Here is a 142,792-nt window from a genome sequence, read left to right on the forward strand (position 1 = left end):
ATATTAGAAGTAGAATGTAAATAAAAAAAAAATTATATAGCAAATATTTAAAAATAGTCATCAAATCCAATCTATACCATTCCAAGCCATTTGTGCCCTTGATGGTTTTAGCAAGCTCAGGAAAACCATCGATGGTTTCGAGTTACCGAGGGCCAGTAAAGGTAAAACAGTGGAAAGAGGTTTGGTTATAAAAACCAAGCTGTTGACGGTTTCCACCGGAGACAACAGCCTATATATAGATCCTAACTAAGTTTTTCTTGAAAATTTCACTCTCTCCTCACTTTATCTCTCTAGGCTACGGCACACACACACACACACTCTCTCTCTCTCTCTCTCTCTCTCTCTTTCTCTCTCTCTTCAATTTCTCTCTTGATTTCAGCTCGAATCGAAAAACAAACACCATTCAAGGATCCCAGTGACGATCCTTAGTAGTTTAACCGAAGCAGAATTACTGTTTAGGAATCATAGGCATCATTTCAGGAACAAGGTAAGGGGAATAGATTATGTCAGGTATTTTTAGAAACTTAACCGATTAAATTGTAATATGAGATTACAGGAATTATATATATATATATTCTGAATATTCTGGCATATGAAAATGAAAATTTTGAATTATTATTATTATATGTATATTTTTGGGAAACTAGAGATTTTGAGTTGAGTAAAGCTTAGAAGATGGTATACGTTTAATTCTCAACAAAATATATATTTTCCAGGCAGATATTAAATTATGAGTTACTACTCAAATTGTGTGGCATGAGTATGGTTATTTTTGCTGTATAGATAAGCATATTAGAATATTTTATGATAATACAGAATAAGTATGATTTTATACTGATTTCAGTAAATGATATAAAAAATAACCCAGAAAAAAATACCTTATCTTGATATAAAAGTGAAAGCATGTGCATTAGTTTGATATTAAAAAGAAATTGGGTGATTAGAATTTCAGGGAATGTTTGGAAGTTCATATAATTTTTATTCAAACAAATCACAAGTTATTATGAGAGTGTGAAGTGTCTTTTATACAATTGGTCTAACAGGTAAATGATTACATATCCTGGTTTGAGATGTCCCAGCAAGTATGGTTCTTGATGAGTACAAGTCATTATTGTAAGTTCTTTGTTTAAAAATGAGGCTAACCATTGGTAGTTATCTATTGATCATTCACTAAGTTGTTTGTTTTTTTTTTTTAAAAAAAGCATTTAGAAATTCAAATGGAGTGAGAGTTTTCTTTCTAACTAACAAGTTCTCATATTTGACATCTTGAGTGCTTGTGAAAGGACAAAATTTGGGCACATGTCTGGGATTATAACAACGATGAAAGAAATATACAAGTTAACGAATTCCAAACTTCTTTACCCATAGGTGATGAATTTTTAGATAATATTCTCAGATGATTTATCGAGGTTACCTCCAAGAGGAAATTGAATTTAATATTGATTTGGTGTTAGGAACGGAGCCTATGTCAACTATTTTATATACAGGTGGCAAGGTCGCTTCCTAGGAGTGCCGCTTGACGGTCAGCTGATGAAGTCTTTCGGGTTGGTTCGATTCTTCCCCTGGGCTCTTGAATTTACCCTCCTTGTAGTGTTGTGGGGCCAGCTCCATAGGGCGTGGGATTAGTCATGGAGCGTAAAATGCATGTGGACACTCGGCGATATTCGAAAAAAAAAAAATGACATTAACTGGATGAAGTCAACCTAGGGTGCAACTAGAAGATTTTCTTGACAAGAAATATGTTCAACTTAATATATTATCATAGGTTGCACCTATGTTATTCACTAAGAAACATAAGATGACCTTGAGGCTATGCATTAATCATTAGAAGTTGAATCATATTATATTAAGAATTGGTTTCGACTTCTAGGAATTGGTGGATTATTTGATTAATTGGTAAAATCTAAAAAAATTTTAAGGTTCATTTGCAATTAAATTATCACTAATTAAGATTTGGGAATTAAGATAGAAGTGAGTATACAGTAAGATAGCTATAAGTTTCTGATGTTACCAATTGAAGTTGTTGAGTGTTGATGCTGAAATAAGGTGTATTAGGACAAAATGTATAATCCATCGATTTATCTTAGTTACCAGTTCTAATAGGGTGGTTTAAAAGATTAATTCAAAACTTATTAGGCTAATGATGAATTTTACTTGGGGTTGTATTCAACAAATTTCAAGAACGAAATTTTCATAAGGATGGGAGAATGTAGTAACCCGGAAAAAATAAAGAATAATAATAATAATAATAATAATAATAATAAATAATTTAAAATTAATTAAGATTAATAATTAATTTATTATTATTAAATTGAATTAATTAAATTAGTAATATGATATATATACACACACATAAGTAATATAATATTAAAATAATATAATAGGTTATATTTGGATACAAATTTCATTGCAATCTGATTTTTTCTCTGGAAACCGCCCTCTCTCTCTCTCTCTCTCTCTCTCTCTCTCTCTCTCTCTCTCTCTCTCTCCTCAAGCACTCTCCCACTCTCCTTAATTCCTTGGCGGATATTCTACTGATCAGAAAACGAAAGGTACCATTGGATTCCTAATTCTGTTGCCGACATTTCTACCAGATCAGATTTGTCATGAGAGCGGCATAGGCACCACTCATGGGAAAAGGTAAGCACTCACTTTTTACTCAATTTCTTCTTAGATCTTCAGCTAAATTGACCATTGGGCACCACCACGGGGTCCTAGTCTCATAATCGTCGTTTTGGCTTGAGTAAAATTTCAATTTGGGTATCCTAGGCACCACTCCAAAGCGAGAGTGGAATTTGGGGAATTAAGTAAATTGGTTATATTTGGAAGTTTAAATGTTTATTGGGAATTTATGGGCATAGGAAATGTTAAAATAGTATTTTATTTAAGGTTAATTTCATTAAATTAGGGTTATTGAATTCAAAGTTCGGGTGAGCGCCACGGGTATAATTTTGAGATCCCTGTAGACGTAGTTCAGAAAACCAAATAAGGGTGTTATTTGGGTATTTTTGGATTGATTATTAATTTATTTAAGGTATAAACTTAAATATGAATGTATTTCTGAGGTTAAATTAAGAAATTGAGATTTTATACAATTCAGGGTTGCTATATACATGACAAGCAGACTATGTTTTTAGTGGGCGTTCCTAAGAATTCAGGTAAGAAAATGAATAGTTTATAATTTGGGAAATGTGAACATGAGATTATTTTGAGAATTTAGTTATTTGACAAGAATATATATATATATATATATATATATATATATATATATATATACACATATATGTATGTATGTATGTATGATATTTTCATGGAAGTGGAATTATGAACGTCGTAAGCGTGAGTTGGAATCTGTAGACGAGTTCAGTTAGCCAAGGTAAGAAAAATATGTTATGTTAGGAATTTCAGAAATTTCATCAATAGTATATATGTGTTTCGGGGTGAATTCTACAGGGTATAAATTATTTTTATTATCCGAAAATATAGATTTTATTGTAGGGGTTTTTGTTTATTTAATTGTGTGACATGAGTTAATATTAGATAAGTTCAGGATTTATACAGTTTTTTAGAATAACAAGATTTACAATGTTTTTGCATAGAAACATGTTTTACCAGATTTTACAAAATTATGAATTACAATGTATATATAGACAGATATATTTTACAGACAGATATATTTTGCAGACAGATGTTATACAAACAGATATTTATCAAACAAATATTTTACAGATATTATATAGACATATATTTTACAAGTATTACAGAATGTCATGATTTCCAAAACCATAACACGAACATTACATAATATTCAGTCAGATATTACAGTTATTTTAGTCAGATAATACAATATTTCAGATCAGATTTATAGTGTTATGGTTATTTTAGAATCAGGATGAAAAAACAAGATAATTATATATATTAGTATTATACAGTATCAGATCCCTGATGAATTATTTCAAACAGATTCGGTCAGTAGAGCATGGTACCGTTGCTATTTTCAGATCAGAGTGCAACCACATATCTCAGATAGTGTGTGGATTCCGTCAATCGTGCCTATGGAGAGATTGCAGTCTCCCTAGTATTCTGGGTTAAGGAGGCTCGTTCGATGAGGTAGATACTAGTATCATGCCTTTGGAGAGATTGCAGTAAAGGCCAGACTGAGGATTGGTAAAGTATTCAAGTAACATCCTCAGAATTCTTACCATTTATATATATATATATATATATATATATATATATATATATATATATATATCTACATCCATACCTAAGAAGCGGAAACACAAATCATATAACCATTTATATATATACTATACAATACTAGAATCCAGTATATACAGACCATAACCATACAAAATAAACCCCTGTAGCAAAAATACAAAACTCTGTCATAACTCACCCTATAAACGAGGTAATCAAGTAAACTTCCTATCCGTGAGCCTAATCTGCTGGCCTAGCTGTCTCACCTGAAAAATGGTAAAGTAATGGGGTGAGTCAAGGCTCAGTAAGTGAGAATATGTTATTACTAGTGTGTGCAATCGAGTCATAAAATATAATAATAGTATTTAAAAACTACATAATCTGGCAATTCTGTAAAACACATGTATAATAACCTAAAACATTTGTATCATATGAACTTTCGATCATTCATAGTGCTACATTATACTATATACAATAAAAGCTGTAAAACTGTATATATATACATAACTGTGTTCTTTCGTTGGGACTATATGTCATGATTTGACCCCTCATGATAGGGTTGTGCGACCCGTAGGCGAGACTTTACCTGATCGGCCCTCCAGGTAAGTCACTATACTCTATACTACCTTAGCCAGGCCAAATTGCATACTCTCCTAGGCGCGGGACTGGCTGCTACCTCATCAAACCGGCCCCCTCAACCCAACGAACTAGGGAGCTGCATACTCTCCGAGCATGGTTGACGATACCCACACACTATCTGAGATATGTGGTTGCACTCTATCTGTATTAGCAATGGTACCGTGCTTTGTATTCTATATCTATACTGTGTCTGTCTGTAATCTTTCCATAGGGATCTGATACTATATATATACATACTATACTCTTTATACTGTTTTCATTATATTTCCAAAATAACCATAACACTATATTATTGTACTGTAAATACTGTAATATCTGTAGCATCTTGATGCTATAATTGTGTAATATGTCTATACTTTCTTTCTATATAATCTGTCTGTACATCCTTTTTGTATAATCTAAGTGTTATGACATTTAGAAAAACATAACTTTCTATATACACTGTATATACTGTTCTGAATAAATATCTGCATACTGATATATATATATATATATATATATATAACTGTCTATGTAATCATCTGAAATAAACTGTATATGTATACATATTCTGTCTGTATAAAATCTGCAAATATCTATCTATAGCTGTATAACTTGAAATACTGAAAAACTACATAAAACTCCATATCAATATCATGTATACAGGCCACACATACTTTGAAAATTCACATTCTGTATAATATTTGGTATACATGCATATATATATAATTTCTGATAACATAAATAAATCTCATAGCATAACACATTTCCCTTACTTTATCTCTGAAAGGTCCCTATTGTACTCTAGCCCGATACCCGCTGGGTTCTCCACTCAACACCTTGAAAACCACATCCCCCAGAACAAAACATCAATATTTTCTTACCTGCAACATTTCTTATAACTACAAGGAAGACATAATCTAAATAAAATACCTTACCCTGGATTTGGGATGAATTCCAAACCAACTTCTCCCACGATTAGCTCCTGCAAACTTGCAAAGAATTTTGCCAGGAGCGTCGTGGTGGCCTTGGATTTTCGATCCGGCGAGAAACGGCCCCGGAATTGAAGAGAGAAGGAGGGAGAGGCATTTTTTTAGAGAAAGAAAGAGTTTTTGCACCGAAATTCTGCTGAAAAATCCAGGTTTTGGCAATTTATAGGCCCGGATTCATCGAAGAGACACGTTACCTCGTCAACGAGTCCTTAAGTAATTTCATCGGCGAACCTACCTCCTCGTCGACAAAATTCAGGCTGCTCAAAAACCCCTCTCTACATCTTCTCATCGATGAGGCGTGACTTCGTTGACGAGACCTTCTTATGAGTTTGTCGACGAACCCCCTGTGTTCGCCGACGGGGCCCTGTGTAAAACTTCCAGGTTATTACATCCAAAGTGTAACGTCATCGACGAATGCGAAGCTTGCTGCCACCTTCTGTTTCTTTCTCCCTTCCTCTTTATTATTTAAAAATCATTATTTTTTGAGTCGTTATATTCTCCCCTCCTTATAAAATTTCGTCCTCGAAATTTACTGTCTATATCTCCATCTATCATCCCATAAAGGCAAATGGTCTACTTATTTTATTATCTGCCCTCACTTATGGCGGACAAATACCGTGGTTACATTTATGTTCTGGGAGATTACCTATATAAAACTGAAACTATCTACTCACTAAATCCATACATGTACCTGCAAAAGAAACTTATCTAACTATTGTACTTTACCTGATTACCTCTATACCTCTTGGAACAACTGCGGGTATTTCTATCGAATCTGCTCCTCAAGTTCCCAAAAAGCTTCTTCTATGGCGTGATTCCTCCACAAAACTTTAACTAACTGTATTTCTTTAGTGCATTGAGTCTGAATTTTTCTGTCCAAAATCTGTACTGGTACTTCTTCATATGCCAATGAATCCTTAAGCTCTATCTCTACATAACTAATGATGTGGGATGGGTCTGGGACGTATTTCCTTAACATAACAACATGAAACACGTTATGAATTCGAGCCAAAGCTGGTGACAAAGCTAGCTTATAGGCAACTGACCCTATTCTCTCTAGTATTTCAAAAGGGCCAATATACTTAGGGATCAACTTGCCCTTCTTTCCAAACCTCATAACTCCTTTCATGGGAGTTATTTTCAAAAATACTCGATCTCCCACATTAAATTCTAATTCTCAGTGGCGAGTGTCTGCGTAGCTTTTCTGCTGACTCTGTGCAGTACTAATTCTTTCTCTAATCAATCGGACCTTGTCAGACTCCTGTTGTGTTATCTCTGGACCTAAAAATATTTCAGGCTCTTGTGATCCGTGAAAATCTCGCACTTTCCACCATATAGGTAATGCCTTCAAATCTTAAGAGCATACACCACTGCAGTAAGCTCTAAGTCATGGACAGGATAATTCTTCTCATATTCTTTAAGCTGCCTAGACGCATATGCAATAACCCTACTGTGTTGCATCAACACGTATCCAAGACCCTTCAAAGAGGCACTACTGTATATTACAAAACTGTCCTCCCCTAATGGAATGGCTAATACCGGAGCTGATACTAACCGCCACTTTAACTCTTGAAAACTCTGCTCACAGTCATCAGTCCATTCAAATTTTACATTTTTTCTCGTAAGTCGTGTTAATGGACCTGATAGCTTGGAGAAACCTAATAACCTGCTAATCCCAGAAAACTCTTGACTTCTTGAATACTTCCCGGCCTTTCCCAACTCACCCCAGCCTCTATCTTGCTCGGATCAACTGATACTTTTGCTTCTGAGATCACATGGTCGAGAAAAGTAACCTGCCTTAACCAGAACTCACATTTCTTGAATTTTGCATATAATTTCCTTTACCTTAATACCTGCAATACAAGTCTCAAATGATGCTCATGCTCCTCAAAACTTCTCGAATAGACCAGTATATCATCGATGAACACATCCATAAATTGATCTAAGTATTGATGGAACACCCGATTCATCAAATCCATGAACACCACTGGTGCATTAGTCAACCTAAATGGCATCACTAAAAACTCGTAATGACCATATCTGGTACGGAAAGCGGTCTTCGAAATGTCCTCTGCTTTAAATTTCACCTGATGGTAATCCGACCGCAGGTCAATTTTAGAGTAAACTTGGGTTCCCTGGAGCTGATCAAATAAATCATCGATCCTAGGGAGAGGATATTTATTCTTGACTGTCAATTTATTTATCTCCCTATAATCGATGCACAACCTCATAGTTCCATTTTTCTTTTTCACGAACAGAACTGGCGCTCCCCAGGGTGACACACTAGGCCTAATAAAACCCTTGTCCAACAATTCCTGTAGCTAATCTTTCAATTCTTTTAACTCTACTGGGGTCATACGGTATGGCGCTTTATATACTGGCGTAGATCCTGGAAATAGGTCTATAGTGAACTTAATCTCATGATCAGGTGGCAAACTAGGTAATTCTTCTAGAAATACATCTGGAAACTCTCTCACCACTGGTATATCAGCTTGTCTTAATTCTTTTTTTGGAAATTTTTTTATGTATGCGACATACCCTTGACAATCATCCTGTAGCAGTCTCCTCACTTGAATAGCCGAAACCAGCTGTGGCGAGGCACGCATGCGTGAACCCGTAAATCTAAATTCTAGCTCACCCGGGGGTTTGAAAATCACTTCTTTTTTATGGCAATCAATACTAGCGTGATAAATAGCTAACCAATCCTTGCCCAGTATCACATCAAATCCCTGCATATCCTGATTACAAGATTGGCTAATAGCACTCTCTCCTAAATACTTACTGAAAAATTTCGAAGTACCCTCCTGCATCTAACCACAGATCCCATCGGCATACCCACAGGCAATTCTATATCTAATGGTCGTATCTCTATTCCAGCTATTTTCATATATCCCGCTGATATAAAATAGTGGGTGGTACTTGTATCAAACAAAACAATAATTTTATATGGTAAAGCAGTAAAAGTACCTGTGACCACGTCTCCATTCGTCCCAGCGTCTCCTAGTGTCAACGCATAGACCCTCACCAGCGCAGTGTTCCTCTGCTGACCACCACGAGGCGCCTGATATCCACCTCGAAATGGTCTGGGAGCCTGTGCATAATTCGATGGCATCTGACACGATCGAGTCATATGATTAGGCCTCCCGCATCGATAACGAACATTTTCCCCCAGTCGGCACTCACCAGGATGTCTCCGTCCGTATCTAGGACAAATGGCAAGAAGCTGTCCGCCCTGAAATCCATCGTGCTCTACCATCTGTCTTTGGCCTCCACCAAATCTACCCCCTCTCCAAGGGCCTCGGCGGGGACCAGCCTGAAAACTCGAGGGCGTAGTCCTCTTTCTCTGACTCTGCATCTCAGTCTCCCTAGACAAACTTTCCTCTGCTATAATAGCCCTGACAACCAACTTTGAGAAGTTCTGGATCCTCAGTATTGCTACCTGCCTGTAAATATCACGCCTCAAGTTTCTCTTAAACATTCTAGCCTTCTTTGCTTCATCTGGGACAATATAGGGGCAGAAACGCGATATCTCAATAAATCTCGCAGCATACTGCTGAACAGTTAACGACCCCTGGGACAGACTCAGAAACTCTTGTACTCGAGCATCTCTGACTGAAGCAGGATAATATCTATCAAAGAACATGTCCCTGAATCGGGCCCAGGTCATCGGCACTGGTATCACCCTTTGCTCCTCCAACAGTATGGTGGCTGAACACTATCTCTTGGCCTCCCCCGCCAGCCTATATGTAATATATAAGACCCTCTGCTCATCGGTGCAGTGAAGTACTGTCAGAATCTTTTCTATCTCTTGCATCCAATTCTCAGCAACTACAAGATCCGTTGCTCCAGAAAAAGCTGACAGATTCATCTCCATGAATTTCTCTATTGTACATCCTTGAACTGGAGATAGACCTTCTTGCTCTCTAGAGCTCTGCGCTATCTCAACCATAACTTGCTGAGCCACACTATGAAGCACAGCATCTAAATCTCCACCTCTTATGCCAGAAGGACCTGCTCCATCATCCCCATTGGTGTGAGCGCTACTACCTCCTAGGTCCATCCTGCAAACATATAGAACACCATTTTCAGAATCCTATTTCCCACACATCAACTTTTCCCCTTGATCCTATCCCATAATCCAATCTTGCAACCTAAACACACAAGTCGTCGACAGTTTACTATGGTTTTCCTGGAATAGTCACCCCAAGAAAAACACAAAAACAATCACAAAATCTCGTATCCAGATCACAGAACAAAACCTCAAATCTTTTTCCTATATTCTGGTATTGTTTCCCGTTGCACTCTAAAGTCTACAGAACCTAACAACCTAGGCTCTGATACCAAAATATAACATCTTTAGAATTCTTACCATTATATATATCTACATCCATACCTAAGCAGCGAAAACACAAATCATATAGCCATTTATATATATACTATACAATACCAAAATCCAGTATATCTGTACCATAACTATACAAAATAAACCCCTCTAGCATCATCTACCTAAAAAATACAAAAAATTGTCATAACTCACCCTACAACCGGGGTAATCAAGTAAACTTCCTATCTGTGAGCCTAATCTGCTCGCCTAGCTGTTTCACCTGAAAAATGGTAAAGTAATGGGGTGAGTCGAAGCTCACTAAGTGGAGATATGCTATTACTAGTGTGTGGTGACCGAGTCATAAAATTATAATAATAGTATTTAAAAACTGCATAATTTGGAAATTCTGTAAAACACATGTATAATAACTTAAAACATTTGTATCATCTGAACTTTCTATCATTCATAGTGCTACATCATACTATATACAATAAAAGCTATAAAACTGTACACATATACATAACTGTGTTCTTTCCCTAGGACTCTATATGTCATGATTTGACCCCTCATGACAGGGTTGTGTGGCCCATAGGCGGGACTTAACCTTGTCAGCCCTCCAGGTAAGTCACTATACACTCAGCCAGGGCAAACTGCATACTCTCTTAGGCGCGGGACTGATTGCCACCTCATCAAACCAGCCCCCTCAAACCAGCGAACTGGAGAGCTACATACTCTCCGAGCACGGTTGACGGTACCCACACACTATCTGAGATATATGGTTGCACTCTATTTGTATTAGCAACGGTACTGTGCTTTGTATTCTATATTTGTACTGTAACTGTCTGTAATCTTTCCACAGGGATCTGATACTATATATATATATATATATATATATACATACTATACTCTTTATACTGTTTTCATTATATTTCCAAAATAACCATAACACTATATTGCTGTACTGTAAATACTGTAATATCTGTAACATCTTGATGCTATAACCGTGTAATCTGTCTGTACTTTCTTTCTATATAATCTGTTTTACATTCTTTCTGTATAATCTAAGTGTTATGACATTTAGGAAAACATAACTTTCTATATACACTGTATATACTGTTCTGAATAAATATCTGTATACTTATATATATGTCTATGTAATCATCTGAAATAAATTGTATATGTATACATATTTTGTCTGTATAAAATTTGCAAATATCTATTTATAGTTGTATAACTTGAAATACTGAAAAGCTACATAATACTCCATATCAATATCATGTACTCAGGCAACACATACTTTGAAAATTCACATTCTGAAAAGTCCCTACTGTAAAGACCCGAAAATTTAAAAGGATTAAAATAATTTGAAAAAAATAATAATAATAACTAAAATAATAAATAAATAAATAAAAGGAATGGTGTGGGAATAATAATAATAATAATAATAATTAAAATTAAAGAAATTAAATTAGATTAAGATAAATTAAATAATTAGTAATTAAATTAAATATTTTTACATTGGATTAAAAAAAAAACTAATTAGAATGATATATATAAGTAAGTTATTATAATATATATATATATATATATATATATATATATATATATATATAAAGTATCTAACAGAAGAAATAAGAAGAGAAGAAAGAAAAAGGAAGAAGAAGAAAGAAGAAGAAGAAATAGAGGATTGCAGAGCTGCACGCCCCCCCCCTTGAAATATTTCCTGCGCTCCGTCTCCGTAGCTCTCATTCTCTCAATTTCTCGGCGAATTTGCAACAGATCGGGAAATGGAAGGTGCCGTTAGAATCCTGATTCCGCTACCGACATTTCTACTGGAACAAATTTTTTATGGGAACGGCTTAGGTACTGCTCCTGTGGAAAGGTAATTTTTTCCTATTTTCTCAATTTTCCTGTTAATATGTGGTTAAATTGACGAACGGACACCACCATGGGGTCCTAGTCGTCGTCGTCGTCGTCATTTTGGCGTAGGTAATTTTTCAATAGGGATTTTCTAGGCCCTACTCCAAAGCGAGAGTGAGATTTGAGAATTTGGCTAAATGTAAGGATATTGTTATTTATTTAAGAATTATGGCCCTAGGAAGTATTAAATTAATATTTTATTCAGGAATAATTTATTGGAACTAGGAATTTAATTTCATGGTCCGGGTGAGCGCTGCATGTAATTTTCGGAATCTCTATTGACGTAGTTCAAGAAATCAGGCAAGGGGAAAAATATATATTAAATCAGAATTTTTATGAATTTAATGGAAAAATAAATTGTATTATATGTACGTGTATATGTTTCAGTATGGGTAAAATGCCAACTGTTTAAATTATATTTTTCGATTTTAGGGCTGTTTATTAGATATGTATATGCGAAAATGAACTGATGAAAGTGAGAAATATTTTCAGAATATTTATGTAAGATATGAAAGGTATTTTTAGTATATAAACATTAAATTGGTTGACTTATTTTACAAGCAATGTATGAATTTTACTGTTAAATTGTGTGGCATGAGAATCTGTACAAATATATGTTAAATGTATGAGATGCAGGCTAAGTAAGTAAAGTAATGAAAATAAAATATGATATGGACAATGTTGTCTGTATATGTTAAATGCAACCATGTAAATGTAAAACAGCTGAAAGACAGCCATGTTAGCAGATCTAGCACACTTCTATGTAGACTAATTGATGACTGCTAAAAGGAGCTGTGTTAGCAGATCTAACACGTTTCTACGTAGACTAATTGATGATGGCTAAAAACCAGCTGTAGTACAAAGTAATGAAATGAAATGTTATGCAATGAAATGACAATGAAATGAAATGACGTTTCATTGCATAACAAAGGTAAATGATGTAAATGGGAAAGAGTCACTTAAAGTGAAACGAAATGCAAAGTTAAGTTATGAATATGAATGAATGTGCATGAATGTATAATGACAGAAAAGAATGATGTATTATGATATTAGAAGTACGTATGTACGTAGAACATGTTACGATTGGGCGAGGCGTACCTTTCGCCTGAGGGCTTGCTGAGTAAAGTGAGTGCACTAGTAGCTTCAGATGTGGCACTAGCTGTATAACGCATTAGGCCAGAGGGAACCTACTTGTATGGGTGGGTAGAATTCCCTATCCTTAGGGTCTTTTCCGGTAAACTATTGTTGAATGCGTGAGTTCGAGATCAATTTAACACTTGAGGGCTTACTGAGTAAGGTGAGTGCTCTGGTATATTTTAATTGTGACCTTAGGGTTACCTAAGTATCAGAGCAGAGGGGTGCTACTTGTATGGGCGGGTAATCACCCATATCCTTGGGTAATCTCGTGGGTTAAACATTTGTATGTGTTTGATTAGGATAAGAAAATGGTTTCCTGAAATTATGTTAAAGATTTTCAAATGTTAAATCTTATGTTATATATAAACTCATGTTGACCACACACTGTTTTAATATATGGTTTCTTCCCTTACTGAGATGTGTCTCACCCGAATATGATTTTTTTTTTTTTTCAGGATTTCTTCGAGATCGAGCTTAGAGAGCTCGAGGTTTTTATAGCATTATTGAGAGATATAAGAAAAAGGGTATAAACATTTTAATGATGTTTTTGTAGAAAGTAAATAATTAAGTTTTATGTCTTTATGTTTTAAGGCTATTGAGTAAGGAATGATTGTGAAAATACTGAATTATTTTGGGAGTTATGTAGATTTATGGAAATGTAGGTGTTGGATGATTTAATATGGATTATAGTTAGAATTAGTAAACTTTGGTGTTATGTCATATGGAGATTTTGTTTATATTTTCCGCTGCGTATGTTATGGATCATGATTTATCAGGGATATGATCAGGTATAACGTGCCGGGCCTGGGTTTAAGGGTTCGGGGCGTTTCACCTACTGTACTCTAGCTTGATACCCGCAGTGTTCTCCACTCAACATCCTGAAAACCACATCCCCCAGAACAAAACATCAGTATTTTCTTACCTACAACATTTCTTATAACTACAAGGAAGGCATAATTTAAATAAAATACCTTACCCTGGATTTGGGATGAATTCCAAACCAACTTCTCCTATGATCAGCTCCTGCAGACTTGCAAAGAACTTCGCCAGGAGCATCGTGGTGGCCTTAGATTTTCGATCTAGCGATAAATGGGCCCGGAATCGAAGAGAGAAGGAGGGAGAGGCGTTTTTAGAGAGAGAAAGAGTTTTTGCGCCAAAATTCTGCTGGAAAATCCGGGTTTTGGCAATTCATAGGCCCGGATTCGTCGACGAGACACGTCACCTCGTCAACGAGTCCTTAAGTAATTTCGTCGATGAACCTACCTCCTCATCGATGAAATTCATACTGCTCAAAAACCCTTTTCGGCATCTTCTCGTTGACGTGGCGTGGCTTTGTCGACGAGGCTTTCTTATGAGCTCGTCGACGAACTCCTTGTGTTCATCGATGAGGTCGACGAGGCCCTATGTAAAACTTTAAGGTTATTACGTCCAAAGTGCAACGTCGTTGACCAACGCTCCGCATTTGTCGACAAAGCCTGCTGCCACCTTCTATTTCTATTTCCTTTTCCCTTCCTCTCTATTATTTAAAAATCATTATTTTTTGGGTCGTTACAATTCAAGTGACTTATCCTTGTAGGCCAACTAGAGTTAAGTCTAGCCTACCGCATAACCCTGTCATGAGGGGTTAAATCATGACATACAAATTTCTAGGGATATTTCTTAGTTATATATATACTGATTTACAAAAGAACAATATATATATTATATTCTTATCAGTATGGATAAATAGAAAACTCAGATAAGACAATTGTATTTTAAGCCATGTAGGTGTGAGTTGCACATCATTTATATGATATCTCAGTTCAATTATTTATCAATAAATTATTTATGTAGACTCCGTTGCCACACACTAGTAATAACATATTTCTTCTTACTGAGCGTTGTCTCATTCCAGTAAATTAACATTTTTCAGGTGATCCAGTTAGACGAGCGAATCAGGCTTGTAGGTAGAGAGGTCGTCTACACTACCCTGTCTGAAGGATAAGTGTTTTCAGGGGATTGTATTTTTGAGTAGTATTCAAGAGTGTTGGGTAGAAGGTGCTGGGATGATTTATAGTTATGTATGTATGCTTTGGGTTAATACTGAATTCTGGTATTGTAATAATGGATGTGTGACTTTATGCTTTTGCACTGTATAGGTGATTTCAGGGATATAAGAGTAAAATGATTATCAGTATATTTTATATATTATTTGGAAAAAAATAGTATGAAATTTCAGATTGTTACACCAATTATGCTTTTAAAATTTACCATGTCATGCTTCAAATATTAATTTATTTCATGTAAGTACTCATGGACACCAATATCAAGAATAATACCAATATTATATTAATATCATCAATATCATAACAAGCTTATGAATACAAATATGCTGTCATGCTCAAGTATCAATTAACATACTCATTGATACCAATATATTTCATAGAAACCAATAGTAATATCATATCATGAGCTACTTATGGATATCAATTTATGTTCATAGATATCAATTTTTTTAATTCAATTTTCTCTCCCCCATTTTGACATTAATAAAGAAGATTATCAATAAGCATATGCATTCTAATGCAAGGTACATCCCAAGACAAAATAAGCCTTGGACAATTCATCCATTGATTGTGGCCAACAATATTATTTTCATTTGTTTCAATATGATAAGTATCAATAAGCTCGAAAACTCTTCCTTATCCTCTATTTCAACATGTCTAATATCCTTGTATTATGAAATGATTTTCCATAGATTTGATCAAGGAGAATTTTCTTCTTGAGTCATCCATATGTTATGAGCATAAGACAAGTTCATTGCACCTATAATACTTTAATCAGTTGTATTTCATATTTTTTTTCTTATGAGTTTCGTTAGTAATTGATTTTCTAAATCTCAAGTATGTGCAAATAATATTATATGTTATGCTAAAAAAAAAAAAAATTTAACCTTAAGAACTTATAACTGTTCATCTAAGGTTATGCTTTTTCATCCCTTTAGTTATAATTGAAATATTCACCATGATATGCATAGTTAATATAGACTTTCAGATTATGCATGAAATCTTTAAGGTGGACATATCTATTTATATTTTATGAGTTAAGCATGTCTATTATTAGAGCACATTTATAATTATCACTTTATTTCTTTTAGGATTGGTTAACTTAAATTCAATAGGCTGTTTCATTTAAGCACAATTTTAGCTTTCTTAACTCCTAATAAGAGAATACCTAATATCTATGGTTTATGAACTAGTTTTTCATCTTGGTACCCATACTTTCTTGGGTCCGATTGGTTTAAAAAGAGATGTTTCTTTTACTTTCTAAACTTGTTTAATTTTCAATGGACATTCAAACTTAATATGTCCTTTCTTCGTACATAGAAAACATGTAGTATGAGTATAAGCATTCGAGGAGGTGCTAGCATAGTTTTTGGAGGCTTTTGTAAAATACCCTATATAGAGGTTCTTTTTCTTTGTATTTTCAACTTCATTGATCCCTATGTCTATTTTATTCAAGGACATTCTTTGTGTACCAATCATTCTATCAAAATGTTCTTTTCCTTTAGTGAGGTTGTAGATGATTTTGTTTTCATCCTCAATTCTTCTCTTAAGATCATAGATTTCTGAATTTTGTACATTTTTGCCCTTTTCTTGTAGCCTTTCTTGGTTTTGAGACATCTTGGTAATTTTTTTTTCTAATTCAGAAATATATAAGTCTTTTTCTTTACCCATAGAAGTTTTGGATTTTAAATCTTCTAGTTCTTTAATTACCTTCTCATTCTTACTTTCTAGTTTCTTGATTTTTAAGCCTTTTTCTCTTTCAGAAAGTTTTAGAGATTCCAACTCTTTCATTACTCCTTCATTCTTGTTTTCCAATGATGTTTATGAACCTTGAATAGATCATTTTGAAGTTCTTCGTAAAAGGGCATACTCTCATTATTGGATTCTTCTGCTGAATCATCCCAAGGACTATTAAAAGATTTGGATGAGGAACTTTGTTCTTCATCATCATCCCATACCATATAGTAAGCAACCTCTTGGTCACTTGATTCATTATCTGAACTACTTGTACTGTTGTGTGTGCTGGTTTATACCGATGAATGAATAAATGAATGAATGAATGAATGAATTGTGAAAAATACTAGAACTGCTTAAATGCTTTATGAATGAAAACAGGTTACTGTGCTTTTGATATAAATTGCATATATGATATATGAACCACTTGAGAAAGCTTGTTACCAAGAAAGCACAGTACTGTTACTAGCATGAGAGATACAGTGTGCAACCACATGTTATTCTTGAGTGTGGGTATCGAACTAGTCGACTTGGTAAGAAGGGCCACTGGTTGATCACGGGCCAGGGTGGTGTGGGCCAAGTCGAACTGGAGAGAGTAGCGTGACTAGCCTGGTGACCCCGGGACTAGATCAGAGCATTATAAATGCACAACCCGTGCCATGGGGGAAGTAAATGGCGTAGTTATGATGTTTCAAAGCTTAGATGAGTTTGTTATGCATATACACGATTTAAAAATAAAATGGGCAAAGTTATAGCTTTGAGTACTGAGGTGAGGGATCGTACAATGTATGGGCCTGTACCCTACCCCAACCTCGGGAATTCTTGCTTGTAATAAGCCGAACTATCTTTTGCAGGAAATATATATATATATATATATATATATATTTTATATTACAGGTTTGTGAATGATTTAAATGCATAACTGGTTTCTACCAGAATAGACTCATGTAGTCACACACTAATGTAATATGATCTACCTTACTGAGAAGTGTCTCACCACAATATACAAATCTTGTTTTAGGTCCTGCAGGATTCTAGACTTCTAAAGGATTCTGGAGCGTAATTGTTTTTGTTAGTTTATGTAAGTTCTTGTATATGTACTGGGCTCTGGCTAGGACATCTTTTGGGATTTGTAATAGCAGGTTATGTTTTTAGTTATGTATGGATATATGTGAGGAAACGGTTAGAAACTCTGGTAAGTTTTATTAGATGATGTATGCTTATATTTTTTTGTTGTGTATGACTATGAAGATCAGTATGAAACACCCGATTTCCCTTATTTGGGCGGGTTGTATATGTATGGTATCAGAGATATGTATGTTATTTATGTATAGTAGCACTCTGGGCCCACCTAAAGGGTCATGGCATTACAGGAAAAATATAATATAATATAATATAATTATAAACATAAAGATAAATATATAATAAATATATATGTAAAGTAACTAAAGATCAAGTCGTCAGAACATTTCCTGAAGGTTGATTTGAACCTTCAACGTGTTTCTCTCTCTCAAAGTTCACGCCTCCTCTTTATAACTCTCACATCTCTCTCCTAGCGTCTCTCTTCTCGTCTCCTCACCCACTCTCCTCAATTTTTCAGCAAATATTCGGTCGATCAAAAATCGGAAAGTACCACTGGGCTCCATTCTCCGTCACCGACATTTCCACCAGAGCAGATTTGTCGTAAGAGCGACGTAGGCATATCCTCTGGGGTAAGGTAAATTCTCACTCTTACCTCAATCTTTCTTAAATTCTAAGTCAAATTGACGATCAGACACCACCACGAGAATCTAGGGATGATTCTCTACAAGTCTAGCGGAGCAGATTTCTCGTGGGGTCGTCGTAGGCATAACCCCAAAATTAGGATAAGGGGGTTATTTAGAGATTAATTTTTATTTAATTATTGTAGAGTTGGAAATTTTAAAATATTGGGTATTCTGGGGTTGAATTGAGTAAGTAGGATTTTTGGAATATAAGGTTCAGGTGAACGCTGCGAGTATAATTTTGGAGTCCTTACTGGCGTAGTTTTTGGAAACCAGGAGGGAATAAATTATAGCAATACTGAATGAATTATTTTGTGAAAATGGAATATGATGAGTTACCTGAAAAATTAGTATATTGTGAGTATTAGACAAAAGTTGTGTGGCATATGACATATATAGTGATGGGTAATTTCTGAGAAAATAATGAAATGAGAATTATTGATATGTTAATGAAAAATGATGAAATGTGGAATTTATATGTGAATAGAAATTATTTCTATGAAAATGAGAATGCGTGAACTACTGATATGGGTATTTTGAGAAATATTGAAACACGTGAATTATGATATATGTTAGTATGCGAATGAAATGAAGATATGTTTTATTGAGAAACATTGAAACGAGGATATATATATATATATAAGAGTATTTTTTGAAAAATGATGAAATATGCAGTATAAAAATGTTTTACTAGGAAATGTTAAATAATGTGAAATCAGATATATATGTATTGTTATGAAATGAATTTTGAAATGTGAATATTAAAAATGAGAATATTAAAAATGAGAATATTAAAAATGAGAATATTAAAAATGAGAATATTGCACTGTAAATTCTGCAATATAAATATTGAAATGTGGAAATTGAAATATGAACATTACAAAGTGTGAAAGCTGCAATGAGATCATTAAATATTGGGAGATGTGAACATTGCAAAGTGCGAAAGTTGTAATGGGATCGTTGAAATATGATTGATGAAATGCTAATATCGCATAATGATTGCGGGTATATGGTAATGATAACCCTGACGGATGGTTATGGAAACCCTAATAATGGGTTATGATATTGAACACGGTATCGTTGCTAGAGGTGTTAGTGCAACCACAAGGTCTCGTGGAGAGTGTGATGTGGGCAGTTGACTGAACCGTTTAATAGAGTTATTGTGCCCCTTGAGTTCAAATCAGGGCTATAGGCCGACAAGTGGTACTAGAGATGCATCGATGAATTTCCATTTTGATCTAACCGGGTAGGTCAACCGCGGTTAGATCCAGCTTTCGAGCTGCACAACACTGATCATAGGGGGAAGCATGGTGTGGAAAAGAGATCCTTAGGATAGCCATGAGTTACAGACGAGATGTTGGTACTGAATACCAAGGATACTCATGTGTTGGATAATGAAATTGAAAAATGGATATGTGTGAGTTAATAATATAAATAATTGAAGCGAAGTAAAACTCTCCGCCTGAGGGCTTACTGAGTAAGATGGGTGCCCTGATAGATATAAAATGTAGTCATACCTAACTGCATAACGTATTAGGGTAGAGGGAAGCTACTTTTATGGGCAGGTAATCTTCCCTATTCTCGAAACTTTGCTGACAAACTTGGGTTGCGTGTGAATGATTTTGAAAATGGAATTAAAAACTTATAAAAGCTTGTGTTTTATATCTATATGATTATGAGCGTATATCAGTTATTTTCTCAGATAATATGATAATTTAAAAGAGTATATCATGATATGATGAAACTTATATTTTCACACACTGTAAATAATTTATTCTGTCTTACTGAGATGTGTCTCACCCAAATATCTAAATATTTTAGGAAGCTATGACAGAGCAGATGATAGAGCTCCGGGATAGTGGGGAGCTAGTACCCTAATATACAGGGTGAGTGGTTGAACCAGGGTTGTGTGTGTTTCCCTAGGATATTTTGTTTTTGGGGAATGTGTTTAACATATATGTAGATATGAATGATTTAGTACTCTGGGTAATTGTATTCTGAATAGTATGTATATTATGTCTTCCACCGTTAGGTTAACATAAATAAAATGTATGTTTACCTGGTACCCAATGCGGGTCAAGTCCTGTGAGTAGTATCAGAGTTGTTGACGTGGCCGATGTGATGTTTGATGTGTATGATTTAATTATTATTGATGATTTTATTTTTTTAAAAATGGTATGAAAATTGGGGTGTCACAACAGACATGTTAAATTTGACTTAACCTGGTGGTAGGCTAGCCATGACTAAGTCTCGCCTTCGGGTTGCACAATCCAATCATGTGGAGTTATTACATGATGGAATACGATTGTCCATTTAGGGAAAAATTTCTTATGTGTGTGTATATATATATATGATGATTTACATACGTATAGAATATGTTTTATGATAAAGCATGTTTTGAAAAAGGAAGTTTGTGTTTTTAAATTTATATACGTGGAAGTACATATTTACATGATTTATCAGTTATAGTTAGTTATTTAAAGGATGAACTTATACCACATTAAAACTCATGTTGTCACACATTGATAATAATTTATTCCACTTTACTGAGAAGTGTCTCACCTTGATATTTTAACATTTTCAGGAAGTAGCAGGAACCAAGCCTAGAGAGCTCAGGGGCAGAATTAGTGAGTGTTGTGTAGGTAAGTTTTGGTGAGATATTGATATGTGTATGTAGATATGTTTCTGACTGTTTGGGATGTAAATAATTAGGGTTTTGGAGGTATATGTATGATTATGATGGTATTAAAACTCTGGTATGGTTCTTGTGGTATTTATGTTTTTCATTGCATATTTGTTAAGGAGCGATAGACAGGTATACCCAGTACCTCACTTCGGGTCCAGGTCGTTATAATTAAGGTATCAGAGAAGATAAATTTGGGTTCGTTACATCAACAACCATCTCAACTTGCTTAACTCAACCAATTTGAGCTAGATTGACCCAAAAAATTGATAAAATTGGTTTTGAATGATTTATAGGTAAACATTGGTTTCAAATGATTTACGATTCAGTTGGTAGTTTCCTATTTTGCACAACTCGATTGTGTTGGTCAATTTGTCGGTTTAGTGGTTCACCTAATCCATCTTGATCTATCTTTAATTCATAAATATATAAAAAAATTGAATTAAATTAATGATGACCTACAATTACTTGGGACCTATAAAAGAATCCATAATAGATTATGGGATTGACACATTTTGGAGTGTTAATTTTTATGTTCTTGGTTTTATTTATATTGCATCGATGTTTATGGATATGATATTTTGGAAGACTTGATTTTAGCATGGTTGATAGTATGTGTGTTAGGTAATAAACATTTACTTTTAGAAGCTTCTCTATATTGTATTGACAATGCATAATTAAAAATTGTAAAGTGCTTATTATGTTACATCATATTGTTACATTGATACTATTATTTTATTTTATTTTACATTTTTTCAAATGAGAAGTCTACTAATTAATTATATTGAACTTGAACAATACTGGTGTAAGGAGCGTTTTCAATGTATAACTTGTTATTATGTTCTGTTAAAACTTGATATACATTGTTGACCCACAACTTAACAGTTTAAGTTTTTAGGTAAAGTGGTAATCGAACATAATATTAGAGCTGGTTATCAGGAGGTCCTACGTGCTAATCTCGTTGCCCGCATTTATTCTGTAGTATTTAAAAATTTATAGTGTATTTATCTCTCCACTTGCGGGGGGAGTGTTAAAGTTTGATAGACATTGTTGACTTACAACCTAACAGGTTAAGTTTTTAGGTAAATTGGTAATCTAATATGTTCGATCAAACTCTTCATACATATTCCTTTTTGTATCTGTGTGTGTGTGTGTGTGTTTTTTTTTTTTTCTTCCTACTTTGCTATTAAAGAAACTAAATCACCAACCCGAACCAACCATCTTGATAGTTAAATCAATTCAAACCAACCCAAATTGCATATGCACAACTGTTTAATGTAGGAACTGATAATATTGGATCAATTAAAATTTTGAACCTAAACCCAATCCAACCCAACCATTGAACAACCCTAATTAATTTATTCTATTAAAGTTATTTTATTTCAAATATTCTTGCAATGCCCATGATATTGCCTAACGCTACTATGTTAATCCTGCAAAAAATGGAAAGATTTCCTGCTCGGGCTAATTTCAACATCCTTCCCGTTAAGAGCAAACATGGGAGAAAGATACACCTAAGCTATGAGTGGAATTTTTATTTTATTTTATTTTTTTTCTCTTTCTCTTCTTCTTCTTCTTTTACTTGCATTTTCTAAATTTTGAAAATCCACCAATGGATTCATTTTCATAACATTTAAACAAAAAAAGGTTTTGGCCCAAAAATAAGGAGAAAAGACACCAATAGCAATTGTTTTGATAGAGAACCATCATGGCTGCATAGGAGATCCATAATTGAACACACTCTGCTGCTTCCCACACTTACTGTTTTTATTTGTATTGTATAGATTACCATACATCTTAATAAACTTGACTAAGAACTCTACAATTACCTTTGGTGATGCCATCATTGCGGGTGTCCAACATACTCTGTTTTTTTTTTTTTTTTTGAGAAAGAAAACTGTTTTTTCAGAGGAAAAATTTAAATCTAAGAAGTGTGAACTTAATACTTCGCTAGAAAATCTATATTAGTATCGTCGAAAATTGTATTAAGATGAACCCATGTAGCCAAAGCTTTTTAATGTTTATACAATTACTGAAATAGCCTTGAGGTTGGACATTTGGACAGAGTGATGGATATTGCAACATAAAATATAAGAAACATTATTGGTACTGCAAACTTCAGTACCGCTAAAATTTACTTCCCCAAACTGCTGTTGGCCGTGCTACGTAGTAGAAGGCAAAATGACGTCGTTTTCATCTACAAGAACTTGCCATACTTTGGACAATTCGAAACGATGTCGTTTGACACCGCGCTAGCCGCTAGCCAATTCGCCGCCTCGAGTCTCGGCAACCAATCATTTTTTCCTGGCCAAAATTCATACCTCCACACGCCGGGACATCCCAAAATACAAACCCAAAGCATTAACGGTGTCAATGCTAAGGGGAGTCCCGTGCTCGCACTCCACAATCATGGCCAGCACAGCACGTCTTTCCGACCACATATGCCGGCCAATACCCGCCGTCTGCTTTAGTTTCCGCCACCCGAGCGCCGCCAAACTCGTCGGGAAGCCTCTCGCTCGTCCCAAATATTTTAGAACCGGAAGCATAACCTTTAAAACCGACCAAACTTTAAAGCAGACTGTTAGACTAAGCTTGGTGGACCAAAGCCCGCCAAAATCAACGGTCGACGTGAAACGGCTGGTGGGATTCTTGTACGAAGATCTGCCTCATCTGTTTGATGATCAAGGAATTGACCGGACAGCGTATGATGAACGTGTGAAATTCCGGGACCCCATCACCAAACATGACACTATAAGTGGGTATCTCTTTAACATAGCCCTCCTGAGGAAAATCTTCGGGCCAGATTTCCAGTTGCACTGGGTAAAGCAGGTTTGGTTCGTTCATTGTTAGTCTCTCCCTCTAATAGTTTGAATTTTAACAGCTGGGATAGTATATGATGTCCCAATTGAAGCTTTTGTTTGTGCATTATAGTGACTAGGTGATTGAAAATGATGGAATTAGTCTTAATATGATGTAGCCCAACAAATTATTTTCCTAATCCGAGCTTAAGATAATATGTATTTTTGGTATTTCTAATTTTGAAGGGTAATCCTTTGGGCTATGTTACTTTCAGCCTTCAGGGTTATTTTATTTATCTTGTCTGTATATTGATTCTGTTTATCTGGTAATTTACGATTTGTTGCAATGATCTATTTCTTCCTCGCTTTTAATTATTGGTTTTACTTTTCTCCTGAAATTTTGTCATTGGATGTAAACTGATGTGCGCTCCTTTTGTATTATTGAAATGCACTTGATCTTATTTTGGTTGGGTTGCATATTTGACTGATTGAGTTGCTATAGACAGGGCCTTATGAAATCACTACAAGGTGGACTATGGTGATGAGATTCATTCTTCTGCCATGGAAACCAGAATTAGTCTTCACAGGAACCTCTGTCATGGGCATCAACCCAGATACTGAGAAGTTCTGCAGCCATGTGGTAAGGTCACATAGAGGGGATGGAAAATTAAGTGTATGGTGTATTAGCAACATTGCTGGTAATACATGTTTTATGAACTTGCAGGACTTTTGGGACTCTATAGAAAGAAATAACTATTTTTCTCTTGAAGGTTTGTGGGATGTCATAAGGCAGGTACTAGCCTTTTATATGCTAAAATTTCATTGAACCGTCAAATTTGTGCATATGTGATTGCTATCCTCAGTTATGTGTAGATTATAATTTTCTGCAGCTGCGGATTTATAAGACTCCAGATTTGGAAACACCAGAATATCAGATACTGAAAAGGACTGTAAATTATGAGGTTTGTTTTATCTTTCTTATTTTACTTCTCTTTTTTCCCCCTTGAACAATTATTGCTGCGTTCATTTTTCTTATATTTCACTAAATCTGGCATTAGTTTTTGTATATCACTCTTTATTGAAGCAAACGGGTGTATTTTTGTACATATATAACTGTGTCTGTGTGCATGTGTGTGCATTTCATGGGGATTTGTTTGTGCTAGTGGATTATTTATTTATTTATTTTTCCATTGCCTTTGGAAGAAGAAAAGGATGCAGGAAAATAAGAGAAAACAATAGGAAATAAAAAAAGAGTAAAAAAAAAAAAAAAAATGAAGACAAAAGTCAATTTAGGACATATTCCAATCTACTTCTCATGGTTACACATTTAGCCTTTATATATAGAGGAAACAATCCATAGGAAATAATGTCAAATCCTAATTAATGAGACATAATATCAAACCTCTAAAAATTGGACTAACACATAATCGTAAAATATTGAAATAACAAAAGCCCCATATAATCATAAGGACTCTATATCATGACTATGCGTATGGTAGATAGGAAGTTTTTGCTAAGTGTGATCCCCATCAATTCCCCGGTGCATATTTCTCAAATTGAGATTCGAATTGTGAATTAGAATTCCAATTTTAGGAAGTGAGAATCAAGAATCGAATCAAATCAAATCATAAGATTTGGTAAAACTTTGTGAAATTGATTCCAGATGACTTGCATAACAACCATAATAGTATATACATTTAAATTTTGGCAATAAAAAATCATATTTCATGTGTATGCTTTTCCTAAACAATAAAAAGTAAGAGAATGAGCAAATAAAAAATTAGCAAAAAAAGGAATTTATGTTTTTTAAGGGAAAGAATCAAGAAAAAAAAAACTAGCTTTTGGTGTTTACCAATAATTAAAAAAAATCATTTTCATGCATATTATATTTCTAGGTAGAAAGGAAAAAAAAAAAAATTAAAGAAATTGATAATAATTGAACAAAGGAAGGGAGCTTAGGTGCAATGGAGGTCATGATTTCGAGGTATGGAAACAACCTCTTGCAAAAATGCAAGGTAAGGTTGCGTACTATAGACCCATTGTGGTCCGCCCCTTCCCTAGATCCCGCATATGTGGGAGCTTTGTGCATCGGGCTGCCCTTTTTATAATATTTGAACAAACTAGTAGAAGAACAACTTTTGAATTTTAACAACACAACAAAACATGACTACCGCCTTAGCTGATGAGTCTGCATTTCTTCTCAATGGTTGAAGAGAATACTCCTCCAAGAGTGAAGAATGGTTTTGTGAAGGCAACATAAGACCTAAAATTCTATTTTCTCCTCTTTTTTTTAGCACAGGATTGACAATGGAAGGTACTTGTGTAAAAATAAAAGCAATAAATTAAAAGAAATGCTGTTTTTGGAGTTTTTTTACTAGTAGTGTCGTTTGGTTATGCTAGGTCTAGAATCATGTGAATAGATGGATTCAAATTGATTTGTTGGATTTAGTTTCTGTTGTTTTTTGATTCACTACTACGATTCGAATCAATTTGGTGTGGAATTAATACACATCCTATGAATCGAATTGTGAATGTAAGATTGTAACAACTATGCCCCATGGTGAGAAAAACTTGTTTCTAGCAAGGAAAGAAGGATGTGTTGCTCTAATGGATCTGGATCTAGGTGATGCAATTCCTCCTTGGTAACCAGTGTGGAGTTGGAAGTAGGGCAATTGTTATTGTTCACGAGGTATTGTCTATACCCTCCTCTAGGTGATGCAATTCATCCTTGGTAACCTATGGAGTTGGAAGTAGGGAATTGGTCAATTTCATGATGTATCCTTTATACCCTCCTTGTGTAGCTACAACATGCTTGTCTTCTAGAATGCTTTTAGCACGATTTGCAGAAGAGGGCGGAAGTGATGGAAGCTCTCAAACGGGAACTGGAACTAATGGAGGAACAACTCTAAGGTGTGATATTGGGATGCTCAACATGAGGCTCAAGGGTGCCTTTGTTAAGTAGTCCTTAAAGTTAAAAATATGGATAATGCTCATATTGGATGGTATTTCAAGTACAAAAGCACGGGGGTCCAAAAGCTGAAGAATGCAAAAGGACAAACATGAGCATATAATTTCTTGGAAGAATGCTTGGGGTATTATTAAGGATTGATACATATCGTGAGAGTCGCCCTCATTTAATTTGACATGTCTACAGTGAGCATCAATAGCTAGCTTATATTGTGTAGTGCTTATAACAATCTTTTGTCTAACATCAACATGGAGGTCATGAATATGTTAGATAAAGGTGACACAGATGTGTAGGCTTCAATTGACAAGAGGGTTAGGTCAACAAGGTGGTGAGGGGATTCAGGGGAATAACCATGGGCAATTTCAAAAGGACTCTTTCCGTTTATTGTAGGTTAAACAAATCCTTGGTTCTAGGCTTATGCCCTACTATGCACCCAAGTCACCCAAACTATGATTAACCACATTAGTTTGGCCATAGATGGAAAGCAACTAAAAACCTTAGCTTAGTGCCAAACAATTTCCCTAAGGTCTTTTGAAATAGCTAAAAAATTTAGGGTCTGTTTGTTATTGTTGCTGTTTTCTGTTTTCTGTTTTTGTTTCTCCATAGTGAAGAAAAAGATTATAAAAGCGCATTTGTTTATGTTATTAGTTTTCTGTTTTTATTGCCGGTTTTCAATTGTTTGCCAAAAAACTGAAAACCAGATTTTATGGTTTTCAGTTATTTTGGCAACCTATTTCCAGAAATTTTAATATCAAGAAATAGTTTTTTTGGATTAAATAATTTATTTTATACACTTTTAAATTAAAATTATAATTAAATGATCATATGAATTTAGATATAATTAAAATACATAAATTTCAAAAAATAATAATAAAGCCAATTACAAAATACTTTTAATATTTTTCAATTATCATATCCAATAAATTTTTTATTGTAAAATAAATTTTGAAAGTAGAACAATTAAGTAAAATAATTATAATAAAGTTTATTTTTATTATAGTTATTTTTTTAATGTGTATCATTTGTAATTTTATTATTTTAACTATATTTTTATAATATTATTTGATTTAAAATTGAAAATAAATATTTTTTAATTTGTATTAGTTTTATAAATGTTAACCAAATAGGTTGCTAGTTTCTTGTTTTTAATTTCTGTTTTTGGTTTTTTATTTTCATTTGTAGTTTTTGTTTCTCTAATTTTTGACAGTGATACCAAATGGCCCCTTCACATCCTATTATGGACTATTGATGTGTCAACTCATGCAGCTGACAATTTCACAAAAAAGGGCTTTGCTATGTTTGATGCATCATTGGTTTTACTAGGTGGAATGAAATGGGCCGCTTTTGAATACCTATTGACACTACAAGAATGGAATCATGACCCTAACAGTTTTAGGCAACCCTAGAATACAGTCCATGCTAAGATCCTTGTAAGTGTATGAGTAATTGGAAGATTGGCTAGTGTTCTTCTTAGCCTTGGTAATTGGCAGGCGCGGCATTCAGACACGGTCCTAGAAACATCTTTGTTAAGGAGGCTAAGAGAACCTATCTTCAGCTCCAAGTGGTCTTATCTCTACCAAAATGGTCAACAAGACTGCTAGCACGCAACTTTTAAACCAAAAAGTCATGCAGGGAAGCATGAGGAATGCAGAATCTAGTCCTTGTAAATAGGAAACCATCCATAACCACAAGATGTTGATCCTAGTTGTTGTACAAATGTAGTTTTTGAAGAAGCTGTGAAGAAGTTAAATTTGGAAGTCAAACCTCATCCTGATCCATACAAAATTTCTTGGGTGAACAATACCAACTTAAAGGTCCATGATTGTTGCTTGCTTACCTTCAAGATTGTTTCAATTGTGGAGACAATGCAATGTGATATCCTTCCTCTCCAAATTTTTTCATATCCTTTTTGTGCCGTCCATTGTTATTTCATTGAAGGGTTAAGCATGATTGATATGAAAATTCTTTTTCCCTCTCTACTAAAGCTCGATATACATTGTTGGCTCACAACCTAATAGCGTAAGCTTTTAGGTAGATTGGTAATCTAACATGGTATTAAAGCCAAGTTTTGAGTAGGTCCTGGGTTCTAGTCTTGTTTCCCGTGCTTATGTTTAAAAATTATTGACTTATTTTATTCTCTGTATGGGTTTTATTTATCATTTGTTTATCTCTCCACGTGCTATTGAGATGCATGTGCAGGGGAGTGTTAAAGTTTGATATGTATTGTTGGCCCACAATGTAACTACTTAAGCATTTAGATGAAGGGTAATCTAACACTCTCCATTGACAAGAAGTATAAGTTGATGCTATCTCAAGCTCGTCCACTCTGCGAATTGAAGCATACTGCTGGTTCCTTTCCTATAAAACAAGATGATTCTGTTCAAGTGATGGATTCCTTGGTAGTTTCCCAAATTCAGTGGAGTCGAGTTCTATTTGAAAGGAGGGAATTCTTGTAGGACAAGAAGCGGGCATCTTAATGGATCATTTTGACCCAAGCTGTGACCTTGAGTAGAGCTAGGCATTTCTATTGATGGTCTATCCTTCAATATAAGTGTGACCCATATCTTGATATAAGGGACCTCTTTCAAGTGCACCTTTGAGATATCTCAAGATGCTAATTGCTGCATCCTAAGGAGTTGTTCTCGGAGAATCAAGAAACTGATTCACAACTCTTGTTATAAAAGATATATTGGGTTGTGACATAATTCAACTTTCCAACAAGTCTTTGGTTTTGTTCTAGGTCAGGCAACAAATCACCCATATATGGAATTCACTTACTGTTAGGATCTATGGGTGTATCAACAAGCTTGGATCCTAATAGTCCAATCTTATCTAAAAGATCAAGTCTTTGGTCTAAAACTTAGTTTGTAAAAAATATTTGAGGCACTGGATACCTTGATCATCATTGCCGGTAATTACAATATCATCCATATGCACAATAAAGAGAATCCTGCCGAATAGAGTATGACTATAAAATATAGAATGATCTACTACACATTGTCAAAGTCCAAACTCAATTACTACAAGCGAGCAAACCATGCTCTTGGAGATTGTTCTAAACTTATAATGATTTATTGAGCTGATGCACTAAGCCTAACTCTTCCTGAGCAACAAACCTAGGTGATTACTTGTATAGGCCTCCTCCTAAAGATCACCATGTAAGAAAGCATTCTTCACATCTAATTGATGTATAGGCTAGTGACAAGTGGTGGCCAAGGAGATGAATTCATGTATTGAGGCAAGTTTAGTGGTTGGAGAGAATTTATCTGATAATCCAAATTGTACACTTGAGTATATCCCTTAGCAACAAGGTGGGCCTCCAAATAAGCCACATAACCATTTGGATTACTTTGATATTGTACACCTAGCAACAAGCAACCGCAGAATTATTAGGAGGAAGAGGTATCAAATCCCAAGTATCATTATTATGTAGCACTCACATCTCTTCAACCATTGCAATCCTCTGCCTATGATGGGATAGGGCTTTAGAAATAGATTTTGGAAGAGCAATAGAAGACAAAGTACTAACAAAATAGTAATATGAGGGTGATAAGAGATTATAGCAAACAAAATTGGAGATTGGATGTTGGATACAAGCGCATTTACCTTTTTGAACAACTATAGGAGGATCAACAATTTGGGCAGTCGGATAATTTGATGAGGGAACTTGAGGCGCAGAAGTAGAAGTTGGAGGAGGCTGTCCTCCCTTGAGTTGCCATGTGTATACCTGCAAATTGGGATGATCCAAGCAACGAGAAGGACTCAAACTAGATGAAGATGTAGAAGGACAAGGACATAGTTAATAGGTTAGGATCTGGAAGGCTAAGCAGAGGAAATGACTCATCAAGGTTAGCAGATCTCAAGGACTCAGAATATAAGGTATAGACTCAAAGAAGTGACATTGATATCTCTTATGAATATATGAATAGCCCGGGAAATACATTTGACAGCATGAGGGTCCAACTTGTCCATTCCTTAACTATTGGACAAAGGACACCATAATCGAATATTCAAGGAGGAAGTGGGAAAAAAGGAGCATTAAGTTGAATTTGGGATTTTACCACCAAAAATAGAGGATGGCATTTTATTGATGAGAGATCAAGTAGTGAGCACGAAATCACTCCACAAAACTTTGGGGGCATTCATTTGATACAAAAGGGTACAAGTGACTCTAAGAATATGTTTATTTTTTTGCTCTTCAACTCCATTTTGTTGTGGAGTGTGGGCACAAGATGACTGATGGATCATACGAGAATTGGTTATATAGGTAGTGAATTGGGGACTGAAGTTCTATTTAGCATTATCACTACGAAGTATCCTAACTTGCGTATCAAATTGAGTCTTGTTTTGAGAACAAAAGGCACAAAAGATATTAAACAACTCAGAACAATCTTTCATTAAATACAACCAAGTTCTCCTGGAGTAGTCATCAACAAATGTAACAGAGTATTGAAACCCTAACTTTGATATGGCACGAGTAGGACCATAGACATCATAATGGAATAACATGAAAGGACTAACCACCCGTTTATTGACTCGGGAAGCAAAGGGAACACAATGATGTTTTCCAAACTGGCAAGACTCACGCTCAATATTAGACACAGAACTGATAGTAGGAAGTTCAAAGATAGATGACCAACACAACAATGGTTTTGAAGTGGTGTAGTAGCTGCTGTGCAGGCAATAGGAGGAGAGAGCGACTCAAAGTAGTAAAGTCCATGAGTGTCACGTCCTGTGCCAATTGTCTTCCTTGTCTTCAAATTTTGAATAACCACAAAATCAGGAAAGATGGTTAGAGAACAATTTAGTGACTTCGTAAGCTTACTAGCAAACATGAGATTGAAAAGAAATATAGGAATAAATAAAACAGAAGAAAGAGAGATGGTGGGAGTAGGATTTACTGATCCTATCCCTTTAATTGTAATAGTGGACCTACAGCAAGGATAATTTGGGGTAGATTTTTTGAATATTGGAGGGCAAAATTTGGATACGCCTGTCATATGGTCAGTGGCAGCTGAGTCAATAACCCAAGGACTGGTGGGAGAGATACTAGATGACATACAAAATGTTGGATGACTTTTTTGAGCAGACGATGCAATGTGATGAGATGCTTGTTGGGATGCCTAATATCGCAAAACCTTGAATATCATTCCGACTTATTGTATGTTGTCCACTCAAACAAGTGATGGACGGGCAAAACATACTTTTGGGATTTGGGAACTCCATTCTGGAAAATACACGACCTCAATACAATAGCAAATCAGAAATACACAGCGAACAATGTCCTCCTAGAATTCATGGACTCCATCCCAACACACAATGTTCAACAATCTGAGCAAATCACAAGCACACAATGAGCAAGATAAAAACAAATCATGAACTCAGCAATACCATTGTTTCAGGCATCGATGAACTCAATAAACATTGACCAACAGCTTTGGGCATGAGCAAACAATCATTCCCTGAATGTTGTACATGGGCAACTAAAAAAGGTGATATCTTTGGACAGAAAGGATGACAAACAACTTGGTATTCTGGTGTAGGAAAGGATTCAAGACATTTTGGAGGAAATCAAAGCAAAATGGATGCTCAAAACACCTTCACGTGCGAGCGCATGGGGCTGGCACTGCCGGTTGTCGGCTGGCCAGTGGTGGCCTGTGGAGCCTCCTGTGGCTGTGAAATTTTTCAGGTTGGAAGATCTGCAGGTTCTGCAGCTTGCTATTTGGTTGGTTTTGTAAAATATGGAGTATTTCTTGAGTTTTTGAAGAGGACAGCAGCGTCCGGGAATTTTCCAGCGACTGCAGCTTTTGCTGGAAACTCCTGAACCTGCTTCTGGACTTTGGTGATGTTGATGATCCTTCTACAGCAGCAGGTTTGTGTGGGATATTATGATGTTTAGGGTTTGGTTTAGCGGCAATTATGCAATTAGGGTTTAGGTTGGACTTGCTCTAATACCATGTTGAGTTATTGAGTAAAATTGAAGACCTAATCACAATGATGTATCTCTCCCTCTATTTATAATATATGTCAATTACATGCCAATAACCAAAATACCCTTACTAATTCACACTAACATTACACTAACACATACTAATAATGCTAAATGACTTGTTAGATTATTACATTTAAAAGCTTAAGCTATTAGGTTGTGGGCCAACAATGTATATCAAGCTTTAACACTCCCTGCATGTGCAGCCCGACAACATGTCGAGAGTTAAACAAATGATAAATAAAGCTCATTATAAGGAATACAATAACTTTTTTTAAACACCACACAATAAATGCGGGCAACAAGGCTAGAACTCAGGATCTCTTGGTAACCAGCTTTGATACCATGTTAGATTACCACTCCTTCTAAAAGCTTAAGCTATTAGATTGTGGGCCTTCTATGCATATCAAGCTTTAACACGACCAAAATAGCCATTAACAATATTTGCATATTTTAGGGATGTATATATAGTTTCATATATCTTTAGGGGTATAACAGTAATTTCTTGTATAGGATTTTTTTTTAAATAGTGTGTGAAAGCCATATAGGAGGTGCTTATTGTTGAATCTAAGTTGAGATTTAACATGTGTTTTTTCCCACTAAGTGTGTCTCTTTCTTCTCCTCTTTTTTTTTCGTTTCCCTTCCCTTCTCTCCTCAATTTTTTTTTTTCAAATTCTCCCTTGGCAGCAGATCCTTGATGCTGTCCTGCATCAGAAGCTCTAGCAGCTAGACCAATAGAACTTCCCTCCCTTCAAACAATCAGTGATGGGAACTATGATGGTGCTAGAGCTCCTAATGAACCACTTGTAAAAGGTAGCTAGCCCATGAATATTACACACATGAGAAATGGATTTGGGCTTTGGCTAGTCCAATATAATTTTCATCTTCTCAGGATTAACAGAAATGCCAAGTGCTAACATCACATATGCTTAGAAAATGACATACATTTGAAGGAGGGAACATTTGTTAGGGTTAACACACATCTAAGCATACCTAATGGCGACAGCAAAGAAAACTGCGTATAGATGGTATGGTCGTTCCTTTCTAAATTGACTGCAGATAAAGATGCCATAGACAAGAAGGAAGTTAACCTAAAAAAGGATGAAGTAGTTCTGCATGACTCTTATAAACATTTGAAGGAAGGAACATTTGTTAAGGTTAACACGCATCTAAGCATAGCTAACGGTGACAGCAAAGAAAACTGCATATAGATGGTATGGTTGTTCCTTTCTAATTTGACTGCAGATAAAGATGCCATCAAAATAGACAACAAGAAAGTTACCTAAAAAAGGATAAATTAGTTCTGCATGACTCTTATAAACGTGATGGGTGCATTTGACAACATAAAAGGCATAGCAAGCCACTTATAAAGACCATCTTGGGTCTTGAAAGCAATCGTCAACTCATCCTTAAGTTTTATTCTAAGTTGGTGATAGGTGTTACACAGATCCTGTTTCGAGTAGATCCGAACCTGCTGAACGATCTAATATATTGTCCAACCTAGGAATTGGAAACCTATACTTCATTGTGATTTTGTTGATGACCCAACTATCAACACACATTTTAAAGCTTGATACACATTGTTGGCCTACAACCTAACAGAGTTTAAGCTTTTAGATAAAGTGAATCATCTACCATGTTATTAGACCAATGATTTCCATAAGGTCCTTGAATCGAGTCTTGTTGTCCACAGTTATTATGTGATGATTATAAATGATCATATTCCGTATAATGTGTGTATATATCTTTTTTTTAATCTCTTCACATGTAATCGAGTTGGACTTGCTGGTAGTGTTAAAGCTTGATATGCATTATTGGCCGCAGCCTAATACCTTACACTTTTTGGTAATGTAGTAATCTAACAGCACATTTTGCAGGCGTCTTCCTTTTTCAGAGTTAAGAGTTGGGGAGACACAAGGACTAAGATTGATCTTAATGTGCCTCTTCCTTAACAATCCTTTTATTTGTCTATTCATTTCAGTACGCTCCCTAGGATTCAACCTATAATGTGGGAGGTTTGGTAATTGGGACCTAAGAACAAAGTCACTAGCATGTTAAGTGTCTTGTAGAGGGGGAAACTCATCGACCATTTTCTCAAGTGTGAATTTGTGAAATTCACTTAAAAGCACAGTAATCTCAAGAGGTAGAGGCTCACTAGAGTCAAACTTGAAGTCACTATTGGTGCTAATGCTAACACCAATCTTGGCTTTTTTTCCTTTTCCCTCCATTTTCAAATTTCTTACGAGTAAAAATGTGGTGCCTTTTGTGCCATACATTGTGAAGGTGTTCTTATAGTCAACAATTTTGTTAGTGAGCTTAGCAGGTCTCCAATGTTATAGCGCCATTGCCATATGAAAACGCAAGTAATCTCCTACCCAAAGTTATGGGCATTAGCATCATAGATCTAGGGATGGTTGAGCAGTATACTTGCTACTGCCATGGGCAAGACATATAATATTTTGGTAGAGTATGCACTATCCAGAATGGTACCCTACAACACTGTAAAACTGGCAAGGAAGTCTAATCTACCCAAGCAGTGGCGGATCCCAAAAAACTACTCGGGGGGGGGGGGGGGGGGGGGGGAATTATATGAGTAAAAATATTATTGGAAATGTTTTAGGCCCTATTTGAAACTTGAAAAATATTAAGATTTTTTTTAAAAAAATAGAAAGAATCCATTTTTTTTTTCATGTTTCATTATTGATAAATATAAAAAGAAAAAAAAAAATATCAAATTGAATGAAATTTTTAATCTTACATATCATTAACATTTAATTTTTTTCCTTATATTTTAATCATATTAAAATAAATTTATATTTTTGAAATTATTTATTGTGAAGAGAAAAAACAATGACAACAACAACGGGCCTTTGTTCCCATTGGGTGGGGTTGGCTACATGAATTCTTTTCCGCCAATTCAACTGATCTAAAGCGTTTTCCTCTATTAGATTAATGGCCATTAAATCCTTCCTCGCTACCTCATTCATTCCAAGTTATTTTAGGCCTACCCCTACTCCTTTTCATGCTAGAAACGATAACTAACTCACTCATAGGTGCTCTACTAGGCCTGGGTTTCCTTTCCTCAAACAAAATTTTTGAGCCAAACAGACCATTAGTATGTTGATACTTATTATATTTTTGATTGAGTTTTAGCCTAATTATCTAACTATTAACATGAAAGAATTAAAAGAAAAATAGCTTTCTTAATTATAACCATGAATAAATTCATTTCAATAATGGTAAAAAGAGTAAAAAATAACATTAATTATTTAAAAACATATGATTAGAATTTTCACTAAAATCCTACCTTAAAACAGTTATTTACATTTTTTTTTCAAACTTGGAACTCCAACTTGGATAACCCTTCAAACCCTCCCAAGTGAAACCAAATTGGGGGAGAATGTGACCAACCTCATAGTTACCTCCTAATAAATCAAGGATTGGCCTTCTTGTAGAACCAAACCCAAGACTTCCTATTAAAATTTTCATAGATAATTTTGCATATAAAACAACCTACAATCCCTTAGCCAAAAAAATTATAATAGAAAATAAAGAGGGAAGTTCCCAAAATTTTTATTTAAAATAAAAGTACAATAATAGTAAAACCCCACCCAAGCATAAGCGTTTGATTACCACTTTACCTAAAATCTTAAGCCATTAGGTTGTGGGCCAACAATGTATATCAAGCTTTAACATTACCTCGCATGTGCAGCCCGACAGCATGTGGATAGATAAAGGCACAATAATATCATCCATTATTGGGAATACAATAATTTTTTAATACGACACAATAAATGCGGGCAACAAGACTAGAACCCAAGGCCTCTTGGTAACTAGCTTTGATACCATGTTAGGTTACCACTTTACCTAAAAGCTTAAGCTATTAGGTTGTGGGCCAATAATGTATATCAAGCTTTAACAATAAGAATGAAAATTATTCCTCCTAAAAAATGTTCCAAAAGATGTGCAAAGAACTAGATTTTAGGTACCAAACAAGTGAATCTTTTACAATATCACAAAACAACATTTACCATTCTATAACCACAATATTTGCCACATAGACGTCTTTTAGTTGCCACTCTTCTACATGTTTAATTGTTCTGTTCATCTCTTAACTAATTTTTCAAGTTTTAGATTTTTCAAAATTGGGAATTTGGATATTTAGATTTGAATTTTAAAAATTAAAGGATAAAAATTTCAAATTAATTACATATTTAACCCTTAGCTAAGAAAGAAATGGGAGGGTTCCAAGCTGTGCAAAAAAAATGGCTAGGGGGCGAGGGGCGGGCAAGTGGAAAGAGGAGGGCTAAGCATATGGAAGTCTATGGCTCAATTGAAAAAAGAAAATAAATTTTTTTGGCGGGAAGGGGGGGGGGGGGGGGGGGGGGCGCTTGCCGCCTCCAATCTCCCTTAGATCGCCCCTGTACCCAAGCAACTCTATACGGATGAGGGTGTGGCTAGGGCTTGAGATTCATTTTCTTTAAGGATGACTTTGGCTCTACATTCATGGAAATACCTGCGTCAATGGCAAACTTGCAGGCTTTATCTTCACCCTTAGCATAAGTATAGAAGATAGAGATGTATTTCCATGACTTAGAGCCTACTGGGATGGCCACTGTATTCCTCATAAGATAGGCATTAGGGTTGTCATCCTCACAATCCTCTTGAAGGCAGGCGAGTCTAATAGTTCATAGATGTTTTTCTTTTTTTTGTTTTCTTCGGGTTCTACATCTTCTGGTTCTATAGTTAGGGTGTGCCAGGGATATTGGGTTGCTGTGTCCTTATCATGGCAATGATGACTCTCAATGGACGGGCTTAACAGGTAAGGATGTGACAGGAATCAACCCTCTATCCCTAGAAGGGGAGGGGCGTTGGTTAACACTTTGAGTAGCTAGTAGAGCTAAAGGATTAGTGTTGTATGAGTTCTTTGGGCCTATGAGAGCAAGTGGATCTGGTGGGCCCTACAACCATATCAATTGTGAATAGTGTTTCTGGTGAAGCTATGATGGGGCATTGAGATTTGGTTCTGGTATCAATTTGATGTAGGACTAATTGTAACAAGAGAAGGATGCAGGAAAATAAGGAAAAAGTAAGAAAACAATGGGAAATTAAAAGAGAGGAAAAAAAATGAAGACAACTCAACTTAGGGCTCTATGCTCAATATTCCAATCTACCTCTCATGGTTACACATAAAAAATTTATACAAGCTTTCTCAAAATGCTAAATAAGGAAATGATCTCTAGGAAATAATATCAAATCCAAATTAATGAAACATAATTTCAAATCCCTAAAAATTAGACCAACACATGATTGTAAAATATTGAAGTTATAAAACTTCCACATAATCATAAAGGACCCTATATTATGTCCACACCTGTTGTAGATATGAAGTTCTTGTTGAGTGCAATCACCGTCACATCCCTTGTGATGGAATCGATACCAAACATATTTATCAATGGTTTGCCTATTTATGAAAAGAAATAGAAGTACTAGCTGTTAAAGCAATTGAAAATTTCTGTATTTTGAATAATAGTTCATACTAACATGTAAATCCACTATATAAATGATTAGCAATTAAGCCATACTTGCAATTATAGATAGCAAAAAGGGGTTAATTTTGTACAAGACTAGGCGACTCTGTTATAGATTCATTGAGTGGAAATATTGTTCCTTTACTCCTGACTACACTAGATATGACAGCAGCAAATTGAGAATTTTTCTGTTTTCAATAATAGTACGCACTTACCTGTATATCCACTATATAAATGATTAGCCGCTAAGCTATACTTGCAATTATAGATAGCAAAAGGGTTAATTTTGTACAAGACAAGGTGACTCTGTTATAGATTCATTGAGTGGAAATATTGCTCCCTTACTCCTGACTACGCTGGATATGACAGTAGGCAATTGTTTCAAATAATATAGTCAGGAAGGTGAAGCAGGAATTGGGAGAATTCAAGAAGAATCAGCAATGTGGTCACGTTTCCCATGTTGGATCAAATTGATCACATGCATGTATATTCTTAGTGGCATCAATTGAGTTGGACCACTGTGGATTTACTGTTGCAGCAATCATTTTGGAATCAGCCGCCAACACACTACTACTCCAGAATGTATTCTGCTAGACACCATATCTGATTGACACAAATTCAAGGTCTTAATTTTAATTTTAATTAAAATTTTGAGCCTTCAAAAGTATGGAAATTTCAATTGTAAATTTGATGTTGATATCAATTTTGATTGCAATTTTAGAAGATGATGGAAATTAGCAGTAAAACTTGAAATTCTTTATGAAACTTTAAAAACTGTTAATGACATAATTATGCAATGTTTATAACTAAAATATTATAAATAAAATATCAGGGACAAATATGTGGTTTATAAGTTACAATGATTGTAATATAATAATCATAAACATAGTCAATTAATATTATTGCCATTTATAAATAAGTTAAACACTTTATTATAAGTTGTAATATAATAATCATAAACATATTCAATTAATATTATTTCCATTTATAAATAAGTTAAACTCTATTTATTATATAAATAAATATGTATAATTTAGACATAAATGCTTGAATAATATGTTGCTGCTAATATCTAACTTTAATTTTTCATATAATTTTGAACGGCTGAAAGCTGTTACCTTTCTTGTAATAATCTTTAGTTCATGGTTTTAAATAGTGGTAGCGGTTAGCGTAGCATAACTGTAATGGGTGTAGCTGAAAGTGGGAGTAGCAGATGTTACTTAACAGGATGTGGGTGTATTGACCAAGAATTTTTTTCAAGCACACAGACTCTTATGTATATTGGTTTATTGACATGTTTTAAGCTCATAAACCTTCTTAAAAAGAGTATTAGTTAATTTTGGATCCTTTAGTTCATCTTACTAACCTTTTTTATTAAGGGCAATAAATTTTATATTAGTTTTAAACTGCTATTGATAGAAAAAATTATGTATATATTTTCACTTTTTTTTGTGATAAATTAATTAATAAAACAAAATAGTTATACGCTCCATTAATCTATTAGGCACACAAGACATACAAATATCACAATAAATTAAACGAATTTTATAATTTATTTGTTGAAGTAATAAAAATCTAACAAATTTTGGCCAACAAGTTGTATTGTATAAGCTTTAACTATATCTTCTTGGTGGATTTCATGATGACAATCTCAGACAAGTTTACATCAACTCTCTACCAGAAGATATATAGCCAGAATTACAGAGAAAGATTGCCTCTCTCTCACGACCACTCAGAGATATCTCATTAGGAGAAATTCATCAATTAGCACTCACTGCTCTTGAAAAGTTATGTAGTGCTCATCAGTTGTTCTCAAAGATGATGAAGCAGAATCATAAGTTCACAAAGCAATGCAAGAAGCCTTACTTGCAGATCAAATGCAAAGAAAAGGATTGCATCTGTAGTCCTAAAAAGAAGAAGCATTTTAAAGATTATGGTTCTGACAAGCTTTCCAAGAAAGACCACAGAAAGAAGAAAAAGTTTAGATTCTTCAAAAAGAAGTTTCAATGAGTACATGACAAATCTCCTCGCTGTTTCATCTGCAAGAAGAAAGGCCACTATGCAAAGCAATGCCCAATGAACAGGACAAAATCTGCAAAGCTTGCCCAACAGCTACAGAATGAAGAACTCGATGCAGATGCAGAATCTGTTCTTTCAGAACAAGAAGAGATGACTGAAGAAACCATTCTCGTCCTTACTGATTCAGAAAACTCTGATTCAGAAGATGATTATCATTCGGATGAAACTCTTCAAGTCCAACCTATTCTCTCTTCTCAAGATTCTCAAATAAGTCCTCATGTTCAAATTCAGCTCCTCCCTGAAAAATATGGTAAACCCATTCCTGCTGTTGCATTCATTGATACGGGATCCCATAAGACCATGATTAATCCAAAAGTTCTACCATCAAATTGTTGGTCTTCCCATTCTCAATTCTTTAGAGTTGCCAATGATCAAATTTTTACTACTACTCTGATTTCCAAAAGGAAAATTGGGATTAAACTCCTTCCTAATTGCATCATTTGGACTCATGTTATCGGTAGTCCACTTCCTCAAAAAGATATTTTATTGGGATGGGATGTTTATTGTCTTTTGAAATCCTTGAGGATTCTTCCAACTGGAATTAAGTACAAAGGAGAATTCAAGCCTTTTACCCAGACAAACAAAATCTATTCTCTTTCGTATTCTCCTCCAGATTTTCAGCCCATTCAAAACAAACTTCTGAAGTTATGTGCAGAAAGTCATGATCAGTTCATTCATAATCATCCACTCTAGAAAAACCCAGACTTTTTCATTCACATTCCCTTCAAGCTCAATGAAGATGTTAGCCTGACCAAGGCTACCCATCTAGGAATGACTCCATCAGACCTTAAGCTTGCCAGAGAAGAATGTTATTCTTTATTAAAGCAAGGTCTCATTGAACCAACCAATTCCTCTAGGGCAAGTCAAGCATTTTATGTTGAAAAAAGATCAGAGAAGATTAGAGGAAAGAAAAGATTGGTTATTGATTACAAGCCATTAAATGTGTTCATCAGGGATGATAAGTTCGCTATTCCAAAAGCCAGAACACAATTCATCCATCTTGCAGAAGTAGGAATATTTTCAAAGTTTGATCTGAAAGGTGCTTGTTGGCAACTTGGCATACACCCAGATGACAGATACAAGATAGCTTTCTGTATTCCGAATGAATAGTTTCAATGGACAGTTTTGCCCTTCGGCTTAAAGATTGCGCCATCACTGATTCAAAAGGCGATGACCAGGATTTTTAATCCTATTCTGCACACTACCCTGATTTATATTGATGATATATTATTATTCTCAAAAAGTCTTGCAGATCATCATCACCTTCTTGAACACTTCCACCAGCTGGCATCACAATACGAGATAATGTTGCCAGAAAAGAAAAGCATGATTGGACAACAAGAAATTGATTTTTTGGGGATGAAAATATCCCATGGAACTATTTGTCCAGGTCCTCATCTCGCTAAACAATTATTGCAGTTTCCTGATGATAATCTTTTTGTCAAAGAAATTCAACAATTCCTTAGCATCATTAATTACATCAGAGACTTTATCCCGCATGCAAGTCACTACACCAGCTCTCTGTCACAGCTGTTGAAAAAGAAGCCACCCCCATGGGGCCCTGACCAGACACAGGCCGTCAAATATCTTAAGAAAGCTGCCAAGAATCCACCGCCTCTGACTATTCCATCCACAGGAAATCTTATCCTACAGTCAGACGCAAGTGACCATTATTGGGGTGCCTTACTGTTTGAAAAAAAGGATGACAAGAGGTCCTATTGTGGACACGCCAGTGGAGAATTCAAAGAATCTCAAAAGCACTATCACACTGTATTCAAAGAAATAATTGCAGTAAAAAATGGAATTCAGAAATTTGACTTCTACGTCAGATCAGAGCACTTCATAGTTGAAATGGACAACTCATCGTTCCCAAAGATGCTTGAATTCCGGAACAAGATTCTCCCTGATCCACAGATTCTCCGACTGAAAGACTAGTTTTTCAGATATGACTTCTCCGTGAAGCATATAAAAGGTGATCACAATGTCCTCACTAATATGCTATCTCGCCCTCGGAAAACGTCCTTTCTCATATCCAAACACCTAGCCATTCCATTGATTTTCATGGCCTCATCCTCTTCTTCACCACCAGATATCCTCTACCTTGGAGCTTCTACCCAGATACATTTCCCGCCAGAAATACCTCCAGAAACCATTGATGTCTCCAAAATCAAATTCTGTGCAAAACCCTTCTATTACCACTATGCTAACCTGATAGGCCATCAACAAACCTTCCCAGCATACCCTTTCCTAAATCCTTACGTCATTAAGCCGTCATCTTTTAATACTCATGTATTATGGTATCTATGGTATATCTCTGTTTTACAGGTACATGCTGTATTCCTCCCTCTTCAAGAGACGTACGCTCATCTTGATGATCCAGCCAACCAGAAATCCTTGTTCTCTGGACTTTCCTCCAACTGTTTGATCCTCTCTTCACATGGAGAAAGAAGCTGACTACCCTCATGGGTAATCACAATCTTTGGAAGATGGACCCAGCTGAAGTAGCTGCAGTACACAGTATCTTCATTCTACATAGACCGTATTTCTACAATCCAACCAGGAACCTTCTATGGTCCCAGAACCAAGTCTACTAATGGGATATGCTGTACAACTTTCCAAGTACATGGCCAAGCTATAAACCCTCACTGTTAAACCATCTCTGCGAAATGAATGACCTGAAGTTCTATTCTGAGCTCGTCAAAGCCATTCCAGACGAGATTCTTGCTCCAAAGCCACCTGACAAGGACCCTCCTAATCCAGATCCTATGGAAACAGATGAAGATGAAGACAATCCATGGAAGCAGAAGACGTACTACCATCAGATCCATGGAGAAATCACGGATGAAGATTACGTCAACCTTAACCTCTCGCCATCTCACCGAAGTCCATAATGGCAGGCTACTTTATGTATTATTATTACTAAAGTCCACAATGGTGGGCCGTCTTATGTCTGCTTGTATGATAAGTTTGCTTGTAAGTCAGAGTTAGTTGGCTTAAAGTCAAGAGTTTGTTGCATAATTAAAGGTGGTGGGTCACTCCCGCACAAATGCAGCCGCCCATGTGCTGTCACCTTTTAATTATGTTTGTTATCAAAAGTTAAGTCGTCTTTGTCAGTAGTTAGTTGACGCGACAAAAGTCTTTACCCACTTTGCTTTATGTCGTCGTCCAACTTTAAGTCTTTATCATGTTTGCTCTATGTCTTTCTTGATGTTTGCTTTGCGTGTAAGCTTGGGGGTCTCAGACCTCCATATAAGGGACTGCCTCCCCTTTTGTAAGGCAGAGTCAGTTTGGAATAAAAAAGAAAATCTCCTCTTTGTGTTCTTCCATGGCTTTCTAAGTTCCTTCTTCCCCTAAAGACTATTTGTCTGAAGGACTTCTATCTTCTACTTCTATGAGCTTGTAATGTCTTTATGATATTATGAGGGATATCTTTACAGTGGATACCCGTAACCTGCCGAGTTACTGTGCTGGCGCAAGGCAAACCTCTGGTTTAACGAAACTGTAATGGGTTCCTTTGATGATCATAACATGGCACCGAGTATGCTCTGTGCTTGCCTCTAAGGAGGATCCTGCACATCAGAAAGGTTGTACGGTCCCCGGAGACCTCCTCTGGTAAAGCATTTGGTTGAAGTACCCGAGTTCTCCATTTGAGTGGCCATGGAAAGGCCTGTGTTGGAGATGTGGTCCTAGATTGGTTGCTTTCCTTTGGAAGGTCTTGGGGCTCCCGACTCTCGTGTGGTATCAGAGTCATGTCCTTGCCTGGAGTCCAGGAGAGTTAAGATCATAGAAGTAAATTTTAGAAGAATGAGGTACAAATAGTTCAAAGGGGAAACTTGCAAACCATGGATTTCATTCTCAAAATACAGAAATTACACCTGCTCGACTTTCTTCTTCCTTCTCTCTTCCTCCCTCCATAAAGAAAACTACTTCTTCCAAAATCACCAACTTAGTAGAATACTCCTATATTCTTGACTCTGCCCAGATCCAGGAAACCTCTCTTCCACTTGTAAATCCCTGCAACATTTTCAGAAGAAAAAGATCTCTAGCTAACCAAGTTCGCACTCTTCTTATATCTCACAACAGACCACAGGTCAAGGAGTTCATCCAGACTACAGCCCTTGATAAGTGTCTTATTCCAGCCTCCACCAAAGAACAATATGTTGATCTTGAACTTGATCAAGATCTGATCAACCAATGGATCAGAGAAGGCTATACTCATCTCCATTTTGGAGCTGTCAGACTACTTCTTACACTTCATGTCCGTAAAGGACTTCCAGTTATAGCCAGAATCACTCTTCTTAACACAACATATACTCAGTATGAGCATGCAGCAATTGGCACTTCGCTTACCACTCTCCAAGTTGGTAGCGTCAGTCTCACGTTCTTTCCCAACTTCAATATTCCTTTGAGAGACAAGAATCTGAGGAACTGCATCAAAGTTCAACTGCAGATTACTGGTGCTCCACAAGTTTCTTCAGCCTACATGGCTACTCTGCATCACCAGCTCATTTACAGACTTCAAGATCATGCTGTTGATCTTCCCCTTCCGGGACAGTCTGAAGACACAATCCTCATCACTGTTGAAAGAGAAGATGATGTTCCCACTATTCTCCAAATCCCACGACAGATTCCCAGGGAAGAGTTAAAGCAACTCATTCCTCTGGAGTGGATTTCCAGTTATGAACAACTTCATCAGCAATCGTCTCCCATCCATCTTTCAGATCCCAAGTTCCAGAGACTCCCAGATGGAACAGTAAAGACGGTGTTCAACCCAAAAGATACAGCTTCATCCAGCACTCCTCCGGTGTTTCAATCCTTAATGATAAAGCCTATAACTTTTGAAGATGGCATTCCTGTCAGCCACGTTGAAGCAGACGGATCTCCCATCTACACTGATAAAATTGAAGGACATTTCATTTGGGATGTTGATCCTTCGATGTGCGATCCAGATTGCACTTGCCGCAAATCACAAAAAAGAGAAACCAAACCGTCCTGTAAACCTTTTTCTCCTCACAGAAAACCTGATAACCCAAGCAGCCCATGGATAGGAATCCGGCGTCCAGATCCTAAACCTAAGCCCTTATGGATCTATGACAGAGCTCTTGAAATTCTTCGTGAAGAAGGACTCCTTCCTCCAGAAGAACCTAAACCAGAACCTTACCAAACTCCAGTTTCCAACCTACCCCAATCTCAGCCAATTCCCTGTTTCATGACTTCTCCGTATGACAAACAGTTTCCACCCTTGGAACCAAGATCATATACAGACTCCAACCTTCATACCAGACCCTTCATTCAACCCTCTGAGGTCCAACCAGACGGTTCCAGAAAGCTTCCATCACAAGCTGAACAAGTTCTGAACTGGCAAACTCAGAATGCCAGATCACAGAATACAATGTTGACTGCCATTGATCACAAAGTTGATAAACTCATACATCATGGCACTCAGATGGACCAACGTTTTGGCAACCTTGATTCCAGAATTGAAGCTTTATATGTTAATCTCAAAAGAAGAATTGATTGTCTTGATGCTGAACTCAGACAATTCATTTCTGCAGGATATTGTGGATCCATGTTCAATGATAAAGAGGTAGAAATCAGAAGGCTCAAGGACCAATTATCTTAGATTGAACGAGATCATCGTCCAATTCCCTCACCAGCCTATATCCCTAAAGCCTTTCAATATGCTCCACCGTACTCTTTCATTCCTCAGTCACCACCAACTTCATCCTACCAACAGCCAGATTATTCTAAGCATTTCAAATCCACTGCTGAAAACTTCTAGAGACATTCTCTTATTCCATCAACCCCTATTTCTCCAAGATCTCAAATCCCAGCAAAACCCTTGCCCGCTGAGCCTATTGATCATAAACTCCAAAGCCCATATGTGTCACCTGATCAATCTCCATCTTTCCTTGCTGACCCTGTTCCTAAAGTACCCATTGAAGATAATAGTGATGTTTCCACTGAAACATCGTTCTCTTCTTCATATCAAGAGATCACTGATCTCACAAATATGATGATGGCATATCTCCCACTAATCCAGGATCATCCGGAACACAGGAATTCCATGAAGAAACCGACACCACAGTTCCCATTGTGGAAGAACCTTCTGAGGCTACTTCAACTACTCCTCATTCGGTTCCCCATCATTCAACCAATGGTTCTTGGTTTTCCTTTGATGGATTACCTCCAAATAAATGGAGAGATCGAATTGGTGAATTTGGTGCATGGATTGATCTTCAACTTTCAAAGCACGGGAATAATTTAGAAACAGTTCTCGTTGAATTCACATCCAGATTTACTGGTACTTAAGAGACTGGTTTCAAAGTCTTGGTGAATACAGACAAGTCACATTCATTAAATCCCAGACTCCCTCTTTCGCTTTGGGTACACTTTATCGAGAATTCGTTGGAAATCCAGATGTTGATGCCAATGAAGTTCGACAAAAATATTTTGAAATAAGATGTTGTTCCTTAAAAAGAAAAGACCTTGATTTTCATTATCAAAGGATGTCCAAGCGATATTATCTTCTTGGTGGATTTCATGATGACTATCTCAGACAAGTTTACATCAACTCTCTACCAGAAGATATTATCTTCTTGGTGGATTTCATTAAATAAATAAAGTATTAGGAACTTGAACACGACAAAGACTAGAAAGAAAAGAAGATTGAAGTTGGAAAATATAGAAAAGAAATATCAAATTACTAATATTGGCACAATAAATATTTTTTTTAACGAAATAGTGCTCATATCGAATTGTTAATTGATGCGTCTCTTGTAAATATTAATAGAAATGAACAAAATTTGTATCATTATCATCCTCATTATAATCTTCTCCCCCTCTCTTCACGTAGCTTATTGAGAATGAGATATGAAAGGGAAGAAAACGAAAAATAAGAAGAATTTTTTTTTAAATATATATATTTTTCCACCCTAAGCCTTATAGCAGATACATAACAGCTGTAGCAGCTTTTATGTGACAGCTGCTGCCTCTGTGAATCCGCTGATTTAGCAGTGTGTAAAAAGCTTTAGGTAATGGTAATAGTTGCTATTTAAAAACATGCTTTAGTTTTTTTTTTTTTTAAAGATATATTTATTGAGAAACTTCAATTTGGGTTTTGAATATCAAATTTAATATAGTTTAAAATTCAATAAATTTTGAGATTTTGATAAATTTCGGGTGATTTGTGGAAAGCAGAAATTTTAATAATTTTGTGGAAAAGGGTGTCCTATTCATTGGATCTATCCTCTCTTCAAGGACGGTGAAATTCTTGTACGGTTTAATGCTGGGGAATTGTGACAAACCCCACAAAGACTCGTGGAAGGCTGAAATTCTATTGCTTGAAGAAAAACTGATAACCAGTTACCTGAACACTGAGAACTCTGAAAGCAAGAGCATTATACTTGATGTTGATGGTTGAGTAGGCTTGAAATATTAAGTTGGAATATCAACAATTGAATGATCCTTTCCCAGTATTTCCAGGATTCCATCTATCTGTGGCAGGATGTGAAGTTTGAAGCATACTATTTTTTTATTTTTAAAATTTTTAGGTATAAAAAGAAATTCATTAACAAGAAGGAGAAGAATTTACATGAGGTGGAGGATAAGAAATCATCTTAAAAAACAAAAATTACAATAAAGCTTCCCTCCAATCCCTCTGAAGATCTAATAACATCCCCAAAAAAAATTTGAAAGAGTGAGCCTAGAATGAAGCAAGGAAAACAACTCTTTCCCAAAGATGACCTTGAGTTGTTTTGTCATTAAAAATCCTAGCATTCCTTTTGGTCCATAGTCCAAGGGGCCGTTCGTTTGATCTGAATGGCCTTTGAATAGAGTTTATATATCTAAATAGGTTCATTAAATAAGTGAACCGGTTAAAAAATAGAACATACGGTAGCAACTCTGATTCTTAAAATTCATTTAATAGAACTAGACATGGAAACATGTCTGATTTTTCGAATTCAAAGGCCTCTTTTCCAATTTCATCCCTTATAAAAACTCAATATCTAAGTGATTAAAATTAAAATAATAAATTCTATTTTTGTTCAACAATGAATTTTTATTTTTATTTATAAGTATTAATTAAAATATATGACAACAAAATGTTAAATTAAAAACTTTAACTTGTGTAATGATTTTTAATTTTGTCAAATATTTATATACCCCTAAGCATTGAAAAGAGGTTCAAACTGAAAACAACACACTCAAATATTAGATACTAGACAGTTCAAATAATTCAAATTTTAGATTCATTGACCAGTTCAAGTTCAATTCAGAGCTCGTTCACAAAATCATATTTGACTTCAGCGTCCAACACTTACACTTAATTTTACCAAATGCTCCCTAAAAGTGGGCAAACACATCGTATCTCCATAAGGCCATCCCTTTCTTGCTCCTCCCAAAACCTCCGTATCACCAACAAGAAGGTATCAATTGTTTGCAGACTCGCCAAAAAATGAATAGAGAAGGACCCAAAGCCGCTTACCCATTTTGAAAATGGAGATATGAGTGGTCAGTGGAATCATTTGACTCAGAAACACATAAAGCAAATATTTGGACTGATGGCCTTATAATTTCTCCTCAATTGCATCAAATCATTGTTATAATGCCTATAAATGGCCGTAGTTCACATCAAAACCTTGATTTGAAAGAAACCTTTATCTTCACAGATGAAATTATTCTAGGGGAAGAACAAGGACTTGGGGGTTTCATGAGCGGAGAGAAAGAAAGATATTGTGGAGAAAGAGCCAAAGGAATCCCCTATACAAGTGCTTGAGTCAACCCTTACTTGGAGAGAATAAATATCTAGAACTCTCAACAAAATGGTCAAGTCATCAGCCTTTCTCTCATTGAGATTTATGAAAAAAATGAAAATCCCAATAGAGAGCTCCCTTCAGAAGCAATAATTAGGGAACTATGTAACCTGGATAGTCTAAAAAGGTAGGGGACCAAAGACTCATAACCTCTCCCACCCAAATATCTTCCTAGGGTTGAATGAGATTTCCATTTCCAACTTGGGAGTGAGTCAAAGAGGGTAGAATAAATAGGCTACCAAAAGAATAAATTTCCAAGGATTTGTGTGTTTGTGCACTTCATCTAGTATACCATCCTTTTCATTGCAAAACGTTGTTTGCTTCTAATTAACATGTGCCAAAGGAGTCAACCTCCAAAGGGAACCTCAAAAGCGATTTTCCAACAAAAGAGATGCTTTTAGACACCACACTCTCAAGGCCCAAACCCCTTTAGACTTGCAGCTCCTAATCCTATCCCAGCTGACAAGATGGTCTCTTTTACTCCCCCCCCCCCCCCCCCGAGAGAGCTCTTGATTGCAAAAAATCCCTCATGGTTCTCTCCAAAGCCTCTGCCACCCCACTGGAATTTTTTGGAGAGAGAACTAAGCCTTCTTCCAATGCCCACTCTCTCCATCATTGGGTTCCAAAACGAGGAAGAATTGGGGTTGCCTCCGAAAGGGAGGCCTAAATAGAGAGGCCACTCTAAAATGGTGCACCAGCTAAGTTGGTGAAGACTTCTAAATTGGACCTACCTAATTTGATACATGCCACCCCACTATTAGACATATTGATATTGAGGCTAAAAATATTTTCAAATATTTCAGTAATGTAAGAATCTTACAAAGTTTTGCAGCACTATCTTTGAGAAAGAGAAGCGTGTCCTCGAAAAACTGAAGGTGGATCATTGAGACCTCCTCCTTGCCTAATTTAAGGCCCACGATGACATTAAGACCTTTAGCATGGTTGATCATCCTATTCAACACATCCACAACAAGAGTAAAGAGGAGCGGGGAGAGGGGATCCCCTTGCCGCACTCCTCATAAGTCCTAAAACCACTCCTAGGTTGGGCATTTACAATAGTTGACATAGTCACCGAGGATAAACACTCTTTAATCCACTTTCTTACAACTCCTCAGAAACCCTTCTTAGCCAACACTTGATCCAAGAAACCCCAGCTAACCTTGTTGTAGGATTTTTCAAAGTCTAGTTTGAGCAAGAGTTCCCTCCCTCCTCTCCTCTTCATATTCTCCACCACTTCACTACTGCTGCTTGGCAATCATCTAGAATATATCCTTAATGAAGGCAGACTATCTAGAGTTATTGTCCTCCCTAACATGTCTCGAAGCTTCTTAGATAAAATCTTTCCAAGGATTTGTAGAGGCTAATAACCAGGCTGATTGGTTGGAAGTTTCTCACTTTCTTAGAGCGCTCCTTCTTATGGACAAGAGCAATAAAAGTGGAGTTCACATTCTTCTCCACCACCCCATTCCTGTGTGAAACTCACAAAAGAAATCCATTAAGTCCTCCTGAATTACCTCCCAGCTATATTGAAAGAAGGCTATGGTGAAGCTGTCTGGGCTTAGGGCTTTATCTTTATCCATTTCAAATTTTCAAACAATGTTCCCATGATTTCGGCCAAGACTTAATGCACTACCTAAAAAACTGATGCATCATCCACATGTTCTCAAATCGAAAGGGGGAGGGCCCCTGTAAATGGGATTAGCATCCAAAAATGGACTGGGCAGTGATCCGAAGCTGGTCTGTCCAGAATCTCCTGAGTAGAATTAGGGAAGGTGTCTTTCCATTCATCGAGTAACATTGAAGCATACCATTGGCACCTTTTGCTTCTTTTACTGCAATTTATGTTCTTCCCTTATCCTCGCCCATGGCTTGTTTTCTTGATTACTGGAAAACCTAAGCTAAAAATTACTGCATAGTCAAGGATTCAGATGGGATAAAATGATGTTACAGGCAACAAGAAACTCCATTTACAGTTGCAACAAATGTAGACAGCGCTGGTTTAACTTAAGTGTTTTTTTCTTTTTATTAGTTGGAAACAGCATATGCTTGTAAACTTTTTCCTATTTCCTGCCAAATTTGTGTGTGTGTGTGTGTGTGTATATATATATGTATGTGTCTATCCATGTAAATGTATATGAGATGGTCATAGGCTTTACTAGAATTTTGAATGAAACTACAGGTAAGAAAGTACAGCTCATTTATAGTGGTGGAAACAAGTGGAGACAAGCTGTCTGGGTCAAATGGCTTTAATGATGTTGCCGGGTGAGTGATTTTCTCCATACATTCAGCTATTTTTATTTTACCAGTAAATTGTTTAAAGGGTCAATTGTGTTGCCATAGGTATATATTTGGAAATAATTCTACAATGGAAAAGATACCAATGACAACCCCAGTCTTCACCCAGGCATTTGATGCTGAATTATCCAAGGTGTCCATCCAAATTGTTCTTCCAGAAGAGAAAAAATTGAGCAGGTTAGGCACCTCCATATTATTAGGATCTGCATTTGGAACTGAAACTTTGGGATCAAAATTTCAGTTTCTAGTTATATTAAGAAAGGCTATTCATTTGTGACTAGCTCTGGTCATAGAAAGATAATAAGTTGTCTGATTAATTATTCATAGGCATTAAATAAGCAGTGAAGCAATAATTATTTTGACCAGTTTACCAAATCCCGATAAAGAAGCAATCTGCTTGAGGAAGGTACAAGGAGGCATTGCTGCAGTCTTAAAGTTCAGTGGGAAACCCACTGAAGATATTGTTCGTGAGAAAGAGAAGAAACTGCGTTCTTGTCTTATTAGAGATGGTCTCAAACCTAAAATGGGCTGTTTGCTTGCTCGCTACAATGATCCTGGGCGTACATGGAGCTTCATAATGGTATGATGAATTAATATCATTCATGCAATTTGATTCTCCACAATCCTGAAATAGCTTCTTCTGTAACTCTAGTTTAGTTTAGTTTTTTTCCTCAATAAACAAGTGAACTTTTTGGCAATCTGGTTTCTCAATCTTTTGATTGCAGAGATGTAGCACTTTGGTGGTATTTTGTGTATGCATGCGTGTGTGTGTTGGGGGGAGGGGGGTGGACATTCACTCGTACAACACTGGGGTTTGTTGGTTCAGTGTGAAAGATTATCCAAGGATTGGAAAGTTTATATCTAAAAGCTTTCTCTTAAGGCCAATCATAACCAGGAATTTGGCTTCTCAGGAAACCTCCCCTTATAGAAGTTTTTATTTGTTTGCTAAGATAGCAGAGGAATATAAGTGAAAATGTGGAACTGTACTTTTGTTTTCAGTTGGAGTGGTGGTACCAGGATTTAGATTTTCCTTTTTTTTTTCTTCAAAGTTCAATCCTCTTACATGTAGTAGTGGTTAAATTCTTCTGAAATCCAAAGTCTGATGTTATTGAAGGGCAAAGGGTCAAGGGTAAGAGGGTAAAACGCCATGTGGTACGGGTAACTTTGAAGGATAAGGGGGTCAAACATCATATGATATGGGGGTAAATTTGTTTTTTCAATGCTTTAACAATTTTCTTTGATCATGCTTTAACAATGGTTATAGATGTTTTCTCTTGACAGAAAATAAGGGGGTCACTTCCCTGTTTTGCTGTATATGGCTTTGCCACTGATGTCATTCTCACTTGATGTTATGATGGTTTTCTGCATCAGCCCTCATTTTCTACATGACAGAAGGCACTGCTTTAACCTCTGGAATTATTTGATATGTGGAATCGCAAACTGAAGCAAGCTCATCTTGTCAACACTAATTCAGATTTTGGAACATCAATTCTTGGGTTACTTGTGACTTAGTTTTAACACAAATAAAGCACTTTAATGATATTGTGGAAGGAAAACGTTGGAGATGATAGAGGCAATATTTGATGAATTTGCGGAAAACAAGGGAAATAGAGGAGAGATTAGAAATTGCCATGTTCTTGGTGAAAGGTCAAGGTTAGCCGTTAGCCCGACACACATGTGAGATGTTAGACTAGAGCCAAAAACATCATATTGAAACAGGACATGCGCCAGCTAGAATCAGCTTGAAGAACTAGCATATTCTCCTACTCTAATTGAATGCACTGCTTTAAATAGTGTCATGACAGCATGCTCACAAATTCTTATATGTGACATGATGTTTGTAATTGGAATTTTAGAAGCAAATGTCAACAGTGGCTTGCCTTTGTGCCTAACCCACCAAAAATTAAGTCTAATATCCTCCTAAATTGTGGTGCTACTGTGTCTCATATTCATGGGCATTGATATCACAGCAAGGCTAGAAACCGTAAAGATAACGAGAAAACCTTCAAGTTTAGTAGCTTCATTGTTATGGATTTGGGTAAAACCTTGCTATTACTTATGTGGCATCAAGATGATAAGATCACCAACATTTTGCTTTGTTTATGGGCAATTAGGAATCTTAATTTCATATCTGGCATTTCTATTAAATAGCAACACTGTTAAAATCCTGGTTTGGATCTAAGAATCTTATCATCCTACAGCCAGAAATCATGAAACAATTGAACTCTAGCAAAATTCTTTAATGGCAGGATCCTGACCAAGAACTGCGAGATCATCCTAGAATGAAAGGGATGATGGAGGGATCGTACCATTTGAGCCTTTTTTAATGGCTTTTATTTAGCTTAAACCCACATGACCTAGTGACAAAAGTTTGAACAGGCGGGAAAAATACTGTACAACAGCAAGAAACTTTTTTTTTTTATATTCCTTTTCTAGATAGAATCAAATTTTTACACATCACTTTGTTAGTTCCAAATTTTCTTTATTTATGGATTTATATCCTTCGCCCTCATCAATTATCCTTAGTCTAATCAACTCCGTTTCTCATGGATTGAAGCTTTTTTCACATTTTCTCCTCTAATTCTCTTAAATATTGATCATTTTTCCTCTCAACTACTCTTAAATATAAACTATTCTTTCTTCTTTTGTTTCCTTGAATTTTATTTTCTTCCTGCTCTTAGTTAAAGTATTCACTACGCTTGTGATGCACTTAATGTCATAATTCTTTTCACACACAACTTCTCCTAAGCCTGGGAAAAGGAGGGTTTTGTTTTAAGCAGTTGACAATGAGCATAAAACCTGTCATATCTCTATGATATGAATCATTGCCGATTATTCCCTGAGGCATCTCCTATGAGTCATGCGATGCGCTTATATCACTTGGGTATAGCGAAAAATGGGCAAGGATGGGCTAGATCTTTGCCTAGAAGCAAGGTGCTGTGTTAGTGCCTTGGTATGGAGTCAAATATGAGAGGATTCCCTACTATTTTGGACACAAGCAGGCTAAGAAGCTAGTTGAGGAGACTACAATGTGGAACATTGGCCATTGATACTGAATCTCTAGTGATGGGTATGCTCCTCTAGTTAAGCTATTTGCTTTTGAGTTGATTTGGGTTTGGTCATCATATCATATCCTACAATATCAGAGGGCAACTATTTAGTCCTTTGGTGAACAATTGGCTCTCGCGTTGATTTGGGTATGGTTTTGTTTCTCCTATTATTTTTGCTACAGTGAGTTAGATACTGAGGGGGTGAGTTGGTGTTCTCTGGTGAGTAATTTTCCATCAAGCTGATAGGGGTCTTCTTTGTTAGAAGGGGTTTGATTCAAGGCAGTCAATTTTCTTTGATTGTGATGGTAAATGGGCATTCTTGCATTCCACCAAAGTAGATAGGAAGAATTTTTCAATTTAAGAGACATAAAGGGTCTCATGTGCTGCAAATTTTAGGAAAATGAGAGGAAAAAAATCTTTCTTGGCATTGGGGGTGAAGGAGCTTCATTGGGTAAGGGATCAACTTTGGCAATTCTGGTAAGAAAAAATCAGGTTACCCATGGATTAAGAAATTCAGATTCCAAAATGGAGTCATTTTGATGAGCTTCATGGAGAACAAATTTGGGAATTCATTTCTTTTGAGAAGATTTTCAATTTTTGGAGTGTTCGCTGGGAATTCCAGGTGGAGATAAGGCGTCTGGGTTGTGGAATTTTTTTTCACAAAGTGGATGAAATATTGAAGAGTCAAGGAGTAATTGGTGGGAGGGGCACTTAATATTATGGAAGTGCAGAAGCAAGGTTCTGTATTTCAGAGGCTTGGAAAAAAATCTTCCTTATGTGGATGCTCTCAAAGCTGGGAACCAATTGGATATGGAAGGAGGATTATCTGGGAACTTAGGCCGGAATTTGCAGAAGATAGATGAGAAGGTTGCTGGAGAATTCAAGTGGAATGGTAGAATTGTTGGCAGCAATCTGGGAGGAATTTCAGTTTTGCTTCCTTGTGAGATCTGCTGGAGAGTAGAGGGCCTAAAGGTAGAGGTTTGGGTGGTGGTATGGACAATATAATGTGTTGGAATTGGTGTATTTCCAAGAGAGGGGGTAAATTGGGTATTTAAAATTTATTCCTAGGTTTAGCTAATCCAACAACAGTATCTCACAACCTAGGGTCTTTCTATATACACATAAACCCAAATGCGCAGATAATATGCGAAAATTAAATCATGCGCAACATTCACAATATATCGAATATAACATAAACGTGTAGGAATATAAAGTGTTGGAAATATAAAGTACACGCACAATATGTTATCGGGGTTCGGCCAATACTGCCTATGTCACTGCCTTGGCTCACAAGCACAAGGATTTCACTAAAGGCTCACTTCAAGGGTGGAGCGGCACCATTTACAACTAGCTCAATTAATGGGGCTGACCTCAACCTACAACCGCACCTTACCAGGATGTTGCATGTAGCTTTCCTAATCGAGTTTAAGCCAATTCGAGACTATTTACTAGGGTTAGTCTCGCTCTTCAGGCCCACGCCTGGAATACAATCAATCAACTCAAATTTGACGTACAGATAAAATGCTTTTACACAAGCAGATATGTACCACAATGCAGCACAGTATAATCAATGCACATCAATAATGTAAGAACTATAAGTTCAGTGCAATATGTGTGCAATTAACACTCAACAGTAATGACTATATCTAATCAAGCACAAGAGTGTATCAAGCTAATCTTTGAAACTAAGTAATAAGTATATCTCAATCATAGTTTAGGGTTTCAAAGATTTCTACCTAGAGTAATATGAATATCTCAACAAAAATGTTTTCTCAATATCAAAGCACAAAGAGATATTCAAATATGAGCTTGTAAAACGATTTTTGCACACTCAAAAATATAAGCTCAATGAGTCTTGCAATGAAGATGCAAAGACTCACCAGCCACTAGATTTTCCCACACTCTGATTTATCAAATAAAATCAGGGAAAAATCTTATGCTCGACTTTCAATATGAAAATCAAATACACAATATAATGAGAGTTTCCTAGCAAATATGGATGATGTATAACCACTCAAATAACTCTCACAAGGTTTGATTTAACAAAGGAATGAGTGTATGAGAGAGTATAAGATGTGTATTTTGAAAAAGCTCTCCCAAAAATATAGAGAGTATTTTTGTTAATTAAAATGCTAATCAATTACTAATCTGAGCAAATGAGGGGCTATTTATAGATATCCTCAAAAATATTACCGTTGGGAACATAGGAGGGATTTTGGAAAATGTTTAATGAGGGTTAATAAAATTAACAGCGTTTTAACCACGGTAAAATCTGCGCAACCCAAGAGGGTCGGTCGACCATTTTTATGGTTCGGTCGACTGGGGTGCTCAGTTCGGTTGACCAGGGTGAATTTGAACTAGGAAGATGGTCAACCATCAAAGGCGATTCTGAGCCTTCCGAGGTTCGGTCGACCAGACTTGAGTTCGGTTGACCGAACTTGGGTGTTCGGTCGACCAAGTCAATTTTTTTACTAAAAGTTCAGTAGATCAGGGCGTTGGGAGATTCCCACGTGCCAGTTCGGTTGACCAGGGCGTCGCAGTTCATTTTATGGTCGGTCGACCAACTAGTCAACTTTTTGACCCTGGGGAACTTCGGTCGACCGAAGTTCTCTGTGTGTTGGAGTTCGGTCGACCGAACGCACCACTTTTGTGCAATTTGGTCCTATTCTTCTTATGAAGTCACCCTAATTCACATGATAATTAATTCTAAGATTATGGGGACTTTTCATGTGATAATTCGGGACCTAAAGTCAGTCTATGGTCTTTTAGCTTTTTTAATTTGTCCCAAAAATCCGGTATCGGTCGACTGAAGGGTGATCCCTAAGGTCTTTTTAAGGTCTTGAGCTTATAGTCCTACATGCATGGTATGCAGATTATTACAGACCTTTTTGAATTTAAATATTACAGACCCGAATATGAAAATAGAACAAGTAAATATGCCGGGGTCTTCATTCTTCTTCAAGTTGCCGCATGCCATCAATATGATCTTGCTAGTATTATCCTGCACACAAACTTGATAGACTTTAAAGGGAGTATTTGTCATAATCAAAACAGGTTATGACCCATAGGGTCAACATAATGTGCCTTTCCAAAGTGAGCTTGCAACTGTTGTTGGAGTTAGTTCACAGCCCTTTAATGCTCATGAGGGTATTGGGCCTGCTATTTCTGGGCCTAATAGAAGATATGTAATGTAGGTTTATGCTGGAGGTGAAAGAATGTTAGTTGGGCTATTAAATCTAAGCCCAATAGTAGCTTTGAGCACATAGCTAAGGCTACTACAGGGGGGCATACTAACTTTTGAGTGGAAGGCGTGGTACGAGGAGAAGCTGATGAAGAAGATCATGAAGAAGGATGAGAGGATATGAGATGGAGATTCACTTCACTTGAAAAATGATCTGGATAAGGGCAATGCAAGTATGGTGATACTGCTAAATGATGCTTTGTAGCGTCAAGGGGCTGCAGTAGAACTTTGTTCTGGTAATGGTGGGTTACTGCCAGCTCAAATTAATGTTAGAATTAAAAAAATCAAGTTAAAAATGAGTTAAATGCGCTGAAAGTTAAGGGCGGGGAGGTGATTCTAGGGGATGATGGTTTTGAGTCTCTGTTGACCAAAGAGTTCGTTGAGGATGACAATGATGAGTATGTCAGCATGTGTGGTTAGGAAAGAGGCCTTTTGTTGGATCAGTTAATGAAAAACTTTGGTTTTGGAGAATGATATATAAATTAGGAATCTACTAAAGATAACAAGGCATAAATGCATCATGCCCGGAGGTTGTGATATTGGGGAAATGTGATATATTTTAACCAAGTAGGGGTGACAGTGGACTCAAGGGGTAACATCTAAGAATGCACAGGTGATGCTCACCATTTAAAGGAAGATGCTGACCATCAAAATGCTGTAATTGAGGAAGGATCCTTGGCCATTGTTCCTTTTAATTCACATTCAGCTCTCGCTGTTCCTAAGGGTAGTGTGGAGAAAAAAGTTGAGAAAGCTTTGAAAAAGGGGCTCCTCCTTTCAGATTCTTTCACGAAATGTTGTTATCAGATCTTCAAAGGGATTGGAAAGGGGCTTTGATGTAGTTGTTTTCTTTTGTTCATTTTTTTTTTGCATTTTCTATGTTAGGAGGATTATTGATCCTCCTTTCTTTGTAATTATCTTTTCTATGCATTAATGAATTTTCTTTTTCCATAAAAAAAAAACATTGAGTCCTCAATTAATTATTTTGCGTTGGGGTGTGGGTAGATGGTTTGGTAAAGGGGGTAAGGTTGTTAAGATATGAGGTTAATGAATTGTAATGTTATAAGGTTGGGTCATCTTAAGAAAAGGGGTTTGGTTGGGGAAGTGGTGGGTAGGTATTCTCTTGAGGTCTTAATGTTAGGGTTACTTAGTTAGAATGTGTTGATGGGAGCATTATAAGGGGAATTTGGCTAGGTGAGGTAAAGAATGGGCTAAATTATCTTCTAAAGGGACTTCTGGTGGTATCTTGCTCATTTGGGACACGAGGGTGGAACTTCATGGATTGTAGTGGGGATTTCTTGTCCTTTTCTATGTTGTTGGAAGTAGAGGGTAGGAGACAGTGGTGCTATTACTTTTGTTTATGGTCCTTCTAGACCTACTTTTAGATCTTAGTTTTAGGAGGAATTGGGAGCTATGCATGGTTTGCATTACCCTAGTTAGATGATTTGGTGTGACTTCAATGTCATGAGATTCCCATCAGGAAAAAAAGGTAGGGGGAGGTTTTCATCTCGTATGCAATTTTTCAATACCTTCATTAGAGAGTGATTTGTGAGATATTCAGTTGCACAATGCTTCATTTACTTGGTTAGTAGGGGGGATAGAGCAGTAGCTAGTAGATTAGATTGTTTTTTTTAACTAAAGAGTGGAAGTATTAATTTCCTAATCTCACTCAAGGGATTGTAGCTAGGCCTGTTTATAATGACTTTCCTGTTTGGTTGGAGTCTAGAGTGGTTAGATGGACCCCTACTCCATTTCAGTTTGAGAAATTGTGGATGGATCATCATGGCTTTTGTAATTTGGTCAAGGAGTCTTGGAGTAGTTGTGATGCCGTTGGTTGGGGAAGTTTTAGATTCACGAAGGAGCTTAAAGGGTTGAAAGGGGTGTTAAAGGTGGAATTTAGAGGTTGTTGTATTGAATTGTATTTGCACAGCAGAATAACAATGCAACAATTAACAACACAAGGAATTACGTGGTTTAGCAATGCCTACATCCACAGGAGCAAACGGCAAAGTACTTTACTATCTTGGTGTCAAAAGACACTTACAATGATCTTCTTACAGTGCAAATACACCCAGAACAATGTATATATAAAGTTCCCCGGGGGTTTCCCTCCAAACCCCAACCAACTTAACATCCATTGTTTGAAATTCAAAAATCTGCACTGGGTTCCTGAACCAAACCGTTGACGGATTGAGCCAAACCGTTGATGGTTTTAGACAGAATGTAAATTGTCTGAATTCTGGTGCCAAACCATCGACGGTCCTAGCCAGACCGTCAACTGTTTCCTTGTTGTTCCTCTACACATTGATTTTCCACTATGTCTTCTCTTTGTACATGTATCCCATCAAGTATATGAGCCACATAACACAACAATCTCCACCTTGGCGAGTATACGCCCTTTAGAAGAACCCGAAAACATAGCCTGTTGCTCCAACTTGATCTTAGGACGTTAGGTTGGGGACCGTCTCCTTTCTAGCACTTGGAGACATGAAGCAAGTCCAAGCAATGCTTGAACTTTTCAGTGGTAACCGACTTTGTCAAGATATCTGTTGCGTTCTTAGATGTGTGAACTTTCTTAAGTACAAGTTCACCTGAAGAAATCAATTCTCGGACACTGTGGAACCTTACATCAATATGCTTGTTTCTAGCATGTTACACTTGATTCTTCGCTAGATAGATGACACTTTGACTGTTACAACGCAACACAACTCCACCTTGTTGTATACCCAGCTCCTTGACTAAACCGGTAAGGCATAATGCTTCCTTTGCAGCTTTGGCGATTGCCATATATTCAAGACTCAGTTGTAGACAATGCCACCAGGGATTGTACCATGGACCTCCAACAAATAGGTCCTCCCACAAGGGTGAATACATAACCCGTTGTAGACCTTCTGTCATCTATATCCCCTGCATAATCAGCATCAACAAAACCCACAATTGATGGACTATTTCGTTGCTTGCCGAATATGATACCATAGTTAGAAGTATTGCGTAAGTATTTGAAAATCCATTTGACGGCTTCCCAATGCTGTCCACCCAGATTAGAGAGAAACTTACTCACCACGCTTACTGCATGTGCTAAGTCTGGTCTTGTACACACCATGATATACATTAGACTTCCCACAACACTAGCATAGGGTACCTTTGACATGTCCCAGATTTCATTATTTGTCCTTGGGCAATCAGGGATAGACAATTTAAAGTGATTCACTGGGGGTGTACATACCGGTTTAGCATCAGTCATGCCGAACCTTTCCAACACCTTCTCCACATAACCGCCCTAAGATGACCACATCCTTGCAGTTCTTTCCCGGCGAATCTCCATCCCAAGTGTCTTCTTTGCTGTGCAAGATCCTTAATGTCAAACTCTTTATGGAACAAAATCTTTAACTGATTAACCTTAGTTATGTCCTTCGCAACTACTAGCATGTCATCAACATACAATAATAAGAAAATAAGAGAACCCTCATCAAGGTCTTTCACATACACGCAACAATCATTCTCACATCTTCTGTAGTCTATCCGGATCATATAGGAATCAAACCGTTTGTATCATTGTCTCCGAGACTGTTTCAGCCCATAAGGAGACTTATTCAGCTTGCAAACTAAGTGCTCCTGCCCAAGTTGACTGAATTCCTCTGGCTGTACCATATAAATCTGCTCCTACAAGTCACCATGGAGAAATGCCGTCTTCACATCCATTTGTTCCAAATGTAGGTCATAATGAGCTACTAATCCCAAGACTACCCTGATGGAAGTGTGTCGAACAACATGTGAAAAGATTTCATCATAATCTACTCCTTTCTTTTGTGAGAACCCCTTTGCCACTAACCGTGCCTTGAATTTCTCTCTTTCATTTTCTGAAATTGCTTCCTTCTTCTTATATACCCATTTGCAGCCTATCACCCTTTTCCCATCTGGAAGTTTCTCCAAATCCCAAGTATGATTCTTATGTAGTGACTCTATTTCCTCAATCATAGCACTCATCTACCTACTTTTCTCCTAGCCGTGGACTGCCTCTTGAAAAGTAGCCGGATCCTTGCAACTTGTAATGAAAGCATAAGATACCAGATCATCAAATCCATACCTGAGCGGTGGTCTGATTGTGTGCATGAATTTTCATATAGGAAAACTATTGACTTGCTGGTTTCTCGAGCTTGAACTCCTTGCAACTGGGGGACCAAGATCATTGCCCTAAGTTTCTAATTCCATCTGCACAACATGCTAATCTCTACTGCAGTTTTTTGGTTATTGTTTCTCTTCATCATCTTTTTATGCTTCACCATAGCTTTCTCGTCGAAAACTACATCTCCACTGATCACCACCTTGTTCGCCGTTAGATCTCACAACTTGAACCCCTTCACACCTTTCTGATACCCCAAAAAGATGCAGCGTCTAGACTTTGCATTAAGTTTCGATCTCTTCTCACTAGACACGTGTACATAGGCTGGACAACCGAATACCTTCAATCTGGAATAGTATACCGCATTTCCTGTCCATACCTCCTCTGCCACTTTCCCCTCTAGTGATGCCCTTGGCGAACAATTTACCAAGAAACAAGTCATACTAACTGTCTCGGTCCAGAAGTTCTTCGCTAGCCCTGCATTAAGCTTGAGACATCGAGCTCTCTTAACTAGAGTCTGGTTCATCCTTTCAGCCACGTCATTTTGTTGAGGTGTCTGGCGAACTGTGAAATGTCTCCTAATGCCCTGTTGCTCACAAAACTCCATGAACCTAAAATCAGTGTACTCGGTCCCATTGTATGATTTGAGTTATTTACTTCTCTTCCCAATTTGGTTTTTCACTTCAGCTTTCCACAACTTAAACCTAGCAAACGTATCTAACTTGTGCCGCATAAAGTACACCCACATCTTCCGTGAGTAGTCGTCAATAAAACTCGCAAAATACACATGTCCTCCCCGTGATGCTACTCTCACCGGCCCCCAAATATTAGAGTGTATGTAGTCAAGAATACCTTCCGTTTTATGTATAGTTGTTTTGAACTGCACCCTGCTTTACTTCCCAAGAACACAAAACTTGTAGAAGTTTAGCTTGCATGTTTTAATACCCTTCAAGAGCTTCCTTTCGTGAATTTCTTTCATACCATGCTCATCCATATGCCCTAGCCGCAGATGCCACAAGGCGGTTTCATCAAATTTAGAATCTACGGCTGTAGCTCCACCTACAACTATAGTGCCCAGTAATGCATAAATATTTTCATCTAACTTTTGCCCTTTCATCACTGTTAGATTGCCTTTGCACACCTTCATAATTCCACTTTAGGACTTGTAACTTAATCCATTACACTCTAAAGTGCTTGATGAAATTAGACTCTTCCATAGGTCTGGAATGTGTCTTACATCGCATAGAGTTCTTACAGCAGCATCAAACATTTTAATTCGAACATCTCCTATACCAATGATTTTACATGAAACATCATTGCCCATAAGAACTGAACCTGAACTAACCAACCTGTAAGTGTTGAACCACTCCCAAGAACACACTGAGTCTAGGATCCAAGAGTTCGTAAGGCGATCCGACCCTGACGAAACTAGAAGTATGTCACTATCACTGCATTTTGAATTTCCTTAAACTACATTTGCTGATTTTGAAGTGCCTTCTTGCTTTTCAATAGGTTGGGTAAAATGGAGAAGTGCTTCAAGTGTGCTCTGTGATTGTAGAATACCCTTAAAATTGAAAGGGAAGTTTTATAGGATAGCTATAAGACCAGCTATGTTATATGGATCGGAATGTTGGGCAACGAAAAAACATAATATCCAAAAAGTAAAAGTTTTCGAGATGAGAATGCTTAAATGGATGAGTGGTATAACATTGAAAGATAAATCAAGGAATGAACATATTCGTGGTAAGTTAGGTGTAGCTCCTATAGAAGATAAGATAAGGGAGGGATGACTCAGATGGTATGGACACTTGCAACGTAGGCTACATAGTGCACTTGTGAGGAAGAGTGACTTAGTTATTGTGGGGGGTAGTAGAAGGGGTAGGGGTAGACCTAAAATAACTTGGGAAGAGATAGTGAGTAAGAATTTAATATCCTTGAATCTATCAAAAGAAATGGTCCATGATCGGATAAATTGGCGGAAAAGGATTCATATAGCCGATCCCACCTAGTGGGACTAAGGCTTGGTTTTGTTGTTGTTGTTGTTCTTGCTTTTCAGCATTCCCTTTCCTCCATTCCGGGCACTTCAGTTTTATGTGCCCCTTTTACTCCACTTAAAATACTGGATTTCCTTTTTCTTCTTGGACTGAGATCGGGATTTATTTGACTCGATCCATTTCTAAATTTTCCTCTCCCACATTCATGGTTACCCTTCACCGCAAGCCCTTCATCATGTGAAATTTCATCGCTGACTTTCTTTCTTTGATGAAAGCCCAACAACGCACTTGTCACCTCTTCCAAATTTAGGGTCTCTTTACCCTATGTAAGAGTCATAACCAAGTTCTTATACGTATGAGACGTTGGCAGGGAATTCAGTAGCATTAGCGCCTTGTCATCTTCCTCGAATTTCACATCAAATCGCATTAAATCACTTATGATTTGATTGAATGCGTTGATGTGTTGGTTCAAATCCGAACCCTCCACCATCTTAAGCAATAAAGCCTTTTGCTTAAGAAAGAGTTTATTCGTAAGAGACTTAGACATGTACCGGCTTTCAAGCTTTTGCCATACAGCTGCAAGAGAATCCTCTTCCATGATGTGATACAACATGTCATCTGCTAGACACAATCTGATAGTAGCCACCGTCTTTGCCTCCAATTCTTTCCAATTTGCTTCATCCATGCCTTTTGGTTGAACACCATACGAGGCCTTCACTATTCTATGCTGCACAAGCAAATCCTTCACCCTTCTCTGCCATAAACTGAAGTTCCTGGTTCTATCAAACTTGACAACGTCAAATTTCGCAGATGAAGTACCCGAAGCCATTACAAAATTGCTCTAATACCAATTTGTTGTATTGAATTGTATTTGCACAGCGGAATAACAAAGCAACAATTAATGAAAACCAAATACAGAACATACCCACATAGTATATATGAAAGAAAAATTAACGACACAAGGAATTATGTGGTTCGGCAATGCCTACATTCACGGGAGCAATCGGCAAAGTAATTTACTATCTTAGTGTCAAAAGACACTTACAATGATCTTCTTACAATGCAAATACATCCAGAGTAGTGTATATATAACTTTCCCGGAGGATTTCCCTCCAAACCCCAACCAACTTAACGTCCATTGTTCAAAATTCAAAAGTCTGCGCTGGGTTCCCGAGCCAAACCGTCGACGGATTGTGCCAAATTGTTGACCATTTTAGACAGAATGTAAATTGTTCGAATTTTGGTGCCAAACTGTCGACGGTCTTAGCCAGACCATCGACAGTTTCCTTGCTGCTCCTCAGCACATTGATTTTCCGCTATGTCTTCTCCTTGTACATGCATCCCATCAAGTACATGAGCCACATAACACAACACAGGTGTTTAGAGATGTTAGAGTTTTAAAAAGGAGCATTTTGAGTGAGTTGAGTGTGTTGGATGCGAAAAATATTGAGGGTCTTTTTGAAGAGGAGAGAGTGAGAAAAGTGAGATTGAACAATGAGCTAGAGTGTTCTTCTTAAGGAGGTAAGGAGTGGAGGCAAAAAACTAAATTAAATGCATTCGGGAGGGGGATCGGAAATCGTAAATTCTTTCATAAAGCGGCTAATGGGCAAATGGGGCGTATTATGCCAGAGAAATGGAGTTGAGGTAGGAAAAATTGACTGATGAGAGGATTTTATCAAAAGAGGTCACGGATTTTTTAGAAATTAGTTTATTGAGGAAAAAATAGATGGATTTATGATTGAGGGGTTGGAGTGGAGTCCTATTTTAGGAGTGTTGGGATGTGGTGTGGCGGATTTAGTGAAGGTTTTTCTATGAGTTTTATAATAACGATACGTTAGGGAAGCATTTGAATTCCACTTTTATCTCTCTAGTGCCTAAGCAGAATACATCGATAAATATTTTGGATTTTCAGGCTGTTAATTTAGTAGCTAAGGTGCCTGTGAATAGGTTGACTTCTGTCCTTAGTGAATACTATTTCTCCTGCTTAGAGGGCTTTTGTGGGTGGTAGGCAGATCATGGATGCTATATTGGTTGCTAATGAGGCAATGGAAGACGTTTGTTATAGGAAGAAGAGTGGTATTATGTTTACATTAGACTTTGAGAAGGCTTATGATAGAGTTAGTTGGGATTTCTTTAATCGGGTGCTTAGGAGAAATGGCTTTGGTTTTAGGTGGAAGAGTTGGGTTATGGGCTCTCTGTCTAATGCTTATCTTTATGAAATCATTAATGGGCAGCCTAAAGATTGGTTTTCTTCCTCTGTGCGAGTTAGGCAAGGGATCCATTATCCTCCTTCTTGTTTGTCCTTGTAGTGGATGTGTTGAGTATAAAAATAGATAGGGGGTTGTGATCGAGAATGGGGGTGGTTGTTGTGTCTCATTTTTAGTTTGCAGATAACACCATTATTTTTTTTTATGACCATGTGGACTCTTTTGTTAACATTCTCACTATTCTGCAGATTTGGAATGTCTCTAGCCTTTAGAATTAATTTGGGGAAGAGTGGTATTGGCCCGATTAATGTCAGTCTTGAGAGGGTTTTGGAGCTGACTTCCCTATTCGGGTGTGGGGGTTTTTGGGGTCTATTTAGGAGTTCCTTTGGGTGGCAAGCCTTTTCGTCAGCCTTTTGGGATCTGGCGATAAGGTAGCAAAGCAGTTGGATGGGCAGAAGGGGGCTTTGTTTTCTTGAGGTGGTAGAATTACTCTTATCCCGTTGTAGTTTTATCATTTTTAGGATTCAGCCAGCTCATATGTTAGATAGGATTATGAGCGATTTTCTTCAAGGGGCAGGGGAGAGGAGAGATCATTTGGTTAGGTGGGGGGTGGTTGGTAGGTCTAAAGAAGGATGGTTGGGTCTTGGAAACTTGGTGTCTAAAAATGCTTCCCTCTTGGCTAAATGGTTGTGGAGGTTTCCCTTTGAGGTGAATTCTCTTTGGCACATAGCAATAAAGAGAAAAGAAGTGCTGTAGTGCAAGCATTTATGCATTAAAGGTGTTAGCTGCTACCCCATTATAGGGGTTGGTAAAGAAAAGAGAAGAATAAATTCCATGCAAGGAGACTAAGTTAAGGTCAAGATGAGGATTGTATCATTTTTTTGGCTGGGAATGTGAAACAAAGGCCATCATTTGCTTTTCTTGTCTTTTTTGCTATGAACGCAGCTAAAATTTTATTATTTGAGGAGAGGGGAATTTTCCAAAATAACAGAGAAGAATGTTCATTGTTTTTTTCCCCTCATATTTTGCTTTCAAGGGAGGAAAGATGATGGCTTTCTGATGAGTTACATTATTCACAAAAACCCCAAATCCATGGGTTAGAACCTTCAGAGTCCCAAATAATCTTTCTTATGGTAAGGCTGAGAGCAAATAGCTTCGGGAGGTTTTATCCATGGAGAAGATCCCAATAAGGGTTCCATATCTTTACTCTGGAAGGAAAAAAGGCAGGGGCTGGAAGGAATTTTTGGGGGCATTGAAGGGCATGCTGAGCACAATTGTGCTAATCCTGATGCTCAACATGTTCTGCCAATGCTATAATATGGAATTGTGGTTCCACAATTGTGTGTCAAGGAGTGGAAAAAACATACCAGATTTCTTATGCAAGCAAGCTTTACTGTGTTTGGTGAGGCTTCATTTCAGTGGCGTTGGTGGGATTCCAGCGAGGGAATCCAAGGAAGGGAAGATGCTGATTATGGAACGTTTTATGGAACTGGGATTGAGGGGATAAGAGAAGGAAATCCATGAAATCAAAAAGGAAAATTTTCAAAAGGGACAACTGTAGCATATTGGCATATGGGAGATAATTGGGCTTGGGCACCTCCAATGTAGGTCAAATAGTAAGGCTAAATATTGCATTAGAGGAGTGAGCTAGTTAATGTTAGTGGAAGTAAAAGGAGTAGGTGTATTCCTAATATAAATTGGAACGAGGTACTATCAGCCCTCCATTTGTGAGAAAAAAATTGCCCAAGATTGTGCAGATTGGGGTAAAAGGATCCATGAATCATGACCTCACCTAGTGGGACTTAAGACTTGGTGGTTGTTGTTCTTAGTTAAAAGTATTAGGAGAGCAGATTCATGTCAACATTATTCAATATAACTTAAACAATAACAAGAGCAATTCCATGACTCGCAAGTCGCAACTGTGTGGATTTAGTTATATGAATTTTTTTTGCCATTTAATATAATTCTTAGTCTGTAAAAATTCAGATATGCAATTAAAGAAAATTTCTATAACGAATAGTTTCATTTCCTAACTTCTGTCCTATTTTACACTTTGACAAGCACTTCAAATGCTTAAATGCTAGATGGACACATTTAAGTGCTATTTTCCAAGGTGGTAGAATCTTATGATCCTGTTTTCTGTTCTTATGATCTAATTCAGTAAACCTTCAAAGGTGATATCATATTGAGCAACCTTCTAGTTAACTGAGAATACCATATCTATTAATATGCGGCAGGATCCTTTATCGGGCTTGTACTAGGGAGATCTTAGGCATATAAGGATGGTTTAGGCTTCAACATTGTGAAACGCTTTTGCGAGACAAATCTGTGAGGCCCAATGGGCCAAAGTGGATAATACCTCATTGGAGTTGGGCTGAGACTTTTAATTGGTATTAAGCCCCCTAGGGGTACTGCCATGCAGGTGGATCTTACACAAAATTATAGGTTCTATATAGAGGTGTGGGCCACTTTGATGAGGGTGTCATTGACTGGGAAGTGTATCATGATCCCATATCAGGCGTGTAGTATGGAGATCTTAGGCTTTTATTAAAACCATGAGGCCGGCCAAAGTGGATAAATACATCTTAGTTCTTGTCAACATTTTTGGTGCTTGGTGGTATACAGTCAGCTTGTAATGTTGAAAAAATTCTCCTCATGAGAAAATTGTTATTCTGGGCTTGAAAAATACATCTTAGTTCTTACCATGAGGCTTAATGTCGTACTGAATTTTGAAAAATTGCTTATCATTAATTTCACACAAAACATCTTAGCGGTGACATCAACAAGGCTTTGGAAGCATCACCGCAGATATCATTTTGAGTTCTAAATTTTTCTCAGAGATCCATGAGGCAATGCTATATATAAGCGCACAAAAGTATCAGGTCTAGCAATGCTTGAGTGCTTTTTGTATTCTTTTGTTGTTATTGTAGTGCGTGTATACTTCTTTTCCATCCCTGAACATTTACTGCAACATAGTCTTATCTTTTCACTTATTATTCTAATGAAATGCCAGTTTATTTGCCTAATTTTTTTTGATTCAGAGACTCTGCAGATATGCTGCAGTGAATATGGTTGCTTGTTTATAGATTGATACAAAAGTATTAAAGGTTATTCTCGATATATCTCATTTTAGTCACTGGAACCATTCTTTGTTTATGTTTTGTGAGTGGTAACCATGCAGAAGAATGAAGTGCTAATATGGCTTGAAGAGTTCTCCTTGGATTAGTGTATTGTATGCACACTTCCTGTTGATGTAGTCCTGATTCCTTTTGTTTGCCATGAGTTCCGAGTGTTATAGGAGATATAAAGTAGCATTCCCCAAGAGCTACTTGTTTGTGTCTGCAATGTCAATTTGTAAAGAAATTACCTTCTCATAGTTAATACCCTCTCATTTCTAAGTTATTTTTTAAATAGTGTAATTTTTTTAATGCTATATTTGGTTTGTGTGGAGTAGGAAAGAAATTGAATGAAAATTTAAATGGAGAGTATGACGAAATCAAGTTATAAATTTGATTCCATTCTATTCGTCTGGACCAAACGTTGTGCAGAAGTAGTGTTTACGATCTGAAGAAATAAACACTAGCTTTTTTCCTGTTAAAATAGATTTTCCTTCTGGTGCCCTTCCTGGACATTAAACACCTTATAACCATGTCTGCGCGCAGATTTTATTATTGGTATCTGGTGCCAACCCAAAACTACGGTAAGGAAAATACCACAAAAAGTGGGAACAGGTTAAATTTGAGATTAGCCTCTTCTACTGTATCAGATTAAGTGTTTTATTATTATTATTTTTTCTTTTCTTGGTTGCAATGAGGTTTGAAAAAGTTGGAAATCGATGGATCTCACATGGGCTGATCGATTTTTGCTGATTTGCTCCTATAACACTTAATGCAAAAGTACTATATATTCTTGATATGTGGAAATAGAGTAGAATCGAATCTATCACTTAATTTGTTCAAACTGCTCATTCAATATTTCATTTCATTTCAAATTCATTCCATTCCCAGAAGAATGTAAAAACACGCTCATGTTTGTGGATTGTTTGTGGATGTTCGAGAACTCTACTTCAATAGGCGTGTATAAAATTTACCAAAAAATAAAAAACTAGACCAAAACCAGATGGAGTTGGATCTTTCAATTTGCAGTTTCAATTTTGAAAGACGAAAAATTTCACAAACTTCTAATATTTAGAATTGTTGTACACTCATTGCTCATATTTACTATTATTTAATGAAGTACTTCAGCACCATCAGATTATAGTAATTGGTGTAAGAATGTTGGGTTGGCATTGTGGTTATATGAGGCTGCCTCAGCCACCCGTTGTAAGATTGTCCATGTGGGACAATCGAATTTCTCAAGCAAAATGGAGAGTCTGCTCGCCTGCCCCGCCTTCCAGTTCTAGAGTCGTGCACGGCTACACCATCTCTTGTGCCACATCGGTTGCACATGGGAAGGAAATTTGTTTAGTGTCCATTCCTATAAATACCAACTCCACCTGGAGCCCTTGTGTTGGGCTTCGGCTGCAGCTCCAATAAAAGCCAACGGTCTTCAGTCAGTCGGGCCATTTGTGTGGGTTTATGAAAAATTAAAATGAAAAATTTTGATTTAGTGTTTAATCTATTAATAATGGAACTGAATAGAATCAATTACACCCCTACAGGAGTCTGTCTAATGCCTTCCCACGGGCTCACCATTCTTAGTTTCCAAGAGACCCCCAATTTTTTCCCATCAGAAGAACATCTTTCATTAAGTCAATTCATAATTCCCATGAAAATATCACAATCATAGCTTATGAGCTACGTTCGCTCTGAGCCATATGAGATAAATGGCGACGTGCTCTTATCTTTGATTGATAAATGAAGTTAATGGACTGTCAAACTTCACCCCATAGAGAAGCTGTATTCTTTATTCATTGAACCCAGCACCTTCCAAGAAACCCAGCTTGTCTTGTCGCTGTCCGATCTCAGACTTTTTTTAATAGATAAATAAAGAATTCACAGCTTGTTTCCCGTGACATTCCTTCCTTTGGCTGTTGTATTCCTATTCGTACTGTTTGGCTGGCCTGGCCTGGCCCTGCCTGAGACATCAGAATTATGAATTCACATTTACCCTCTGCAAAGGGATGAAGTAATCTATCACGTTAAGGTTTGATCAGTGAAACGAAATTAAATTTGGAGAATAAAACCGAGTCTTTAATTTAATTTAAAATTTTGTTTAATTTAATTTTTATGCATTAAAATATGTACTTAAATAAATAAAACATGAGACAATTTGGGGGAAGGTTCCTTAGGTGGGTAAAATTTTTTAATTTTTTTTTATAAGTAAAAGTGCAGCATCAATTGATGAGAAAGACACCATTTTTTTTTTTTTTTTTGGATTTTCTTAGGAAGCGAAAATAGTTTCACTTGCAGACAGTAGACCCGAAAAGAGTTTCAAAGCTAACATGATTTGCGCCTTGCCGTAGTATGGGCTGGAATTTGGACGAAGGAGTCAAATTCAATATTTTTATTACATTACAAGAAAAAAATTATATATTTTTAATGTTGCCTTTAGATGTATGAATTTTAAACCTTGAATTTAAATTTGAACAAAATCTAATATAATTTATATTATATCTAAATTTAACACAAATTTAAAGTCTTTTCAAACATAGGATGAAGGTAAAATGCAAAAATCTTTCTTCAAAATTTTAACTCTAATACTTACGTTTTTTTTTTTTCTTCCTTGGTAATGTTATATATTCATAAATGAAAAGAATAATCTTTGCAGGGTTTTAAAGCCTTTAAATTCTTTTCAAATTTAAAGTCTTTTCAAAAATAGGATAAGGATAAAATACAAAAATTTTTCTTGAAAATTGACACTGATGCTTCTTCTTTTTTCCTCTAGGCGGTGTTCTTGTTTACCAAAAATCTCTCTTTATTTTTAAAATTTTAGAGGAGACAACTCAGGTATATGTGAGTCCGTCATTACTTAGCCTTAAAAATATACTTACTTATATTAACCATTAATTTTGTTTTTACTAACTTATCTCTTAAGCATTCTTCATTAAGAAATAAGTTCTAAAGTGATAATATCATGGATTAAATTTTTTAAAATGTCAAGTTTACCCTTTATATATATATATATATAAGCAATTAGTTACAAAATACAGAATTTTTAAATTTTAAATTTTAAATTTTAAATTGAGATAAATATGGTTAAAAAAAAAATCAAAGCTAGTCATAATGTCATATGATAAAATTTAGTAATGACAATATTACAGTTATATGTTCTAAAATTTTTTATGGTTTAAATTCTTCAAATATTTCTTGACATTAATATCAATCTCTCTTGATGGCATAATTATATTTTTAATTAGAAAAAATTAATGTAATACATATTTAAATTTTTATAAAATAAAATAGTATCTTTTGCCTTTAATGGTAAAATTCAAGTTCACTTTACTTGAGGCATTTGCTCTCACTAGAATTTTATAAAATATTTTAAAAAATTATTTTAGAATTCAATTCTTCTTCTAACTAAAAACATAATTATGCTATGTAATCATATTGTAAAGTGATGGTTATTAAGGAGATGAAAATATTAAGGAATTCACGTTTTTATGTTTAGTTATCGAGTAAACTAAGAAAGAAAATGAAAAATATATCAAATTTACGAACAAAATTCTAATTTTATATATCATTAATATTTTATTTTTTTTATTTTTTAATCATATAAAAAAATTTTCTATTTTTAATAAAATTTAATATACAAGAAAAATACAATACAAAATGAGTTTCCTTTTTATTTTTATTTGCTTCTTGGATCAAGGATATTCATGTGGGAAAGGAAAGGAAATGAAAATTTATTTCCTATTATATTTATTTTTATATCAAGAGAATTTATTTTAATATAATTAAAAATAAAGAAAAATTAAATGTTAATGATACTCAAAAATAAAATTTTATTCATTAATTGGATATATTTTATTTATTTTCTTATATTACCAAAAATAAAAAAGTGGATTCGTACACATGTCTTTATATATATATATATATATATATATATATATATATTTAAAGTTTCAAACGAAGTCTAGAAAAAAAAAAAAAAAAGGAATTATTGGCTTCTAGAAAGACAAGTAGATAGGGGTATTGATTCCATTATCTTAATTAGGGCAGCGATATGGGAAGAAATGAAGAGGTAGCCGTTCGCTTTCAGCAGGCGGAGGGAGGGCAACTTAATAGGAAGTCAAACTGGTATTCAAACGGAGACGGCGCTGTGAGCTCAAATGGTCAACGCGCGTTCGCTTCGGCACTGCCAGGGAAGCCTCGCATTGTCTCCTCCCCAACTCGTCCCTTATAAATTAGTTATAATTCCCCATTTCGCCTCACGCATTTCTATTCTCTAATCTTAGCTATTGCATCTGGATCAAATCTCTCTCCCCCCCCCCCACCCCCCCCCCCCCCCCCCCCCCCCCCAACCCTTTTCCTCTCTTTCTCGCCTTAGCTTCTCCGGCGAAACTCGAGCGATCTGTGGTGGGTTTCCACACTCGAGGTTAGTTTTTCTTTTTTTCTTCTTTTTTTATCTGAGGTTTCTTCACCTTGTTGGTTTCTATGCGTTTGAATTTTCTTCCTAGGCATGAAGGGCGCTTCTCTCTCTCTCTCTCTCTCTCTCTCTCTCTCTCTCTCTCTCTCTCTCTCTCTCATGTGAGATTATGAATTTTGATCTGGGTATTGTTTCATCATCCTTCTTTTGCGATTAATTTCCCTGAATGCACGAAGAATCTGTTTTTATTGTGAGTTCTGATCTGGGTTTGTCGCTGCTTAGCTAGGTTTCATATGCGGGGAATTAATGAAGGGTTTCTTGTTGTGATGAGAAATTAATAACTAGCAAATTTTTTTTTTTTTTTTTGTTTCGGTGCAATAATGTGGGTATTATTTTCTTAGGAATCTTTCGGATTCTATTGAACTGCATTTGGGATTTTCTGACCTAGGTTGTCATGGAAGTCCAGTTGTTGCATTATTTTGATTTGCCGACTTGCTTGAACTGTAGATCAGAAAAGACATACTTTTATAACGTTTCTTTTTCGATTCAACCCTTGGTTTAAAACCTCTCATCGTCCTCCTAAATTTATAAATCCAACAACATCACTGAAGAGTATAAAATGCTGTAGTTGTCTTATCATCTGCTTTGTTCATTCTTCCATTTGTTTTCTCCATCGATTTGTTTTAGTACTTCAACTCACCCAATGCTTCAAATTTCTCACAGGGAAACATGACAGAACCGAAAGCAAATACACCCTTGATCCCACCAACAGCATCCCGAAGCCTCCCTGATTTCAAGCAGTCTGTTAAACTAAAATATGTGAAGCTTGGTTACCATTACCTGATAACCCATGGAATGTTTCTATTCCTTTCCCCTCTTGTGGTCGTGCTTGCCGCTCAGCTCTCAACATTTTCTCTTCAAGATCTCCATGATCTTTGGGACCAGCTCAGGTTCAACCTCATCTCTGTGATTGTCTGCTCGACACTTCTCGTTTTCCTAGCCACCCTATACTTTCTCACTCGCCCTCGCCCTGTATACCTTGTGAATTTCTCCTGCTACAAGCCTGAAGAAGCTCGGATATGCACAAGGCAGATGTTTCTGGATAGATCTCGCTTGACTGGTTCATTCACAGAGGAAAATCTCCAGTTCCAGCGTAAGATTATTGAGAGGTCTGGCCTTGGGGATTCAACCTATCTTCCTGAGTCTGTTCTCAACGTGCCTCCAAACCCATCAATGCAAGCAGCAAGAGAAGAAGCTGAGATGGTGATGTTCGGTGCCATCGATGAGCTTCTTGCCAAGACCACAGTTAAACCTAAAGACATTGGAATCCTTATTGTGAACTGCAGCTTGTTCAATCCTACCCCATCTCTTTCTGCTATGATTGTCAACCACTACAAGTTGCGAGGGAATATTATTAGTCATAATTTAGGTGGCATGGGCTGCAGTGCTGGTTTAATCTCAGTCGATCTTGCCAAAGATCTTCTTCAGGTCCATCCCAACTCCTATGCCTTGGTTGTGAGCACAGAGAACATCACATTGAATTGGTACTCTGGCACTGAACGGTCAATGCTGGTACCAAATTGCTTGTTTCGAATGGGTGCAGCTGCAGTACTGCTTTCTAACAAAAGCTCAGACAGAAGAAGATCCAAGTACCAATTGGTGCATACTGTTCGGACTCACAAGGGCTCCGATGATAAGTGTTTTGCCTGTGTTACTCAAGAAGAAGATCCCAATGGGAAGCTAGGAGTTTCGTTGTCAAAGGAACTCATGGCAGTTGCAGGTGATGCTTTAAAGACCAACATTACTACTTTGGGGCCTCTTGTTTTGCCCATGTCCGAACAGTTGCTCTTCTTTGCCACATTAGTTGGGAAGAAACTGTTGAAAATGAAGATCAAGCCTTACATTCCAGATTTCAAACTAGCTTTTGAGCATTTCTGCATTCATGCTGGGGGAAGAGCTGTTTTGGATGAATTGGAGAAGAACTTGCAGCTTTCTGATTGGCACATGGAACCATCAAGGATGACTCTTTATCGATTCGGAAACACCTCCAGCAGCTCTCTTTGGTATGAGTTGGCTTATTCGGAAGCCAAGGGAAGGATGAAGAAGGGGGACAGAACATGGCAAATAGCATTTGGGTCTGGGTTTAAGTGTAACAGTGCTGTGTGGAAGGCTTTGAGGAGCATAAACCCAGCAAAGGAGAAGAACCCTTGGATGGATGAGATCCACGAATTCCCAGTCAATATCCCGAGGGTTTCAGCAATCTAAGCTTCGAAAATGCAGTATCTCGTTCATAGGCAGCTATATATTAGTTGTTACTGGTGGCTGCTTGGATGGTGAAATTTCATATTCTTTCCCTCTTTAGGTGTTGTTATTTATCTCCTTATTCATGTGGGGGGCAATTGGATGCATTCTTGTTCTTTTGGTGTCTAACCAGATTTATTATGGGGTTAGGAATTAGTATGATTGTTCTATTTCGACCTTTGAATGGAGTGTGGTGTATGTTATGGAGATTGTGTTTGAATGGTGTTGTAGTGGCCGAGTGCCAGGGACCATATTGATGAAAAGGGGGTTACCATGTTCTTTTATTTTTTGAATTTTTGATTCTAAATTTGGGATTTTATTCTAGTTTCCTTTGCAGATATTTAATTACTGTTTATCATACCTTATTATTATTATTATTATTATTATTATTATTATTTTTATTATTTTGTGTGCCGGAGTGAGAACGTCAGGATCCATCCATTAAGTAATCGATACTATGGGATGGCTAACAGAAGTTAGAATGTGTATTTTTGGATCGGCGAAAAATTGAATGTATACTTTTGCTAGCAAGTTATGTTCTTTAGGGTTTGGTTTGGTCATCCATGGATTGATGTCAAGCCACTTTGAGAACCATGGGCACCACTCCAGTTTGGACTGCTTCAAGCTGGGAGTTCATAAAACCACACCCCTTTTAAATTCATCTATTGACTGACAATGACTGAATTTTGTGGGCAAAAAGTCCTCCAATGACTTCTTCTGATGGATTAAAGAAAAAGTTAAACAGAAGATTAAACTGAATGAAACTGTAACTGTTAAGATTAGGACCTTTTGTCAGTGTGCATGCTTGCTTATTATGAACTGGATTGAACTCCCTTGCTTGGAGGGTTGTCCTTCAACCTTGGTTTAGAGTGGGCAGCGTACTATCCTTCTTTGCTGCTCCTTAGAGCACTTCTAATATGCTTGTTCTCTCACATGAACATTTTATTTGGATAAACTTCTTGGGCTCCTTTGATGTTGATTTCCTTTAGAAGACAGAAAATAAAGCAACGAGTAGTTTGAGTTTTGAGAGAATACTCCCAAGTGTTCTAGTCAGAACGGGTTGATTTTTTCTTGCCTTTCAAATTGTAGTTCTTTCTTTTCATAGTTTCGGTGGTTTGCAATAGTTTTATGGTAGTTCTGTAAGCTTGTTAGGTGCGGGGACATTTGTTTGGAAACATCCATTTTTGGTTTTAGATTTATATTTTGTCTAAATTCATACAAATTCAAATCTAAAGTCCCTTTCAAATATAGGGTTAGGGTTTGTTTACTTGTGAAAAATTATTTTCATTTATTATTTTACTTTTCAAAAAATCACAAAAAAATGTTGCTTAATTTTTTTCTAGTTCTATAATATTTGTATGAAATAAATAAACAAATATTTGATACTATTTTCTTGTGAAGATAGTTTTATTTTATTTTATAAATTAAAATTTCAAATAATTAAAAAATGTCACCTTATTTTCTAATTTTCTAAATTTATACATAAAAATTAGAAAAAAAATCTTTTTATTACTTTTTTATATTTCTAACTCTTACGGCAGTGTTTGGTATGTAGGAATGAAATGGAATCGGAAGAAAGAGAAATAAACTTATCACTTGATTTCATCATGCTTTCCTATTCAAATTTTCATTTCATTCGTTTTCTATTATATTGCATTCTACAGACTAGACATGATATTAATGTGTATGGTCGCATGAAATTCGGAGCTTTGTATGAATTATGTAATGAGTTTTCTCAAAGAAATTTAAATTTAGCCCCCAAAAGTCATGATCTCAAATGCTATCTTATTTCTAAAAAATTGAAAAACAACCCCTTTTTTTTAACTATTTTGAAGTCTAAAAATAAAAAAAAATAAGAAAATTATTTTTTATATTTAAGCAAACTCTTTATTTTCTAACTTTTTAATACAAATCTTAAAATACAAATATATAAACTAAAATATTTTGAACTCTTTGAAAAACTAAAAATAAAAAACTCAAAAAAATATTTTCCATAACTAAACGCGTTAGACTTTCTCATGGCCTCACTTCTCAAATGGTTTTGTCATGACATTATTGATTTTTCTTCATTGTCTTGAGCATTTTCTCTCACATCAGTTGACATAGCTCTCAGGTAAGAAAAAAAATTACAGAATAGAGATATTTTGTGCTAATCCTAGCAATAGTTACGCCTAGAGTTTGAGATTGAAATTTCATATGATTGGTTACAATATTTGACTTTAGTTTTGGGTAGCACAAAGAATCTTTTATGCTTGATGCCATTATTTAAAATTATCTTGAATCATTTTCAAGTAGGCAAATGTTAAGGTTCCTTATGTCATTCTAGATTTTTATCCATGTGTCACATGCATTTTCTCTTGTTTTAGTTGACCAAACTCTCAAGTAAGGAAAGGATTCTAGAATAGAGATATTTTGTGCTAGTGCTAGCAATAGTTGTGCCTAGAGTTCGAGATTGAAGGTTTATACGATCAATTACAATATCTTACTATAGTTTTGGGTAGCACAGAGAATCTTTTAAGTTTCGTACAGTTATTTAAAATTATCAAAAGGATAAGCACATTTATTATTATTGAAAGGAAAAGGAATTCTCTTCTGTTTTGCCAAAGGACAAACAATACAAAGTTTATTACAGCAGTTCTTAAGAAAAGGTAAAACACTATCCAAAGAATGAATTTTTACATCAGAAGGATGCCCCAAGTCTTGAATGCCAAAGTGAAAATATGTAACGACCTGCTTAATTTTCATATATTTTTTTTATATAATACAAAACCACTATAATAAATCTAGTAGATCATAATCAACTTGAACATGTGGGTATCAGGGATACGTCAGAAACACAATACGAAAGCCTAAGCAGTAGGTAACATAAAATCGTAAATTAACTCATAATACCATATGTGTTGATTTAGGTGTAATCCCAAGAGGGGGGGTGAATCGGGTATTTTAAAAAATTCTTTGAAATTTATTTACCAATCAATCCCTATTTCTATGTTTAACTAATTAATTGCTGGAATTTGATGTTGATATGAATTACTAAATCAATGAAATCCTTTTTACCCAATTAAGTGCGTGTAAAGTTATTCAACATATACAAGCAAGCAGGAAATTAAAATACGATGCGGAAAATAAAAAGGAAAAGGGAACAGAGAATGCAACCGCAATTTTACGAGGTTCAGCCAACCCGGCCTACGTTCTCGCCTTGAGCAACCACTCAAGGATTCACTAACCCCGTTCCTTAAAGTAGGATAGAGCTTCCCTTACAATCCGCTGCTTACAAGAGGCACAGCTTCCTCCTACTCCACTGCTTACAAGAGATACAACTCTCTCCTCTCACACCGGTTCACACACCGAACTGTGTATACAATAGAATCTAGAAAATACACTCAAAAACAATGCTTCTAACAAAAGCTGGTGAGTACAATTCAAATTCCTAAAACATTGACATATGATATAACTTGAAGCACGTAAATGAATGAAAACGATAAAATCGTTTTATGTATGATATGCCTCAACACACAAATCCCTTTTTAACCAAAACTTTCAAGTAAAGATAAATTCAAAACGTTTTGGAATAATCTAGGGTTCTTGGTTCACTTTGCAAAAATGCACACTTATATAATTGAAGTGAACTTGTTGGCAAAAACTTTGTCTTGAATATACACTCAATCAAAATCACAAAGTTTTATTTCAAGTACTTAACCACAAAACTGAGTATATTAATTTGCAGAAAAAATATCCCTCAATTAAAATTATATTTATAAGTATTAAGGATATTAAATCAAGTTCTAATGTATCTAAAGATAGATCCTTTTAGAAACTACACACTTGAATCAAACCTTTCAATGAGTCACACACCATAAAACAAATAATGATCTTGTTAAAAAAAAAAAAAAACTTGGTATATATAAAGATACGTTCAAGATCACTCTTTTAATCAAAAACTAGGTTTTTCAATAAGAAGCCCTTTAAGACAATATATGTTTATTTATATGCTCTTGAACCAAAATTTAATCTACCAAGTTAGATAAACTTTCTCAAGTAATGATCTCTTAGAAAATTAATTTTTGTACGAAAGGCACACTCAAGATCAATACTTTTCAATACTAGTCAAGAAGCAAACAATGAGATGATATGCAAAAATCACAAGACTAATAACTTGAAAGATCAAACCTCAATACTAAATTGAAGTACAGTAGAGTAAACAAGTTTCATTTGAAAATCTGAATTGATTTGCCCAAGCTTGAAGATATGAGATTGATGTATAGGCAAACGAATAGCACTAAGAGTAGATAATCAACAAACTTGCAACAAGGTGTGTTATTCTCTTTCTTGTGTATCTCTCTCTTCTAGGGTTTAGATATTCATAATATATAGTATATTACCCTTAGAATTGATCTCAGCCGTTGGATCAATAAGATACCTCGCGTGTCTTTTTAATAAAGAACTGATTTTTAGGCTTTCCCGCGAGTTCAGGCAACCGAACTCGACTTCAGGCTCCTGAAGTGTCAACTTTAGGTGCCTGAGGTTCCAAGGTCAGGCGACCGAGGTACCTCTGCCAGGTTCTGTCTTTCCCATTTAATTTTTCAGGCTACCGAACTTAATCTTTAGGCTACCGAAGAAATTCTTCAGGCGCCTGAGGTTAACTTCAGGCTATCGAAGTCCCCCTTTCACACATATTCATTTCTAGTTTAAAATTCTACTTTGATTCTTTACTTGGGTCTTTTACAAAACAAGTTTTCATGATTTTAAACACATTTCTAAGCCCATGTAAGTATTCTAATTATGTACATGAAATGCATGAGTTATATATCATTCTAAGTTATATTGAGCCTCAAGATAAATCATACGAAAATATTATAAATACCCATTCCCAAGACATTCTTGAACTTTGCCACTTGCTTCTTGATTCTCATACTCTTTGAGTTCCATGGTACTTTCTAATATGTATAAGCTTTACTTTATGACATCCATGACTCATTATCTTTCCGTGCATGCTCAGTGTAAGTCCTGTTCACAAACTCAATGAACAGATCAAATATCAAGTGATTTGTCATTATCAAAAGCCGGATTGGACTTATAGAGTCAACAATATGTAATACCATCCATCCCAATACCAAAGTTACTACATCCATACTAATCATATTTACAACCCAAATGGTGTCCTAGGGTCATTTCCCACAAAATACATCCGACCCTACCAAAACACTTACCCTTCAGAAAGGGCAGACCAGTTGTAACTACCTCAGCAGAGCTTTATCCGCTCTCTTATTAGGGGCTCTTGAAAAGTTCATATAATTCGGGGTGAGACACCTTTAAGTAAGTAAAATATACAAATACTAGTGTGTGACAACATGAATATTTCTGTGTTATACATAAGATCATACATAAACATATTAATATAACTGTCTCTATCATATCTGGGAAAAACATATATACTTATATCAAGTAGAACATAATGGATTTCCGTTTACATAAATCATCTTATATAATAATAATACAAAAACAACCCTAGGTGGTTAGTTGGTTGTTGTCATGTATTACCCCTATATGACTGGGTTGTGTGACCCGAAGGCGGGACTTGATAATGGTTGGTCGATCACTGCCAAGTCAAAAGTACAGTCTGTAAGTACGATGGGTTGTTAGACCTGGTCCGTACACCAGGGGCGTCCACACTTCTTAAAAACCACATCGACTATCCATCCTCACGCTACTCCGTACAGTAGCGCTAACACAATATCATGATGATCATGAACACATAGCAGCGGTACCATGCAAGTGCTAGCCTAAGCCAAACCAACCAGTTCTGATAACATATAACATATAATCAATTGTGATACATGAATATTTCATATAATTATTTGCCAAATCAATATCATCACATCATTTTGCATATATATATATACACATCATGAAAATCATCAGCCCGTATGCCGGCATTTCATATTTTACCATAGCTTGCCCCGTACGCTAGCAAAACATATCCATAGCTTGACCCATACGCTGGCAAAACGTATCCATAGCTCTGTCCGTACGCTGGCAAATCATATCCATAGCTTGGCTCGTACGTCCGCAATATATATATAAACATCCATGGCTTGTACGCCAGTTTTCCATAGTAAAATTCTATATCATTTAACATTTCCCAGAAACAGTATTTCACCATAAATTCTACTCATGCCACACAGAATAGGTTTCACATATATTTAGAACATATCGTCATTTACAGTAGTATTTCCTAACATAGTGTATATATAAATATAGTTATTTTCTAAAATCAAATGTTGTAATATCATACTTACATTTTCATAAAATAATTTGCTTAGTTTATCCCCTTACCTGATTCCTAAAAAAGCCCCTAAAAGCAATCAATTCAACACCCAGTTGAGTTCCCCATTCGACACCCTAAAAACAACATTTTCCAAAATAAAAATTCAGTATTTTTATGCGTACTACGTTTTCTACAACTACAGGGAAGGTCAAATAGCGAATAAAAACCTTACACTGAATTTAGGATGAATTTCAAAGTTGTCCCACCAATGATCGACTCTAGTAGATATGTAGAGAACTTCCCCAGGAGTGCCGTGGTGGCTTTGGATCGTCGATCCGGTAGCAAATGGACCCAGAAATTAAGAGAGAAGGGTGGAGGGAGAAAAGGAAGTGAGAGAGAGGGTTTGGGCGTCGGATTTCAGCCTAAAAATGAAGTTTGGCCTATTTATAGACTGACCTTCGTCAACGAGCCACGTTACCTCGTCGACGAGGTCATGAAGACAATTCGTCGACGAACTCTCCCCTTGTCGATGAAATTCAGAATTTTCCAAAACATCCTCTCAGTACTTTCTCATCGACGAAATGCTCCCTCGTCAATGAGACCCTCTTGTCCTCTCATCAACGAATTCCTTGTGTTCGTCGACGAGGATCTGTTTAATTATTTCTTTTAATTCCCCTTTCCCCTCCTTCTTCCATTATTTAATTATTTAAATATTTGGGTCACTACAAAATACATTTGAAGAAAGAGAAGAAGATCAAGCAGCAGAGAAAGCCTTGAGATTCTGCTTAGAAAAAAAATTAGAAAAAATGCAGTGGCTTGAGAAAGGCTCAAATCTTATAATAAGTACAAACCATGATGCATTTTGCCCATTCCATTCATGTTCCAACATGTAAGGTCCTGTAGAAAACAAAATTGTGACAGAAAAACAAAACATATAGGTTGAGATTTGGTTAATGCACTGATTGATAAAAGATTAAAAGCAAAAGAGGGTACACAAAGAACATTGTGAAGGATTATGTGGGAAGAAAGTTGAATAGTGCCAATGTGTGTAACAATAGCTGCTTCTCCATTAGGCATTTTCACTGTAGTATGTGAGATCTCAGTAAAAGAAGTTAACATCTGAATGGAACACACTATATGATCACTTGCACCAGTATCAATAACCTATGTATGAAGATCATATGCTTTTCTGTTAACATCTTTAGCAGAAAAAACAGAATGCTTGTAGTAACCTGCAACAACATTTGATGGGCAAGACACAACATTAGCAACATGAAGTTCTTGATCTTTAGGCAATTGTGGAGTAGAACAAGAACCAATTAATGTCAAAAGTTGTTGGCATTGGTCATGAGTGAAAGCTGAAGCTTGAGAAACAGACTTTGATGAAGCATAATCAGTAATTCCAATAGAATTATTTCTTTGAATGAGTTCAATATTAGATGAAACTTGATGAGCAGTGACATTTTTATTGTTCTTGAACTTGAATCCTGGTGGAAAACCATGCAGCTTATAGCATTTGTCCATAGTGTGGCCTAACTTTCCACAGTGAGTGTATAAAGGCCTTTCTTTGCCTTTAAAATTGGTTCCGAAATTCTTGGTTGCTAGAGCAGTAGATCAACTCTAACAACATTATGCATAGACCTCTGCATTTCTTCTTGAATGAATAAAGAATGAACCTTATTGACAGAAGGCAAAGGATCCATCAACAAAATTTGAGTTCTTACTTGAGAGAAAACATCATTCACTCCCATGAGAAATTTCATAGTGGACTCCTTGGCTTGAAGACTCTACAACTTTTGATTGATCCCACACACACACTGACCACAAGTACACTGAGGAAATGGATTCAAATTCTGCAATTGATCCCACAAGATCTTGAGTTGAGTGAAATAATCAGTGAGTGACTGCTCCTTGATGAATCTCAGCAATTTGCTTCTGAATATTGAAGATCTTGGTCCCATTTCCTTGAATGAGTGTCTCAAAGATTAGTCCAAATTTCTAAAGCAGTATCTCTATAGATAATGCTTCCTTGAAGCTTTGGTGATACAGGATTAATGATCCATGTACCTACCATGTTATTATCCTGAACCCATGCTTGAATAGCATTTGGAGAATTCACCAATGGTGAAGATATGGTTAAAGATCCATCAATGAATCCTAACTTGTTTTTGGCAATTAGATATTTCCTCACTGATCTTGCCCAAGCTGGATAATTTTCTCCCCCAATCAATGGTTGAGAAATGAGAATTGCTCCTGGATTTTCTCTATGATGCAAGAACAGAGGGTCACTAAGATTATATGAATCTTTTAAGGAAGATGAAGCCTCTGTGTTGGAAGTATTAGCTGCTGTTTCCATCATTGAAGAAGCTTGTAGAACATAACAATGTGAAAAGCTCAAAGAAGAAGATGATAATGGAGAACAAGGAGCTCTGATACCATATGAGAAATCAATCTTGATGAAAAAAACTAATTTCATTAATTGAATTGATAACAATACAACTGTATATATATATATATATATATATATATATATATATATATATACATTCAGCTTAACAACAAAAACAAATTCAAGTATGAATCTAGTGAAGAGAAACTAATTAACTAACTAAAAAAAAATACATGTTGTTAATAACAGATTTTCTGTTCTATCTTGAAGCAAGGCTGATTTGTCTGGCCTGTTGCTGTTGGCTGGCTTTTCATAATTATCCCTTCAACCATTCTTTCCCTTGGACAACGTTCTATCCTATTTGCTTTTTATAATACTTTTTCTGTTTATTTTTTGACATGAGCATTTTTAGGTAAACTTTTTGGGGTTTCTTGTCTACACCATATTTTGTGTGGGAGCGAACAATTTATTAAAAACATAGAAAGGTTTCCTCCCCTTCTCTATTTCCATTAAAATTTATTTTCATTATCGAATAAAGCAAAAAATTGCACAAATTTAAGAGAAAAAGAAGAAGGGAGTGTTTGTAAAATTCAATAAAGGTCAATTACTCTCTCTCTCTCTCTCTCTCTCTCTCTCTCTCTCTCTCTCTCTCTCTCTCTCTCTCTCTCTCTCTCTCTCTCATATCCAATCAAGAACACAAAAATAAAGAAAATTTCACTAGACATTTTCCTTTAAAATTATGTCATCATTGCACCACATCATTTATGTTGTGAATTGTGGCTCAAATTTTAAGTGAAAGCATGAATGAAAATCAAAGTGCAGCAGTCCAGCAGGGGCAGTATTTCTATTCTATTTGAAACCGTCGACTGTTTGTCTCAGGGCAACGAGGCGGATTTCAAATTTTGAATTCAAACGTTAATGTGGTTGGGTGTTTGGAGGGAAACCTCTGAAATATTTTATAAATATACCATTCTGGATATATTCTGAGAGTGGAAGATCATGGTAAAAGTGATTGTATTGCATGTTCTTTGACACTTATATAGTGAAACTTTGCCGATTGCTCCCATAAATGTAGGTATTGATGAACCATGTAAATATTTGCATTGTTGTTCTTACTTTCAGATATACTACCTGTGTGTGTGTTCCATATTTGTTTTTCATTAGTTTCTATGTTTAATTTCCATTGTGTAAATTTGAGTTTATTCACAACAATTGGTATCAGAGCGGTGTTGTTATGGCATTGGACACTTCATCTGCGAAATTTGATGTTGTCAAATTTGATGGAACCGGAAACTTCAATTTATGGCAAAGAAGAGTGAAAGATTTTCTTGTGTAGGAAGAGATGGTGAAGGCCTTGTATGGTGTTCAACCGGAAGGTATGGATGAGGCTAATTGGAAAGAATTAGAGGCAAAGGTTGTTGCTACAATACGATTGTGCTTGGCCGATGAAGTGCTTTATCTTGTCATGGAGGAAGATTCTCTTGCGGCTGTTTGGAAAAAGTTTGAAAGTCGATACATGTCCAAATCCCTTACTAACAAACTATTTCTTAAGCAGCGTCTTTATTGGCTTAAGATGGTGGATGATTCAAACTTGAACTAACACATCAACACATTTAATCAAATGATAAGTGATTTAATGCGGGTTGATGTAAAATTTGAAGAGGATGATAAGGCGTTGATGCTACTGATTTCCTTAACAGCGACTCACACCTATGAGAACTTGGCTACCACTTTTACATGGGGGAAAGAGACCGTAAATTTAGAAGAGTTGACAAGTGCATTGTTGGGGTTTCATCAAAGGATGAAAGTCTGCGATAAGAATTCATACAGAGAAGGACTTGTAGTGAAAGGTAACCATGATCGTGGGAGAGGAAAATTTAGAAATGGATCGAGTCGAAAATCCCAAACTCAATTCAAGAAGAAAAAGGATATCCGATGTTATAAGTGCGGTAAAAAGGGGCATATTAAACCTGAGTGTCCGAATTGGAAAAAAGGAAACGCGGAAAAGCATGAAGTGAATTCAAAATTAGCAAATGTAGTTCAAAAAGAAAATTCATTTTGCAGTGATGGTGATGCACTTTCAGTTTCGTCAGGATCTGATCGCTTCACGAAGTCATGGATACTAGACTTGACATGTTCTTACCATATGACTTCAAATAAGGAGTAGTTCAGCACTTACAGGTTGGTAAATTCAAGTTCAATTCTTATGGACAATGATGCCTCTTATAAAATCATTGACATAGTAAGTGTTAAAATTAAAACGTTTGATGGTGCTGTAAGAACCTTGAGTAATGTAACACACATACCAGACCTACGGAAGATTCTCATTTCACTTGGTACTTTGGATTGTAATGGATTTAATTACAAGTCTGAAAGTGGGATTACGAAGGTGTGCAAAGGTAATCTAACAGTGATGAAAGGGGAAAAGTTAGATGGAAATATTTATACACTGCAGGGAACTACTGTTATAGGTGTAGCTGCAGCCGTAGATTCTGAATTTGATGAAATCGCTTTGTAGCATATGCGGCTTGGGCATATGGGTGAACATGGTATGAAAGGACTTCACAAAAGGAAACTCTTGAATAATATGAAAACATGTAAGCTGAATTTTTGTAAGTTTTGTGTTCTTGGGAAACAAAATAGGGCACAATTCAAATTAGCTATTCACAAGGCGGAAGATATTCTTGATTATATACATTTTGATGTTTGGGGACCTATTAGAGTAGCATCAAGAGGAGGACATGCTTACTTTGTGAGTTTTGTTGACGACTACTCACTGAAAGTCTGGGTATATTTCATGCAGCACAAGTCTGATACGTTTGTCAAGTTTAAGTCGTGGAAAGCTGAAGTGGAAAACCAAACTGGGAGGAGAATCAAATGCCTCATGTCAGACAATGGGACCGAGAGGTTCATAGTTTCTTGTGAGCAGCAGGGCATTAAGAGACATTTCACTGTTCGTCAGATACCTTAGCAAAATGGTGTGGCTGAAAGGATGAACTGAACTCTAGCTCCAAGTGTTTCAAGGCATTAAGAGACATTTTTTGTCGTTTGACTTAATAATGAAAGTAGTCAACAACCAAAATTCAATTGAAGCAACTACTTAATTTTGATAATAAAAGAATATTTTTATATTAAAATTTAAATAAAAAAGGCAGTCCGGTGCACAAAACTCATGTGTATGTGTGGTCTGAGGAAGGGGTGGACCACAATAAATTTATAGTACACAACCTTATCTTACATTTTTTGCAAGAGACAATTCAATGTTAAACTTTTTTTTCATGCCAAGTAACTTTTTTTTTTTTTTTGGGTAAAAGATGGCGGCACCTCCTATCTTTATTAGAAAACCCCTCACTTATGGCGGAGGAGTACCATGGTTCCAACTGACTTAACTAATTTATTCAAAACCAAATAACCAATGACCAAAAACCAAACAAATAAATAAGCATTAGACAACTATAAGTGGAAAAATAACAAAACTCCAGAAGGTCTCGTCAAATAAACCATCCACTACAACCTTCACAAATACTAGCACGAAGTATCACGAGCGCAAGGAAGGAAATCCTAACAAATCTAATCGAATCATTCCTCTAACTTACTGTGGAAGATTATCCTAACAACTATATGATCGAGATATACCAAATTCACCCTGCTTGGCAAAGAAATCTGCACTTTGATTCGCCTCTCTGTACACATGTTCCACTTTGTAATGTATGTCTCTCAATGCTAACACAAGTTCTTCCCACAATTTCCATAAGTAACTGCCACATCAATAATGCTCTATAATTTAATATGAACAATTTAAAATTTAAATTGACAAGTCACAATTTAATGTGAAAACTTTCTGCACGTCAACAATTATGTCATAGCTAGACCTGACAAAATAGATAAAAATCTGTTAATCCGAACCGCATCCGACCCGTTTTAATCGACTTATAATCAACCGCTTGCTAAATGAGTCGAATATGATTTTCCATTTTTATATCTGCTTCCTAAGCAAGTCGGGTCGGGTTTATCCGACGGATATCCGCCAACCCACTTAAAAGCCTATAACTAATTAACCCATAAAAGCCCAATAGCCCACACTCACAGTAGCTTGTGTTATGGCCGTTGGGAGCAAGAGAAAAGCCAGAAGCAAGGGTTTCTCAATTTTGATCAGGTGAGGGCACAAGAAGCTTGCTTGATGGCTTCGCTTGTAGGATTAGGCAAAGAAGGCAGCAGCATTGAAGATAGAAGATGAATGCTGGGGTTGATTGGTCTTAATGTGTTTTGATTATATTTTGATATATTTTATCAGCACTGTACTAAACAGTTGGGGGGTCTTAACTATTATGCAAAAAGTGTTGACTGGCAATTTGGTAAAGTGTTCATGGGCCAAAAAAAATTGTTTGTACAAATCTTAGACTAATTAATGATAGTAAAACTGTAGCTCTTTTATAGTTTTGTTTGTTTGTTTTATCTTTTGATAATATGCTTTTCCATATATATTAATATCCTTTTACTAAAACAATATCATAATTTATATAACACGTCCAAGTTTCTATTTTGAGTTGGATTAAGACTAATTTATTATATTTTAATGCTTACAATTTTACTTATATGAATCAATAGTTGTTAATTAATAGAAACGATTGAATGATTGATATAGTTATTAAAAAAATTAATACACAAACTAATTACAAGTTTTCGTATACAATTTAAATTATTATGATACATAATAAATTATTAATAAAATTATATTTGAGAATGGCAGATTATCTGCCCATCCGCCATAAATTATCCGACTCGAAACAGTCTAATCCGCGACTTAAACGAGTCGAATATGGATTATGATTTTTTAACCCAATAATCCGCCTTATCTGTGACGGATTATCCGACCCGATCTGCTTTATCAGGTCTAGTCATAGCACATTTTCATATTACAAAAAATTCATGGCCAACCAAATTACCATTGCCAAACTTCAATTACTCCATGGAGGCGCGTCTCGGGCACGGCCATCCCTCATTTTTATACTTAATTGTGTCCCAAGCATAATTGATTCTAGAAATTAAAATTCAATACTAACCTATCACGTTAAATTTTTAAATAAATTTTTTGAAGAAGAAATTATGCATTTAAACAAAAAATAAGAAGTAATCCTATGATTTTATTACAATATAGAGTCACAGTTTTATTACTCATTATTAGTAAAAAAAAAAAAAAAAAGATACAAATATTTTCATAATCAATTAATTAAATTAGAGTATCAATTAGTTTAATTAAATGATTAATTCAGTATAATTATAAAAATTAAGAAAATACAGATAAATGTGAAAAACACCCTTTAGTAATGAAATTATAATAAATTTTGTGGAATTAAATTTATGAGTTATGTAATGAAATTGTGAGAAGGAGCAATTGAATAAAGATTAAGGTTACAAACAAAGGTTTAAGAAAATCAATTTGATTTTATGTTTGGGAGATCTATTACAGTAGTTACATATATTTTAAGAAGATTAATGGAAAAATTTAGGAAAAAGAAGAGAGAATTGCATATGATTTTTATTGATCTCGGGAAAGCGTATGATAGAGTACTTAAAAAATTTTATGGTGGATTTAAAAAAAAATGTATATAGTAGGTATATTAATATCATTAAAGATATGTACAATGGACTAATGATTAACATTAGGACTATAGGTGGGGAGATTAGAAAATTTCTAATCACAATAGGTGTATATCAAGGATCTACTTTCGAGTCTTTTTTTTTTTTTAACTTTAGTGATGGATGAACTAATTAGAAGTGTCCAAAATTAGGTTCTATGTTGTATGTTGTTTGCAGATGAACCTATAAATCTTCTTCAAAGCAATGGTCTGCAAACAACTTCCCAACAGTAGGTGGTGGAGGAGTTTCTGTGTTTTTATAAGGAGCTTTTAGGTAAGGAAATAGAAACTGACTCTGTTAATCCTATGATTATTGCTAAAGGTAAAACTATTAGTGTCTCCCAAGGGGACCAAATGACCTCACCTATCTCGAATGATGAGATTAAAGCAGCCTTGTTCAGTATTGATGACATGAAGTCCCCTGACCCTGATGGGCTTTCAGCTTGCTTTTTCAAGAAATCTTGGGGCACTATTGGGAAGGATTTCACCCAAGCTGTCAAAGAGGTCTTTCTTTTTGGAAAATTGTTGAAGCAGATTAATCACATGACTATTGCTTTGATTCCAAAGTCTAACCATGCTGCTCTCCTATGCAAGAGTTTAGGCCTATCGCTTGTTGTAATGTGATGTACAAAGTGATTGTGAAAGTTATTGTGACGCCCCGAATACTTTACTAGTTTTTTTTATACAATAATAATTAATCATCTATCAAATATCTCTGATACCATATATCAATATGACCTAACCCAGATCCAATCATCACTCAATAATAATACCAAACAGTGGAAACAAAATATCTATATAACCCCAACTACACTACCAGAGTACTAAAATCATCAAAGACATCAGTATCTCTCTCCAGACCTAGACTTTAATACAATACCAAGAGTCCCAAAATATCACTATACACATGACATATCTCACCAAAACTTACCTCGATACTAAGGTAACGAGATCTCCTCTACCTCGTAGCTCTCTCTGCTCGTCTGTCCTGACTTCCTAAAATGTTTAAATTCTATGTGAGACACCTCTCAGTAAGACTGAATAAATTATTGACAATGTGTGGCACATGAGTTTTAATATATCAACACATTCTTTTAAATGATTATAACAACTAAGAAAATATACCGTTATGTACTCATAATCATATATAAAACATAGTGTCATAAACTTTCAAATCATTTTCATAATCATATACATAAGCTTACATATCTCATACCATATTCATACTCTTTCATTTCTCATATCATATACATACTCATCATTTCTTGTATCATATACGTATTCTGTCATTTCTCATATTTATAATCATACTCTAGCCCATGGGTATCAACCAACATATAGAATTACGCATCTGTAACTCATGACTGTTCATTTCTCTTATCATTTTCATTTTCATAGTCTAACTCATGAGTGTCCACCAGTATAGAATTCACCACGCATCTGTAACTCATGGCTGTTCATTTCACTTTTCACTTTTCATAAACATTTTCTAACTCATGAGCATCTACCAGTATAAAATACACTACGCGTCTGTAGATCATGGTTGTTCATTATCCGTCTGTAATGAGAGACCATCTTGAGGATAATCACTTCACCATGTATTCACCCCACATAATTAGGTTGTGCGGCCATAAGGCTGGACCTAACCGTGGTTGGCCTACCTGGTTAGATTAAAATAGGGAATGCATCTGTGGTATGATTGGCTTACCCAATCCTGGTTTCGACCCTAGGGAGTAATACAACCCTTCATAGGCCTAATCAACTGTCTCACCACACTCTATACCAAACGTGTGTTTGCAATAAAACAATGCTAGCAACGGTACTGTGCTCTCATAATAACTCTAGTCCATCAGGGTTCTTATTTCCACATTTCAATATTCATATTTCATTATTTCTGTATAATTCTCATCACATCTATATATATATCTCATCATTTCTGTATAATTCTCTATTCAGCATTTCTGTATAAAACATCTTTATGTGTTTCACATATCATCATTTCAGTATAAAAACACATTTGTGTATTTCTCATTTCATCATTTCTGTACATCATATTTCATCATTTCTTAGTAAAATCACCTTTGTATATAAATCTCATATCATCATGTATATATATAACATATCTGGGTTTCCCATATCTTCATATCTAAATAAAAACATGTAACGACCTGAAATTTTCGTCCATTTTTTTTTTCTATATTAATATAATTCATAGTACCTTGCTTGAGCATAGCTATCATCATCACGACCCGGAGTGGGACCATGGTATCCTGTGCATTTCATATAACACCTAAGCAGCATAAGTACATACATATCTATCATAATCTAAAATACAATACCAGAGTACTATATACCTAGCTGTATCCATACACATATATACATAACATTTCCCAAAAGTCCCAAAATACTTTGGGCTCCATAGACCAGCCCAAAACACATATGTAGGCGAGCCTTTTGCCTCTCCACATTCACCCAATGGAGTTTCGCTTGCCCAATCAATCTCGTTCTAGAAAATTGGACCCGATGAGGGTCAATCATCCTGTACCACTCAAAGTAGGCATCCATCTCAGCTAACTAATCTTGAAAAAGTTTGGGATTTATTTGACAATCAAATGTAGGGGCTTCTATCTTCACCTTCCTAGTCATGTCCTCGTAAGGATCATGTCGGTCCCTGCGACGTGGTCTCCGACCTTGAAATTCATCCAAGTCATATTCCTCATCATCCCAATATGGGTTATAAGGATCACGATGTTGAGGTATCCCAAAATTAGCTTGGGGAGGAGGTTGTCCTCTTGGAGAGTGAGTTCGAATCCTTGGGGACAAAGGTCATTCCCTAGATAGAGGCCTCCCTTGGCCTTCATTTTCTTGTTCTAAGGGCTGCTCTATGCTTCCTTGAGGTGGGTCTTGTGGGTTTGAGTTTGCAACCTCTCAATTCTAGTTAAGGCCTCTTCTAGGTCCCTATTCAATCTAAGGACTTGTTCTTGGAGGTCATCAAGGATGGTATCCCATTCATAATCAGACCTATGACCTCGGTATGCATTTCCAGACCTAGTTGCCATCTAATGGGTATTAGGCCAACACAAGGAACACCAAATGGGGCATTCGGCCAAAGTGAAAAGGGGGGTCATTCCACTAGTCGAGCTATGTAAACTAGCCAACTTAGCCAAACCTAGGCTTTGATACCAATATGATGTAAGACAATTTTAGGAACCCTAGTCCTACTAAAGACCCTATCACAAATGTGCACACACTGGATACACTTTAAGATGAGAATTTAATTAATCACAATGAACAATATAAATGATATGTGAAAACTGCAGGTTGTGGAAAATTTAAAAAGTTATAAGATTCACAAAAACTTGTCCTTAAGGACCTAATCAAGTAGGATAAGATAATCACTTGAAAGATGGTAGATTCAAGTCTTAGAATTAAGCCTAAACATGCAAATTATATCCTCAGAATTAGATACAATCAAGCATTCAAGTGTGAAAATCTTCTTGGCTTTGAAGAGTTTGTCTGCAGAGATTGTTCAAAGACATGCAATGGATTTTTTGAAAAGGCTACTGGAAGATGAATATTATATTGACTATCTAGAGTATATTTTTGAAGTGCTTGAAATGAGCTTACTGAAATTATTCGAAATGATGAACACAACACACTCAAACCTTGCTCGATATCCCAAATGATGATTCTCGACGCTACTTGGGGTTGTGATTGATCCGCTTGATTGTTGAAGCAATAATCTCACACAACAACTATTGGAATGGTAAGGTGGAGAATGGAAAATGATAATTTCGTGGCCTTTCACCACTCAATCTCCAAAGGAGAAGGGATGTGGTCTCACACCACTCACTCACAAAGAGGGAACAAGCATGAAGCTTAAGCACAAAGCAATAACTCTTGATTCAATTCGAAATACTTGATGTACCTAATAACTTACATGCCCAGCTATATATAGAGATGTTGGAACAACCCTCCAACCATAGGTAAATAAAATATAACAAAGCTTTGAATGGAAAATGATAAAGTGAAACCAAAAAGTCAAAAATGTAGAAATTTCAAAACAAGTAGTCTCATTCTTTGGAGTTCCAGATGTTCAATACTTTGAATTATCTCACCTACCATATACCAAATTAAAGATATGGAAGTCTTCTTTGCAACACACTTTGAACCACTCCATTTGTACTTTTTTAGAGAAAGTTATGACATATTTGGTGAAGGTGTACAACTGTCCATGTGATACAGAATTTTTGGACAAATGACTACTGTTATTGGGCAGCCAACTCGTGCACAATTTGAACTTCATGTGTTTCCCTATACCCAAAGAAATGTATGAGAGTCTTCTTTCCAGCCCATTTGGAATCAGGTTATTTGGGCCTTTGTAGATGAAGTTATGTATTTTTTTGTAAAGGTGCGTAGCTGACTTCATCCCAGCGAATGTATCCACGTGACACCATCTCATTGAATGTTATGTTTGAGGATTGTTAATCCCCATCACTTATGGTATGTATACATATATGTTTAAAAATCGTATACTAATTTGTTGTGATATGGATCATATAATGAAGATGCACAGTGGAATAAACAACAAGTAAATGTAAATAACACACACACATAACCAGAACAAGATCAACACAATGATTTATGTGGTTCGGCAAAGCCTACATCCACGGAAGCAATGGCACACAAATAGCACTAAGAAAATCAAAATGTACACCATACACTTCAATAATGATCACACTCTTTCTCAAAATATGCCCAGATGACATATATAGAGTTTCCTCAGAGGTTTCCCCCCGTTTGCCCAGCCACCCAACGTTCAAAAAATTCAAAATTAAGAAAAACTACCACAACCCAAGCACCTCTTGTCAACGAACATAGAGCCTCGTCGACGAGACCATGAAAAACCTTCGTCGACGAATACAGGGCTCTCTTCGATGATACCAGAAGTTTGAAAATTTCTTGCTCTTGGTACTAATTCGTCGACGAACCTCTGCTCTTCCCTCGTTGATGAGCATAGGCTCCTCGTCGACGAGTCCTGTTGTGCTTCCCCCTTCATATTTTTCCTCCTTCCTTCTTTGCTTATCAAAACAGAAGTATAAGAGCCATAAAAAACAATCTCTACCCTTGCGATTATACACCCCTTAGGAGAATCTCAAAAAACATGAACTACTTCACTTTGAACTTGAAAACGCTTGGTTGGGTATGTCTCCCTTCTAACACTTGGAGACACTGAGCAAGTCCAAACAATGCTTGAACTTCTCTGAGGTAACTAATTTGGTCAAAATATCTGTTGCATTATCAGATGTGTGAACTTTCTCCAACATAAGTTCACCTGAAGCAATCAATTCCCGTACTCTGTGGAACCTCACATCAATGTGTTTGGTCCTAACATGATATACCCGATTCTTCGAACGACACTCTGACTATCACAATGCAGCACCACACCATCTTGTTGTAACCCTAGCTCTCTAACTAAACCACTAAGCCATAAAACTTCCTTTGCAGTTTCAGCAACTCTTATATATTCCGCCTTATTCGTGGACAATGCAACTAGAGACTGTATCATAGATCTCCAACATACCGATCCTCCTATAAGGGTAAACACATATCCCGTTGTAGATCTTCTGTCATCCATATCCCCAACATAATTTGCATTAAAAAATCCCATAACTGAAGGACAACCTTGTTGCTTGCCGAACATGATATCATATCCTGATGTACCCTGCAAATATCTAAGTATCCATTTGACGGCTTCCCAATGCTGCCTTCTTGGATTAGAGAGGAACTTGCTCACACCACGCTTACCACATGAGCCAAATCTGGCCTCATACATACCATGACATACATTAAACTCCCCACAACACTAGCATAGGGGACCTTTGACATGTCCTGGATTTCCTCATCCGAACTTGAGCAATCTGCAGTACACAACTTAAAATGATTAGCTAAAGGTGTACAAACCGATATTGCATCAGCCATGCTAAACCTCTCCAACACCTTCTGAACATAACCGCCCTGAGATAACCATAATATCCATGCAGTCATGTCACAGCGAATCTCCATCCCAAGTATTTTCTTGGCTAAATTAAGATCCTTCATGTCAAATTCCTTATACAACAGGTCCTTTAACTAATTTACCTCAGTTAAATCCTTTGCAGCTATCAATATGTCATTGGTGTATAATAACAAGAAAATAAGAGAATCATCCTTAAGTTTATTCACATAAACACAACAATCATACTCACACCATTTTTATCTAACTTTTATCATGTACAAATCAAACCGTTTATACCATTGCCTTGGAGACTATTTTAGCCCATAAAGAGATTTCTTCAACCTGCCAACAAAATTTTCTTTTCCTGGTTCAATGAATCCCTCTGGCTGTACCATCTAGATTTGTTCTACCAAGTCATCGTGAAGAAACCCATCTTCACATCCATTTGTTCCAAATAAAGATCGTAATAAGCTACCAACCCCAACACAATTCTAATAGAAGTATGTCAGACCATTGGAGAAAAGATCTCGTCATAATCTATCCCCTTCTTTTGTGAGTATCCTTTTGCTACCAATCGTGCCTTGAATTTTTCTCCTTCCTTTTTTGAAATTGCCTCCTTCTTCCTATACACCCATTTGCACCCAATCGGTCTCTTCCCATTTGAAAGCTCCACCAACTCCCAAGTTTTGTTCTTATGTAGTGATTCCGTTTCCTCAATCATTGCTCCCATCCAGCTATCTTTCTCCTGGCCGTGCACCGCCTCTTGAAAAGAAGTTGGATCGTTGCAACAAGTAAGGAAAGCATAAGATACTAACTCATCAAAACCTACCTTGATGGAGGCCTAATAATGCGTCCAGATCTCTGTATAAGAATATCGTCGACTTGCTGGTTTCCCGAGCTAGAGCTCTCTGCAACCACGGGACCAAAATTATTTTCGCTGCCTTAAGCTTCCAACTCCACTTGCACAACATGTTCATCACTGCCCCAGCTTTCTGGCTCCTGTTTCTATTCATCAAACTCTTAAGTACATTTCACCATAGGCTTCTCATCAAAGACTACATCTCTACTGATCACCACCCTATTTGTCATTGGGTCCCACAACTTATATCCCTTCACAGCCTCAGGATATCCCAAGAAGATGCAATGACGAGACTTTGGGTCGAGCTTAGACCTCTCCTCACTAGACACGTGGACATTGGCTGGACACCCGAATACCTTCAATTCAGAGTAGTTTACTGCATTTCCCATCCAAACCTCTTCTGCCACTTTACCCGCTAGTGATGCCCTTGGTGATCAGTTAACTAGAAAACAATCCATACTAACTGCCTCGGCCTAAAAATTCTTCGGTAGCCTTGCATTCAATATGAGACACTAAGCCCTATCAGTAAGAGCCTGGTTCATCCATTCTGCCACACTATTTTGCCGAGGTGTCCGGCAAACTGTAAAATGTCTCTTAATGCCCTACTCCACACAAAACTCCATAAACTGAGAATCAGCGTACTTGATCCCATTATCCGACCTAAAATATTTGATTCTCCTCCCTGTTAGGTTTTCCACTTTAGCCTTCCAAACTTAAATTTGACAAACGTACTAGATTTGTGACGCATAAAGTAAACCCAAACCTTTTGTGAGTAATCATCAATGAAACTCACATAGTACACATGTTCATTCTTTGATGCAACTCTAATTGGATCCCAAACATCTGAATGTACATAATTAAGAATTCCTTTCGTCTTGTGAGTAGTTGAACTGAATTTTGCCCTATTTTGTTTTCCAAGAATACAAAATCTGCAGAATTCCATCTGACATGATTTTAAACCTTTCAACAATTTTCTCTTGTGTAGTTCTTTCATGCCATGTTCTCCCATATGCCCAAGACGCATATGCCACATGATGGTCTCATCTGATTCAGCATCCACGATTGCAACTCCACCTATAACGGTAGTTCCCTACAACATGTAAATATTCCCATCCAGCTTCTGCCCTTTCATCACAGTCAGATTACCTTTCCTTACCATCAAGACTCCACCTTTGGACTTGTAATTAAAGCCATTACAATCCAAAGTGCCAAGAGATATCAAACGCTTTCTCAATTTAGGTATATGTCTTACATTACACAATGTTCTTACAACACCATTAAATATTTTTATCTTTACATTTCCTATGCCAATGATCTTGCAAGAAGCATCATTACCCATAAGAACTGATCTAGAATTTACTAACCTGTAAGTGTTGAACCACTCCTTGTTTGGAGTCATGTGATAAGAACATGCCAAGTCAAGTATCCAAGAGTCTAATAGATTATCCGACTCCGCTAAAACTGATAGAACATCACCATCCACTTAATCCTCTTCTTGAACAATATTCACAGATTTAGAAATCCCCTCATGTTTATTATCATTTCCCTTCTTCCAATTCGGACACTCCGGTTTCACATGCCCCTTTTTACCGCATTTATAACATTGGATTTCCTTCTTCTTCTTGGATTGATTTCGGAAATTCTGATTAGACCCATTTTTAAACTTTTCTTTGTCTCGCTCATTACTGCCCTTTACCACAAGTCCTTCTCCTTCATCACATATTTTCAATCTTTGATGAAAATTTAACAAAGCACTTGATACTTCTTCCAAATCAAGTGTTTCTTTTCCCCACGTAAAAGTGGTCACAAGATTTTCATAGGTATGAGTCGAGGCAAAGAATTTAACAGCATCAAAACCTTATCATCCTCATCAAACTTCACATCAACTCTCATAAGATCACTTATGATTTGGTTAAACGCATTGATGTGTTGTTAGACTAGATCCTTCTACCATCTTAAGCGAATATAAATGCTGCTTAAGAAAAAGTTTGTTATTGAAGGATTTAGACATGTACCGACTTTCTAACTTTTGCCAGATAGCCGCTGGAGAATCCTCCTCCATCACCCGATAGAGAACTTTGTCGGCCAAACACAAGCATATTGTCGACACTGCCTTTGCTTTCAAATCTACCCATGTTGGCTCATCCATTCCTTCCAGTTGAGTATCAAGCAATGCTTTAGCCATTTCTTGTTGCACTAGAATATCCTTCACTCTCCTCTGCCATAAACCTAAGTTTCCGGTTCCATCAAATTTAACAACATCAAATCTTGTAGAAGGCGATCCCATTGCCATAACAACTATGCTTTGATTTCAATTTGTTGTGATATGGATCGTATAATGAAAATGCACTGCGGAATAAATAACAAATAAATGTAAATAACACACACACACAACCAGAACAAGATCAACACAAAGATTTACGTGGTTCGGCAAAGCCTACATCCACGGTAGCAATGGCACACAAATTTCACTAAGGAAATCAAAATGTACACAATACACCTTAATAATGATCACACTTTTTCTCAATATATACCCATATGACATATATAGAGTTTCCTCGGAAGTTTTCCCCCATTTGCCTAACCATCCAACGTTTAAAAAATTCAAAATTCAGAAAAACTGCTGCAGTCCAGGCACTTTTCGTCGACGAACACAAAGCCTCGTCGACAAGACCATGAAAAACCTTCGTCGACGAATATAGGGCTCTCGTCAACGATACCAGAAGTTTGAAAATTTCCTACTCTCAGTAATTATTCGTCGACAAGCTTCAGAACCTTCGTTGACGAACCTCTGCTCTTCCCTCATCGACGAGCATAAGCTCCTCGTCGACAAGTCCTGATGTTCTGCCCCCTTCACGTTTTTCCTCATTTCTTCTTTGCTTATCAAAACATAAGTATAAGAGTCATAAATAATAAATTTTTTTTATAATTCTTAATTTGTAAGGTTCGTAACTGTCACAACATCAGCACGATGTCATGCACTATAGTCAGGTGCAACTTTTGATCTTTTTTTTGTATTTTTTTTTCGTTATCTGAACATATGAAATTTCTATATTTTAATTTGAATTTGTATAATGTATTTGTATTTGTATTTGAATTTGAATTTGAATTTGAATTTTTTTAATATTTTTTTTGTTATCTGAAGAGATGAAATTTATGTATTTTAATTGAATTTGTATAATGTATATGTATTTGAATTTGAATTAGAATTTTGAATAATTTATGAATTTTTTAGTAATTATGGTTTAATGTTATGTATGCGAAAATGTAATTATAGATTTTTATTGGAAGTAGTGATTAAAAAAATTATTAATTTTAAATTATTAGTAACGGTTTTAAAACCATCCCTAATAATTGTCCGTTTTTTAAGTTTTAGTGAAAATTTCAAAATTATCATTAATAGTAGAGTATTAGTGACGAATTTCAAAAGCGTCACTGCCCAAGTATTAGTGATGGTTTTAAATTCGTCACTAATACTGTACTATTAGTGACGATTTTGAAACCTTCACTAATACTCTACTATTAGTGACGATTTTGAGCCGAACCAATGTAGAATTTATAGTGACGGTATTAGGGTTTTAGTGATGGCTATAATCTGTCACTCATACTCTGTTATTAGTGACGCTTTTAGGATTCGTCATTAAGAAGTATTAGTAACCACAGTTATAACGACTAATTCAAAACCGTCACTAATAGTATTAGTGACGGTTTTGTGATTATTAGTGACGGTTTTGATCTTTCACTAATAACCTTATTTTTTGTAGTGAGTATCACCCAAGGTGTGAACAATTGAAGATCACTCACCTTGCCTTTGCTAATGACTTGATCTTGGTCTCAAGAGGTGACCCTGTGATGACCCAAAAATATATATATATGATTAAAGTACAATAATAATAAAATAATAAAAATAGTCATTAAGTTAATATCAATACAGAAGTGTTTTTCTGTAGGATCCTTGATTCCATGTTTGATGCCTAAGAAAGACCTTGTCTTAGCGAGTGCTCAGAGACCATTGCGGCTCAGTCGCTCCCTGGAGGTCAGCCTGGTCAAAATGGAATTTCATAGGATAAACAGGATAGACACTATTTGTACACGTAAATAAGTATATATATATACATAAAATAGTGTTTTGACAGACATAATTTGTAGAAATACATAATAAGATAATAATAATATAGGTATCATATGTGGGGCCCACAAGACTATGTGGGGTCCACATGAGTCCCGGAGCCACAAGACACTGTTTATATACGTAAATAAGTACATAAAATAATGTTTTAACTGATATAATTTGTAGAAATATATGATAAAATAATAATAATATAGGTATCCTATGCGGGGCCCACAAGACTGTGTGGGGCCCACATGAGTCCCGAAGCCGTATGGAGGTTTACACGAGTCTCGAAGCTAATTAGGATGCATAAAATCGTATAAGAATTATTCGAGTTACGTAGGATCCATTCGGGTCTCGAAGTTGTGTGGGGCCCACAAGACCGTGTGGGGCCCACATGAGTTTTCAAAATTCAAATTAAATTCTTGTTCAAAAATAAATAATAAAATAAATAAATACTAAAAATAGTTTAAAAGTAATAACAATGATAATAATGATTAAGAAAAATAATAAAATAATTAATTAACTAATTGATTAATTAATTAGGTAAGTAATTAATTAAGAATTTATTTAATGGGAATGATGGCAAGCACTCCCACATGGCCTCCATCCCCATCCCATACTCAACCCATACCTTGCCCATCCTTTGCCCATTCTTTAATTTTTAAAATTATAATTTCACCCATCTCCCCACACTTTTACAAATTCCATTTCTTCCCCAAAATTTTCCTATAAATAGGGAGCTCTCAACCTTCATTTTTCACAACAATTTTCCAAGGAAGAGAAGGATTAGTGAGTGAAAGAATTTGTGGTGGAGAGAGAATTTTTGAATAAATTCTCAATCACCCACTTTTTCCGATCTCATTTCTTAAAGATAATTATTGTGTTCGTAGCACACGGTAAAAGAAGAAGGTAAGTAAATTTTGATTATGTTAGTTTCTTTTTATTTTAAATTCATACCCGAGCTTATTTTGTACGTAAATTTTAATTATGTTACTTAGTTCCACAAAATTTCCATGACTTTATTTTTACGCATATTTAATTATACCAGTTCTATCTTTAATATACTTGCATCTATTTTTGGGTTAAGAAATGTTCCAATCCCCTCGGGTAAATTTTCAGCATTTCTTTCTATTCAAAAATAAAATTATATATATATTTTTAACACAAAAATTGTGTGGCATGAGTTTATTTTTACGTTACATTTTTTTATGTAAATATGAGTAAAGATAAGATTTTCACGATATTATTTTAAATTGCATAAATTATAATAAGATGATTTTCAAACCCCTTATGGCAACGAAAGTTCAAAGTTACAGATGCTCGGTACCGCAGCTTAAAGTTTATACGGATCAGAGTGCACCCACACTGTTTACAGAGTGGTTATTTATGTTAGTGGATTTCTCCTGAGTGCACACCTGGTTTAAGTCCAGGACTTAATAAGGAAAATCTCACTTAAAGTTTACGTACGTTGATTTAGTTTGGTCGGCCAGCCAGCTAAGTCCAGTCTTCGGACCGCACAACCCAGTCATGGGGGTAAACATGACTTACGGCAAACAGGCCTAAGGGTGGTTTTTACAATATATGTTTATACATATTTAATTACGTGTACAAAGTTACTGATAATTTGAAGGAAAAGTGTAAGTTTACGTAAAAATGATCATTTTGGTGCTTATATGACGATCTAAGGAAAACGTATAAGGAAAAGTATATGTATGTTTATCATTAAATATTTTTACAGTTTTAAAGTTAAAAGTTTAATAGCAGTTATAGTATATGATTTAAAAATTTACTGTTGAAATTGATGACAAAAGTTTTATGCAGAAATTTTTAAATTTATGTTTATTCTAAAAGAAATCTTGAAGTTATAGTATTCATTATTGTTTTACGAAATTCTTTAAAAACTCATTTTGGCCACACACTAATAATAATCTTATTTACTTACTGAGCGTCGTCTCATCCCAATCATATTTTATTTCAGATAACTCTGAAGGACATGTCGGGAATCAGGCTTAGCAAGCATGCGGGTGGGGGATTAGAAAAATAAAGATTGATTAGAAATATTAGTATGGTTTCAGATATTTATGTTTGTGTAATTTTCCTTCTTTTGAAATAAATGATTGTAATATGGAATATTAGTGCTCTGGTTTAATAAAAATTGAGTTTATTTGCTTCCGCTGTAAATTAGTAGTAAAAAGTTAATATCCCAGGCCCCTCGGGGTCGGGGTGTTACAGACCCTATCTCTGTCAATCTCCTTATGATGTGCTTAGATAAATTTTCAGACTGTTAAGGTCTAGTTGTGAGTAACCAGAAATCCAACTTACTGTTTGTCGAAATTAAATCTTAATATCTGGAGGAAATCAGAAGATCCACAAGTTTTCAAGATGGAGGATTTCCTTTTAGGTACTTGGGGCAGGATTCCTCTTGCGGCCTCTTGACTCAACAAGATGCATTACTCTCCTTTGATAAACAGTATCACTAGCCTTCTCGGTGGTTGGCCTAGTCACACAATTTCGTATGCTGGTAAGATGGAACTAATAAACTCTATTATTCAAGGAGTTGAGTGCTTTTGGCTTGCTATCTTCCCTATTCCTAACTCTGTATTGGAGCATGTTGTGAAGCTTTGTAGAGCTTTCCTATGGGGTGGAAGATAGAGGCCTCTTGTGGTTTGGAGGGAAGTTTGCCTCCTCAAAATTGAAGGTGGCTTGGGAGTCTTTGATATTAAAACTTGGAACAAGGCCTTGCTCTCTAGGGCCTTGTGGAATATTCATGCTAAAAAGGACCTTCTTTGGTCTAAATGGGTTAATCAAGTCTATCTAAAGGGTTCTAGTGTGTGGGATGCTTCTTCAAAATATGATGATTCCCCTTTACTTAAGAAGATAACTGAAAGTAAGAACCAGCTACTACAAGTTTGTGGGCGTCAAGTGGCAGCTGAAAGGTTGCTAGCTTAATCAGTGGGTTGTAGACGGCTAGATTAGATCCTCTGAAACTTACAATTTTTGGAGAAACAAAGGTAGCAAAGTTGTGTGGCACAAATAGGTTTGGAATTTTGGGAGCTTACCTAAACATGTCTTTACCTTGTGGCTGGGTATAAAAGGGAAACTCTTCACTTATGATAAGAAGTCAGGAGAAGGAGTTGACCAGAACTGTGTTTTCTGCAGTGCTGAATTTGAAACTATTAATCACCACTTTTTTAAATGCAGTTTTTTCTAAAATGGTGTGGGACTTTGTTAGATCTTGGCTGGGGTTGACAAGGGAGATGACCACTCTGAAAGCTGCTTTAAAGTGCATGCACAAGGAAGCAAAGGTTACAGGGATAAAGTCCATTGGGAAGAAGATTTGCTCGACAGTTACAGTCTACTTCCTCTGACATTTTAGAAACAAGAGGAGGTTTGAAGGCAAGACTATTGATCTGGTAATTCAAACTTACACTTTTAGAACTGTGTATATCAAATTTGGCTTGTATAGCCGTGACTGATTTTTTGGATTGCTTTTATGGCTTTCGGTTATTCTGTTATGCTGATGGCCTTTGTTAGGCTTTTGATGTATTTGTTTGTTCTCATTTTGACGGGCCTTTTTGGCTTGCCTTTTGTTTGTATTGCTTTGCAATGGGGATGGGGCTTGGCATCCCCTTGGCCTGGGTATACCCAATGTATATTGTACATATCCATTTGATCAATATATTTACTTTGACTAATCAAAAAATAAATAATAAAAAAATTGAGTTGTCTACACTAGGGACGCATAGACTAGGATAAACCCAATCCCGCATTCAACCTTAAAATCCATCTTGATCTTGTCTGTGCCCACCATACTCTCAAAATATACAATTAGGAACTTCAGCATATATATTTGAAAAACTATCCAAAACTTCCATTATTTCAATTGTTAAATCATCTTTCTAAAAGCCTTAGAATTATTTAAAGGGAGCGGAGAGCAGAATCCTAGTGTTATATAATTGTAACTAATGAAAAGCTAGTGATATTTATGCCTTCTATAGTGTTTAAAGCATATATTTTGGAATATAAATTTAAATTTGTGTGAATTTTAGGAAAAAAAATATAATTTCATATTATAATTATAATAATAATTATTATTATTATTTAAATTTATAAAAATTAAAATTCAAACATAAATTTCACACTCTCAAAAATGTAAAATTAAAGTAGACAATATACATGGACATACAATTTCTTCTCTCTCTCTCTCTCTCTCTCTCTCTCTCTCTCTCTCTCTCTCTCTCTCTCTCTCTCTCTCTATATATATATATATATATATATATTTTGTTACACATATTTTATTAATTGACACTTCAATTTTATCCAATCTTATAATATAATTAGCGATATTCATTGAAACATTGTTTAAAAGAGTTGGGAGTTAGAAATTAGTTGATCTGTCAAAGATTTATTGTATAGCCGTAAGGCTGCGTAGTATGTTCAAATAAAAAGGTCAAAATTTGTTCAAGTATGACCAAGACCCACATGTAAATGGAACTTTTAAAATTAACTCATATTTATTGCTGATATGGTCTATAATAAAAAAGATAAAATAATTTCATTACAATCACAATCAAGTTATAAAATGAGAGTACAAATACTGAAAAGTCAAAAGATTCGCTCATTTCTTCAATTTATATTTTTAAAACAATATATAAATTTATTAATTAGTTAATAATTTTATTTTAATCATAAACTTATAAAAAAAATATTTTAAGAAATGAGAAAAAAAAATACAAATTGAAGATTCGTAATAATTAATATAATAATCAACGAGTACTAAACTAGAGAACGTTGTTTGACCAACATAACTTAAGAATTCACTAGCATTGAACTTGTGTGCATATGATGGAAATTTAATATAATTTATGTTACGGTTTTGTTCAAATTCTCACAAATCAAGTTTTTGGATTTTGAGTGATTTTTAAAAAAAGAAAAAAAATTAAGTATATAGGTATTAACTAAAAATCATCTAAAATCTAAAAATTTAGTCATTATGGTCTAAAATATAGCCTAATCTAATAAATTTCCTGCATAATACTTATGAATTTTTAAATAAAAAAAAACCTAATATTTTTTATAATTTACGTGCATAAATTAGACCATATAATTTCCCAATCCATTAAATCCATTTGCATGGGATTAGGAATAGGAAGCAGTACGTAACAATGTGGGCAGAAAAAGAGAGGGGGGGGGGGGGACTCCGTGTGAAGCGCTGGAATGGGGCCCACAGAGTTGAAAAGTCAAAGAAGGTGTAGCCGTCTCCACGGTACTAAGCATGCTCGAGATTCGGTTCATATTCATAATTCATAAATCATAATCATACGTCAACGATTAACAATAGGATCTAAGAATACAGACAGGTTCACCTTGACTACAAAAGCGACGTCAACCTACACGAATGCGCTAAACTTAAAAAAAGCAGCTAGATTTTTATTGCAAGCACGAAAAGCACCACCTCAACCCCAACGTCCCTTTTACGATATGCTTCCTCGCCGGCCCCTCCTCTTCCTCTTCCTTCTCCTCGTCGTCGCCGGCCTCATCTCTGCCTCTATCGCCGACGTCTACGTCGGCACAGCCGCTAAATATATCCCTCCTTATTTACGTGAGTTAATTTATCTCTCGTTATAGATGAATCGATTATTTATTTAATCGGTTGTTTTGTTCTTCTAATTGGGTATTTTTTTTTAGCGACGAGATGTTACGGGAAGGACGCGACGGAACTTCCGACGAGCAATTATTTCGCGGCGGCGGGGGAAGGGATATGGGACAACGGGGCGGCGTGCGGGAGGCAGTACGCCGTGAAGTGCATCAGCGCAAGGGCGCCGGCGGCCTGTATAGGTGATCGCGCCATTCAGATCAAGATTGTGGATTACGCAGCTAGTATGGCAGCGCAGCCATCCGTCGCCGGCACAACCATGGTTTTATCCGGCCCCGCTTTTGCTGCCATTGCCAATACATCTGTTGCTCGGGCCACCTACATCAACCTAGAATTTCAACAGTACCCTCTCTCTCTCTCTCTCTCTCTCTCTATATATATATATATATATATATGTATGTATGTATGTATGTATGTATGTATAAAATAGAATTATTTGACTAAATCATTACCATCCATCTACGTATTAAAATTCTAAGAATAAAATATCAGCTCCGGTTGAAACTCAGGAAAATATTATATCAAAGAATTTAATTTTATTTTCATGTTGGTGGTTATCAAGGAGGGGGAAGAAAATAAATAAAAATAAAAATACTTGATCTATAAACAAAATTTAAATTTTACACATAATTAATGTTTAGAAATTTCTTTTAATCATCTTAAAACAAACTTTTTCATTTTTTATAATATCTAATAGAGAAAGAAAATATAAGAAAAAATGAGTTTTTTTTTCTTCTTTTCTTATAAAATCAGCTAAATTAAAAAGTCATACATACTAGAAATTAAAAACATGTAATATTTTATATATGATTAGTTAATTTTTATATTCTTATAACTTAAATTAGATTCATTATTTTTTAATTATTTATTAAAATATTTTACATAATAATAAATAAAAAAATAGTCACATAAAAGAAAATTTCCAGTTTTGAATTAATTATCAACTCGCTAATTATAACATATTCATAACATCATTTTTATCATTCGTTCATTATTTATTTAAGCCAGGGAACAAGCTTCTATGCTAAGTAGTCAATCACCCCCTAAACCTTGTCCGAAAATTTCTTCAATGGGTTAGATAAGGGTCCAATAACTAATTCTTATAGAAGCCTTTGTTTAGAAATACTAGTGAGATTGAATCGAAAAAAACATTTATTTAAGAATATTTTTAAAATAAAAAATGGAAACCAAACTGAAAAATAACCCTTTTATATGTAACACAATAGATGCTTTTCATTTATAAATTCATATATATAGATATATACCATCTCTTGGGGGAACATATTAATTTGACTGTAACACCTTCCTGTGCAGGGTGTAGTAAGAAAATGGGGTACCTGAATATGAAGGGTAGCCAGGAGAATGAAGGAAAATATATGGTAAATTTTCAATTTTTCACTCTGCAGTCACCATAATTCTTGTGTGTTTTTGGAGCCTGAAGTGTTTCAAGTTCGATATACTAATTAGGTTATCCCCCAGAACATTTGGCAGTCGTGTAATGTGTACAATTCTCTTTTAGTTATTTATTTATTAAGTCATTCTAAGTCAATTTTGGTGCCAATCAAAGAGGTCACTTTCTTTTATAATTTTGTGAGGAAATTTCTTGCTTCCTTCTGGTTTTGGCAGCTGCAATAAGAACAGTTTCTAATTGAATTGGGTTCCCCCCAGAGTGGAGCCAATGTTGGGTGTGAAGTTCTATCCTATTTATCTATTAGATGGAATCTGGTTGCGGCATTTAACACAACAAAGGAGAAGAAGGATCGTGAGCCTCGTGCACCCATCTCTCATGTGTCGTCGCGTGGGCGGTGGGCACGACCCATATCATTTTTTTTTTGAAGATAAACATTCATTCTAAATTAATATGAACATCTTACCTTTTAAAATTGTCCTCACTCACAAAAAGAGGGAAGGAGACCTTTTAATAAAGTTCATAGTATTGAGAATTCTACTTGTAAGTTTGTTTCACATTGGAAAATTTGAGTGAATGATGGGTGCTTATATTCATGGTTGAAAATTTTTGAGTCAAATTGGTGCTTACCCATGTGTATCAAGCTCAGTACTCATGGGCTCCTCCAGTCCTAACAAGTGGTATTAAAGCCGATAGTTCGTAACTCAAGGTGAGCGACATCATAAAAGTCGAGACGTGAAGTTAATTCTCCTGACGTGCTAACAGTTGAAAGACCAAATGTGTGACCGAGGCCAATAAAGATCATCTAGGCTGGGGATGGATCCGAATAGGATCAAGATGTGAGAGGTAATATTGGTTTGGAGGCACGTGGAATGCAATCCGACGCACGTAAGATGCTAGTCGTAAGGCCCACTTGAGCAGCTGTTGAGGAAGACGATTTCCGTTCAAGGGGAAGCAGTTGGAACTCACAAGTGAGGTGGAAATTGTTAAAAATTCTACTTGTGAGTTTGTCCCATATTGAAAAATTTGAGTGGATGATGGGTGTTTATATACATAGTTGGACCAAAGACCCAATAAACTTAAACTTTTGGGTCAAGTTGGTGTTCACTCATATGTATTAAGTCCACCCATGAACTCCTCCAGTCCTAACACATAGGAATTACCATTGCACTTTTAGCTACATAATGTGTAAGGTCATTACAACCTCTATTCATAAAATCAAAAGAATAGGTCCAAAAGCTTTCCTTACGAACCAAAATATTTTTAAGGATTGTCCAAGATTCCCAAAAGATTATAACATTTGCTCCTGATATTGTCGATAACCCCGTTGCAATCTAAAAGGATCAAATTATCTTTTAACTTTGTCGTATTTTCTTGAATTAGCGCTTCCTTAATGGCCATGGCTTCTTCTTGGTAAGGTGATTGTGCCTGAAATTTTGCACCCTACAAGGCCAAGACATCATTGCTTCTTCTTCTTAAAACAATTTCTCCAGTAGCTATGTTTGTAACATTAAATACAACATCACAACATAAAATAGCTTCCACATAAAGAAGAGGTCTTCCTATAAAAAATAGGTTAGCGGGTGGGAATCTAACATGTTCATTTTTCATGCAAAGTAGAGTGCTGATTTGCACTACTAGATATATAGCTGCATGAACAAAGTTGCTTTGTGAATAACATGGGCCTTATTCCACTATCCTCTTTTAAACATTTTCTTATACCTTTCCAAATAGCCCACGAGAAACAAGAAAAAATCATTAGTATAAGTTGGAGTCTTTTTGTTGTGCAATAAAATGTACGGAAACGATCGTGTAGTGCAACAATTGCAATGAACAATACAAAAACACACACAGATAAGAAAAGTAATAAACACAACACAAGAATTTAATGTGGTTCGGTAGAATGCCTATGTCCATGGGAGCAAGCGGCGGCTGAAATTCACTATCCATTAAAACTAGGGTTACAACATTGTATTTATGCTAACCCTACATGTACAGAGGTATTAGAGAATCCCTCAAATACCTCTGTATCAACCCGCGGAGGATTTGCCTCTGTATCCCTAATCTATTGATCTTCTCAATTCAAATTTCAAAAACAATGCCAAACAAAATCGTCGACGATTTTCTTCCTAATTAGCTTTTGCCTGAAACCGTCAATGGACTATGCAAACCGTCGACAATTTTCTTCCTGATTTGGCTTCTGCCTAAAACCGTCGATGTAACCATCAAATCGTTGATGGCTTTCTTTTGACCAACTTCCTTGTTTTCTTTAGCCCACTTTCTCTGCACATGTGTTCCACTCGATATGAGCCACATACTATGACAATATCCACATTAGCGAATATTCACCCCTTAGAAGAATGAAAACATTGCCTAGAGCTCCACTTGGGACAGTAGGTTAGGACACCTCCCATCTAACACTTGGAGACATTAATCAAGTCTAAGGAGTGCTTGAACTTGTCTGCAGTAATAGGCTTTGTCAATATGTCTGCTGTATTCTTAGAAGTGTGAACTTTCTCAAGCTATATTTCACTAGAAGAAACCAATTCCCTAATCATGCACGCATGATACACCTGGTTCTTTTCAAATAAATGGCACTTCAACTATCATAATGCAACTAAACTCCACCTTACTAAATACCCATATACTCTGAGTCAATAGTAGATAGTGCAACTAGAGACTGAACCATGGAACTCCAACAAATAGGTCCCCCCACAAAAGTGAATACATACCCTATGATAGACCTTCTATCAACCAAGTCTCTCGCATAGTCTACATCAATGGCAAAATCAACCTCTTGGTCGGGAGGCAATCCTTGTAGCTCCTATGCAAAAACATTTAGGAATTCCATCACCACTGGAATGTCTGCAAGCTTCAATTATTTCTCTGACACTTCCTTTACACAGGCTACATACCTCTGACATCCGTCTAGAAGTAGCTTCCTTACTTGAATGGCTGACACTAACTGTGGTGAGAAATGCACACGTGACCCCACGAATCTAAATTCTTGCTTCCCAGGAGGTATGAATATCACTCCTTTTAAATGACAATTAATGCTGACATAATTAACAGCTAACCAGTCCATCCCCAATATCATATCAAAAGCATACATGTCCTACACTATTAAGTCGGCTGGTAATACTCTTTATTGAATATCCACTAGATAGCCTCTGAGCACCCTCTACACCTCATTACTAATCTCGTTGGTGTAGTTACTGATAACTCGGTGTCTAATACCTGGGTTTCTAGCCCACGTACTTCACACACCCCAAAAACACAAATGAGTGTGTGTCCCTTTAATCAAATAATACAATAAATTTAATCGAAAACATATTAATCGTACCTATCACTACGTCACCAGCTGCCTCAGTATCTCCTAGTCTCATTGTGTAAACCCGCACTTGCACTATATTTCCTTGTTGGCCTCCTCAGGCGCCTAGATATTACCTCGGAATGGTCTAGGAGTAAGAGCTGAACTATACTGCACGCAACAGTCTCATGATACATGACCCGATCTATCACATCGGTAGCAAACATTTCTTCCAACTCGACATTCTCCCAAATGTCTTCGGTAACACCTTGGATAAGGAGGGAGTGATGGATTACCCTGTTCATTCAGATTTCCCATTCCTTGCCTCTAACTTCCACTGCCCCCATGCCTTCTCCAAGGCCCCTGACTGGTATCTGCTTGAAATCTAGGAGGCATAGGCCTCTTCCTCTGGTTTAAGTTCATAAACTCCTCCACCTGGGCATCTTTGGGTGGAGAGTGGATGTATCGATCATAGAAAATTTCTTTAAAATGGTTCCACGTCAGGGTTGCTGAATCTAACCTTTGTTCTTTGAGTAGCTTCACTGACTTCCACCAATGCTTGACCTCCTCAGTCATTTTAAAAACAACATACAAAACCTTCTGCTCGTTTGCACAGCGAAGACTGGCCAATATACCCTCCATCTCTTAGATCCATTCCCTTGCAACGATTGCATCAGCTCCTCCTATAAAATTCGGGGGATTTATACAGGTAAATTGTTCAATAGAGCAGCCCGAGTCAGCTGGTGAGCAGTTCTATCCCCTAAAGTTCTACACATTACCTACCATGACCCGTTGCCCTGCACTACGAAGCAGCCCCTACATTGCCACTACTTCCAGCACTCATGTTGCTGTTCCCAGGGTCCATTCTGAAAAGAAAATAAACATAGTCTAACGACCCTATCTTCATATTATAACTAATACATTTATCTAACTAAGATATCCTCACACCACCTATTACTAATTTAAGGTCTAGTCCTACCATACAAAAATAGAAACCAACGATAGTTTGCTATGGTTTTCTTGAAATCATCACCCCAAGAAAATCACAGAAACCACCCTGAAGTTCTTGTTTGCAGACTGTAGAACACAACCCTAAATTCTCATAATAATTTTTGAACATTAACCCACTGAAATTTTGTTCTATCCCCAATTTTTATCCTTCTCAAAATTCCATTCCTATATTCTGGTATTGTTTCCTGTTGTACACTAGAGTCTACAGAACCTAACAACCTAAGCTCTGATACCAAATTGTAACAACTTAAAAATTCATACCATTTTTTTTATGTGCTGTAAAATCATACTACTATGAAAATCTACTATAGCATCTCGGTCCTAAAGTGGGCACCAAGGAATTCCTGTTCATAAGATAACACACTTATGCAATGGAAAACATAAAATCATATAACCATAATTACAATACCAAAATTCAGTATTTTCCCAAACATATATATACATATCTCTCCAGTATTCTCCACTAGATCATCTAGAATTTACTAATAAATACATCCCCCACTAACACTTACCCTTCAAACAGGGTAGTACAAATGTCCCCTCTATCTCTGAGCCTGATCTGCTCGTCTAACTGGATCACCTGAAATGTGTTAAATTACTGGGATGAGACAACTCTCAGTAAGAAAAAATATACTATATCAGAGTGTGGCAACTGAGTTTACATGAACAATATATTTTTTTAATCAATTGAAACTGAGATAACATGTAAAACAAAATACAATATAGCTCACACCTATGTGGCTTAAAATACAACTGTTTCAAAACTTTTTATTTAGTCATACTTTTAGTACCTATAGGTATATCTGCTGATTTCTGTAAATCTACATATAAACATAGTTGTGAAAACTTCCCTCAATGGTTAACTATAAGTCATGATTTGACCTCTCATGACAGGGTTGTGAGGCCCGTAAGTGGGACTTAACACTGGTTGGCCTACTAGCATAAGTCAACTGAAACCTCCATCGTTAGATCGGCCGCCTCTTTATAGACCTGAAGAAATTATAATGATTAAATTATAAAGAGGGAGAAAAATGAAATTGTAAAGGGGGTCATAGTAGGTTCGCGTTTGTCGACTAAGTGGCTTATTGGGATCGTCTACGGGAACACGTGTCCCGTCAACGAGAAGATACTGAGAGACTATTTTTCAACTCTGAATTTCATCGACGAGGAATAGACATTCGTCAACGAACTCCCTTCTTGACCTCATCGACGAAGTGACGTGGCTCGTCGATGAGTGCAGGTGTATAAATAGCCTAAACTGGAATTTTCTCTCAGAAATCATGCGAAAACCTCTCTCTCTCTCTCTCTCTCTCTCTCTCTCTCTCTCTCTCTCTTGTTCGTCCCTTCCCCCTTCTCTCTAAGATTCTGGGTCGGATTCTTGCCAGTTTGACGATCCGAGACCACCACAACACTCCTAGGAAAGTTCTCTTTAAATCCACCGGAGTGGATCATTGGTGGGGTTAACTTGGATTTCATCCCAAATTTTAGGTAAAACTTTTATTTAGTATTTGACTTTCTCACAGTTATAGAAAATGTAGTACTCGAAGAAATACTGAAATTTTGTTCAGGGAGATGTTTTCAAAGTGTTGAAAGGGGAACCCTGCGGGTGTAGGACTAGACACTATAGGGGCTTTTCAGTAGTCGGGTAAGGGAGTAAACTAAAACAGTAATTTTCCATGAAAATTATTATTATCTAATAGTGCGTTTATGTTCAGAAAGCATGTATTATATATAAGCATATTTGTGAAAATATATATTTGGGAAAATACTACTGTTACATAGGAATATGTATTTTTAGTATGAAATGTCAGGAAATGTGATTTCAGAACATAATTTATGATTTTATTCAGTTTGTGTGACATGAATATTATTTTAGGCAAATTGTATTATGTTAAGTCAATTTTACAGGAAAAGCATATTTGCAGTTATTTCAAGAATAACATGATAATATAGTAAATCATGATTTCAGAATATATGATAAATAGTACATTTATTCAGATTGGTATGTATGTTATGTTCGATGCAAGACCGTGATTGATAATCGATGCAAGGCCACAGTTATGCATGTTATTCGGCGCAAGGCCGCAATTATGAATGTATTTGATGTAAGGCCATAATTATTTATGTTATTACAGAATTCAGAAAATTCTATCAATCTATTTATGTTCAAACAGTATATTATCATGTACTATATGTTATCTGAATCCGGATGATAGTTCAGATCAGTTATCAGGAGCACGGTATCGTAGCTATATAGTTCAGTTCAGATTTGTGCTAACTGCCCCTGCTAGTAGAGGGGGTGGGAGATGGATAGTCCATGTGACTTTCAATGTAGAGTTGTAGACATCCACCTGATAGTTCGGACCAGGGTATGGTGGGCCCATTGTACTTACAGACATTTTTGATTCGACAGTGGTCGGCCAGCCATTGTCGGGTCCTGCCTTCGGGCTACATAACCCGTCATGGGGGGTAATACATGACATCAGCTAACTATTCATCCTGAGTAAATTTCAAAATTACTAGTTATATCAGATGATTTTATGAACAGTGAAGTACAATATGATTTAGTAAACCATGAAATTGTATGTTTACTCAGTTATGTTATTATTAGTGTTTTCAAGCATGTGACTCGTACAATATGTTTATTATAGCACGTAAATATTCATGTTACCACACAACTACATTTAGTTTATTTCCCTTACTGAGAGGTGCCTCACCCCAGCTTAAACCATTTCAGGGAGCCCAGAAAGATCGGCGAATCGAGGCCGCCGTTGAGGCATTGTTTACTACCCTGCTATGAGGGTGAGTTTTTGAACTAGGGTCAATAGGTTTTTGTGTTAGATCCTAGTTTCATCTTTTGATGATTTTGAGGATTGTATATTTAAATAGTATATGATGGAATGTAAGTAACTCTGGTATAATGTATCTTATGGTTTGGTGAATGAAATTTATATTTACTACTGCTTAGGTTTCCGCTGTGTATGACGGGTGTGTTGCCGTTACCCACGGGTTCAGGTTGACTTTATTATATGATTAGTTAGTGGTATCAGGGTGTTTAATGTGATTAATTATGTGATAAGTTAAGCAGGTCATTACAGCCTCAACCCAGACTACCAGGGAGTCTGCAATACCTCCTTAGGCACGATCGACTACTAATAAAATCCACACACTATCTGAGATATGTGATTGCACTCTGAACTGAAATATCTACGGTACCGTGCTATGAAATATGATTTTATCCATCAGGGTCTGATACTATATTTAATACTATTATATATATATATATATATATATATATATATATATATATATATATCTTACTGTTTTACCATGATTATGTTTCAACTGTAATAACCATAACACTAAAAAAGCTTATTTGAATAACTATAATATCTGATTTGAATAAACTGTAATATCTGAATATCATGGTATTTTGTAAATTATGATTCTTTAAAAGTTGTGTAAATTCTGTACTAAACTGATATTTACTCATGCCACACAATTAAATAAATAAAACTCATGTAACCTGTATTTTTCTAATAATAAAAATAATTTATAATCTGTAGAATTTTCTTGAAAACACATAATTTCATATCTTAAATCATTCAGAATTCATATCCCAAAATACATATATTTTACTAGTAAAAATTTCTAAAATTACTAGCATAGCATATTTCCTTTACCTGATTCCTATGGAGCCTGCTAAAGCTCTAAATCTATGCCCTTGTGGCGTTTGAAACTCAAATCCCTGAAATTATATATATATATATATATATATATATATATATATATATATTCCCAGTCAGTCAACAGAATGCTCAGAATAACTATCATATTCACATTTGTCCTGAATCTGCATATTCATAATTTCCTAAACTATATACCATTATCATCTTTACCCGAGTTCTTAAAAAAACACCCACTAAGATCCTTAGCTTGCCAGCGGTATACACACCAAACCCTGTATTTCATAAAATCCTAATTTCTCAGTTCAACCCTAGAATTACGTTCACATCCACAATCTTAAACCTATATCTTCAGTAAATTAAATAAATCAACCATAAACACCCAAATAGCATCCTTACCTCAGTTTTGGCGGGATGGTACTTGAACTCCTTAAATCAAAATTCTGATGTGGTGAACTAGTAGAGAATCGACCCCGGATCTTAAAAATGGAGTCTGCTCATCAATTAGAGGTATTTGGAGTGAGAAAATGAAGAGAGAGAGTGTCACAGCTTGTGAGAGGTGAGAGAGAGAACTTTGAAATTTAATCAAGAAAATCGCATGCTAACATATATATATATATATATATATATATATATATATATACACATTTTGTCCCTGGCCAAAACCGTTGACGCTTTTTCCTAGGTCTCCCTGAAACCGTTGACAATTTGGTCTTTAACCAAACCGAAGTTACCATTTACCTTGTTACTCTGTTGCGGTAAAAAGAAAATCATCGACGGTTTTCTAGCTTCCCCTCCAAAACATCGACAGTTTGGGCTAAACCCAAACATTTTCCCTCTTTTCCTTATTTATTTTATTTTCCCAAGTCTCTACATCTACTCTTCTCTGGGTACAATTGACTATCCGTACACCAACACTCTACCTGAGTAGTGTGGTGGCACTAGCTGATCTAGCTAGCTACGATACCGTGTTGTGAATATAATTGGTCCATTAGGATTCTAATACCATATAATACTTTCTACACATATATATAATAAAACTGATACATGATTTCATTTCATAAAACCTGTCTAAAAACTGTCATATTTTAAATATGTCTGAGTACTGTCATATCATAATTTTGTCTGTATATTGTCAAATCATAGATTTGTCTGAAACTGTCATATTATGAATCTGAATAATACTATTTTGAATAATACTGTCATTTCATGATTCTGTATAATTCTATCATAATCATAAATTTGTATGAATTCTATCTTTTCATAAATCTATATAAAATCATACTTTGTCAAGTATCAACATAAAATATTTCACAAGCTTATCTATGCAGTGAAAATAGTCATACTCATGCTACACAATTTATTCGATAATTATAATTTCACAAAATTGCCTACTAAATTTTCAAAATATATAATTGGTAAATTTAATATAACATAGGCATGATCAACTCCCCGTTTTTAAATTTATTTCTCAATATATTTAAATACCCAAATATGATAAAATCCCCATAGTTTAATTTAATTCCACAATACTCAAAAACTCAGGCATATGGAAATAATTGAATTAACATAATTAAGTTAAATAAAAAATATATTTAAAATAATTTTTTTTTATAATCTATTCCCCTTACCTTAACTCTGGAGTGGTGCCTACAACATCCAAATGATAAATCCACTCCGGTTAAAGTGTTCAGGAGCGAAACTAAGACCTAAATATGGTGTTCGTTTTTCAATTTGACTTACAAACGAAGAGAAAATCTAGAGAGAGAAAGAGTGTTTGAGGAGAGAGAGAGAGAGAGGGAGCAATTCGTCAATTGGCGGGGCAATTTGGTTAAATCCTGAATATATACCTATATATGTGTATATATATATATATATATATATGTATATATATATATGTATGTATGTATATATATATATATATGTATGTATGTATATATATATATATGTATGTATATATATATATATGTATGTATATATATATATGTATGTATGTATACTTATATTATATATATGTATATATATATATGTATGTATGTATATATATATATATGTATATATATATATGTATGTATGTATACTTATATTATAACATTATAATATATTATATTATATTAATATTAATATATTATATTATATTATTTAATTAATAATTATTATAATTTATTTATTTTTAGGATCACTACAATGCGACTGATCAAGAAACATACCATCACACGATCTTGTAATTTTCATACCTAAAATAACATCAGTCTCGCTTAAATCTTTCATTTCAAAATGTTTTTTAAGCATAGTTTTTCGTTTTATTTATGACATGCAAATTTGAACCAAAAATGAGCAAATCATCCACATAGAGGCTAATAATAACATGTGAATGTCCAAGTATAACAATTTTGGGTTCCTTAAAAGGAGTGTACATCTTGAACCAAAATTTATTATAACAGACATGCCTATTAGCACCTGAGTCTGCTTACCACTCCTCAATCTTGTGGACCATATTTATATCAATAAGTATCACCACAAATGGTTCCTCAACTATATTAGATTGAGGAAAAGACCCAAGTTTTCGAAATTTGCAAATTCGAGCAATATGCCCACTTTTGCCACAAACATAACAAACATTGTTGTTTTACTTGTAAGGGGGTCATTGGTTCAAATTCTTTTGATCAGGGTTGTCTTTATTCATTTTGTAAGTTCTACTATTATATTTCATATTTCTCATTTTAGGCTTTAATTGAGGGTTTTTAGGAAAATGACTATTTGGTAAAGTATTATATTTGGAAGTAATTAAATTTACCTTTGTGGTATTACTGTTATTGGTATTACCATTTTCTTGCAGGATTGCATCTTAGCCTCTTGGCTCCTCGGTATCATACTTATTATTTTCATCTCTTGATGTAGACTCCTTTAAATGGAAAAGGCTTGTTGCGATCTTCAACATTTTCACTCGATTTCTCCTCCGTAGCCTTTATATTTTGAATCTCCTTAAAATTGTTAGGAAATTTAATAAAATAAAAATAAAAAGCATTAAACTTAAACACAAGTAAAAATATATATATATATATATATATATATATATATATATATATATATATAAACACGGTTCAAAAATAGGCTGAGACACGGATATCTCGCTCTCTTTAAGGAGATTCAACCTTTCTACAGTTTATTGGCTTAGCTCACGAATCAGTACAACATAACTCCTCAATACTTGTTGACTCACTCGAAAAATGAGCAACTCAGAAGTTATCTCAAGTATCGTGTAATATTTAACCCAAAGGTCAAATCGTCTCCTCGGGGAATGCAGTTTAATTCTAAATTATGTGTAATCCAGAAAAAAATAAGAAAAGAAAAAGGTTACTGAACATAGTTCAGATTTAGTTCTTGGAATGTTTGAGATTTTTTTTTTTTACGAAATTAAAATAACATGAAATTTAATTTATGAATCCTACTAAAAGATTAACATGCATAAAAATAACTAAATAGATGTCAGACTCAATACCAGAAGAACGAAGTAAATAAACCCTACAATCATCCAACTGAAAAAAAAAAAAAAAAAAAAAAAAACTAAACTAATTAATAAATAAAGCTCAACTAAATAAAAATACTGAATTTAATAACAAACCCAAACAAAATTAAACAAAATAAGAAAGTTGACTTTAATAAAAAGGATACTCAAAGTGAATATTCAAATCCTACAAAGATGTTTAAATAAAAAAAGAAAAGAAAAAAAAAACTACTTAATAAACCAACCACAATTTGAAGTTAAATAATTATTTTAAAGCAAGAAAGAACAAATTGAAATTAACAATACTCCAATAAATATTAAATAAACATTAATCTACTAAAAGGATTCTCCAACAATAAATTAAAATAAACATAATAATTATAAAATAAACACTATTATTCAATTCCAACTTTAACTTTAAATAAAAAAAATAACTAAAAGCTTAACCATAAGATTAAATCCAAGGAGAGGGAGAGAGAGAGAGAGAGAGAAACAACAACTCGTAGTTCCTCCTCCCCCTCCCCCCCCCCCCTCCCTCTTTTTTCCAAAGAGAACTCAAAAAAAACAGAAAGAAAAAAACTAAAGAAAACCCTACATTTTTACCTTACCTCAAGCCTTTGACTTTTCAAAAATTACTTTTCAATCCAATTGGACACCCAGCTTGCACACACACAGGGCCAGTGCATGGGAGGGACGCGGACCCGACTACATGGTTGGGTCAAATCAACTTATTTTATTATTTTTTTTTTCTTTCTTCCTTTTGTTAACACATAATCTGTTCTGAACTTTTAAGACCATTTTTGACCTAATAAAAGTTCGTATCCCTCAAAACTCGAAACATGAAAGTTGTAGAGATCTTTCTCAGATTTCCCCAAAGTTTTAAATAATCTCGGTCAGAGCTCGAATGAGAAAGTTACACCCAGATTACGGAGTAATGCTGAATTGGTCCATAAAAACAGCGTATGGTAACTTCATGTCTGATTTTGACCTTGATGCGGCCAGTATTTTTCAAAATGCAAAACATGAAAATTGTAGAGTGTTTTCTTATCTTTTTATAGCATGTTGAATCATTGGAATCGAAGGTTGCATGAGAGAGTTACACATAGATTACGAAATATTATTGCTTTTTAGCTTCCAATAGTTACCCTACAATAAAAAATACCAAAAATTCATAAATTATTCAATAAAACTCAAATATTATAAATAGGGCACAATGTTAAAATATTAAAAGTAATTAGACATTTAATTAAAAATATTATTCGTAATGCATGAATTAAAACGCCTAATTACGCAATTTAAGCGCGTAATCACACCACCCCCCCCCCCCCCAAAACTAAAGTTTTGCTAGTCCCTAGCAAAATAAAAAAGTTGAGAAAGCTACCAAATCCTATCTACCTCCTCTTTTACGGGAAACACAGTTACATTTACCAAATACAATAAGACTTTAAACCCTTAAGTCGATCCTAGTGGACGAGTTGTAATCTCATGAGGGGTTTCATGGCGACACCCACAAAGACCAATTCCAATGAATATTAAATGAATGTACATTCAACACAAATATACCATTTCACGTACATGAATATCACCAGATTACACATGAGCTCATACATAATTCATGCAGTTCTAAAGCAAGTCATTCATGCAAGTTTCATCCTTATGTAACCATTAAGAACAATATACTCACATAAAGTTAACCAGCAATACAATTCAAAATTAATGTAGTCATATAAATCTGAGTATCAACAGGTGAAATCTCGAGGTTTGTGTAATGTGTATGACTCGTTACACCCAAGATACCATTGGACACCTACGAAATGGTCGTTTTGACTCAGCCTAACTAGTATACCCTCAAAAACACTCAAAAAGAATGGGTTTGCTCGTCATATGTGAGGAGGAGTGTCAAGATCAAACATCCCACATATTGCAAGGAACAAACGCTAAATGTATGGAGTGGACTAGTCTGAAAAGGATCTAACCTATTTATGAGGTGTCGGATCCTTCACCCTAACATCTTCTCACCTACTTGTTATGTCCAACTAAGGCCACCCTAGATCAACTTATATTCACAAACTAGGCGTGAATACATCTGAGGCATTAAGCGGTTAAAGAGTCTTCATATGTGGAGAACATGTGTCATGTCCATGACTTTTTATGCATTTCTATGGAGTAGGTATTAATCTTTCATTTCATGTGCATTTCTAATTTTCTTATTATTTCTTCTGTTCATTCTTCAATTTCTGTCTTTTCATTGTCAATTAGGACAATCATTACACCTTTTTGTTATCTTCATACCACCAATAAGAATTAAGCTCGAACAGTAGTCCATAAACAAAATTTATCTCTAGGAGTGGTTCAACCTTCACATCTTGAGTAGGTTACAAGTCTTAGGTTTTTATCTCCCCACTAGATGTCACCTCTAGGCTAGTAAGTCAAAAAAAAAGACTAGTGTACAAAGAGTATTCAGAAAAAAAAAAAAAAAGAAAAAAAAAAAAAAGGAAAGTTAAGTTTCATGAACTCTAAGCTGACGTCAAAAACTCAAAAGAATGATAAGTGGTTCAACAATACCTTACAAGGTGTCATAGTCGTCACGAGCGCTTTCTCAATGCTCACAAGGAACCCTAAGTGCTACAAGTCATGTGAACATGTATTTTCAGCTTCATAAGATATCATGTAAATAAAAGAGTTTATATAGTCATATTAACACGAATGAACTACCAATCAATTCTTCATGGAGTTACAAAATCATATAAAGAAAAACTACACATAAATGAATCAAGTGTGTAATTTTTAGGTTATATGCAAGTATGTGAAAGGTATAAGTCAGTATTAATCATGACATAAGTCAGTGTAATTCCTCAATGCTCTTTCTTTCTTTCTTATTTCTTTTTTTATATTTTCTTTTTATATTTTTATTAATTAATAAAAAATCCAGAAAGTAGATGTGCATTGTATCACATGCAAATTCTTACCCCCCCAACTAAAGTGGAACATTGTGCTTAATGTGAAAGCATAGGGAAAATAGAAAAGATGTGCACGGGGGAAGTGGAGCGTATCGGGGTGGAGAAGTAAGAGGAAAAAAATATTGAAACTAAGGAAAAATGTACCTGAAAATTAACTAAAAATAAAATAAGATAAAACAAAATGAAATTAAAGGAAAGAAAAACATCACAGTTTGTCTGGCGGAGGCTCTAGAGGAATTTCATCTGATGGGTGCAGGTCTATAAATTGAATCGACGAGTCTCCAAATTTGAGTCGCCATAATGAATCAGTCTTGTTACCTGCACAAAAGTTAGCGTCAAATAAATCAATATGTTCTAAGGTACCAGACAAAACATGTGTAGACTGCCTTCCTTGTTTTAATAAGAAAAAATCTTTATTCAATATATTTTCTAGGAAAGTCACTTCTTTAAGAACCGATCTTTGAGGTAAAGTTGTCAGAGCAGTTACCTTTGGTTCTTCAGAAGCATCAACATTAAAAATTTTACCTAATTCCTTGAAAGTTAAATTCTCACCAGTTTGCTCTCCCTCTTTATCAGGTTTACCCATCACCTTACCACTACGGGGATTTGCTTTAGTATTGCACTCCTTGACATTAATCTAGTAGGGAGTGATGGTTCCACGAATGTCAATCTCTGAGGGTAAAGTACCACAAGTGGGTACTCCTTATTAGTCTCAACCTCCATGTTAACTGACTTCTTCGATTTTGGGCTCGCTTCCTTTGATTTTTCTTTGACCTCATCTATATCAATTGTAACTTCAGGTGCTAGGACAACTGTTTGTTTGTCAATGAGTATCTCAGGTTGGAAAGCTTCTTTTCCACTTCTCGAAGTAATAACGGTCTCGCTGTCTCAAAAGAAACATTATGTATTTGTTGCTGTTGGTGCTAGTATTCTTAAGGATTATGCTGAGGTTCTACCAAAAATTCCCTTTTTCTAAGATATCCAACTGTATACTCATTTCATTAATGGTGTCCCGCAATTCATGTATAACATGAGTGTACTAATTGTTAGTTGTGACGTGAATTTGCATGAACTGTTGAAACATATTCTCCATCTGCATCATGCTATCTTCAAGAGATTTCTTTGCTGGAATAGGAGCTAAATTTGGTTGAAATCCTGGAGGTGCGTAGCTCTGAGAAATCTGTTGCAGCTAATACTGTAACTGTTGTGGAGGGGCTGCATAAGATTAAGGAACTTGCTGATACCGTGAGGAAGATGGACTAGACTGATCATTCCTCCATGAGAGGTTCAGGTGCTTTTTCCATCCAGGATTATAAGTGTTTGAGAATGACTGATTTTGGGATTTGTTGACCCAATTTACTGATTGTACCCGATCAAATCTACTCTCCTGCCAAAATGGTAGTAAATGACAATCCTGAATTCTGTGGTCTGAGGTCTCACAGATAGAGCAATCCTCAGCTTTCACTTTTTTTGATTCCATAACCTCTAGTTTTTTAGATAACGCAACAACAAGAGCCTGTAGATTAGTTTCCTCCTTGACCTCGTATTTGCCTCCACCATTGATCGCTCTGAGAGGTTGTGCTGCCATTTGTGTCTGTTCATGTCTTATGTTCCATTGTTGGGCACTCTCAGCCAAATAATCAAAGAATGATAAAGCCTCATCCGGTTCTTGCTAAAGAACTCCCCGTTACACATAGTCTGGACAAACTGTTTACATTTAGGAGTTAAAGCAGTATAAAAATAATTCACTAGCCTCCAAGATTCGAATCCGTGATGTGGACATATATTCATCAGGTCCTTGAATCTCTCCCAATAAGCTTGGAACGTCTCGTCACCTTTTTGCATGAATCGAATGATTTGTTCTTGCAAAAATTGAGTTCCTTGTAAGAGAAAAAATTTATGCAGAAATTCGTTTTGCATATCAGCCTAACTAGAGATAGAATTAGGCCTAAGAGAATTAAATCACGTCTTATCCTTGTCTTTCAATGAAAAAGGAAATAGACGCAATCTAATTGCCTGATTAGTAGTAGTTCCATCTATGAATGTAACATATGCAAACTCAAAATCAGTTAAATGCTGATATGGATTTTCACACTCCATCCCATAAAATTGAGGTATCACAGATATCATTGCAGGTTTAATGTTAAAATTCTATGCATTCTCAGGTAATATGATGCAAGATTGTTGTGTGGTTCGTATGGGCTGCAAGAAATCCATAAGCGTGTGTGATGTAGGTGCAACTATATATATTTTTTTTTTCAAAACTCAATTTTTTTTCTTTTTCTTTTTCATGAGAAAAATTAAAATAATAGGAAAAACACTAGTTTGAAATTAAAACTGACATTCCCCGACAACAGCGCCAAAAGCTTGACTCACTCGAAAAATGAGCAGCTCGGAAGCTATCCCAAGAGAGAGAGAAAGAGAGAGAAAGAGAGGGAGAGAGAGAGAGAGAGAGAGAGAGAGAGAGAGAGAGAGAGAGAGAGAGAGAGAGAGAGAAACAGCAACCCGTAGCTCCTCCTGCCCCCAACCAAGCCTCCTTTTCCAAAGAGAACTCAAAAAAGAAGAAAGAAAAAAACTAAAGAAAACCCAACTTTTTTACCTTACCTCAAACTCCCCTCCCTTTGACTTTTCAAAATTGTTTTTCAATCCAATCCAATTGGGCACCCAACTTGCACACACACGGGGCCAATGCATAGGAGGGACGCGGACTCGGCTGCATGGCATTTTGGACTCGTCGACGAGGCTGCGCTTCGTCGACAAGAAGATACCAAGAGGGTGTTTTGGTGACTCTGAATTTCATCGACAAGGGGTGAGAGTTCATCGACGAATTACCTTCTTGACCTCGTCGCCGAGGTAACATGGCTCGTCGATGAAGGCCAGTGTATAAATAGGCCAAACTCTCATTTTTGGCCGAAAATTGTGCGAAAACTTCTCTCTCTCTCCTCCCTTCATCCCTTTTACTTTCTCTCTAAGATCTCGGGTCGGATTCTCACCAGTTCGACGATCTAAAGCCACCACAACGTTCTTGTGAAAGTTCTCTGGAAACTTATTAGAGTAGATCGTCGGTGTAGCTACTTTGAAATTCATCCCTGATTTAAGGTAAGACTTTTTATTCAAAATTTGGTCTTTCCATAGTTATAGGAAATGTTGTACACGAAGAAATACTGATGTTTAGTTCTGAGAGATGTTAGTTTCAGGGTGTTGAACGGGGAACCCTACGGGTGCAGGACAAGTGTAATTTAGGGGGTTTCTTTTCAGAAAATTATTATTAAATTATTAAAAGAAGTATGTTCAGGAAAGCGTGTATTATATTTGTATATTATCGAGAAAATATTTATTTGGAAAAATACTACTATGATATTGAAATGTATGTATTAGTATGAAATGGCTGGAAATATGGTTTTAGAATCAAATATATGGTTTTATTCAGTATTATGTGGCATGAATATTATTTTACATGGAAAGTATTATGTTATGACAATTTTATGAATAAACTATGTTTTCAGAAATGATGGAATATTGCAGTACATTATGGTTTTAAAATACATGATAAATAGATTATTTATTCATAATAATATGTATGAAATGTTCGGCGTAAGGCCGTGATTGATAGCCGGCACAAAGCCGTGTATTATGTATGATTTCGGCGCAAGGCCGTATTTATGAATGTTCGGTGCAAGGCCGCAGATATGAAAGAAATTGGCGTAAGGTCGTATGTATGTATGTATGTTATTACAGAAAATGCTATCAATCTATTTATGTTAGACAAGTATATTATCAAGTATTATATGTTATCAGAATCCAGATGATAGTTCAGTTTAATTTCAGGAGCATGGTACCGTAGCTATACAGACCAAATTAATATGTTTAGACTTGTGCAACTCGCCCCTGCTAGTAGAGGGGATAGGAGATTGATAGTCGATATGGCTTTCAGTGTAGAGTTGTAGACGTTCACCTGGCAATCCGGACCAGGGTGTGGTGGGCCCATCTTACTTACAGACATTTTTGACTCGACAATGGTCGGTTAGCCATTGTCAGGTCCCGCCTTCAGGCTGCACAACCCGTCATAGGGGGTAATACGTGACATCAGTTAGCTATTCATCTTGGGTAAATTACAGTATTATCAGTTATATTAGACATTTTATATATAGTATGATTTATTAGAAATTATGAAGGTATATGCTTATTCAGTTATGCTATGATGAATGTTTTCTGGTATATGAAATGTACTATATATGTATGATAGCATCAAATATTCATGTTGTCACATAACTGTGTTTAGTTTATTTTCCCTTATTGAGGGATGTCTCACCCCCAATATTAAATAATCTTCAGGAAATCCAGAAAGATCGGCGGATTGAGGCCGCCGTTGAGATAGTGTGATACTATCCCGCTAGGAGGGTAAGTTTTTATCTAGGAACAGGAGATTTGTGTTGTGAGTTCCTAGATATGTATATATTTTTATATTTTTGGAGATTGTATATAAACATAATACTTTGGAATGTAGTTGACTATGGTATTATGCATTTTATGGTTTGGAGGATGTGATTTATATTTACTGCTGCTTAGTTTTCCGTTGTGAATGTCAAATGTGTCCCCGTTACCCATGGGTTCAGGTTGACTTTATTATTAAATATATTCTATTATATGATAAGATAAGCAGGTTGTTACAAAATCAACTTATTTTATTATTGTTTTTCTTCTTTCTTCTTTTTGTTAACATATAATCAGTTCTAAACTTTCAAGGCCGATTTTGACCTAGTAAACGTCCGTATCTCTCAAAATTCTAAACATGAAAGTTGTAGAGCTCTTTCTCAGCTTTCCCTAGAATTTTGAAACATCTCGATCAAAGCTTAGACAAGAAAGTTACGTCCAAATTAAGGAGTAATGCTGAAATAGTCCATAAAAACAACATATGGTAACTTCACATCTGATTTTGACCTTGATGCAGCCAGTATTTCTCAAAATAGAAAACATGAAAATTGTAGAGTATTTTTTTATCTTTCTATAGCATCTTGAATCATCAGAATCAGAAGTCGGATGAGAGAGTTACGTATAGGTTACGAAGTGTCATCGGTTTTTATCTTCCAATAGTTGTCCTACAATAAAAAATACCAAAAATTCATAAATTACTTAATAAAACCCAAATATTATAAATATGACACAATGTTAAAATATTGAGAGTAATTAGGCATTTAATTAAAAATATAATTCCTAATGCATGGCGCGTAATCACTTGTCTCCCCCAAGATACAACAGTCTGATTTTAATCATATGACTCTCTCCAATTTTACACAAATGGAGGAATCCAAAACTCCACAAAAAAACACATTTCTTTACTTGTCAAACTCTCTAGACTCAAAAGAAAGATGATATGACGAGAATGAAGAGAATAGGTATGTTGTGGTAATTCCTCAAGGGTCTATTTATAGGCACAAAATGACCCTTCATTCTCCATGTACTTAATAATTAAGGTATGTATATATTAAGTAGATACAAACTTAGATTCAAGGTACATTCATATAATTAATCTTATGCATGTATGAAATGCATGAATGAATGATCATAACACAATCCAAGGTACATTTTATTTTCCAAAATAACAATAAAATAATAATATTAAAATACACTAATAATACACAAGTCAGTTTTATATTTTGTTGGTAACTCGTCACTGTTTATGGACAATTTAACACATTAGTGTTTTTTTTTTTTCATTTATATGTATGAATCAGGGCTTCAATTGGGAATTTGCAAAAAAGGGAGGGTGGTACAACATTCTCAAAAACCTTGTACCCAATATTGCAGCAGTTGGAATTACCCATGTCTAGCTTCTCTCATCTTCCCAATCAGTTTCTCCAAAAGATAGATACATAAAAACTAAAATATTAAACCCCTATAATTTAAAATTTATTATGTTTACAAATAAATTTACTTTCATTTTTCTTCATTCTCCACATTTGTAGGATACTTGCCTGGAAAGTTGTATGACCTCGACTCATCAAAATATGGGAATCAAAATGACTTGAAAGTACTTATTGGAGCCTTACATGATAAGGGTATCCAATATGTGGTAGACATAGTACAAACCACAGAATTGCTGCAAGTAAAGATAAGAGAGGAATATGGTGCATCTTTGAAGGAGGACCCCCAATAATTGCCTTGATTGGGGTCCGCAAATGATTTGTATGAATGACACCCAATATTTAGATGGCACTGGAAATCCTGACAGTGGAGAAGGCTATATAGTTGCTCCTAATATTGACCATGTGAACCTATAAGTTTTATTAATATACCCTCACTTTTGGAGGAGGAATACCGTGGTTACAAGATAAAACAAAAGGGAAAGTACAAAAAAACCCTCCCAAAACTAGCAACCAACCAAATTAGGACAACAAAACTAAATAAAACTAACACAGAAGATAAACATATAAACACAATCAAAATCAAAACAAAATACACCAAACGAAACTCTAGAGTTGAACTAATGATGAACAGAAACGAGACCCCACCTATCCATCCAAAGAATACCTTTCAGATAACATGGTAAAAGGTGTTGTTCTTCGTAAATTACATTATTTCCCATTTCTCCTTCTTTAGCAAGAAAATTAGCCGCACTATTGCCTTCCCTATATTGATGCATCACCATGACGTTCATTCCTTCAAGCTCCACCACGAGCTTCTCCCAAAATTCCCAAAGATACCACAAAGTACATCTACCTTTTCGAAGCCAATCAACTACAATTCGCGAGTCACTTTCAACAATCACATTAAAATAATGCAAACGTTTGCACAAACAAATTCCTTCCCTCATTGCTTTTAATTTTGCACTATTATTAGTACCATTGCCAAAATAACTTGAAAAATCTGCTTTTACCATGCCATGACAATCCTGAATAATTCATCCACCTCCTGAAGTACCCGGATTGCCCCTACAACTCCCATCACAATTAAGTTTTATCCACCTTACTAGAGGTTTAACCCACGAAATAATTTTTCCAGGTTTGTCGCAAACTCCCTAATGCTTAATTTGAAACTCATTCAAAATCTTAATGTCCAACTTCTTCAACTTTTTAAAAGAATTGGTGCTCTCAACAATAAAACTAACCCAGAATCGAACACTTCTCCATATCTGATTTGCACTTTGATAAACTCTTTCCATTCTCGCTTTACATCTTTGATTCCAGGGGCACCACGTAATCAAACACGGAATCAGCCCGATTAAAATACCTTTAATAGACGATTTTTGAGCATAATGGAACCAATTTATCATTTTATTTTTCCAAGGAAGGGATTGTTGGAAAGGAATCGCCACCGCCACACTAGCTCGACGCCAAACCTCTGAAGCCACCTCACCTAAAGAAAGAATATGATTAATGTTTTCCTGACTTCTTTGAACGCAGCAATCACAAGCCGAAGCCATTGATATTCCTTTGACCTGAATTCTATCATCTACAACCAAGCATCTAAACCAGGCTCTCCATAAACACATTGAGATTCTTTTAGGCAATAAAGGATGCCAAAACCAATCATTCCACAGAAAATTATCACTTCTGCTCCTCACTGCCTCCCAAGCCGTTTTTGTAGAAAATTTATCGTTAGGGGCAAGCTTCCAAACAAAAATATCCTGCCCACTTTTACCCACCGGCACCTGGTGTAAAATTTCCCCTATTTTATCGTCACCAACCAATTCCAGTACTAAATCATAGTTCCAATTATTATTTAGCCAGCAATCCTTAATACACAGTTTCTTGTTCAAAATATCCTTAGTGCTCACAGATAACGGGCCTGATGACAGCTACCTGTCGAACCAAAAAAAAAGAGTTTCCACCTCTTACCATTATTTTAACATTATCCATAACTTTTGGAATGGTGACCATAATTGATTTCCAGAACCAAGAGTCATTTGATCTTCCTTTCCTTATTAATAAATGATCATTTCTGCAATATTTAGCCTTGAAAAAACCTACCCACAGATTGTTAGAGGTGAGCAATCTGAAGGCAAACTTCATGATAAGAGATTTCTGAACTTCCTTAAGATCTCTCAAGCCCAGACCCCCTTCTGAGGTAGGTTTACAAATTTTCCCCCAAAAGCGCTAATGAATCTTTCTTTTATCTTTCACCTCTCCCCATAAAAAATTAGAAAGAAGAGAATTAATGTGAGAATATGTGACCTGCGAAACCTTAATAACAGACATCAAATGAATAGGCATGTTAGACAACACATGTCTTTATAAAATCAATCTTCCACCTTATGAGAGCAACCTAGATTTCCGCCCAGCAATTTTCTTTCTAATCTTCTCTACAAGAGGCTCCACTGTCTTGGAAGACAATTTTCCAAACACCAAAGGAGCACCCAAATATGTAACTAGGAATTTACCTTCCATGACACCCGTGATTCTCAATAAACCATGCTTTCGAGCAAGAGTGATGTATTTCGAAAGGAATAACGCTGACTTTGTCTTACTAATTTTTTGACCCGACCACTTCTCATACATTTTCAGAGCGTAAACTAAATTTCTAATAGACCTCTTCTCACCATTCACAAAAATAAGAATATCTTCCGCATATAACAAATGTGAAACCCATGGGGATTCAATTGGATGATTAAATTGACCAATTTGACCAGTCTTATAGTTTTCCTAAGCAACCTTGTCAAAACCTCCTCCATTATAATGAATAAATAAGGAGAGAGTGGATCCTCTTGTCTCAAGCCCCTTGTAGATTGAAAAAACTCTTTAAAGGTTTCATTTATCAAAATATAAAACCATGGGGACTCCACACAATTTTTTATGAGTTTGCAAAACCTCTCAGAGAAACCAAAAGCCTTAAGAACCTCTAGAAGAAAATTCCAATTCACTTTGTCATAGGCCTTAGCCATATCGAGTTTTACCATCACATTGCTGCCAACTATTTTTTTATGCAAAGACTGAATCACTTCTTGAGCAAGTGTAATATTTTCAAAAATACTACGCCCAGGAATAAAAGTGCCTTGTTCATGCGAGATCAACTTATTAACAACCTCGGCTAGTCTAAAAACAATAATCTTGGAAAGAATTTTATAAGCCACAGAGCATAAACTAATAGGCCGGAATTTATCAAAGCTAGAAGGATTATCCACCTTCGGAATTAAAACAATAATCGAAGAGGAAAAAAACTTGGAAAGAGTAATGCCCTGAAAAAAATCCATTGCCGCATCCAAGAGATATTTTTTTACAATTTCCCAGCATGATTTATAGAATTCAGAGCCAAATCCATCCGATCTTGGACTGCTTTCTTTGGGGATAGAAAACACCACTCTTTTAACTTATTCTTCTGTCGATTCAGCGCAGAGGAAATTATTATCAACATCTGAAATTTGCCTTTGAATTAACTCGGAGAGATCGCATGGTTCAACTACTGAAGACTCTGAAAGAAAATTCTGGAAAAAAACAGCTGCTTCATTATGAATTGCTTTCGCACCCTCCAATATCCTCCCGTCGTTTAGAACCATACGATCTATATGACTCTTATACTGCTTCTGAATGATAACTGAATGGAAGAATTTAGAGTTTTGATCTCCCTCAATCAACCATTTTTTTTTCACAATTTGTCTTAGGGGAGATGCTTCCTTATTCTTCCACACCTACATCTCCAACTTAGTAGTCAAGTAATCAGCTTCGACGTCCTCAGAAAAACCTGCTTGCAGTGAATTTTCTAGATATTCCATCCTTTTCTCAAGAGGTTTTAAATTTTCTCCCACTCTCCCAAAGACATTTTTATTCCGGCACGTAATGCAACTTTAGTTCTCTTAAGGCGAATAACAAGTTTCAAAAGACTCGAGGCCGAGTCATTCCTGATTCAAGCATCTTTAACGCACGACAAAAACATATCATGCGAGCTCCACATACTCAAGAACCGAAATAGGGTATGGCCATACTGAGAGAAAGATGTATTTGTATACACCACCATAGGGCTATGATTTGAGGATTTCTGACTCAGATATTTGAATTGAGCTGAACTATATAGGTTGGAAAAATCATTATTAATAAGAACACGATCAAGCTTAGCCCAACTACGAGCCACCCCTTGATGGACATTGCACCACGATATTCGTGAGCCTATGTTTGATAAATCAAAGAGACCACAATGATGTAAGCATTCATTAAACTCCATCATAGGTAATAGTGGTCTTGGATTTCCACCAATTCTTTCAGCATCCGTTCGAATAACATTAAAATCACCCATGACCAACTAAGGAAAATCTGATTGACACTCCTCCAGTTGCCTCCATAACTCTCTTTTTTAAACATAAAAACATTTGGCATAAATAAAACTCACCAAAATTCTTTGTCCGTCCTTAAAAAACCACCCAGAAATCTGCTGAGTTGTGATTGAAATCACCTCAAAGACATTTATATCCGTCCAAAATAGCCACATTTTACCACCCTGATTTCAATTAGATATAAAATGGTGATAATTCAGAAAATTACCTAGCATTACCATCTACTCCTCAGCCATGAACGGTTATGAAATAGCAAACAACCCAAAATTAAACTTTTTAATTAACTTCTTTAACCTGCCTAACCCCCTAATATTTCAGAAAAGAATTGTATCCGTCATAAATTTAATTTATGTCTGATGAGAACCCTCTAAGATTTCCTCACAGAATTTTTTACGGAAATCCATCCTTGCCCTGTATCAGACTCAAACATTTTTTCTTTGCCCTTTAAAACTGATATTTCACCTTCCTCCCTCTTGAACGAATAAACCCGAGTCAATTCCTCCTGATGTAAACCTTGGTCCCCACCTTCAGTCAGTTTAAAACTACGCACTTGATCCACTTCCTCTTTAGATATAGGTTCATCATTTGAAATTCGAGGATCATCATCACACCCAACTTCTTCACACGCCCCTTCATTCCTCTCTGTTGAACCTTCATTCCCATTATTTTCTAATCCTCTCTGCAGTATATCAGAGTTTTGCCTTGCCTGATCCTCTTTTACTTGAACCACAAGAATTTCTGTTTTTTCAGGGCCCCTATCATTAATTTGCTTCGTCCCATGCATATTACTGGGTCTTACTTCTTGCACCACCTTCTTTACCCCTTTATTCCCGTTGGTATCAGTTTCTATTACATCGTCATTAGTCTTTAGTTAGTTATCATATTGGATGAATCAGTTGAAGAGTGAAATTGGGTTTAGTAGGTGGAGATTTGATTTTGTCAAGGGATATGCTCCGCAATACACCAAGTTGTATGTACAAAACACTAGCTGGAGTTTTGTCGTAAGGGAATTTCGGAGTCCTAATCGAAATGACATAAATGGATGGTTGAAAAACGTTGGAGGCGATGTTGTATCATAATTTGATTTTGCGACAAAAGGGATACCCCAAAATGTTGTTCAAGGAAACCTAGGACAATTGAAGGACTCAAAAGGGGAACCTTTGGGATTAATTGGCTTATCCCCAACAAATGTAGTCACTTTCATAGGCAATCACGATACAGGTTCCACACATAAAATGTGGTCATTTCCATCAAACAAAGTCATTACAAGGTTATGCCTATATACTCACCCACCTAGGAACCCTTGGTAAGTCAATTCTAATTTTATTTTCTATTTTGTAACTAGCTATTGTTATGTTGTTTAATTTGTTAGTTCTTTTAATAGCTCAATTAATTCTCATGTTCTCCTTTCTTGTTATGGATGTACGTAGTTCGATGACCACTTTGTCAATTGGGATTTAAAGGACGAAATTGCCGAAGTCATAATAGTTAGAATGAAGAATGGAATCAAACCTACTAATAGTGTGAAAATTCTTACTACAGGTTAGATATTTATGTAGCAAACATAGATGATAAAGTAATCACCAAGATTGACCCAAAAACTTATGTGGATAGTCTTGTTCCTTTAGCCTTCCAAATTGCTACTTTTGGAACAAGCTATATCGTGTGGGAGAAAATAGAATGATTGTGTGCTTCTTTAAAATAAAATGAGTAAGAATTAATTAAAAATTTGTTTTTGTTTGTGTTACGTTTTGAATCAAGCAATTCTTGAATCCAATGATCTAGCTAGATAGCTAAGAAAAGCTCAAACTTAAAATAATATAAATATATAAAGTAACGACCAGGTAGATTTCATATGCATATACAAAGGACAACGATGTTGAAGTGGGAGCATAAAAAATAATTATTTTTAGAAATATCGAATTTCTTAGCAAATGAAGATTATCAACCATGATTTAAAAATCTAAAACCATGTTTTGTGCATTTAAAATAACATTGTCACTTGTAGACACCCTATTTTTGCCCTAACCAAATAGAACAATGGGTTCCCTTTTATTATTTTATTATCAGTATTAGTATTTTTATTATCATTATTATTATTATTATTATTATTATTATTATTATTATTATTGGTATTTTTATTATCGTTATTTCATTATTACTTTCTTATAATTATTTTTATTATTTATTAGTATTATTATTATTATTATTATTACTATTAATTTACTATAATTATTCTGGATTATTATTACTATTATTTTTAGTTATTTCTATTACCTTATTATTATTATAATTATTATTATTATTATTATTAGCATTAGTATCTTATTTTGGGTATTATTATTTTTATTATCTGTATCTTTATTAGTAATGTTATCATTATTATTATTAATTTTTATTAGTATTATTATTATTATTATTTTACTGATAATATCTTTATTATTTTTATTTTTACTATAATTATTTATTATTCTTTACTATAAGTAGTAGTATTATTATTATTATTACCTTATTGATACTTATATAATTATGATAATTATTATTATTATTATTATTATTTCTATTTTTATTATTATCATAAGAATAAAAGCATAAAAAAAGAAAAATAAAAATAAAATCAAAAAGGAAGTTTTTTTAGGGTTTTTCCAAATTTTTTTTTATATAAGGGGGGCGCACGAGGCCAAGCGCACAGCACAGGGCAGAGGCCAAAAGAAAAAAAGGAAAAAAATTTCTCCTCCCTTCTCTTTCTTCTTCTTCTTCTGCTTCCCGAGGACTGCAGCTCCAGCCCACCTTCCCTTTCCTTGGTTCTCCCTTGTTGCAGATCACCCGCAGCCACCAACTTCCCAGCCTCCATCTTCTTCTTCAACCTCACTCTGCTCCACGCTCCTCCGGCCACCTTGCACGACGACAGCAGCAGCCAGCGATCATCACAGCAGCTTCCTCCGTTCAACCCCCCTGCACCATCCTCCACCACAGCCAACCGTGAGCAAACCAGGCAGCCGGCCATCGCAGCAGCTACCAGTTGCACCAGCCAGCAAACCACCAGCAACAGTCCCAGATGCCCCTCTGCAACAGGTCGCCGGCCACCATCGCCTTCTCCATCGCCCGTTCTCTGCTAGCCACCGACGCCGTCGCCGCCCATTAACTCCGGCGGTAACCCCCATGGTAAGTCCCCGGTGAGTCCCTCTGTAAACTCTCTGCCCACACACACATCACTCACACACCACTCACGCACAACACATACATGCACTGTACTTACAAACACAGTGCACACACACACACAATATATATATATATATATATATATATATATATTTTTTTTTTTAATTCTTAAAGTTCAAGTTTTTAGTTTTTTTTTTTTTTTCTTTTTCTTTTATTCGTATATGTGTGTATCCTAATATAATATTGTTGTTGTATTATGTATATATATGTATATTAATTTGTTGTAATATTTAGTTAATATTTATATCTAGGCTGTGTATATGTGTATGTTGATATATTATTTGTTGTAATATTTATGGTAAAATTTATATCTATGCTATGTATGTGTGTATATTAATACATTATTTGTTGTAGCATTTAATTAATATCTGTATATAGGCTATGTATACATGTATATTAATATATTATTTGTTGTAATATTTAAGTAATATTTATATCTATGCTATGTATGTGTGTATATTAGTACATTGTTTGTTGTAGCATTTAATTAATAATTGTATCTATGTTATTGTTGTATACTATCTTGTGGTATGTTATTTATTTTGGTATATATTTTGGATTTAGGGTTTAAATTATTACGTGTTGTATTTAGGGTTTTAATGGTATATTTAGGGTTTTGTTCATCATATGCTTTATTTAGGGTTCGATTGGTCTCTCATATTGTCATGATATATTAATGGTAAGGTTTTAAAATTATTTCCATAATTATTGTCGCGTGTTTTATTTGTTAACTCTAGGGTTTAAATTGCTTCCCATAATATTACTTATGTAATAGTTTCCATTATTATATATATTGCATGTGTATTATAGGGTTTAATTTGTTTCCACATTGTTATTGTACATTAATTGTAAGGCTCTAATTATTTCCAAGCTATTATTATTATTATACATATTGCCTATTATATTTAGGGTTTTGATTGGTTTCCATGTTATTAATATTTTTAGGGTTTAATTGCCAGTATATAGATTGTTTATTAATTTTAGGGTTATGAGTGTTTCCATATTGTTATCACATTTCAACTTTAGGGTTTTATATGTTCTAAATTATTAGTACATATTTTTTTAGATTTTTGATTTATTTCCATATTATTGCACGTTTGATTATTTTCATATTATTGTATATATTATTGCAAGTCTGATTGACATTGTATATTTATTTTAGGATTTGTCTAATTCCATAATTTCGTCTTATTTGTTTCCATATTTGTTTATATTACCTTTAACTTTTAGGGTTTGATTTATTGTCATGTTCTTAAATGCTTCCTTTATTGTTAACATTAGGGTCTTATTAGTGTTATGTTAAAGTTTTGATTATTTATAGTTAGGGTTTTTGCATATATTTGTTAAGATATATTATCATATTGTATAGTTATTAAAATTATGATATATATGTATTATTAGTCTAGTAGTATTATTATGGTATAATATTAATATTTACGTGTTATGATATATATATATATATATATATATATATTAAAGTAGTATTATAATATTGTATTGGTATTTATGTGTTATTAATATTATGAGATATATATGTGTTATTATTATAGTAGTATTATTATTACAGGTAATGTATTATCATTATAATATATTAGGGCTATTATTTTCACATATTTATGAAATTTTCAACTATATCCTATGTTTATATATTGTATTGAGATATCCATTATTTCTAATATTTTGGTATTATTTTAGTAAGTATATTTTTGTGGGTATATCCCTACGATTTTATTGCGGGGGTATGAGCCTTCGGGCATCACGTACCTTAAGCTTTGAGGGAATATATATATATATATGTATATATTACATTTATTTATTTATTTTTCATGTGTATTTAGAAATTCATAAAAGGAGTAATTTAAATTAACTTATGGATAATTCTAAATTAAATAGGTACCGTTTGTAAGAACGGGCACGTAGGGGGTGCTCGTACCTTCCCTTCGCGTAACCAAACTCCCGATCCCAGTTCTGGTAACGTAGACCCATTCTACCCTTAACGGGGTAGTAATAATGTGTTCTAACCACACTAAAGGTTAGTGGCGACTCCGACATTTCCTATTTTTCCTTGAAAATTAAAATTGATTTTTATTTCGCCACCCCGGGGCACACGCGCTTTGGGACGTCGTGACACCACTACCTCTACTTTGTACATTTTGTCCTTTCTATGACTTTTCTTTCTTTTTCAATAAATTCTAATATTACCTTTCAAAAAAAAACATGCATGATGGAGTTCAATTATCAATAAAACACTACTTAAAAATTAAAGCAACAAACTAAATGTTGCTAATTGAGAATTTAATCCTTCAGAGTGAAGGAAATCAAGACATACAAGCAGGGAGCAAGGTCGAGAGCTTCAGTTAAAGCTCTTTCTTTTATCTTGTTCTCTCTATTTCTCCCAATCATGCACTATTAACTCAACAAAAAGAAAATACTATTGGTTGCAAGTGATGTCTCAAAATTATCTCAATAAAATACAAGATGAGATATAAATTTCCCTTTCATCTTCATATTATGTAAGTTTGGGTATAGTCACATATGACATGGTTTTAATATTAGGGCACAGTATCCATAGGCATGTCGCTCTTTCTCCATTATCCACCAAAAGGACAGAGCACTCAATCAAACTATGAGCTAGATGTTGTAATACTAACACAATAAAAGCTCAAGTTTCATGTAATTCTTTAAATTTAAACTTATTTAGTTTCTTTAATAAAATGTAATAATATAGATGAAATAAATCAATTAAAACTATAAAATATTATAATTAAGTGAAAATTAATTTATTCATAAAGTTTACTATAAAAATATTCTCATAAGGTTTATTGAAAATCACGAGTTTCATTGAAGGTAAATTCCCTATTACATATTTGGGTGCGCCTTTGGTGTCTGGAAAATTATCTTCTAGGACATTGGAGCCTCTTGTGAAAAAGATTAGAAAGAAAATTGCAGGGTAAAAATCTAAGTTGCTCTCGCAAGGTGGAAGATTGATTTTATTAAGACATGTGTTGTCTAACATGCCTATTCATCTGATATCTGTTATTAAGGTTTCTCAGGTCACATATTCTCGCATTAACTCTCTTCTTTCTAATTTTTATGGGGAGAGGTGAAAGATAAAAGGAAGATTCATTGGCGCTATTGGGGGAAAATTTGTAAACCTAACTCGGAATGGGGTCTAGGCCTGAGAGATCTTAAGGAAGTTCAGAAATCTCTTCTTATGAAATTTGCCTTCAGATTGCTCACTTCTAACAATTTGTGGGCAGATTTTTTCAAAACTAAATATTGCAGAAATGATCATTTATTAATAAGGAAGGGAAGACCAAATGACTTTCGGTTTTGGAAATCAATTATGACCACCATTCTAGAAGTTATGGATAATGTTAAAATTTTGGTGAGAGGTGAGAACTCTTCTTTTTGGTTCGACAGGTAGTTGTCATTAGGCCCGTTATCTGTGAGCACTGAGGATATTTTGAATAAGAAACTGTGTACTAAGGACTGCTGGCTAAATAATAATTGGAACTCTGATTTAGTACAGGAATTGGTTGGTGCTAATAAAAAAAGGAAAATTTTGCATCAAGTGCCGGCGGGTAAAAGCGGGCAGGATATTTTTGTCTAGAAGCCTGTCCTGAACAATAATTTTTCTACAAAAACGGCTTGGGAGGTAGTTAGGAGCAGAAGTGATAATTTTTTGTGGAATGACTGGTTTTGGCATTCTTTATTGCCCAGAAGAATCTTAATGTGTTTATGGAGAGCCTGATTTAGATGCTTGGCTGTAGATGATAGAATTCAGACCAAAAGAATATCGATGTCTTCAGCTTGTGATCGCTGCGTTCAGAGAAGTTAGGAAAACATTGATCATATTCTTTCTTTAGGTGAGGTGGCTTCAAAGGTTTGGCGTTGGGCTAGTGTGGCGTTGGGGATTCCTTTCCAATGATCTCTTCCCTGGAAAAACAAAATGGCAAAATGGTTCCACTATGCTCAAAAATTGTCTATTAAAGGTATTATAGTCGGGCTAACTCCATGTTTGATTACGTGGTGCCTCTAATATCAAAGATGTAAAGCGAGAATGGAAGGAGTTTATCAAAGTACAGATAAGATGTGGAGAAGTGTTCGATTTTGGGTTAGTTTTATTGCTGAGAGCGCCAATTCTTTTCAAAAATTGAAGAAGTCGGACATTAAGATTTTGAATGAGTTTCAAATTAAGCATCAGGGAGTTTGTGATAGGCCTGAAAAAATTATTTCGTGAGTTAAACCTCCAGTAGGGTGGATAAAATTTAATTGTGATGGGAGTTGTAGGGGCAATCCGGGTCCTTCAGGAGGTGGAGGAATTATTCGGGATTGCCATGACACGGTAAAAGTTGTTTTTTCAAGTTATTTTGGTAATGGTACGAATAATAGTGCGGAATTAAAAGCAATGAGGGAAGGAATTTGTTTGTGTAAACGTTTGCATTATGTTAATGTGATTATTGAAAGTGACTCGTGCATTGTAGTTGATTGGTTTCGGAAAGGTAGATGTACTTTGTAGTATCTTTGGAAATTTTGAGAGGAGCTTGTGATAGAGTTAGGAGGAGTGAACGTCATGGTGATGCATCAATATAGGGAAGACAATAGTGCGGCTGATTTTCTTGCTAAAGAAGGAGAAATGGGAAACAATGCAATTTACGAAGAACAACACATTCTACTACGTTATCTGAAAGGTATCCTTCGAATGGATAGGTGGGGTCTTGTTTCCGTTCGTTGTTAGTTCAACTCTAGAGTTTCATTTTGTGTATTTCATTTTGATTTTGGTTGTTTTTATGTTTTTATCTCCTTTGTTAGTTATGTTTAATTTTGTTTGTCCTAATTTGGTTGGTTTGTTTTAACTTGTAACCATGATATTCCTCTGCCAAAAATGAGGGTATATTAATAAATAAATGGAAGTGCCGCCCTCTTTTAGTAAAAAAAAAATTGAGTTAATTAAAATTATTAAAATATTACTTATAATTTTCAAAATTTAATGAATATATTTGTATAAAAATTTTGTTATAGAATTGAGTAAAATATAATTTTTATGTAAAATTATTGAAATTGTGAACAAATGATATTTATAACAATTAAATCAAAATTTTTTAAACTTTAAAATACAAAACTGTACATAATTCAATTGAATTATATATATATATATATATATATATATATATTTATATAGCATTATATATTTAACCAAGAGGTTTTAGGAATGAGATTTTTTTTTTTTCCTATTACATAGGAACTCCAACCACCAACGAGCCCTTCGGATTCTCTGGTGTGGCACTAAACTTACGGATCAATATCCTCCACCCTTAGGTCTCGCTAATCAGGGTAAAGTCTGGATGCGGACACGGCTTCCGTGCATCAGTTGGACATTCAGCCAACCCAACCCTCGGGACACATCTCCATTACCATCTAGGATCCTTGCTGGTTCATAAAGAATCTCTCACCATCTACGGTCTCCACTGGTTCACAAAGCGAACTCTCACCATTCACGGTCCCTGCTAACTCATAGAATAAACTCTCACCATCCACAGGTATCGCTGGCTCCGTGAGTGTATCTACTTGGAATTGAACCACCAATGCTCATTCTTACGTGCTGATGTATTTCTACCGCGCCATGCTCTTTCTTGTTCTTACAATTGTGTGTGCACCCAATCTTTGCTTCCTTTCCTTACATATGTGAAACATTATATCACGCCAACCAAATCTCTGCTCGGATTGGGTATGGTTAGGTTAATTAAACTAGCATTCTCGGCCACCAAGTGAAATCAATAATTTTTTGATCATAACAACTAAAGTTAAAGTTCCATTAAAGTGCATTTCCACATGGTAGAACCTCCTCATAGAAGAGGGGGGGGGGGGGGAACTCTTTATACTATAATTGAACTAAAATTTTGGTTCGCCAAAAAATGCAAACAAAAAATCGAGCTATTTTAAATAATTAACCTAGTGTCACGACGTCCCAGAGCGCGTGTGTCCTAAGGTGGTGAAATAAATTTCATATGTTTAAATTTTTGGGAAAAATAGGAATGAAGTCGCCACTAACCTTTTAGTGTGGTTAGAACACTGGATTACTACCCAATTAAGGGTAAAATCGGTCTGCGTTACCAAAGTTAGGATCGGGAGTTCAGTTATGCGAGGGGAAGGTATGAACACCCC

At 35.6% G+C, this 142,792-nt stretch overlaps 3 protein-coding genes and 1 pseudogene across 15 annotated transcripts; all 4 read left to right on the forward strand.

Annotated features, from left to right (window-relative positions):
- The first annotated feature begins 23,692 nt into the window (after window positions 1–23,692).
- Window positions 23,693–69,906, forward strand: LOC131158159 (heme-binding-like protein At3g10130, chloroplastic). 10 transcript variants are annotated; one of them, XM_058112820.1, is made up of 8 exons: window positions 23,693–24,245; window positions 24,717–24,854; window positions 24,939–25,007; window positions 25,105–25,176; window positions 51,777–51,859; window positions 51,938–52,069; window positions 52,259–52,472; window positions 69,546–69,906. In XM_058112820.1, exons 1-8 carry the CDS (start codon window positions 23,790–23,792, stop codon window positions 69,588–69,590), a joined length of 1,209 nt encoding a protein of 402 aa, XP_057968803.1. In that variant the 5' UTR covers window positions 23,693–23,789; the 3' UTR covers window positions 69,591–69,906. The 10 variants fall into 10 exon arrangements, with proteins under 10 accessions (XP_057968803.1, XP_057968801.1, XP_057968800.1 ...); XM_058112818.1 differs by having other exon boundaries at window positions 23,715–24,261; window positions 24,721–24,854; XM_058112817.1 differs by having other exon boundaries at window positions 23,715–24,261; window positions 24,721–24,854; window positions 69,686–69,906.
- A 3,761-nt stretch (window positions 69,907–73,667) lies between these two features.
- LOC131158160 (3-ketoacyl-CoA synthase 11-like) lies at window positions 73,668–76,656 on the forward strand. The gene is made up of 2 exons (XM_058112826.1): window positions 73,668–74,040; window positions 74,755–76,656. Exon 2 carries the CDS (start codon window positions 74,761–74,763, stop codon window positions 76,294–76,296), a length of 1,536 nt encoding a protein of 511 aa, XP_057968809.1. The 5' UTR covers window positions 73,668–74,040; window positions 74,755–74,760; the 3' UTR covers window positions 76,297–76,656.
- A 30,242-nt stretch (window positions 76,657–106,898) lies between these two features.
- Window positions 106,899–115,943, forward strand: LOC131158161 (EG45-like domain containing protein 2). 4 transcript variants are annotated; one of them, XR_009137417.1, is made up of 4 exons: window positions 106,899–107,201; window positions 107,288–107,597; window positions 108,570–108,634; window positions 115,722–115,943. XR_009137417.1 is itself a non-coding variant. In XM_058112827.1 (3 exons), exons 1-3 carry the CDS (start codon window positions 107,081–107,083, stop codon window positions 108,574–108,576), a joined length of 438 nt encoding a protein of 145 aa, XP_057968810.1. In that variant the 5' UTR covers window positions 106,899–107,080; the 3' UTR covers window positions 108,577–108,804. The 4 variants fall into 4 exon arrangements, 1 of the variants encoding a protein (XP_057968810.1); XR_009137415.1 differs by lacking the exon at window positions 115,722–115,943 and adding an exon at window positions 108,882–109,269; XR_009137416.1 differs by lacking the exon at window positions 115,722–115,943 and adding an exon at window positions 108,924–109,269 and having other exon boundaries at window positions 107,030–107,201.
- Window positions 112,758–135,086, forward strand: LOC131158727 (alpha-amylase-like; annotated as a pseudogene).
- The last annotated feature ends 7,706 nt before the right edge of the window (window positions 135,087–142,792 follow it).

This window comes from Malania oleifera, chromosome 6, assembly GCF_029873635.1.
Source record: "Malania oleifera isolate guangnan ecotype guangnan chromosome 6, ASM2987363v1, whole genome shotgun sequence".
NCBI classification, from domain to species: Eukaryota; Viridiplantae; Streptophyta; class Magnoliopsida; order Santalales; family Ximeniaceae; genus Malania; species Malania oleifera.

Coding starts and splice junctions, on each gene's coding strand:
- LOC131158159 (XM_058112816.1), top strand. CDS start 23,790: ATGCTAAGGGGAGTCCCGTGCTCGCACTCCACAATCATGGCCAGCACA. Junction 24,855..24,938: donor AGAAGTTCTGCAGCCATGTG/GTAAGGTCACAT, acceptor ATGAACTTGCAG/GACTTTTGGGACTCTATAGA. Junction 52,473..69,545: donor GTACATGGAGCTTCATAATG/GTATGATGAATT, acceptor TTTTTGATTCAG/AGACTCTGCAGATATGCTGC.
- LOC131158160 (XM_058112826.1), top strand. CDS start 74,761: ATGACAGAACCGAAAGCAAATACACCCTTGATCCCACCAACAGCATCC.
- LOC131158161 (XM_058112827.1), top strand. CDS start 107,081: ATGCTTCCTCGCCGGCCCCTCCTCTTCCTCTTCCTTCTCCTCGTCGTC. Junction 107,202..107,287: donor ATATATCCCTCCTTATTTAC/GTGAGTTAATTT, acceptor ATTTTTTTTTAG/CGACGAGATGTTACGGGAAG.